Below are 140000 nucleotides of genomic sequence, written 5' to 3'. Positions count from 1 at the left end.
CCCCCCAACAACCCCTCCCCACAACCCTCCCGCTGCTTCCTATCCCCCCTCCCCACCCCTCTCCCTCCCAAGCCCTACCGTCCCCAACACTCCCCCCCCTTCCTCCAACCCCCTCCCAATCCCCTCCCCGCCCCACCCCTCCCTCCCATTCCACACACCCCCCTCCCTCCCTCCCACACACCTCCTCCCATTCGACCCTCCCTCTCCTTCCCAATCCTCCCCCAGCGACAGCCGGAGCCGGAGGACTGCAGGCCCCAGACCTGAACTCCCCACATTCACACACACACACACACTTATGCAGCCAACCAGAGACCCTGCCGGCCCCCTAATGCGCCCCAGGCATCGCCCAGGACAGAGGGCCCCCCGCAGCGCCCCGTCCCCAACCCCCAGGCCAGCACCAGGCCCGCCCCCCGTACCCCGAGTGCGCCCCATGAAGAGGGGACATAGGAAGACCCCTGCCCCCCCCACCCGCCCGCCTCTGTAGTGGGTGCATGGGTGGGTCGTGGTTGTAGTGCAAGTAAAAAAAAGGGGTGGCCGTGGGGGGGTGGGACCAGCTGCTGCCACACAGCCAGACCCCCCCTCCTCAGCATTCCCTTGTTCATGTGAGTGTGTGTGTGTGTGTGTGTTAAGTGTGTGTGCTGCTTGTGTAAATGTAATAGTGTCTAAGTTGTGAGTAAAATGGAGGGGAGAAAGACCCCAATGGGAGGGGATGGGCAAGGGCCACCGCTGTAGTTCCTGTCCCCCCCCCCCCCATGGCCAAGGCGCCTGTCCCCTCCAAACCCTAAATGTATATTGGTGTCTATGTTGCAATTAAAATTTAGTGGGGCAGGTGGTCGCCGGGGTCCATCGGAAAATGCCCCTTAGGGTTCCCGGGACCACCGACTTCACCCCCCCACCGTGCCCTATATGCTGTATGTATGATGTCGGGTGGCGGAAGAGGAGGGGGGCATGGGGAGGGGCACAACCAGGGGAGAAGGACTCCTCCCCTGGGCGACCAACTCCTCAGTTGACCGCAGTAGGTGCCCCCACCTCACCGGGACATCCCCAGGGCAGAAGGGCAAGCTCCGGCCCGCCAGGTGGAGCAGGAGGCAGCACCCCAGTCGTCCCCCCATCCCCGGCGGCCCAGCGCCAACACTCCAGGGGCCGGAGAGTCCCCAGTTCCCACCCAGACATCCATCCAGGTCCAAGTATTATTATTAGTAGTAGCAGTAGTATTATTATTATTATTATTATTATTAGTAGTAGTAGTAGTAGTAGTAGTAGTAGTCATAGCAGTAGTAGTAGTAGTAGTATTATTATTATTAGTAGTAGTAGTAGCAGTATTATTATTATTATTATTATTATTATTATTATTAGTAGTAGTAGTAGCAGTAGTAGTAGTAGTAGTCATAGCAGTAGTAGTAGTAGTAGTAGTATTATTATTATTATTATTATTATTATTATTATTATTATTATTATTATTAGTTGCAGCTGAAGCACCATCGTCTTCTTTCCTCTCTACCTCATCCTTCACCAGCTGGATCTGAAACAAACCTGACCGTGAAATCAGAACCGACGTGAGAGTTATGTCACCGTAACGTGACCTTTAACCCCCGCTACACACAGAAGAATGAACAGAGAATGACATTAAAACCGTCGCAGGGTTAATCCTCCTTATCCTGCCCCGACTGTTGACAATCAGCCAACAAATCCTCGCTGCTTCCTTCACCCCGTTGTTTCCCACCTCGCTGCAGTAAGCAGCATGGCGGCATCCAGGTGGCGATGAGACGAACTGACACGGCGGGAGGTCGGAGCGGGTGGAGGGAGGAAGATGGAGGCAGGCCAGCAGGGGAACAACGGCCGGCTTCTGGATGCTCATTTGTGTCGTCAGAGACAAGAAAAGCTCCGTTGTTGCAGCTGCAACATGGTGGCGGAGCGGTCAGCTGGCTGGTTAACAACACACACGCCGTTTCAACACAATCCACTGCTGGCACACACACACACACACTGTTGCACCACTGTGGCTGGGATGAGGCAGTGCATTGTGCACCAACACAGCTGATTCTGTGTGTGTGTCTCAGCTCACCTTGGCTTCTGATTGGCTGAGCACGTGACAGTAGTGGCGTAGAAATTCTGCAGAAAAATGCACCTTGGTGCACCTGGTCCAAACTGCAGGACCAGCTGTCACAGCTGCTGGGGAAAGCGATAAACCAGAGGGTCCGTGTGGAGGTCCAGAACAACCCGGGATGCGTTCAGTTAGCCGTGTGGAACCTCAGAGCCTCCTGTGGAAGCAGACGCTTTGTTGCCCTCGGGAGGCCGTTGCACTTTGTAAACCAGAAACTTGCTTTGTGAAAATGCAGAAACAGCATTTCCATCCCATTTCTGAGGCGTCCTTCTCCACGTGGGAAGAAACCTCCTCGTCAGGCGTAAAAAACTGTCAGTGATAGTTGAGGTTTTTCTATTTGTAGCTGCTTCCATTAGCGGTTTTAAATCTAATGTTCTGGGCGGGGTGTAAACACAGCTAGGTGATGGAGTCCATCTAATCCCAACTCAGTGCTGATCATTTCTGGACATTTACAAGCTAGTTTGGATTTGCAAATCAAAGTGTAGATTAGCGACTTATTGCATCCCTGAGCAGCAAGCATGTGGAACCAACCCCAGAGAAAGGACTGACCAAAAGCAGTCCGACTGTTGCGCCATGTTGGCTGATCAGAAGTAAACACATGATCACAGCTGCTGACATGTTTAAAGTACTTTTCCATGAAGTGAAGAAACTACTTGTAAGGTTACGTTTTGTTGTCTCTGATCTCTGTCAGCAGACAAATGTGCATTAATAATGTTGAGTTTCTCATCATCATATCATTTAGCAGGTGATTCATGAGAAAAGTGTCAGATATGGATTATTTTCACAGTTAAGGGGCAAATTTAATCTCTACCTGGCTTAAAAATAAAGGTGTGACATCAGACATCTTCAGTTGTCTTCAGGAACGTTCTCCTGCTGCAGACAAACGTCTGCATAGTGAGCAGGTGCAAACTTCCAAGCTCAGAGACATTTCTGTCATCACATGTCATCACCTGTCATCACATGTCATCACATGTCATCACCTGTCATCACATGTCATCACCTGTCATCACATGTCATCACATGTCATCACCTGTCATCACATGTCATCACATGTCATCACCTGTCATCACATGTCATCACCTGTCATCACATGTCATCACATGTCATCACCTGTCATCACCTGTCATCACATGTCATCACCTGTCATCACATGTCATCACATGTCATCACCTGTCATCACATGTCATCACCTGTCATCACATGTCATCACATGTCATCACCTGTCATCACATGTCATCACATGTCATCACCTGTCATCACCTGTCATCACATGTCATCACATGTCATCACCTGTCATCACATGTCATCACGTGTCATCACATGTCATCACATGTCATAAACTGTCATCACATGTCATCAACTGTCATCACATGTCATCACCTGTCATCACATGTCATAAACTGTCATCACATGTCATAAACTGTCATCACATGTCATCACCTGTCATCACATGTCATCACGTGTCATCACATGTCATCACATGTCATAAACTGTCATCACATGTCATCAACTGTCATCACCTGTCATCACCTGTCATCACATGTCATCACCTGTCATCACGTCATCACATGTCATCACCTGTCATCACCTGTCATCACATGTCATCACATGTCATCACCTGTCATCACATGTCATCACATGTCATCACCTGTCATCACATGTCATCACATGTCATCACCTGTCATCACCTGTCATCACGTGTCATCACCTGTCATCACATGTCATAAACTGTCATCACATGTCATCACCTGTCATCACATGTCATCACCTGTCATCACATGTCATAAACTGTCATCACATGTCATCACCTGTCATCACCTGTCATCACATGTCATCACCTGTCATCACCTGTCATCACATGTCATCACCTGTCATCACATGTCATCACATGTCATCACATGTCATCACCTGTCATCACATGTCATCACCTGTCATCACATGTCATCACATGTCATCACATGTCATCACCTGTCATCACCTGTCATCACATGTCATCACCTGTCATCACATGTCATCACATGTCATCACCTGTCATCACCTGTCATCACATGTCATCACATGTCATCACCTGTCATCACATGTCATCACATGTCATCACCTGTCATCACCTGTCATCACCTGTCATCACATGTCATCACATGTCATCACCTGTCATCACATGTCATCACCTGTCATCACATGTCATAACCTGTCATCACATGTCATCACATGTCATCACCTGTCATCACCTGTCATCACATGTCATCACCTGTCATCACATGTCATCACCTGTCATCACATGTCATAAACTGTCATCACATGTCATCACATGTCATAAACTGTCATCACCTGTCATCACGTCATCACCTGTCATCACCTGTCATCACATGTCATCACCTGTCATCACCTGTCATCACCTGTCATCACCTGTCATCACATGTCATCACCTGTCATCACATGTCATCACCTGTCATCACATGTCATAAACTGTCATCACATGTCATCACATGTCATAAACTGTCATCACCTGTCATCACGTCATCACCTGTCATCACCTGTCATCACATGTCATCACCTGTCATCACCTGTCATCACATGTCATAAACTGTCATCACATGTCATCACCTGTCATCACGTCATCACATGTCATCACCTGTCATCACCTGTCATCACATGTCATCACATGTCATCACCTGTCATCACATGTCATCACATGTCATCACCTGTCATCACATGTCATCACATGTCATCACCTGTCATCACCTGTCATCACCTGTCATCACATGTCATCACATGTCATCACCTGTCATCACATGTCATCACATGTCATCACCTGTCATCACCTGTCATCACCTGTCATCACATGTCATCACATGTCATCACCTGTCATCACATGTCATCACCTGTCATCACATGTCATAACCTGTCATCACATGTCATCACATGTCATTACATGTCATCACCTGTCATCACCTGTCATCACCTGTCATCACATGTCATCACCTGTCATCACATGTCATCACCTGTCATCACATGTCATAAACTGTCATCACATGTCATCACATGTCATAAACTGTCATCACCTGTCATCACGTCATCACCTGTCATCACCTGTCATCACATGTCATCACCTGTCATCACCTGTCATCACATGTCATCACATGTCATTACATGTCATCACCTGTCATCACCTGTCATCACCTGTCATCACATGTCATCACCTGTCATCACATGTCATCACCTGTCATCACATGTCATAAACTGTCATCACATGTCATCACATGTCATAAACTGTCATCACCTGTCATCACGTCATCACCTGTCATCACCTGTCATCACATGTCATCACCTGTCATCACCTGTCATCACATGTCATAAACTGTCATCACATGTCATCACCTGTCATCACATGTCATCACCTGTCATCACATGTCATCACATGTCATCACCTGTCATCACATGTCATCACCTGTCATCACCTGTCATCACATGTCATAAACTGTCATCACATGTCATCACCTGTCATCACGTCGTCACCTGTCATCACATGTCATCACATGTCATCACCTGTCATCACCTGTCATCACCTGTCATCACATGTCATCACCTGTCATCACATGTCATCACATGTCATCACCTGTCATCACATGTCATCACCTGTCATCACGTGTCATCACGTGTCATCACATGTCATAACCTGTCATCACCTGTCATCACGTCATCACCTGTCATCACGTCATCACCTGTCATCACCTGTCATCACATGTCATCACCTGTCATCACATGTCATCACCTGTCATCACCTGTCATCACATGTCATCACCTGTCATCACATGTCATCACCTGTCATCACATGTCATAAACTGTCATCACATGTCATCACCTGTCATCACCTGTCATCACGTCATAAACTGTCATCACATGTCATCACCTGTCATCACATGTCATCACCTGTCATCACATGTCATAAACTGTCATCACATGTCATAACCTGTCATCACCTGTCATCACGTCATCACCTGTCATCACGTCATCACCTGTCATCACCTGTCATCACATGTCATCACCTGTCATCACATGTCATCACATGTCATCAACTGTCATCACCTGTCATCACATGTCATAAACTGTCATCACATGTCATCACCTGTCATCACATGTCATAAACTGTCATCACATGTCATCACCTGTCATCACCTGTCATCACATGTCATAAACTGTCATCACATGTCATCACCTGTCATCACATGTCATCACCTGTCATCACATGTCATCACGTCATCACCTGTCATCACATGTCATCACCTGTCATCACCTGTCGTCACATGTCATCACCTGTCATCACATGTCATCACCTGTCATCACCTGTCATCACGTGTCATCACGTGTCATCACCTGTCATCACATGTCATAAACTGTCATCACATGTCATCACATGTCATAAACTGTCATAAACTGTCATCACATGTCATCACATGTCATCACATGTCATCACCTGTCATCACCTGTCATCACCTGTCATCACCTGTCATCACATGTCATAAACTGTCATCACATGTCATCACATGTCATCACATGTCATAAACTGTCATCACATGTCATCACTTGTCATCACATGTCATCACATGTCATCACATGTCATAAACTGTCATCACATGTCATAACCTGTCATCACCTGTCATCACATGTCATAAACTGTCATCACATGTCATCACCTGTCATCACATGTCATAAACTGTCATCACATGTCATCACTTGTCATCACATGTCATCACATGTCATCACATGTCATAAACTGTCATAAACTGTCATCACATGTCATCACATGTCATCACCTGTCATCACATGTCATCACATGTCATAAACTGTCATCACCTGTCATCACATGTCATCACGTCATCACCTGTCATCACCTGTCATCACATGTCATCACGTGTCATCACATGTCATCACATGTCATAAACTGTCATCACCTGTCATCACATGTCATCACCTGTCATCACATGTCTGATACTTTGTGATACTTTGTGATTCTCTTGATGCTTCCCTTCTGTCTGTTTGCTTCATGACTTCAGACACTTTCAGGAGAATTTCCAGCTCTGCCGGACTGAAGTACGCCCCTCCCGTTGCCATGGAGATCAGAGATTCTGGGATGGACCTGCACATCTGGGATTAGTTCCACTTGGCAGGAGAAGTCCGTCGCTGCTTGTGGACTAGTTCCTTTGTCACCTTGCTTTCAGCTGGTTTTCAGACGGTCATATGTCCCGCTTTGCCAGTTCATCTCTAGCTTGTTATGAGTTTTTGCTGTTTTGCAGCAACTTTATTCAAACAGATAATTTTGCCACACAGTCCTTCTCTCCTGTGTCCCACCTTAAGACCGAATCTGTAAACATTCTGGTGTTTGTAGCGATTAGCGTTGTTGCTACGTGGTAACACACCACAACTGTTTCACGCGGTCTGAATAGTCTGTCATCTTCCCCGGTCTGACGTTTTACCCAGCTTCATCTCTCCTCCTCAGGTCTGATGAAGACTCAGAGCATTTCTCCCTTTAACCCTGCTACTCCTTTCCTTCCTTTCAGTAAACGTGACGCCATCATGATGCAACTCAGAGTCAGACTGAATGTTGGTGTTTATATTCAGCGTCTGAACCACATGCTGTGTGATTCAGATGTGAAGCTATGTCTATGAAGACATATAATAAAAACAATCCCGTTTCAGCTGCAGGCTGGATTTCAGTGTGAGTGGAAGTCCAAGCCGAGTCCTCTGAGGTGACGGAGACGCATCTGTTTGTGTGATTAAACTTCATGTGTGGCAGTGAATCGCTGTGTTTATCTGAATCTGGGTGTGTGTCTCTGTGTGTGTGTGTCTGTGTGAGAGAGACACGAGCTCACACTGCCAAAATCCAGATTTATGCCAAGATTAATTATGAGCATGTTGTCCAGATCGGATAAAAACTGACATGACATGTGCAGTAATCACATTACAGCGTCAGACAGAGGCTCAGTTCACTCTGATGCAGAGAGACGGATAAATCCTCTGCAGGTCTATACCGCTGCAGGTCTGGATCGCTGCAGGTCTATTGCGCTGCAGGTCTATACCGCTGCAGGTCTATACCGCTGCAGATCTATACCGCTGCAGGTCTATACCGCTGCAGGTCTGGATCGCTGCAGGTCTATTGCGCTGCAGGTCTATACCGCTGCAGGTCTATACCGCTGCAGATCTATACCGCTGCAGGTCTGGATCGCTGCAGGTCTATTGGGCTGCAGGTCTATACCGCTGCAGGTCTATACCGCTGCAGGTCTATACCGCTGCAGATCTATACCGCTGCAGGTCTATACCGCTGCAGGTCTATACCGCTGCAGGTCTATACCGCTACAGGTCTGGACCGCTGTAGGTCTGGACCTCAGCAGGTCTGGACCTCTGCAGGTCTATACCGCTGCAGGTCTATACCGCTGCAGGTCTATACCGCTGCAGGTCTGGACCTTAGAAGGTCTGGACCTCAGCAGGTCTGGACCGCTGCAGGTCTATACCGCTGCAGGTCTGGACCGCTGCAGGTCTGGACCGCTGAAGGTCTGGATCGCTGCAGGTCTATACCACTGCAGGTCTGGACCTCAGCAGGTCTGGACCTCTGCAGGTCTATACCGCTGCAGGTCTGGATCGCTGCAGGTCTATACCGCTGCAGGTCTATACCGCTGCAGGTCTGGACCGCTGCAGGTCTGGACCTCAGCAGGTCTGGACCTCTGCAGGTCTATACTGCTGCAGGTCTGGATCGCTGCAGGTCTATACTGCTGCAGGTCTATACCTCTGCAGGTCTGGATCGCTGCAGGTCTATACCGCTGCAGGTCTATACCGCTGCAGGTCTATACCGCTGCAGATCTATACCCCTGCAGGTCTGGACCGCTGCAGGTCTATACCGCTGCAGGTCTATACTGCTGCACGTCTATACCGCTGTAGGTCTGGACCTCAGCAGGTCTGGACCTCTGCAGGTCTATACGGCTGCAGGTCTATACGGCTGCAGGTCTATACCGCTGCAGGTCTATACTGCTGCAGGTCTATACCGCTGCAGATCTATACTGCTGCAGGTCTATACCGCTGCAGGTCTATACCGCTGCAGGTCTATACTGCTGCAGGTCTATACTGCTGCAGGTCTATACCGCTGCAGGTCTATACTGCTGCAGGTCTATACCGCTGCAGGTCTATACCGCTGCAGGTCTATACCGCTGCAGATCTATACCCCTGCAGGTCTGGACCGCTGCAGGTCTGACCTCAGCAGATCTATACTGCTGCAGGTCTGGACCTCAGCAGGTCTGGACCTCAGCAGGTCTGGACCGCTGCAGGTCTATACCGCTGCAGGTCTGGACCTCAGCAGGTCTGGACCTCAGCAGGTCTGGACCGCTGCAGGTCTGGACCTCAGCAGGTCTGGACCGCTGCAGGTCTGGACCTCAGCAGGTCTAAACGGCTGCAGGTCTGGACCTCAGCAGGTCTAAACGGCTGCAGGTCTGGACCTCAACAGGTCTGGACCTCTGCAGGTCTGGACCTCAACAGGTCTGGACCTCAGCAGGTCTGGGCCGCTGCAGGTCTGGACCTCAACAGGTCTGGACCTCTGCAGGTCTATACCGCTGCAGGTCTATACCGCTGCAGGTCTATACCGCTGCAGATCTATACCCCTGCAGGTCTGGACCGCTGCAGGTCTATACCGCTGCAGGTCTATACTGCTGCAGGTCTATACCGCTGTAGGTCTGGACCTCAGCAGGTCTGGACCTCTGCAGGTCTATACTGCTGCAGGTCTATACTGCTGCAGGTCTATACCGCTGCAGGTCTATACCGCTGCAGATCTATACCCCTGCAGGTCTGGACCGCTGCAGGTCTGGACCTCAGCAGGTCTGGACCTCAGCAGGTCTGGACCGCTGCAGGTCTATACTGCTGCAGGTCTATACCGCTGCAGGTCTATACGGCTGCAGGTCTATACTGCTGCAGGTCTATACCGCTGCAGGTCTATACCGCTGCAGGTCTGGACCGCTGCAGGTCTGGACCTCAGCAGGTCTGGACCTCAGCAGGTCTGGACCTCAGCAGATCTATACTGCTGCAGGTCTGACCTCAGCAGATCTGGACCTCAGCAGGTCTGGACCTCAGCAGGTCTATACCACTGCATCTATACCACTGCAGGTCTGGACCTCTGCAGGTCTGGACCTCAACAGGTCTGGACCTCAGCAGGTCTGGGCTGCTGCAGGTCTGGACCTCAGCAGGTCTGGACCTCAGCAGGTCTGGACCGCTGCAGGTCTATACCGCTGCAGGTCTGGACCTCAGCAGATCTGGACCTCAGCAGGTCTGGACCTCAGCAGGTCTATACCACTGCATCTATACCACTGCAGGTCTGGACCTCTGCAGGTCTGGACCTCAACAGGTCTGGACCTCAGCAGGTCTGGGCTGCTGCAGGTCTGGACCTCAACAGGTCTGGACCTCTGCAGGTCTATACCGCTGCAGGTCTATACCGCTGCAGGTCTATGCCGCTGCAGGTCTGGATCGCTGCAGGTCTGGATCGCTGCAGGTCTATACCGCTGCAGGTCTGGACCTCTGCAGGTCTGGACCTCTGCAGATCTATACCGCTGCAGGTCTGGACCTCAGCAGGTCTGGCCCTCTGCAGATCTATACCGCTGCAGGTCTATACCGCTGCAGGTCTGGATCGCTGCAGGTCTATACCGCTGCAGGTCTATGCCGCTGCAGGTCTGGATCGCTGCAGGTCTATACCGCTGCAGGTCTATACCGCTGCAGGTCTGGACCTCTGCAGGTCTGGACCTCTGCAGATCTATACCGCTGCAGGTCTGGACCTCAGCAGGTCTGGACCTCTGCAGATCTATACCGCTGCAGGTCTATACCGTTGCAGGTCTGGACTTCAGCAGGTCTGGACCTCTGCAGGTCTATACCGCTGCAGGTCTGGACTTCAGCAGGTCTGGACCTCTGCAGGTCTATACCGCTGCAGGTCTATACCGTTGCAGGTCTATACTGCTGCAGGTCTATACCGCTGCAGGTCTATACTGCTGCAGATCTATACCCCTGCAGGTCTGGACCGCTGCAGGTCTGACCTCAGCAGATCTATACTGCTGCAGGTCTGACCTCAGCAGATCTATGCCGCTGCAGGTCTGGACTTCAGCAGGTCTGGACCTCTGCAGGTCTATACCGCTGCAGGTCTATACCGTTGCAGGTCTATACTGCTGCAGGTCTATACCGCTGCAGGTCTATACTGCTGCAGATCTATACCCCTGCAGGTCTGGACCGCTGCAGGTCTGACCTCAGCAGATCTATACTGCTGCAGGTCTGACCTCAGCAGATCTATGCCGCTGCAGGTCTGGACCGCTGCAGGTCTGGACCTCAGCAGGTCTGGACCTCAGCAGGTCTGGACCGCTGCAGGTCTATACCGCTGCAGGTCTGGACCTCAGCAGGTCTGGACCGCTGCAGGTCTGGACCTCAGCAGGTCTGGACCGCTGCAGGTCTGGACCTCAGCAGGTCTGGACCTCAGCAGGTCTGGACCGCTGCAGGTCTATACCACTGCATCTATACCACTGCAGGTCTGGATCGCTGCAGGTCTATACCGCTGCAGGTCTATGCCGCTGCAGGTCTGGATCGCTGCAGGTCAATACCGCTGCAGGTCTATACTGCTGCAGGTCTGGACCTCTGCAGATCTATACCGCTGCAGGTCTGGACCTCAGCAGGTCTGGACCTCTGCAGATCTATACCGCTGCAGGTCTGGACTTCAGCAGGTCTGGACCTCTGCAGGTCTATACCGCTGCAGGTCTATACCGTTGCAGGTCTATACTGCTGCAGGTCTATACCGCTGCAGGTCTATACCGCTGCAGGTCTATACCGCTGCAGGTCTGGATTTCTGCAGGTCTATACCACTGCAGGTCTATACTGCTGCAGGTCTATACCGCTGCAGGTCTGGATCGCTGCAGGTCTATACCGCTGCAGATCTGGACCTCAGCAGGTCTGGACCTCTGCAGATCTATACCGCTGCAGGTCTGGACCTCTGCAGGTCTGGACCTCTGCAGATCTATACCGCTGCAGGTCTGGACCTCTGCAGGTCTATACCGCTGCAGGTCTATACTGCTGCAGGTCTATACCGCTGCAGGTCTGGATCGCTGCAGGTCTATACCGCTGCAGGTCTATACCGCTGCAGGTCTGGATCGCTGCTGGTCTATACTGCTGCAGGTCTATACCGCTGCAGGTCTGGATCGCTGCAGGTCTATACCGCTGCAGGTCTATACCGCTGCAGGTCTGGATTTCTGCAGGTCTATACCGCTGCAGGTCTATACCGCTGCAGGTCTGGACCTCAGCAGGTCTGGATCTCTGCAGATCTATACCGCTGCAGGTCTGGACCTCAGCAGGTCTATACCACTGCAGGTCTATACCGTTGCAGGTCTGGACCTCAGCAGGTCTGGATCTCTGCAGGTCTATACGGCTGCAGGTCTATACTGCTGCAGGTCTATACCGCTGCAGGTCTATACTGCTGCAGGTCTATACCGCTGCAGGTCTATACCGCTGCAGGTCTATACCCCTGCAGGTCTGGACCGCTGCAGGTCTGACCTCAGCAGATCTATACTGCTGCAGGTCTGGACCTCAGCAGGTCTGGACCTCAGCAGGTCTGGACCGCTGCAGGTCTATACCGCTGCAGGTCTGGACCTCAGCAGGTCTGGACCTCAGCAGGTCTGGACCGCTGCAGGTCTGGACCTCAGCAGGTCTGGACCGCTGCAGGTCTGGACCTCAGCAGGTCTGGACCGCTGCAGGTCTGGACCTCAGCAGGTCTAAACGGCTGCAGGTCTGGACCTCAGCAGGTCTAAACGGCTGCAGGTCTGGACCTCAACAGGTCTGGACCTCTGCAGGTCTGGACCTCAACAGGTCTGGACCTCAGCAGGTCTGGGCCGCTGCAGGTCTGGACCTCAACAGGTCTGGACCTCTGCAGGTCTATACCGCTGCAGGTCTATACCGCTGCAGGTCTATACCGCTGCAGATCTATACCCCTGCAGGTCTGGACCGCTGCAGGTCTATACCGCTGCAGGTCTATACTGCTGCAGGTCTATACCGCTGTAGGTCTGGACCTCAGCAGGTCTGGACCTCTGCAGGTCTATACGGCTGCAGGTCTATACTGCTGCAGGTCTATACCGCTGCAGGTCTATACCGCTGCAGATCTATACCCCTGAAGGTCTGGACCGCTGCAGGTCTGGACCTCAGCAGGTCTGGACCTCAGCAGGTCTGGACCGCTGCAGGTCTATACTGCTGCAGGTCTATACCGCTGCAGGTCTATACGGCTGCAGGTCTATACTGCTGCAGGTCTATACCGCTGCAGGTCTATACCGCTGCAGATCTATACCCCTGCAGGTCTGGACCGCTGCAGGTCTGGACCTCAGCAGGTCTGGACCTCAGCAGGTCTGGACCTCAGCAGGTCTGGACCTCAGCAGATCTATACTGCTGCAGGTCTGACCTCAGCAGATCTATGCCGCTGCAGGTCTGGACCGCTGCAGGTCTGGACCTCAGCAGGTCTGGACCTCAGCAGGTCTATACCGCTGCAGGTCTGGACCTCAGCAGATCTGGACCTCAGCAGGTCTGGACCTCAGCAGGTCTGGACCTCAGCAGGTCTATACCACTGCATCTATACCACTGCAGGTCTGGACCTCAACAGGTCTGGACCTCTGCAGGTCTGGACCTCAACAGGTCTGGACCTCAGCAGGTCTGGGCCGCTGCAGGTCTGGACCTCAACAGGTCTGGACCTCTGCAGGTCTATACCGCTGCAGGTCTGGATCGCTGCAGGTCTATACCGCTGCAGGTCTATGCCGCTGCAGGTCTGGATCGCTGCAGGTCTGGATCGCTGCAGGTCTATACCGCTGCAGGTCTTTACCGCTGCAGGTCTGGACCTCTGCAGGTCTGGACCTCTGCAGATCTATACCGCTGCAGGTCTGGACCTCAGCAGGTCTGGCCCTCTGCAGATCTATACCGCTGCAGGTCTATACCGCTGCAGGTCTGGATCGCTGCAGGTCTATACCCCTGCAGGTCTGGATCGCTGCAGGTCTGGATCTCTGCAGGTCTGGATCGCTGCAGGTCTGGATCGCTGCAGGTCTGGATCGCTGCAGGTCTATACCGCTGCAGGTCTATACCGCTGCAGGTCTGGACCTCTGCAGGTCTGGACCTCTGCAGATCTATACCGCTGCAGGTCTGGACCTCAGCAGGTCTGGCCCTCTGCAGATCTATACCGCTGCAGGTCTATGCCGCTGCAGGTCTGGATCGCTGCAGGTCTATACCGCTGCAGGTCTATGCCGCTGCAGGTCTGGATCTCTGCAGGTCTATACCGCTGCAGGTCTATACCGCTGCAGGTCTGGACCTCTGCAGGTCTGGACCTCTGCAGATCTATACCGCTGCAGGTCTGGACCTCAGCAGGTCTGGACCTCTGCAGATCTATACCGCTGCAGGTCTGGACTTCAGCAGGTCTGGACCTCTGCAGGTCTATACCGCTGCAGGTCTATACCGTTGCAGGTCTATACCGCTGCAGGTCTACACTGCTGCAGATCTATACCCCTGCAGGTCTGGACCGCTGCAGGTCTGACCTCAGCAGATCTATACTGCTGCAGGTCTGACCTCAGCAGATCTATGCCGCTGCAGGTCTGGACCGCTGCAGGTCTGGACCTCAGCAGGTCTGGACCTCAGCAGGTCTGGACCGCTGCAGGTCTATACCGCTGCAGGTCTGGACCTCAGCAGGTCTGGACCGCTGCAGGTCTATACCACTGCATCTATACCACTGCAGGTCTGGATCGCTGCAGGTCTATACCGCTGCAGGTCTATGCCGCTGCAGGTCTGGATCGCTGCAGGTCTATACCGCTGCAGGTCTATACTGCTGCAGGTCTGGACCTCTGCAGATCTATACCGCTGCAGGTCTGGACCTCAGCAGGTCTGGACCTCTGCAGATCTATACCGCTGCAGGTCTGGACTTCAGCAGGTCTGGACCTCTGCAGGTCTATACCGCTGCAGGTCTATACCGTTGCAGGTCTATACTGCTGCAGGTCTATACCGCTGCAGGTCTATACCGCTGCAGGTCTATACCGCTGCAGGTCTGGATTTCTGCAGGTCTATACCACTGCAGGTCTATACTGCTGCAGGTCTATACCGCTGCAGGTCTGGATCGCTGCAGGTCTATACCGCTGCAGATCTATACCGCTGCAGGTCTGGACCTCAGCAGGTCTGGACCTCTGCAGATCTATACCGCTGCAGGTCTGGACCTCTGCAGGTCTGGACCTCTGCAGATCTATACCGCTGCAGGTCTGGACCTCAGCAGGTCTGGACCTCTGCAGATCTATACCGCTGCAGGTCTGGACCTCTGCAGGTCTGGACCTCTGCAGATCTATACCGCTGCAGGTCTGGACCTCTGCAGGTCTATACCGCTGCAGGTCTATACTGCTGCAGGTCTATACCGCTGCAGGTCTGGATCGCTGCAGGTCTATACCGCTGCAGGTCTATACCGCTGCAGGTCTGGATCGCTGCTGGTCTATACTGCTGCAGGTCTATACCGCTGCAGGTCTGGATCGCTGCAGGTCTATACCGCTGCAGGTCTATACCGCTGCAGGTCTGGATTTCTGCAGGTCTGGACCGCTGCAGGTCTGGACCTCAGCAGGTCTGGACCGCTGCAGGTCTGGACCTCAGCAGGTCTGGACCTCAGCAGGTCTGGACCGCTGCAGGTCTATACCACTGCATCTATACCACTGCAGGTCTGGATCGCTGCAGGTCTATACCGCTGCAGGTCTATGCCGCTGCAGGTCTGGATCGCTGCAGGTCTATACCGCTGCAGGTCTATACTGCTGCAGGTCTGGACCTCTGCAGATCTATACCGCTGCAGGTCTGGACCTCAGCAGGTCTGGACCTCTGCAGATCTATACCGCTGCAGGTCTGGACTTCAGCAGGTCTGGACCTCTGCAGGTCTATACCGCTGCAGGTCTATACCGTTGCAGGTCTATACTGCTGCAGGTCTATACCGCTGCAGGTCTATACCGCTGCAGGTCTATACCGCTGCAGGTCTGGATTTCTGCAGGTCTATACCACTGCAGGTCTATACTGCTGCAGGTCTATACCGCTGCAGGTCTGGATTCACTGCAGGTCTATACCGCTGCAGATCTATACCGCTGCAGGTCTGGACCTCAGCAGGTCTATACCACTGCATCTATACCACTGCAGGTCTGGACCTCAACAGGTCTGGACCTCTGCAGGTCTGGACCTCAACAGGTCTGGACCTCTGCAGGTCTATACCGCTGCAGGTCTATACCGCTGCAGGTCTGGATCGCTGCAGGTCTATACCGCTGCAGGTCTATGCCGCTGCAGGTCTGGATCGCTGCAGGTCTGGATCGCTGCAGGTCTATACCGCTGCAGGTCTATACCGCTGCAGGTCTGGACCTCTGCAGGTCTGGACCTCTGCAGATCTATGCCGCTGCAGGTCTGGACCGCTGCAGGTCTGGACCTCAGCAGGTCTGGACCTCAGCAGGTCTGGACCGCTGCAGGTCTATACCGCTGCAGGTCTGGACCTCAGCAGGTCTGGACCGCTGCAGGTCTGGACCTCAGCAGGTCTATACCACTGCAGGTCTATACTGCTGCAGGTCTATACCGCTGCAGGTCTGGATCGCTGCAGGTCTATACCGCTGCAGGTCTATACCGTTGCAGGTCTGGACCTCAGCAGGTCTGGATCTCTGCAGGTCTGACCTCAGCAGATCTATACCGCTGCAGGTCTATACTGCTGCAGGTCTATACCGCTGCAGGTCTATACCGCTGCAGGTCTATACCGCTGCAGGTCTGGATCGCTGCAGGTCTATACCGCATCAGGCCTGGATCGCTGCAGGTCTATGCCGCTGCAGGTCTGGATCGCTGCAGGTCTATACCGCTGCAGGTCTGGACCCCAGCAGGTCTGGACCTCTGCAGATCTATACCGCTGCAGGTCTGGACCTCAGCAGGTCTGGACCTCTGCAGATCTATACCGCTGCAGGTCTGGACTTCAGCAGGTCTGGACCTCTGCAGGTCTATACCGCTGCAGGTCTATACCGTTGCAGGTCTATACTGCTGCAGGTCTATACCGCTGCAGGTCTATACCGCTGCAGGTCTGGATTTCTGCAGGTCTATACCCCTGCAGGTCTATACCGCTGCAGGTCTGGATCTCAGCAGGTCTGGACCTCTGCAGGTCTATACCACTGCAGGTCTATACTGCTGCAGGTCTATACCGCTGCAGGTCTGGATCGCTGCAGGTCTATACCGCTGCAGATCTATACCGCTGCAGGTCTGGACCTCAGCAGGTCTGGACCTCTGCAGATCTATACCGCTGCAGGTCTGGACCTCTGCAGGTCTGGACCTCTGCAGATCTATACCGCTGCAGGTCTGGACCTCAGCAGGTCTGGACCTCTGCAGATCTATACCGCTGCAGGTCTGGACCTCTGCAGGTCTGGACCTCTGCAGATCTATACCGCTGCAGGTCTGGACCTCTGCAGGTCTATACCGCTGCAGGTCTATACTGCTGCAGGTCTATACCGCTGCAGGTCTGGACCTCAGCAGGTCTGGACCTCTGCAGATCTATACCGCTGCAGGTCTGGACTTCAGCAGGTCTGGACCTCTGCAGGTCTATACCGCTGCAGGTCTATACCGTTGCAGGTCTATACTGCTGCAGGTCTATACCGCTGCAGGTCTATACCGCTGCAGGTCTATACCGCTGCAGGTCTGGATTTCTGCAGGTCTATACCCCTGCAGGTCTATACCGCTGCAGGTCTGGATCTCAGCAGGTCTATACCGCTGCAGGTCTATACCGCTGCAGGTCTGGACCTCAGCAGGTCTGGACCTCTGCAGGTCTATACCACTGCAGGTCTATACTGCTGCAGGTCTATACCGCTGCAGGTCTGGATCGCTGCAGGTCTATACCGCTGCAGATCTATACCGCTGCAGGTCTGGACCTCAGCAGGTCTGGACCTCTGCAGATCTATACCGCTGCAGGTCTGGACCTCTGCAGGTCTGGACCTCTGCAGATCTATACCGCTGCAGGTCTGGACCTCTGCAGGTCTGGACCTCTGCAGATCTATACCGCTGCAGGTCTGGACCTCTGCAGGTCTATACCGCTGCAGGTCTATACTGCTGCAGGTCTATACCGCTGCAGGTCTGGATCGCTGCAGGTCTATACCGCTGCAGGTCTATACCGCTGCAGGTCTAGATCGCTGCTGGTCTATACTGCTGCAGGTCTATACCGTTGCAGGTCTGGATCGCTGCAGGTCTATACCGCTGCAGGTCTGGACCTCAGCAGGTCTGGACCTCAGCAGGTCTATACCGCTGCAGGTCTGGACCTCAGCAGGTCTATACCACTGCAGGTCTATACTGCTGCAGGTCTATACCGCTGCAGGTCTGGATCGCTGCAGGTCTATACCGCTGCAGGTCTATACCGTTGCAGGTCTGGACCTCAGCAGGTCTGGATCTCTGCAGGTCTGACCTCAGCAGATCTATACCGCTGCAGGTCTATACTGCTGCAGGTCTATACCGCTGCAGGTCTATACCGCTGCAGGTCTATACCGCTGCAGGTCTGGATCGCTGCAGGTCTATACCGCATCAGGTCTGGATCGCTGCAGGTCTATACCGCTGCAGGTCTATACCGCATCAGGTCTGGATCGCTGCAGGTCTGGACCCCAGCAGGTCTGGACCTCTGCAGATCTATACCGCTGCAGGTCTGGACCTCAGCAGGTCTTGACCTCTGCAGGTCTGGACCTCTGCAGATCTATACCGCTGCAGGTCTATACCGCTGCAGGTCTGGATCGCTGCAGGTCTATACCGCTGCAGGTCTATACCGCTGCAGGTCTATACCGTTGCAGGTCTGGACCTCAGCAGGTCTGGATCTCTGCAGGTCTGGACCTCTGCAGGTCTATGCCGCTGCAGGTCTGGATCGCTGCAGTTCTATACCGCTGCAGGTCTGGACCCCAGCAGGTCTGGACCTCTGCAGATCTATACCGCTGCAGGTCTGGACCTCAGCAGGTCTTGACCTCTGCAGGTCTGGACCTCTGCAGATCTATACCGCTGCAGGTCTATACCGCTGCAGGTCTGGATCGCTGCAGGTCTATACCGCTGCAGGTCTATACCGCTGCAGGTCTATACCGTTGCAGGTCTGGACCTCAGCAGGTCTGGATCTCTGCAGGTCTGGACCTCTGCAGGTCTATACCGCTGCAGGTCTATACTGCTGCAGGTCTATACCGCTGCAGGTCTGGATCGCTGCAGGTCTATACCGCATCAGGTCTGGATCGCTGCAGGTCTATACCGCTGCAGGTCTATGCCGCTGCAGGTCTGGACCTCAGCAGGTCTGGACCTCTGCAGATCTATACCGCTGCAGGTCTGGACCTCAGCAGGTCTGGACCTCTGCAGATCTATACCGCTGCAGGTCTGGACCTCAGCAGGTCTGGACCTCTGCAGATCTATACCGCTGCAGGTCTGGACTTCAGCAGGTCTGGACCTCTGCAGGTCTATACCGCTGCAGGTCTATACCGTTGCAGGTCTATACTGCTGCAGGTCTATACCGCTGCAGGTCTATACCGCTGCAGGTCTATACCGCTGCAGGTCTGGATTTCTGCAGGTCTATACCCCTGCAGGTCTATACCGCTGCAGGTCTGGATCTCAGCAGGTCTATACCGCTGCAGGTCTATACCGCTGCAGGTCTGGACCTCAGCAGGTCTGGACCTCTGCAGGTCTATACCACTGCAGGTCTATACTGCTGCAGGTCTATACCGCTGCAGGTCTGGATCGCTGCAGGTCTATACCGCTGCAGATCTATACCGCTGCAGGTCTGGACCTCAGCAGGTCTGGACCTCTGCAGATCTATACCGCTGCAGGTCTGGACCTCTGCAGGTCTGGACCTCTGCAGATCTATACCGCTGCAGGTCTGGACCTCTGCAGGTCTGGACCTCTGCAGATCTATACCGCTGCAGGTCTGGACCTCTGCAGGTCTATACCGCTGCAGGTCTATACTGCTGCAGGTCTATACCGCTGCAGGTCTGGATCGCTGCAGGTCTATACCGCTGCAGGTCTATACCGCTGCAGGTCTAGATCGCTGCTGGTCTATACTGCTGCAGGTCCATACCGCTGCAGGTCTGGATCGCTGCAGGTCTATACCGCTGCAGGTCTGGACCTCAGCAGGTCTGGACCTCAGCAGGTCTATACCGCTGCAGGTCTGGACCTCAGCAGGTCTATACCACTGCAGGTCTATACTGCTGCAGGTCTATACCGCTGCAGGTCTGGATCGCTGCAGGTCTATACCGCTGCAGGTCTATACCGTTGCAGGTCTGGACCTCAGCAGGTCTGGATCTCTGCAGGTCTGACCTCAGCAGATCTATACCGCTGCAGGTCTATACTGCTGCAGGTCTATACCGCTGCAGGTCTATACCGCTGCAGGTCTATACCGCTGCAGGTCTGGATCGCTGCAGGTCTATACCGCATCAGGTCTGGATCGCTGCAGGTCTATACCGCTGCAGGTCTATACCGCATCAGGTCTGGATCGCTGCAGGTCTGGACCCCAGCAGGTCTGGACCTCTGCAGATCTATACCGCTGCAGGTCTGGACCTCAGCAGGTCTTGACCTCTGCAGGTCTGGACCTCTGCAGATCTATACCGCTGCAGGTCTATACCGCTGCAGGTCTGGATCGCTGCAGGTCTATACCGCTGCAGGTCTATACCGCTGCAGGTCTATACCGTTGCAGGTCTGGACCTCAGCAGGTCTGGATCTCTGCAGGTCTGGACCTCTGCAGGTCTATGCCGCTGCAGGTCTGGATCGCTGCAGTTCTATACCGCTGCAGGTCTGGACCCCAGCAGGTCTGGACCTCTGCAGATCTATACCGCTGCAGGTCTGGACCTCAGCAGGTCTTGACCTCTGCAGGTCTGGACCTCTGCAGATCTATACCGCTGCAGGTCTATACCGCTGCAGGTCTGGATCGCTGCAGGTCTATACCGCTGCAGGTCTATACCGCTGCAGGTCTATACCGTTGCAGGTCTGGACCTCAGCAGGTCTGGATCTCTGCAGGTCTGGACCTCTGCAGGTCTATACCGCTGCAGGTCTATACTGCTGCAGGTCTATACCGCTGCAGGTCTGGATCGCTGCAGGTCTATACCGCATCAGGTCTGGATCGCTGCAGGTCTATACCGCTGCAGGTCTATGCCGCTGCAGGTCTGGACCTCAGCAGGTCTGGACCTCTGCAGATCTATACCGCTGCAGGTCTGGACCTCAGCAGGTCTGGACCTCTGCAGATCTATACCGCTGCAGGTCTGGACCTCAGCAGGTCTGGACCTCTGCAGATCTATACCGCTGCAGGTCTGGACCTCAGCAGGTCTGGACCTCTGCAGATCTATACCGCTGCAGGTCTGGACCTCAGCAGGTCTGGACCTCTGCAGATCTATACCGCTGCAGGTCTGGACCTCAGCAGGTCTGGACCTCTGCAGATCTATACCGCTGCAGGTCTGGACCTCAGCAGGTCTGGACCTCAGCAGGTCAGTTTCAGGCAGGTCTGAAGCTTCTCCGTCAGCAGCGAGGTGACGGATGGCGTGACAGCTCTCCTGCAGAGCTCCAACGCCACGAGGCCGAGACTGGAGGAGAGGCCATTCATTAAACATGACCGTCTAAAAATAAAAGCTTCCTCTTTCACAGGAGCCGCTCTCTTTAATCTGGGCCAGAGCTTCGAGTGGTTTGCATCAGCACATGAGAGACAAAGAGACAAAGACGGAGTGTTTCATCATCATGGCGACCACCGCGTGGTTTTCTACTTCAGAAAGGCTCACAGCGCAACCTCTGACCCCGCTGTAAATAAACTGCAGCCTCACATTAAAATGAATCTGCATTGTTCACCAGGGAGCCGTTGGTTGCGTCACATCTGGAGAAAAAAATGCTGCTGTTTATTCTCTGCACAAAGTGCATCCCAACATTTAAACACAACATCATCATGTAAAAATTATTTAACCTTTCAATCCAGCTGTCTTATGACGGCTTCAAAAGTCACATTTAACAGTCATCTACTGTAAATAAATTTAAAAAACAAACCAATAAAAGAGGACTGTTCATTTTCAACAGCTGTTCCAAGTTTAGACCCTGAGGTTCACAAATAAAATGACAAACTTCCTTGTTTACAGATGTTTTTATTGCGATTGGTGATTAATGATGTCACAAGCTAAGTGACCGTCACAGTTTTACCAAAGTAAAAGCATTTTTCTGACATTTCCACAGAGTACAACTGGAATTTGGAAGTGTTTCTGTTGAAAGGCGTTCAGCACACAATTTTCCTACAATCTCGTCTTGTGAGACTCCACTTTGAAGAGGATGAATATCTGAAACTTTTTGCACTCTGGAGCAGATATTTTGGTTTCACTTCTGCGCTTCAAAAAACGAAAGACATTGTTCAGAAACCATCTTGACATGAACTGGTCATGTGACCCCCTACATCTCTTCCAGTGACGTTTAAATGTGAAAGAAGGCTCTCCTTAATACTTAAGATGTACTTCTATGGAGACAGGTATGAAAAACACCTGATGTGCGTGTCAAAAAAAATGTTGCCATTTTTATTACCAGTGTTTGATTACGATATCCGGTTTTTGCAAAATTCTAATAAGTAATGGATATGCGCTGCTTCTGTTGCATCTGTGAGTAGCTGTGTTTCTATTACCCCCCAAAGCTTCATGCGCTTTATTGTGCACTTGGACTGCCTCTTGGATCACCTCTTGGACCACCTCTTGGACTGCCTCTTGGACCCCCTTTTGGACCACCTTTTGCACAGCTTTGTTGACAACCTCTTGGACCGCCTCTTGGACTGCCTTTTGAACTGCCTCTGGGACTGCCTCTTGGACCACCTCTTGGACTGCCTCTTGGGCCCCCTCTTGGACCACCTTTTGCACAGCTTTGTTGACAACCTCTCAGACCGCCTCTTGGACTACCTCTTGAACTGTCTCTGGGACTGCCTCTTGGACTGCCTCTTGAACTGCCTGTGGGACTGCCTCTTGCCCCACCTCTTGGACCACCTCTTGGGCCACCTCATGGAAGACCTCTTGGACTGCCTTTTGAGCCACCTTTTGCATGGCTTTGTGGACAACCTTTTGCACCGCCTTTTGGACCACCTCTTAGACTGCCTTTTGAACCACCTCTTGGAACGCCTCTTGAAACACCTCTTGGAACACCTCTTGGACTGCCTCTCGGACCACGCCTTGATCGCTTCTTGGACTGCTTTGTGGACAACTTCTTGCACCGCCTTTTAGACTGCCTTTTGGACAACCTCTTGGACCGCCTGTTGCATCCTGCTCTCAGATGGCACTCTCAGAATGGTGCTCTTGAATCCGGCTCTTGGACTGTCTCCTGGATCAGCGCTCTCTGATAGAAATGTGATTGGTCCTAATTTTTTAGGGAATTTTAGAATGTTCAAAGCAGTCCATGACAAACAAAGCATCCAGGAGGAAGAGTCGGAAGGTGTTGCTGGAATTGACAGAAATCTTGTTGTCTTGACTGTCGAAAAGAAAAAAACTACCCTGGTTCATCCCGTTGTACAAACAAGGAAACATTCTGGTGAATTTTATCACATGATGGCTGATCCAGATCAGTTCAAGATCTACTGGATCAGTCACTGAAACCCTCTCTGATTGGTTGGCATGCGGCAGCAACAAATGTTGTACATTTTTCAATTATCTTGTGTTGGATCACAAGCCCCCGTGTGCACGTCTACATGTACGACAGCAAAATGACACATGCACGAATGTCACCTGTCGCTTGGCTGGAAGAGGGCGGAGATTTTGGCTCCACCACGCAACTTCCAATGAGAGGAAGTAACGTCGTCCCCCGTGTGTCCAGCTGGATTTATACTCGCTTAGCATCTGTGTAAGGTCTTTGGACCTATGCCATACCCTCTGCCATAGGCACCACATAGGTCCATGGAGACTCGATATGCACCTCTTCCAGACCCGGCCCAGTGGACATGCTTCTTACAATTGATCAGTTCGTGATCAGTTGTTTCCATGTTTCTGCAGCTTCCTGTTATGTCTGTGTGGAAAAGAAGCTAAAACACAATACCATAACCCTACACTAAAGTACAAGAGTACATTTCACCAACGTGACAAACACCAGCTATGTGGCTCTACGCAGACGCCTGGCGAGTATGACCTCAGCTTTACAGGACCATCCTGTGTAGACAGTAGTATGATCCTCGTCTTTACCGTGCTGAACTGACAGCATGGTGTGCCCATCAAAATAAGTCCCGCCCTTCTAAAACTCACTTTATACTTTTGCAGCATTTGTGTACGACGGGCCGGCACAGCTGATGCTGATGTCATATTCGAGCATAGGGTTACAGCGTTGTACCTGCTTCTCTTCCATGGTTACTGCACAAACTCTGAGAGAAAAGCCACAAATCCAAATACGCAGAATCACAAACCGACAAATCGCAGCGGAGTACTTCCTCATGACCGCTATGCAATCATAGGTTGACGTTGGCAGGAGGCCTCCATGGACCTACGCAGACGCTGGTTAAGCATATATCCAGCTTAAAGATTCAGCTCTTTTAGACAGGAATCAGTTCTTCTGATTCACAACAAAGAAACGGTTTGTAGGACTGGCTCGTTCATGAACGACAAGTTACGACTGCAGAGACCCGCGACTGAAACGGTTCTCTGTTCAGCTCTGACCTTCAGGTCCTTTCAGGTGAAGCCTGGTTTATCCAGGCAGTCCAGACTGCAGTGTGACAGGACACCTGTAGGGAGACCGGCAGGTGTAGCTTTAAAGCTACTTCCATCCAACCTGACAGAGTTGGAGAGGATCTACCTGGAAGAATGGGATAAACTGTCCAAATCCAGGATTACAAAGCTTGGAGAGGCTAATTCAAGATTACTGGAAACTGTAAATCTGCTGCTAGTGAAGCTTCTGCAACTCGGTAGATGAAGAGTTCCGTGTTTTACGTCCCAGAAACGACTTGATGAAGAGGAAAAACCTCTTTGCTCCAATGTTTCCTCGTTCCTCCTGTTTTTCATTTGGTTTTAGTTTGACTCTGATGTTCCACACCTCGCTGTGTTTGCTCTGATGCTATAAATAAACACAGTTTAATCCACTTTTTCTTTTTATCCCACTACTCTTCATCTCTCCTCATCCTCCTTCCTGCTCCTACTTTCCTTATCCTGGATTTCCTTCCTTACCTTGCCTCCTTCTCCCTTCTTTTCATTTTATCTCACTTTCACCCTCTTTCCTTTGATCCAAAACTTTTCCTCCCCTCCGCCCTGACCCTCCTCTTCCTCCTCTTCCTCGGTCTTGGAGGTGAGCTGCATGATTGGGCAGCAGGTTGGAGGGGTAGGCTTTTGGAAATCACATGGTTCACTTTTCCAGTCTGTGAGACGCCATTTTGGAGGAAAGTTTGGAATTTGTAGACCTGGGAGGTGCGGGGAGAAGAGGAGGAGGAGGAGGAGGAGGAGAAAAGAGGAGGAGGACAGGAAAAGAGAGGAAGCAGAGGAAAAAGAGAGGAGGGATTTACACTTAGAGAAGTTTGACACGAATGCAGAAGGCAGGCGGCGGTGGGAGTCAGGCAGAAGTGCGGGATAAAGAAGCCGTGCGGGATACAGCCGTGCGGGCTTGATGCGGTGCCACCGGGCTGGACTTTGGACTTTATTTCTGGATCAAGCGGCTCCGGACCGGATCTCCTCCCCGCCTGGCGCCCAGCCTGCTCGGAAAGTGTCTTCCAGCTGCATTTCCTCCAGTTAACGCGGAGTTTGGCGGCGGGTCCCGGCTGGTGAAAGCCAGACTCCTCCAGCAGCCTCCGCGGTCAGCCTGCGCGCTGCACGCCGGCGCAGGGAGCCTCTCCGGCGGGGAAGTCCAGCTCGGAGAGCCGGAGCGCCTTGTTGGCTCCTGATCTCTGTGTGCAGAGCTACTTCTTAGCGGGACTCCTGCGTGTTTGTGCGCCAGTTTGTGCGGAGAGTCGATCCCCCTGACAGTTCAGGTTGTTGGGCTCGGAGGGAACTTGTGTCGCCGTGGAGGGATTTCCTCTCCTGCCCGGACCCGGAGCGGTGACAGCGGATTGAACCACAGCAATAATCCGTACAAACCCCGTCCTGCGCGAGGAGGAGTGTAAAACGCAGCTCCACACCCGAGCCGAGCCAGACCAAACCATGCCAGTCAGAAAGAAAGGTAAGCCGCTTTCACTTCGCGGAGGAACCGGCGAGCTAGCGGGGCTAACGGCTGCCAGCTGGGGGGTCATGCTGCAGCCTGGTGGGGGAAACACTTCCACAAACACGGACATGGTTCAAAGCGGTGTGCACGGCCCTGTCCAGCCGTTCCGGGCCGTTCCGGACCGGGCCGGGCAGGTGAAGTGAGTTAAAGTAGGGCTAGCCCGTTAGCCGCTGCTGCTAACCAAGTTGTAAATGGGGCACCTTGTCTGAACTAAAAATAAACTCTGATATCAATAAAATATTTACAGGATCTTCCAGCAGCGCGCGACACCTGAAGTAAACAAACTGCAAAATTTAGAAAAATATTCTTATGAACTTTAAATGTGAATAAACCTAAATACTATGAATGTTATGCTGAAAAAAAATCTGAAATTGCACCAAGAGAGGCGAATAATGAGTTAACAACAACAACCTGATTAAACTGGATTTTATACCAGTTCAGTGTTTGCCAAAACCCTTCAGATCTGCTTTCCTTTCTCTGGTAACCTGATTTCATCCCACAGCTCCAGTCCTCTGAAAGTTTTCAGTCCTGAGGAGGGACTTTAACCCTTTAAGGTCCTGGTTCATCAGCCGGTGGAGAAAAATTGACTGATTTTAGATCAATTTCTTTAAACGTAGAAATAAACCTGCCTGATCATCTCTACCAGTCGGTTTGGGTATGTACAACCCAAACTGTTAAATTTCAACTATTATTAGATTTTTTTTTTTTTTTTTTTTTTTTTTTTTAAACATCTCAACATTTTACTAAAAAAGATTTTTCTTGCCTTAAACAAATAATTTACTTTAAACTCACATAAATAACCCAAAATAAGCATTATTGTACAAGAAAGATTCTTAATTGATCAACAAATGATCGTACAAACAAAGAAAAATATGTAAACATCTGGTTTTGTATAAAAACATGGAAAGTTAAAGGAAAAACTTCTTGAAGAATATTTGGCCTACAAATGGTTAAAAACTCAAAGGTTTTTTATTGGTTTGGTATTGAGAACTTGATAAATGAGATCTGAATGAAGGTCAGTGTATCAGGATCAGAAGCATCAGGTCCCCTCTGGGTTTGTAGGCCACCGAAACGTCTGAATCTGCAGCTTCCAGATGGAACAGAACCCTCTTTTATTTATTTTAAAATTTTTATTTTATTAACTGGTGCTGTTTTTTCAGCTGCTTTGCACATTAAATGCCACATTTCCATGTTACGAGCTGGTTGGTTCATTCATTCATTCACTCAATCTTAGTTTTTGATTGGAGAACTTATACATTCTAAAATTCTGCTCTAAAATGAGAAAATCAGTTAAAAATCTGAATTTCATTTGAATAAAATACTTCGCATATTTAGAAAAGATTTTACAAATTCGCAAAGCCCGCCAAAATGCTTCGGAGCCTGTTCAGCCGCTTTATAAAATATGCAAAACGTTTTGAGCTGTAAAATGAAATGTGTGGAGCATGCCATATATGGAACTTTGAGCAAAAACAAAATAACGGAACATGTTATGCAACAGAAGTGGAACGTGTTTCATAGCTAAACAAAACACGTCCCGTGTTTTAACGAGACACGGAGAACACGTCCCGCGTTTTAAAGAAATGCATAGAGCACGTCCCGCGTTTTAACGGAACACGCAGAACACGTCCCGCGTTTTAACGAAACGCGGAGAACACGTCCAGAACACGTCCCGCGTTTTAACGAGACGCGGAGAACACGTCCCGCGTTTTAACGAGACGCGGAGAACACGTCCCGCGTTTTAACGAGACGCGGAGAACACGTCCCGCGTTTTAACGAGACGGGGAGAACACGTCCCGCGTTTTAACGAGACGCGGAGAACACATCCCGCGTTTTAACGAGACGCGGAGAACACGTCCCGCGTTTTAACGAGACGCGGAGAACACGTCCCGCGTTTTAACGAGACGCGGAGAACACGTCCCGCGTTTTAACGAGACGCGGAGAACACGTCCCGCGTTTTAACGAGACGCGGAGAACACGTCCCGCGTTTTAACGAGACGCGGAGAACACGTCCCGCGTTTTAACGAGACGCGCAGAGCACGTCCCGCGCTTTAACGAGACGCGCAGAGCACGTCCCGCGCTTTAACGAAACGCGCAGAGCACGTCCCGCGTTTTAACGGAACACGCAGGACACGTCCCGCGTTTTAACGGAACACGCAGGACACGTCCCGCGTTTTAACGGAACACGCGCAGAACATTGTCAGCTTCTCTAAAATACAAAGAATTTGTTTCGCAACAAAAACATATTTTTTTCTTTAAGCTTAAATAGTAAAAATCTGCGTTTTACTTTGGTAATTTAGAGAGAACGTACACTGATTAGCCAAAACATTAAAACCACCTGCCTGGGCCTAAATGCCCCCCTCCTCTCAACGTAGGTTGCCATTCGCTGAAAGATGAATGAATGAACATCTTGCATTTTGTTTTACTTCTAATTAAAATGAGTTTTACTTTGAAGTCAGACTTTTTAAACATTTGCTTCAGATTTTTCTTTGATATCTTCTAATTTCTATTCAATAGAACACATTAGATTCTTTATCCAGTGAGTTTTAATGCGGCATTAACCTGAAACGGACCTCATGAGTTGCAGAAAAGAGGAAATATTTTCCGTCTTTGGCCTCTGCGTGTTTTCCTGGCAATAACATGTTGTAATCAGTTCGAACACGCTTGCGGAACCACATGACCCTCAGCATTGATGTGTGCTGAAGCTAATGGCTAGCTGTAGTGACGAAGTCGCCACCGCAGCTCCAGTTCGTCCTCCTTGGTCATAAAAGGTTGTTATTATTACTTTGTCATTTCAGTTAAAAAGAAGGTGAAGGTTCGGCAGAGAGTGATGAAAGTTTGATGTTCAGTCGGAGAGATCGGACCTCCTGCTTCCCTCAGCCGAGCCAATCCGCTGCAGAAAACTAAACTTTTGTAGAAAAGCTGTGTAGAACTGGTTGTTGTGGTGGGAAACTGTTCAGAGGTGTGAAAGTGTTTCTATCAGGATGTTTGGACGAGCTGTCATCACGTTGATCTAATCTGTCGTATGTCCGACTCATCCAGATGCACAGCGAGCCCTGCTGCTGCTGGAGGAATACCGAGCCAAGCTGAACCACACCGAGGACCGGCAGCTCCGACACTCCATCCAGAGGGTCATCGACATCTTCCAGAGCAACCTCTTCCAGGCTCTCATAGGTACGTCCCCCGCTGTCCCCACTGGGCTGCCCCCCCGCCGTCCCCACCGGGCCCCCCCCACCGGGCTTGGCGTATTTTCACCGTGACGCTTGGCGTATGGCACCTCGCTTGGCGTATTTTCACTGTAACGCTTGGCGTACGGCACCTCGCTTGGCGTATTTTCACTGTAACGCTTGGCGTACGGCACCTCGCTTGGCGTGTCTTGACCGTAACGCTTGGCGTACGGAACCTCGCTTGGCGTGTCTTGATCGTAACGCTTGCCGTATGGCACCTCGCTTGGCGTGTCTTGACCGTAACGCTTGGCGTACGGCACCTCGCTTGGCGTGTCTTGACCGTAACGCTTGGCGTACGGCACCTCGCTTGGCGTGTCTTGATCGTAACGCTTGCCGTATGGCACCTCGCTTGGCGTGTCTTGACCATAACGCTTGGCGTATGGCACCTCGCTTGGCGTGTCTTGATCGTAACGCTTGGCGTATGGCACCTCGCTTGGCGTATTTTCACTGTAACGCTTGGCGTATGGCACCTCGCTTGGCGTATTTTCACTGTAACGCTTGGCGTATGGCACCTCGCTTGACGTATTTTCACTGTAACGCTTGGCGTACGGCACCTCGCTTGGCGTGTCATGATCGTAACGCTTGGCGTACGGCACCTCGCTTGGCGTGTCTTGACCGTAACGCTTGGCGTATGGCACCTCGCTTGGCGTGTCTTGACCGTAACGCTTGGCGTACGGCACCTCGCTTGACGTGTCTTGACCGTAACGCTTGGCGTATGGCACCTTGCTTGACGTGTCTTGACCGTAACGCTTGGCGTATGGCACCTCGCTTGGCGTGTCTTGACCGTAACGCTTGGCATACGGCACCTCACTTGGTGTTTCTTGATCGTAACGCTTGGCGTATGGCACCTCGCTTGGCGTATTTTCACTGTAACGCTTGGCGTATGGCACCTCGCTTGGCGTATTTTCACTGTAACGCTTGGCGTATGGCACCTCGCTTGGCGTGTCTTGACCGTAACGCTTGGCGTATGGCACCTCGCTTGGCGTGTCTTGACCGTAACGCTTGGCGTACGGCACCTCGCTTGGCGTGTCTTGATCGTAACGCTTGGCGTACGGCACCTCGCTTGGCGTGTCTTGATCGTAACGCTTGGCGTATGGCACCTCGCTTGGCGTATTTTCACTGTAACGCTTGGCGTATTTTCACTGTAACGCTTGGCGTATGGCACCTCGCTTGGCGTGTCTTGACCATAACGCTTGGCGTATGGCACCTCGCTTGGCGTGTTTTGATCGTAACGCTTGGCGTATGGTACCTCGCTTGGCGTATTTTCACTGTAACGCTTGGCGTATGGCACCTCGCTTGGCGTATTTTCACTGTAACGCTTGGCGTATGGCACCTCGCTTGGCGTATTTTCACTGTAACGCTTGGCGTATGGCACCTCGCTTGGCGTATTTTCACTGTAACGCTTGACGTACGGCACCTCGCTTGGCGTGTCTTGATCGTAACGCTTGGCGTACGGCACCTCGCTTGGCGTGTCTTGACCGTAACGCTTGGCGTATGTCACCTCGCTTGGCGTATTTTCACCGTAACGCTTGGCGTGTCTGTACCGTAACGCTCACTGTATGGCACCTCGCTCGGCGCAGCCTTATGGTGACATACGGTAAAATTCATCCTGCAGCTGCAGTAAAGCAGCTTCTTTGGCCTTTGTGCTCTGAACAGAATACGTTGTTTTTCTACAGTGGTGGATTATTTCTATGCATTTAATCCAGATTTTATCCTCAGTATTTAATATTTGCGGCCACCGTGAGGGATGATGGCACATGTTCCTTCAGCGCTGAGGGTTTATACATCAGTGGGGCTTTTCGACCCAGCTAGTTCCAGAGCTGGTTCAGAGCCAGAACCAGACTTGGCACCAGTTCTTTGGCTTTCGACTGCATGACCACCGGCTCCTGGTTCTCCAAACTGGTTCTATCCTGGCACCAAGTCTTTGCTGCGCCAGAGTTGGGAACCGCTTCATGTTGTGTGCGTCTGCAGCTGGTTGCTGGGATATCTGGCCAGAATATGAGCGTTAAAAGTTTTTTTTTAAATTAAAACACATGACAAATCGGTAGAAGCTTCTACATAACCCGACCCCAGTGAGGAAGCTATATAATATCAATAACAATAGTAACCCATGAGCAATACAATAACAACCCCGTATATTAGTGATACCTGTATAAAAATATGATCCCCAATGTGTCATTCTAATCAATGATGGAGAAATGCAGTAAGAATAACAATAATATTAATAATTATAATAATTATAACAACAATTATATCAACAATAATAATAATAGGAAAATCCGGTTTATGCAAAATGTCTTTATTCTAATAATCAGTTATAATGATGGAGTAATGCAGTAATAAGAACAATAATAACAGATTAGTTTAACAGATTTTATTCCTGGAGATCAGACAGAGGAGCTGGACGCAGCGGCACTGAAACGACCCAAAAGAACCATTTCCAGATCCTGGTTTCTGTTCTTGGTGACGGGCCGGCGATGACGCAGCACCGACCCGACTCTGTCGGTCGAAACCAAACCAGTTCTTTCCTGGAGCGGAACCACCTGATCACTGGTTCTGGTACCAGCACCGGTTCTGCTTTAGGGAAAAGTCCGATGTGTGATAAGACATCACAGAGTCGCAGCCGAACACGAGTCGGTAAGGTTTGGCGTGAGCCGGTGGTGAAAGACGCCCTGAATGCAGGTTTCTGGCTGCCGGGTGATCCTGCCAACGCCACGCAGTGGAGCCGTTTCTACCAGCTGGTGTCTGAATGAAGCAGCTCACCCCGCAGGTTTGGGGGTGTCTGCCGTCGACACAGGGCGGTTGCGGGGTTAACGGATCCGAGCAGCAGGAATGCGGCGTGTTTAACTTTCCCAGGACTGAATAGAAGAGAGCAGGAAGTGGTTAAGATTCACCGAGCGGAGGAAACGGGCCGCCGGCGCCTCTTTAGCATGGAGACCTGCTGCTGACAGAGGTCACCCGGATTCTGTCAGGTTTCCAGAACCGGTCTGGACGATCTGGTCTAGATGATGTGGTCTGGGCGAGGTGGTCTGGACGATCCGGTCTGGGCGATCCGGTCTGGGCGAGGTGGTCTGGACGATCCGGTCTGGGCAAGGTGGTCTGGGCGATCCGGTCTGGGCGATCCGGTCTGGACGAGCCGGTCTGGACGAGCCGGTCTGGACGAGCCGGTCTGGGCGATCCGGTCTGGACGGTCTGGTCTGGGCGAGGCGGTCTGGGCAAGATGTTCAGCCAGAGCTCGCTGTTCAACACGCGGCGAGCTGCTCGTCCTCGTCTGGCGAGCAACATGCAGCATAAAACATACCGATCCAGTTCCGTACCACCAGGATCCAGTCCCGTACCGCCAGAACCCCGATCCAGTCCCGTACCACCAGGATCCAGTCCCGTACCGCCAGAACCCCGATCCAGTCCCGTACCGCCTGAACCGGGCTTTGGGACTTGTGTCAGTCCCGATGCTGTTTTATTTTCTGTTTCCTCGACGGCTGGAATTCCTTCCGTTTCTGTTCCAGTCCGCAGGTTCCTGGTTTCTGGTGAAGTTCCCAACATCTTCATCACTTATTATTTTCCTTCCCTCCTCATCCTCTCCTCGTCTCCGTTCCACTCCACATCTGTGTTTTTGTGTTTTTAGTCGTGTGTAACCGACGTCCATCTTTATTTCCAGTGTATTTATCAGCAACAAGGAGAGTTAGCGTTAGCATTAGCGTTAGCTTCAGCGTTAGCGTTAGCTCCTTTAACCTCCTCGACAACGTGACGTAATGAAACCAGCTGATCTCTACGGTAGAAACTCCTTTAGAAACGCAGTTTATCAGGTAAAACTGTCAGATTAAACACCATGCAGGAGGATTTCATGTAGATTCTTTCTGAGGACACGAGGACAGTTTCAGAGATCTCCATCCTGATGCCCTGGAGGAGGATTTACCGCCAGGAAACTCGCCTCCATCCCAGTGTTGGAAGCTTGTCGCAGAAATAAAAAGTCCTCCGGCTTTATGAATCCTGAAATTTTCTCCCTTCTTGGTTATAAATCTTCATGTTAAACGTGTCATTTCTACGTATTTTACAAAATAAAAGCCTTTTTATGTCTGGTTGAGTTCCTGTAAGCTGGTTGGATTTAATGAAATGAACAGAGTTGTGTCTGAACCTGAATTTCTGCTGGTTTTCATCTGGATCGCCTGAATCTCTCTGGTACAGGTTCAGGTCTGCGCTGGTTACATATCCAGGATCAGGTCTGCACTGGTTTCAGATCCAGGATCAGGTCTGCACTGGTTTCAGATCCAGGATCAGGTCTTTGCTGGTTTCATGTCCAGGATCAGGTCTTTGCTGGTTTCATGTCCAGGATCAGGTCTTTGCTGGTTTCATGTCCTGGATCAGGTCTTTACTGGTTCCAGGTCCAGGATCAGGTCTTTACTGTTTCCAGGTCCTGGATCAGGTCTTTGTTGGTTCCAGGTCCAGGATCAGGTCTTTACTGTTTCCAGGTCCAGGATCAGGTCTTTACTGTTTCCAGGTCCTGGATCAGGTCTTTACTGTTTCCAGGTCCAGGATCAGGTCTTTACTGGTTCCAGGTCCAGGATCAGGTCTTTACTGTTTCCAGGTCCAGGATCAGGTCTTTACTGTTTCCAGGTCCAGGATCAGGTCTTTACTGGTTCCAGGTCCAGGATCAGGTCTTTACTGGTTCCAGGTCCAGGATCAGGTCTTTACTGTTTCCAGGTCCAGGATCAGGTCTTTGCTGGTTCCAGGTCCAGGATCAGGTCTTTACTGTTTCCAGGTCCAGGATCAGGTCTTTACTGGTTCCAGGTCCTGGATCAGGTCTTTACTGTTTCCAGGTCCAGGATCAGGTCTTTACTGGTTCCAGGTCCAGGATCAGGTCTTTACTGGTTCCAGGTCCAGGATCAGGTCTTTACTGGTTCCAGGTCCAGGATCAGGTCTTTACTGGTTCCAGGTCCAGGATCAGGTCTTTGCTGGTTCCAGGTCCAGGATCAGGTCTTTGCTGGTTCCAGGTCCAGGATCAGGTCTTTGTTGGTTCCAGGTCCAGGATCAGGGCTTTACTGGTTCCAGGTCCAGGATCAGGTCTTTGCTGGTTCCAGGTCCAGGATCAGGTCTTTGCTGGTTCCAGGTCCAGGATCAGGTCTTTGCTGGTTCCAGGTCCTGGATCAGGTCTTTGCTGGTTCCAGGTCCTGGATCAGGTCTTTGCTGGTTCCAGGTCCTGGATCAGGTCTTTGTTGGTTCCAGGTCCAGGATCAGGTCTTTGCTGGTTCCAGGTCCTGGATCAGGTCTTTGCTGGTTCCAGGTCCTGGATCAGGTCTTTGCTGGTTCCAGGTCCTGGATCAGGTCTTTGTTGGTTCCAGGTCCAGGACTGGAGGCTTGATCCCGTTCTGCGTGGTGACGTTCAGGTGATTATCTAGAACACGGAGAACCCTGCAGGACTGTTGGGTTCTTGTGACGTTGGAACCAAACTTTTTGGTTTAAATCCAGTTGGAGCCGATGATGATGATGATGATGATGATGAAGGTGATGATGATGATGATGATGATGGCGGATCTTCCTCAGCCAATCGGATCGGCTGCAGTGGTGGGAAACGTTCCCGCTCCACGGCTCTAATGAGCGTTCTGTTGGAGTCTGGACTCGTCGCCGCCGCTCCGTCTGATGAGAGGAGACTCCGCTCGCGGCGAGTTCTGGCCGGACGGCGTGATGAAGAGTTTAACGAGACGAAGACTAATGTTTCAGATAAAAGCAAATTAAATCTCTGCAGCAGCTCTTTTCTTCAGGCTTTCCTACACGTGGCTTTTACTGAGCGCGTGCAGAACCAGGTTCCGGGTGCGTTTGTCACGCTCACCCTGACGTCTGAGCGGCCGATGTGAAATGGAATTCTGCCGTTTCCAAACCCCCCCCCCCCCCCCCCCCCCCCCCCCCTCCCCTCTCCAGACAGAGATGTCTGCAGCAGGCGAGCGGCGTGTAATCCCTCCGAGGACACGATGATTACCCCCCCGTCTCTAATCCCACCCTCCGCCATCGCAGCTGATTGACACAGCGCTGCCAAGTTTCTCCTTCCTCCTCTGGCCTGGTTTCTCTCGGACAGATGGCCTTCCTTACATCTTTTATTCCGATAAATCGCACGTTTCCCGTGGTTTTAACCGAACTTTGATCATTTCGTTGCGTCTGGAAGCTGCAGGCTTCACCTGTCGGGTGGCTTCTCTCCGTGGATACGAAGGAAGGGAAGTGTAAATCAAGGTGTGATGGCGGTGACCCCTTCAGGGACACCTGGCTGCTTATTCCAGCTGCTCCCAGCCCAGATGGGAGGTGTAATCCCCCCAGTTCACCTCCCAGCTGGATGGGCAAACCTCTGGAGGGAGGTGCATCTTCATCAGGTGCCGCCTCCTCTTCCTCTTCTCCCGTATCTCGGAACTACGCCGAGAGGAAATTCCCAGCAGCTCGTTGGTTTTCCGAGTTGTTTTGTTCCGGAAAATTATGAAGCAAAATTATTTCAGATGTTTGATGTTTGTTTTTCAGTGCGTTGAACTGTCTTGTACACATGTTGTATAATTCAACCCGCCTTCTGTCGGGTCATGTGGAGACACGGTAATGTTTTAACACGTCTTAACTGTTTATGACGATGAACTTTTACATTTTTACACGACTTTAAATATTTTGTCTGGTTCGTTAATTTTACACGAAGTTCGTTTTCCTGCTTTTAAATGGATCCTTTCCGAAATGTGGTGACTTTTATTCGTTTTTCCCTCAAACAACCGAAACAAAAACAGTTTTTATCGCGTTATACCTGCGTATGGTAGAGTGTGGACGGCGCTGGATGTTCCTGCGACCATTAAACTAACCGTTAAATGTAAAGAGGTTGGATAATAGTTCTATTGTCTTACATAAAAACGATCCTGCCACTCGCTGTGTTTTGTGACGGTTTTTCTGAAAATAAAAGCGATATTTTTAAAATGTTGACACAATTGTGACGTGAACAGCGCCTAATTCGTGTAAAATCTCCACTTTGAGGCGGATGGAGACACGAAACGAGCTGCGTTTTTTTTAACCGTCTTCATTGTAAGATGAAAGAACTCATCCAGAAGCATCTTTACGTGAAGCGAGCTGGTCATGTGACCCCCGCGTTACGTCCAGCAATGCGTAAACGTGAAAAAAGTTTCGTACTTTAGCGATATTCATCTGGATGGCTGCGTCTGGAAAAATAACCACTTTAAGAAAGCGTAAAAACTTTTCAGCGACATCTGAGAGGTTATTATGTTTAGTTTTTAACTGCAATTTTCAGGTTTTTACGTAGTTCGTATCGTTAGCGTAGTCGGAATAAAAAACAGATCCTTTCTCAGCTTGGCAGCCGTCAGAATCCTGAGTGTCACAGTGACGTTAATCTGGATCGCAGAGCTGGGTCGTTCGGGTTCATGACCAGAGGATGCAGGGTTGTCGCCAAGGTGACGAGCAGCTAGCATCCATCCGAGTCCCCGCCTTAAACCGGTCCGGTTCCGCCTCAGCCCTGAGGGACTGAGATACTGCAGGTTTAATAACGGATCAAGGTGTTGATGTGGCCTGGAGTCCGAACCGAGATGGCCCGGAGTCCGAACCGAGATGGCCCGGAGTCCGAACCGGACTGAGATGCTGCAAACCTCAGCGAGCCGAGCGGATCAGAACCCCTCCGGAACCACCATAGAGTCCGATAATGTCCAGAAAAGCTGCTGCGATCATCACGCTGATGCTGAATAAATGATGTCCTGAAGTTGATCTGCGTTTTTCCAGCTGCTGAGTTGGCGCTTCTGAAGCCCGGACTTCGTTTCCATGGCAACAGCTTGCCGCCAGGAGACAACTGCTGACTCGTCAGCCTCACGACAACCAGCTGAAACTTTTACAGGAACATCTGTCCGCAGCGGCGGCGGCGGCGCCCACTCCGGAGGATGTTTTCCTGCTTTCTGAGCAGGTCTTCACAGCGAGAGCAACGGTTTTCCTGATCCCCGCCACGCACACTCGGGAGAGGTTCAGTGTTTTCCACAGAGAGCGGCTCTGATGGCAACGGGCGCGGTCGGCAACAGCAGCTGCTGTCAGGCTAAATGCTCGACGTGATCACACTCATTCAGCTCATCTGCAGACGGCACATTTCTCACTAATTCCATTTCCTCACGTCAAAAATAACCTAAGATCCGCTTCTCAGAGGACCAGAAGCAGGCTTGTGCAGAAGTTCTGATCCGTCTCCGTTGTGGATTTACTGGAAAACCGGAACCGGCAGCAGATTCACAGAAACACGAAGATAAACGTAGAAAAGAGTCGAAACTGCAGCCGGTCCAAATCAGACGACTGCAGTTCAGCAGCTTTCTTCTTCAGCACAGCCAGAACCGACTCAGGGAGATGGTCCGGTTCTGGGGAAGATCCGGGCCCTCTGTCAGACCTGCTGAGGTCCGGGTTCTGGGGAAGATCCGGGCCCTCTGTCAGACCTGCTGAGGTCCAGGTTCTGGGGAAGATCCGGGCCCTCTGTCAGACCTGCTGAGGTCCAGGTTCTGGGGAAGATCCGGGCCCTCTGTCAGACCTGCTGAGGTCCAGGTTCTGGGGAAGATCCGGGCCCTCTGTCAGACCTGCTGAGGTCCACGTTCTGGGGAAGATCCGGGCCCTCTGTCAGATCTGTTGAGGTCCAGTTCTGGGGATGATCCGGCCCTCTGTCAGACCTGCTGAGGTCCGGTTCTGTGGAGTCTCTGGTCCTGGTTCAGAACCAGTTTTTTAGCCTTATGTTTTCCACATGTCCAGTTTCTGCCTCCATACTGAGATAGGCAAAGTAGCAGCTAACAGTCAGCAGCTAACAGCTAGCAGCTAACAGCCAGCAGCTAACAGCCAGCAGCTAGCCGCCAACAGCCAGCAGCTAGCCGCCAACAGCCAGCCGCTATCAGCCAGCAGCCAGCCGCTATCAGCCAGCCGCTAGCCGCCAACAGCCAGCCGCTATCAGCCAGCAGCCAGCCGCTATCAGCCAGCAGCCAGCCGCTATCAGCCAGCAGCCAGCCGCTATCAGCCAGCAGCCAGCCGCTATCAGCCAGCAGCCAGCCGCTATCAGCCAGCAGCCAGCCGCTATCAGCCAGCAGCCAGCCGCTAACAGCGAGCAATTAGCAGCCAGCCGCTATCAGCCAGCAGCCAGCCGCTATCAGCCAGCAGCCAGCCGCTATCAGCCAGCAGCCAGCCGCTATCAGCCAGCAGCCAGCCGCTATCAGCCAGCAGCCAGCCGCTATCAGCCAGCAGCCAGCCGCTATCAGCCAGCAGCCAGCCGCTATCAGCCAGCAGCCAGCCGCTATCAGCCAGCAGCCAGCCGCTATCAGCCAGCAGCCAGCCGCTATCAGCCAGCAGCCAGCCGCCAACAGCCAGCCGCTATCAGCCAGCAGCCAGCCGCTATCAGCCAGCCGCTAGCCGCCAACAGCCAGCCGCTATCAGCCAGCAGCCAGCCGCTATCAGCCAGCAGCCAGCCGCTATCAGCCAGCAGCCAGCAGCCAGCCGCTATCAGCCAGCAGCCAGCCGCTATCAGCCAGCAGCCAGCCGCTATCAGCCAGCAGCCAGCCGCTATCAGCCAGCAGCCAGCCGCTATCAGCCAGCAGCCAGCCGCTAACAGCGAGCAATTAGCAGCCAGCCGCTATCAGCCAGCAGCCAGCCGCTATCAGCCAGCAGCCAGCCGCTATCAGCCAGCAGCCAGCCGCTAACAGCGAGCAGTTAACAGCCAGCCGCTAACAGACAGCAGTTAACAGCCAGCCGCTAACAGACAGCAGTTAACAGCTAGCCGCTAACAGACAGCAGTTAACAGCTAGCCGCTAACAACTAGCAGCTAGCAGGAAATCACATTGTTTTCTTTTTGCTGGTTTTCACACCTAAAACTAAAGTAATGGGATCAGTTTATGTGAAAATCCAGTTTAAACCAGTTCCAGGTTCTCTGTTGTATCAAATTTTTTGTATTTAATAAATGAAGAAAGTCTTCGTCTGTTTTCTCGGTGATGTGAAACTGGAGCTTCCAGACTGGTTTCCAGTCTGCAGACATGTCTGCGTCCACATCGACCTTTAACCTGCTGCTCCTGGAGGATTAAAAATGGTCAAAAATAGTTTTTCATGTTTGATTCCCAGAATAAATCTGCTGACCTGAGTGAGCTTTAAGACCTTTAATCAGATTTTTACTCGGAGAGAAGAGATTTACTTTTTTCTCTGATTGCATGAATGTTGCTCCTTCAGCGGACGGGAGAACACTTCACTGCAGCCAGGAAAACGCAGCGCTGCCAGCTCAGACCTTAACCAGTGGCAGGACGTAAACAAACCCGGACTTCTCTGCAGGTTCTGACTGTAAAAACGTTCCTGAGTGGACCAGAACCACGGCGTCGATGTAAACCGGACTGGTCCGACAGTCGTGGAGACGCTAAAATCTGTCTGTTCCAGCTGCAAACGGGAACAAAGAGACGGTTTATTTTTAGTTCAGGTTGATGTTCGCAGCTATTTTCAGTCTTCAAAGACTTTTACGTCAGAGAGAAAATCATTTTTCATCAGGAACAACTTCCCACATCTGGAGTGCTGGGCTGGTTCCGGTTCTGAGAGTCTGCTTTTAACGGGTCCCGTCCCAAACTGAGTTGCTCGTATTTCTGCTCATTGAAAATGACGTGACATTCCAAAACAAACAAAATTAAAACCGCAAGCGGTGATATAGGCCCTCGCACCATGGCGCCGCTCGGCATAATGCCACCGCCTCCCCTGGCAACATCCTTCCCATGCCTCTCTCAACCTAAAGTGCAGCCAGACTGCACTTCAGGCCATTTAGGCCTTATGAAGGGTCACTTCCTGTCACCAAGGGGCGGGGCTAACTTATAATCTATTTATTGCCATGCACAAATGTGAAGGATATGACTGGCATCATCTGTAGCAAATTTGGTGCAGGTTGGTTGTTTTTTGTGGGAGTTATGTCAGTTTTCCTTTTCGTTGCATCACATCTGCTTTGCTGCCCCGCCTCTCCTAAATGATATCCCCTATTAAAAGCAATAACACAACTATTAATCACACATGTCTCTTGAGCATCCTGACTCATTTGGGTTAAAGTTGGATAAAATTCTTAGGAGGACTTCCTCAAAATGCATGGCAAAGAAAATGACAAAATGACCCCAAATATGTCACCTTTTTCAAAATGGCCGACTTCCTGTTTGATTTAGCCCATATGTCCAAGAGACTTTTTTGAAGGTACTGGAATGGTCTACAAGTGTGGTGAATTTTATCCATGTCAGTCAATGCAGTGGGCGGGGCTGATTGATTGAAATATTGTAGGGGGCGCTATGGAGCCGTTTACAATCTTCTCCACTATATTGTAATTTTACTCTATTAAGGACATAACTGTCATGACACATGGCAAGTATGGTGAAGATCAAAGGTTTCATGGCTTTGTTAGAGATACTTCCTGGTTCACGATATCAGACACTTCTTGTTGCCAAGGGGTGGGGCTAATTCATAGTCATATTATTGCATTGGATATTTTGTTCGTCATGGGACTGGCATCAAATGTGTCGATTCCTGTGCTGATATGTTGTTTTATGTGGGAGTTTTAGCAATAGGTTTTTGTTAATGAGACATCAAACTTTGAGGGCCTGCCCCTCCTAAACTAAATCTTCTATTAGAAGAAATAACACAACTTTACATCACACATGCCTCCTGAGCATCCTGTGCAAGTTGGGTGTCAGTTGGACAATATCCCTAGGAGGAGTTGTTTAAAATGCATGGCAAAGAAATGACCCCAAAAATGGCACCTTTTTCAAAATGGCCGACTTCCTGTTGAATTTAGCCCATATGTCCAAGAGACTTTTTTGAAGGTACTGGAAGGTTCTCCAACTGTGCTGAATTTTATCCATGTCGATCAATGTAGTGGGCGGGGCTGATTGATTGAAATTTTGTAGGGGGCGCTATGGAGACATGCTCCATTTATTCCATAATGTTTCAATGGGGCTTAGTTCAGGGCCTTACTGTCATCAGTCATGGCAAGTTTGGTGGCGGTCCAAGGTTCCATGGCTTGGTCACAGGTACTTCCTGTTTCATGGCGTTGGGCTGCCATTCGCCATGTCCCGTTTAGCGTAGCGACTTGAGGTTTTTATTGTGGCATCATGAAAGGGTTTGACATGTTTTGGAGGAGTCTCAAGTGTTTGGGACCATTTGCTTAGAAGCATGACCCTCAAATGTGGAAAAAACCACTTCCTGTTGTAAGTGGGCGGGGCTTAGGTCTAGACCAGCAATGGTCACATTAATCTGTTCAGGACCGATCCCTTATTAATCCCTATAAGTTTTAGGGTGATCAGATCAAAATTGACAATTTTATAGTGATTTATGATGTCACGCCGCTGCATGGAACTTCGCCATGGCGTCACGGGCACGCCGTGCAGCGTAGAGCAACGTCCTTTACCAGATCTCTTCACCAACATGTTTTGTGATGCCTGAGTGAATTTGGGCCATGTGGTGTCCACCAAGCCAGAGTTATGGGTGTGTGAGCAAAAAACAACACTTTTGACTTCCAGGGGGCGTGGCTATTTCATAATCAAAATATTGACATATAGAACTCTGTAGGAGGGGACTGCCATCATATCTAGCAAATTTGGTGCAGAAATGTTGCTTTATGTGGGAGTTATATCCGTTTAATTTTTCATGGCGAGACATCAAACTTTGAGGCCCCGCCCCTCGTAAACTAAGTCTCCTATTAGAAGAAATAACACAACATTTAATCACACGTCTCCTGAACATCCTCAGCAATTTGTGGCTCAGTGGGATAAAAGCTCTAGGACGAGTTCGTTAAAATGCGAGGTGCTAAAACGCCAAAATATTGAATTTGACCTAAAGTGGCCGCCTTCCTGTTGACATTTCACCATGACATTAAGAGGATTTTTTGTTCGCCCTAGCATGTAGATCATGTGTATGAATTTTCATAAAGATTAACGACATGCAGTGGCGGGGCACCTAAAATAGGTGGCGCTCTCGTTCAGTTTCGCCCAAACATTCTGGAGCACCTCAAAATATCAAATTTTTCGTATTCCCTTGGGGGGGTACGCAAAATTTGGTGAGTTTTCGAGCACGTTCAGGCCTCCAAAAAAGCACGCGAAGTGTCCGAATAAAAATAATAATAATTAAAACCGCAGGCGGTGATATAGGCCCTCGCACCATGGCGCCGCTCGGCATCATGCCACCGCCTCCCCTGGCAACATCCTTCCCATGCCTCTCTCAACCTAAAGTGCAGCCAGACTGCACTTCAGACCATTTAGGTTTTATGAAGGGTCACTTCCTGTCACCAAGGGGCGGGGCTAACTTATCATCTAATTATTGACATGCACAAATGTGAAGGATATGACTGGCATCATCTGTAGCAAATTTGGTGCAGGTTGGTTGTTTTTTGGGGGATTTATGTCAGTTTTTCTTTTTGTTGCATCACATCTGCTTTGCTGCCCCGCCTCTCCTAAACGATATCCCCTATTAAAAGAAATAGCACAACTTCTAATCACACATGCCTCTTGAGCATCCTGACTCATTTGGGTTAAAGTTGGACAAAATTCTTAGGAGAAGTTCCTCAAAATGCATGGCAAAGAAAATGACAGAAATGACCCCAAAAATGGCACCTTTTTCAAAATGGCCGACTCCCTGTTTGATTTAGCCCATATGTCCAAGAGACTTTTTTGAAGGTACTGGGAGCGTCTACAAGTTTCCCGAATCATAACCATGTCAGTCAATGTAGTGGGCGGGGCTAATTAATTAAAATATTGTAGGGGGCGCTATGGAGCCATTTACTATCTTCTCCACTATATTGTAATTTTACTCTATTAAGGACTTTACTGTCATGACTCATGGCAAGTATGGTGAAGATCAACAATTTCATGGCTTTGTTACAGGTACTTCCTGGTTCATGATATCAGACACTTCTTGTTGCCAAGGGGTGGGGCTAATTCATAGTCCCATTATTGCATTGTAGATTTTGTTCATCATGGGACTGGCATCAAATGGGTCGATTCCTGTGCTGATATGTTGTTTTATGTGGGAGATTTAGCAATAAGTCTTTGTTAATGAGACATCAAACTTTGAGGGCCCGCCCCTCCTAAACTAAATCTTCTATTAGAAGAAATAACACAACTTTAAATCACACATGCCTCCTGAGCATCCTGTGCAAGTTGGGTGTCAGTTGGACAATATCCCTAGGAGGAGTTGTTTAAAATGCATGGCAAAGAAATGACCCCAAATATGGCACCTTTTTCAAAATGCCCGACTTCCTGTTGGATTTAGCCCATATGTCCAAGAGACTTTTTTGAAGGTACTGGAAGGTTCTCCAACTGTGCTGAATTTTATTCATGTCGGTCCATGTAGTGGACGGGGCTGATTGATTGAAATTTTGTAGGGGGCGCTATGGAGACATGCTCCATTTATTCCATAATGTTTCAAAGGGGCTTAGTTCAGGGCCTTACTGTCATCAGTCATGGCAAGTATGGTGGCGGTCCAAGGTTCCATGGCTTGGTCACAGGTACTTCCTGTTTCATGGCGTTGGACCGCCATTCGCCATGTCCCGTTTAGCGTAGCGACTTGAGGTTTTTATTGTGGCATCATGAAAGGGTTTGACATGTTTTGGAGGAGGCTCAAGTGTTTGGGACCATTTGCTTAGAAGCATGACCCTCAAACGTGCAAAAAAACACTTCCTGTTGTAAGTGGGCGGAGCTTAGGTCTACACCAGCAATGGTCACATTAATCTGTTCAGGACTGATCCCTTATTAATCCCTATAAGTTTTAGGGTGATCAGATCAAAATTGACAATTTTATAGTGATTTATGATATCACGCCACCGCATGGAACTTCGCCATGGCGTCACGGGCACGCCGTGCAGCACAGAGCAACGTCCTTTACCAGATCTCTTCACCAACATGTTTTGTGATGCCTGAGTGAATTTGGGCCATATGGTGTCCACCAAGCCAGAGTTCTGGGTGTGTGAGCAAAAAACAACACTTTTGACCTCCAGGGGGCGTGGCTATTTCATAATCAAAATATTGACATATAGAACTCATTAGGAGGGGACTGCCATCATATCTAGAAAATTTGGTGCAGAAATGTTGCTTTATGTGGGAGTTATAGCTGTTTAATTTTTCTTGGAGAGACATCAAACTTTGAGGTCCCGCCCCTCGTAAACTAAGTCTCCTATTAGAAGAAATAACACAACATTTAATCACACATGTCTCCTGAACATCCTGAGCAATTTGTGGCTCAGTGGGATAAAAGCCCTAGGACGAGTTCGTTAAAATGCGAGGTGCTAAAACGCCAAAATATTGACTTTGACCTAAAATGGCCGCCTTCCCGTCGACATTTCACCATGACATTAAGAGGATTTTTTGTTTGTCCTGTCATGTAGATCATGTGTATGAATTTTCATAAAGATTAATGACATGCAGTGGCGGGGCACCTAAAATAGGTGGCGCTCTCGTTCAGTTTCGCCCAAACATTCTGGAGCACCTCAAAATATCAAATTTTTCGTATTCCCTTGGGGGGGTTCGCAAAATTTGGTGAGTTTTCGAGCACGTTCAGGCCTCCAAAAAAGCACGCGAAGTGTCCGAATAAAAATAATAATAATAACGTCGCCGCAGCAGCGCGGCGACGTCTGGCGGAATACGGCAGCAGTGCGCTGAAGGCGGAGCCTATAAAGGCCAGCGGTCATGGCGAGGAGCTGCTTGTGAGGAAACATCTGTGGCGGCCAGCGTGCCAAAGACAGCCGGGTTATTTTGGACCAATGCGCCCTGCAAGCTCTGCTCAGAATTGTGTCCAAAAATAAAGTCGTGCTGCACGTGGCTGCCGGCTGTTTGAGAGATCCGCCTCCAGCCGGAGCTGCAGACTCTTCCAGCAGGGAAACCTGAGACCAGCTCCGTTTTACTGCCGCCAGCAGCATCGTTTACGACGGAGGTTGACCAGATGTCATGTTTCACACGGTAGACATGATGAGGACGTCTGCTTGAACCGCGTCCACACGTCTCCATCCTCGTACTTCCACGTGTCTACGTTGCCATGGTTATTCATCCACCAGGGGGCGGTGCTGAGTTCAGAGCTCTGACATGATGCACAACCATTTAAAAACACCTGAACAAGAATCACAAAGGTTTGAGCTGTTCTCAGCATCTTCAGGTGTTTTTTATTTGAAGGTTTCTGCGTGGTCGTTTCCTCTTCTTCTTCTATGGTTGAGGGCCAGATTTGGAGAGGATCCGGCCCTCCATTGGACCTGAACAGGTCCTGTAAAACTCAACGCTGCCCCTGGTGGTTTCTGGTGGAATCACTCTGTTTCTGCATCAAATGGTCTTTGAAAACAGATCAAATTCCATGCTGGAGATGGACGAAACTGACCGTCCGTCTGCGTATTCATCTTCTGCATCCAGCATAAACGGATCTTTAGCTGTAGATAAGTTTTCCTGGTTTATAAGGATAAAAATCATCTGTTTTGATTTTATCCCTCAGGAACGATTTTTGGTCCTGGAACGGGATTCCGGTTTTCTGTGTTTTTATGTTGTTGTTTGGCTTTGTTCGTCGAGTCCAAAACCGTTTCCGGTTAGTAGGTTTTTGTCTTTGGTTTTGGGGCACTGAGAACAAATTTGATAAAAATTCCTTCCAGGAATAAGATTTTCTGAAAATACAACATTAAATGTGAAAACTGCTAACCGTGGCCTCGTGTTTATCGCGTCAGACTGTGCAACACCATCTTCTATGACTTGTGTCTAAATATGCACCATTGGCTTCTTTGTTTCCTTGGTAACTGCAGCCAGGATTATGCAGGTACTAATTAGGAATACACAATTAATCAGATTTGGATCGTGATCACGATTTTAGTGGCCACAAACAAACCTGATCGTCAACGATATTTGCATTCAGAACGCGAGCTCTGCTGCAGCGTCCCTGGTCGATCAGGTTCTCAACCAACAGTCTGCCGACCACCATGGGGCGATAGCGTGGTTAAGGCTTCATTAAGCTGCCGTATTACCAAGCGTACACACCTTTTACCAGCAGCCAGTTAAGTGTCCTTGGATTGGTTGGATATGTGAGGTGGGCGTGGTTAACACGGGAAGCATGAAGCGGTAAGATGTTGCTTCCACATTTTTCCTGTTGGAGGTGAAACGGATTGTTTCGATTAAACAGCTGATTGAGGTGGCAAAAAATACGAACATTATTTCAACATGTGGCATTAAAATAGACGAACCCTGCCGCGTGCACGACCACCCTGCCACGGACGATTCAGATGATTCAGTTTCCATGGTAATGGAGGATGTTTAGAGCAGAAACTATGCGATTCCAATCCCCTTACTTTTGGTGGTTCTCGGCGAGTATTCCCAATGCTAGCATCTGTATTAAACCAACTGTATTTGCTAGCTTGCGACCAGCTGTGGTGATGCTGTCGACACACCTTCTCTGATTGGTCGATTGTTTATCTGATGGATGTGATGATTAAGATGAATCTACCTCATTTCTATAAACTAAAATTGAATTTGCTGATATTTTTATTATAAATGTTGCTGTCTGAATTATTCGGATAAATTTTGTGGATCGGGTGACTAAAAAGGTTTGAATGACACTTTGTTTTGCATAATTAATGAGACTGATGTGATGTCACGTGAATCGAAGATGACCAGATGCGACGTGTCCCTCTCTGTCCTCGCAGATATCCAGGAATTCTACGAAGTGACCTTATTGGACAGCCAGAGATGGGCGGAGTCTTCCAACCGGGTGGACCACATGGCGCCCGTCAACCTGTGGGACTTTTCCAGCCTTCAAAGTACAACGGTGACCTCGGACACCCTGCCCAGCCTTAGCACCAGCATCGAGGTAAGACCAGAGCCGGGACTGGGCCATGACCCGGGGTGGAGGTCCATCTGAGGGGGAAGGGGGTGGGGGGGACTCTTTGGGACTCGAACCTCCGTCTCTCCGCTGCTTGTCTTCTTTCAGGTTCCTGCCAGAGAAACTGAGTGAAAATAGAAGGTTGTAAATAGATCAGGTCTGTTACCTGCTGCGTCAGGTCAAGGTGGAGCACCTGAGCGCAGGCGTAAGTCAGGCGCCTCCAAGGTTGGACACGCCCCCACCGGTGTCCTCAGCAAATGCATCAAGCGCCGTTCTTCTGTCCGTTTGGAGTGAAGCTTGGTTATGAAACAGACTCGTTTAGGAGGACCGCCGCCATGGCTTCCCCCAGCCGCAACGCTTCCCACTACCACCACGGCTTCACCTGAGATCCAGCTGGTTTCCAGTCTGGATCCAGGAAAACATGGTCGAATGGGACGTAGCTCGGTCCAGTTGTGTTGGAGAAGAGCTTCATTCCTCTCGCGACGTTTCCGTCTTTGGTTTCTGTCCAGATGGACAAACCATCGTTAGGTCGCTTCTCTCCAGTTTCCCTTCCTTTAATTGATGCTTTTCATGAACAGTTTTGTTTACTATCAATACTTGGATGATCAAAAGTATCTAAACTAGTTCCCAATAATCCTCCACGTAGACCTCGGAACTGTTCTCCAGGATCCTTGAAAGATTTTCTAAAACTCTTGGATGTTTCTACCTTTTCTTCTTTTTATCGTCCAGATGATCCAACACTGCTTTAAAGTCCTGGTTCTGGGCAGGATCCATCCCTCCATTGGACCTGAAAAGGTCCTGGTTCTGGAGAGGATCCGGCCCTCCATTGGACCTGAACAGGTCCTAGTTCTGGAGAGGATCCGGCTCTCCATCGTACCTGAATAGGTCCTGGTTCTGGGCAGGATCCGGCCCTCCATTGGACCTGAATAGGTCCTGGTTCTGGGCAGGATCCAGCAGACCTGTTTTCACTGATCTTCAGTCCAGTTTTTAGGTCATGTGACCTCCGTCTCTTCTGGCTTCTTGACAGCTACGTTTCCATGGAAACCACCTGCTAATGGCTAACATCTAGCAGCTAACAGCTAGCTGCTAATGGCAAACAGCTTTTAGATAGCAGCTAGCAACTAGAAGCTAACAGCTGACGGCTAGCAGCTAATGACTATCAGCTAGCGACTGACGACCAGCAGCTAACGGCTAACAGCTATCGCCTAACTACTGGCAGCTAACGGCTAGAAGCTAGCAGGAAATCAGCATGGTTTCTGCCTGATCTTTGCTGGATTTCAGATGAAACTAAAGAAATGGGAGCAGATGATGTAAAAGCTCTTCAGACGTTCATCCGTCTCCGTTTACTGGCTGTGTTCCACAGTTTCAGCATGATGATGTGTTCATGGTTGTACGATCTGCTGGTTTGGCCTTTAGGTCATGGTTGATGGTTCAGCCAGGTGGTGATCAGGTCATGTGTGAATGAACTGCGGCTGACTTTTAACAGTTTCTAGATGTTTTCAGCGACACAAAAATGTCTAAAGGATTTTCCTCACAGATCCGAAAATCCCCCAAATTTTCCTTGAAATAGTTCAAAAGTTATTTTTCTGAAGAAATCACTTAAACTTTAGCATCTTGAAGCATCGTTGTCTTCGTCCCACCGATGTGATCGCATCACCTTCGCTTTTTAAAGCAGCGTTTCAGAGAAACAAGATGAAATCTGGATATGAAGGTAACCTGAAGGGTTTTGTACAAATGGGATGGAAAGATGTTTGTTTTTATTTAGATGGAAAACGGTGAAATCGACCGATGTTGCTTTCTTCTTGTTTTAATTCAGATTTGATGTATTTTCAATCAAACATTGGAATAAAGTTGATTAAAGCGACGTTAGAGTTGAGGACGGTGAACTGGTGGGACTTTCAGCCCAGTTTGTTGCTTTTCCTTCTGTCTTGGTGCAGCCGTTCAGCGTCCTGCAGCGTTTCCGAAGAGGGAACTACTTCTCAGGAAGTCTTGTGGAACCTCTTCCTTCAGCGTCGGGTTGTTCGGTCTTCACCTGGTTTTTACAGGTTTCACTAAAAACTCCTTAAATATAAGTTCTTAAAAGAAAGTGGAAGTTTTCAGCCAGATATCTCTACTGCTTACTGCCTGCTCTTCCTCAGACTGGAACCAGAAACCGGAACAGTCCTGCTGGGTCCGGTCCGGGTCCACGGCTTTGTTAGTTGCTCAGGTGGAGCAGTCGAGGCTATGAATGAATGATGCTAGTAAAGCAGCAGCTCTTTGCTCCGAGCCTCGCGGACCAGGTTGCTGGTGAACAGGCCGTGGTTTTTCCCCAGGTTTTGGTTCGAGGTGGGTCGCTCTGCGGTGAACTGGGTCCAGTTCGGAGAGGAGAACATTTCCTGACCCAAAGCCTCTTGCAGGTGTTGCAGACAGACCTGTGTGGATGTTCAATCAGCTGAATGCCGCAGCCTCTACGTCTCCTCTCCAAGTCCGTTAGCTTAACTGTTAGCCATTAGCCTTTAGCTGTTAGTCGTTAGCCGTTAGCTGTTAGTCGTTAGCTGTTACCCGTTAGCCATTAGCCATCAGTTGTTAGCCATTAGCTGTTAGCCGTTAGCTTAGTCTTTAGCTGTTAACCTTTAGCCATTAGCCGTTAGCGGCTTGTAATCAGGGTGAAGCTGAGCGCATGAAGCTTTCTGTCCTCCTGCAGCAGGTGAACATATGCTGTGGCCGTTTGCTTGGACAGTGTCCGTTGTCACCTCAACGTCCTGTTGATGTTTGACTTCGGAGAGCAGGTCTGATCTGGGGTCAGCTAGCAGAGATTAAATGTTTGCTAACATGGGAGTCGGTATTGGATGTTTCTCCTGGTTTCATGGTTTTCAGAGGAGCTCAATGGTTTGAACTATTAAACCAAACAAGAATAAAAGAAATTCTGTCAGAACATGGGAGGGTAGCGGGAGCTGCAGTCCGTCGCTCCTCCATCCTGCAAGCTGACTTAACAGCTGTTTACCTCTTATGTGTCAATAAAGCAGCATTTCTTTGCATTAAGTTTGTGAAGCCTAATTTTTACATGTTGGTGTGGGTTCTGTAGTATCGGGACAGCTTTAGGAGAACACACAGTGTAGCATCGGTGGGAAGTGTCGGTTTCACACAGCAGAGGCAGATGGCTGCCTGTCCTTGAGTCGGGTTCTGCCGGAGGTTTCCTTCCTGTTAAAAGGGAGTTTTTTTCCTTCCCACTGTCGCCAGTGTGCTTGCTCAGGATGGGAGATTGGGTTGGACCTCCAACTCAATCTGTTGGTTTCCTTATATAGGCTGTTATAAATTGGCTTTCATGATGTTTTCTTCTCTGTTTGTAAAGCTTTTTGAGATGGCATTGCTGTGATTTGACGCTACATAAATAAAGTTGAATTGAATTGACTTCAGCTCCTGTCTGAAGAGACGGACGCTGGCAGAAGAGTGTTTACAGCTCAGTCCCACAGCAGATGAAAAGTCTGAGATTACGAGTCCAAACAAAACCATCAGCAGGCTTCTTTCTGCTCTCCTAATCTCATCTTTTTATCAGTTTATGGGATCAGCCAGAAATGGGAAACTAATCCGCAGGATGGTATTTTCTCTCTGCATCAGATTGTTTTTGAGTAAAAGTTTGGAGAGGAAGCAGGACGATGAAGCTGGCTGCAGAATCTGCTGCACATGCAGTATTCATGTGCATGTAAACACACCCGCAGCGAGCAGAATAATGCATGAGGACCGTGTGCTGCTTTCCTCCTCTCTGGTCCAGCTGAAGCTGCAGTTCTGAAGAAGAACCTTCCAGATCTGAACCCGGAGCAGCGCCGTGCTGTTAGACTGTGAGGGAAAAGAGGAAAGGTTTCAGTGTTTCTGCCTCCGGTCCAACCATTAAAAGCTGCTCTGGGAAGTCTCATCGCGTCCTGAGGCGGCTCTGTGGCCCGAGGTAGACGAGGAGGATGATGGCAGTAAAAGGTTTTCTGTTTGTTCACTTCATCTGAACCAGGGTCAGGCGGACAGGTTTAGGTTTCCTGAACCATGATGCTTCAGATTTAACCACTCGGCTCTGGGCAGGTCAGCCGTCCAATGCGGTTCTGGTTCAGGCTGAATCCTCGGCTCCAGACCTGGATCATAAAACCAGCATTTAATGGTTTCCATGATTCCCATCATGGAAGTTGAATCATGATGGGAAGACGGTTTCAGGAGGTCCGTCTGCAGCCGTGGTTCCAGCCCCCCTCCCAGCACACCTCAGTGGATTATTCACTGTGTCATGTATCAGACTGATCCTCCTCCTCTGATTGGACTGCCGGAAATCTGCTCATTAAGGCCGTTGGTCCTCCACCAGAAGCCGGAATTCTTCTTCTTCTTCTCAGAGAACAAAATGGTGTCTTACTGTCCGGGGTCGTCCTGCAGCTCGTTCTCCACTCGGCAGCAGAGCTGACCTTTCTGCTCGTGGGCTTAGAGAGGTAACGTGTGATTGGTTGGAGATTTGAGGTGGGCGTGGTCAACGTGATTTTTGCTGATGCAGTTTGAAGGAAGAGTCTAAAGAGCTGATGGAGGTGATAAAGTATGAAAGTCACGGAGCCCGTCGCCTGCACAACACACCAGGTGGAGGACCAGGTGGAGGACCAGGTGGAGGTCCAAGTGAAGGACCAGGTGGAGGACCGGGTGGAGGACCAGGTGGAGGTCCAAGTGAAGGACCTGGAAGAGGACCAGGTGGAGGACCAGGTGGAGGTCCAAGTGAAGGACCTGGAAGAGGACCAGGTGAAGGACCAGGTGGAGGTCCAAGTGAAGGACCTGGAAGAGGACCTGGAAGAGGACCAGGTGAAGGACCAGGTGGAGGTCCAAGTGAAGGACCTGGAAGAGGACCAGGTGAAGGACCAGGTGGAGGTCCAAGTGAAGGACCTGGAAGAGGACCAGGTGGAGGACCAGGTGGAGGTCCAAGTGAAGGACCTGGAAGAGGACCAGGTGGAGGACCAGGTGGAGATCCAAGTGAAGGACCTGGAAGAGGACCAGGTGGAGGACCAGGTGGAGGTCCAAGTGAAGGACCTGGAAGAGGACCAGGTGGAGGACCAGGTGGAGATCCAAGTGAAGGACCTGGAAGAGGACCAGGTGGAGGACCAGGTGGAGGTCCAAGTGAAGGACCTGGAAGAGGACCAGGTGGAGATCCAAGTGAAGGACCTGGAAGAGGACCAGGTGGAGGACCAGGTGGAGGTCCAAGTGAAGGACCTGGAAGAGGACCAGGTGGAGATCCAAGTGAAGGACCTGGAAGAGGACCAGGTGGAGGACCAGGTGGAGGTCCAAGTGAAGGACCTGGAAGAGGACCAGGTGGAGGGCCAGGAAATGGTCCAGATAGAGGAACTAGTACAGGACCAAGTGGAGGTCCTGGTAGAGAGGCCAGGTAGATGACTCTTGATGTGTTGATGTGGTTTAGAACCAGAAGTGAACCAGGTACATGATACTGAAAATCCAGACCTGAAGTGGTCCAGATGAGGCTGGAATCCTGCAAGCGAACCATCAGCTGACATTTCTTCACCTTTCAGAGACGTCATGGTTTGTGGTTCTGTGCTGCTCATACCGGTTCAGACCAGTTGGATCCAGATCCAAACATTTAGGGGAGGCGCTGCTATGACCGGTTCTGGACCAGGTTGTGGGCCAGTTCAGACCAGTTAGATCCAGGCGGGCCATCCCACGAGGAGGTTTCTCTGGAAACAGACGAGTCCAGATGTTGTCCTGCTGTAGACCATGTCCAGGTCCAGTTTGATTCTGAATGCTCTCTTTCTCTTCCCTCTCTGTGTGACTGTAAACCGCCCCGTAGGACTCCCCCCTCCTAAACGAAATCCTGCACACGCTGGCCAAACTCTCCCCCAGCCGCCGCACACAAGTAAGTACCGGACGCCTGCTGTTGGTGGGAGGCTGCCATCCACCCTCGCCGCATGTCCCACGCAGTCCTCATCTGCTTTGGACCATCAGCGCGGTGGGTCTGGGTTAAGGGTCCAGGGTCGGGTCCGCCTGGACGGCATCGAGGTGTGGCTGTGGTCCGTTTCGGTTCTGGAGAAAGTTCCAGGTTGAACCGAGGGGGAGCGCAGCGACACGTTGGTTGTCTGTGAGGCGTTCAGGGGTCATGGGTCATCGTGCTTCTTCATCTGTTCATGTTGTTGGTCTGAACAGTACACCTCCCGTCCTCAGACCCGGTCCAGTCACCAGGACCAGGGTCCGGTCCCCGCATGAGGAACGTAAACCTGCTAAAACCCGGATCAGCTGACGTTTTTATCCGTTTATGACCAAACAAAACGTTTCTGCTTCACTGGAAACAGAAACAAAGAATGATTTAATATCTGATCGAATTATTTATTTTTCCCGTTTTAACTAAATGTCTTAAAATTTATTTAGAAAATAAAATGCTAAAAAACAAAAATCAGATGTTTAAAAAACAAACAAACAATAATTCAACTGAGCTGAGAGGTTTTTATTCCACATGGAAAGAATTTATGAAGGATCGATATATATATTTAGAAATATCCATATGAAATAAATGAATGATGCAGTAATGATAAAATACACAATATTTTATAAAAACAGCCAAATTTACAACATTTTATTAGTACTAAATGATAACAAATCAAATCTGTAATCGTGATAAAATAAATAATGATGAAATCTATAAATGTATATATAAATAAAAATAATATTGATAATAAATAGATTTTTATGTAAAAAATTTCTTTGGAAAATATGGAATAAAAATAGAACTTGGAATAAATTAAAATTAAAGATGTTTTTCATTTTTTAATCGATTTTCTGTCATTATGTTAAAAGTTTCCTGTAGGTTTATTCAGACCAGTTCCAGACTGAGGATCAGTGTCCAGTAGACCAGTAGACCAGTAGGCCCCCTCGTCCCCCACCAGCCTCCTGACCAGCAACCTCCGCTGGCGTTTGGACTGGTTTGCAGGGTTTTCTCTGGACTGGGGGAGACTGGAGCTGTACTGGTGTTCAGGACCTTCATGGTGGTGGTTAATGTGTGTTCTGGTTCTGGTCAGATTCTTCAGGCCTCCTGTGTGTTGTCATGACGTGTTGTCCTTAGGTGCATCAGCCTTCATCGTCCTCTTCATGTTGTCACTTCCTGAATGTTGGTCTGCAGAGTTCTGACCCGTTTACAGGATAAACCTGCTGACTCAGCATGGGTCCAGTAACATCAGCAGGTTGGGGATCATGGGTCCAGTAACACCAGCAGGTTGGGGATCATGGGTCCAGTAACACCAGCAGGTTGGGGATCATGGGTCCAGTAAAACCAGCAGGTTGGGGATCATGGGTCCAGTTAAACCAGCAGGTTGGGGATCATGGGTCCAGTAAAACCAGCAGGTTGGGGATCATGGTTTCCAGTAACACCAGCAGGTTGGGGATCATGGGTCCAGTAACACCAGCAGGTTGGGGATCATGGGTCCAGTAACACCAGCAGGTTGGGGATCATGGGTCCAGTAACACCAGCAGGTTGGGGATCATGGGTCCAGTAAAACCAGCAGGTTGGGGATCATGGGTCCAGTAAAACCAGCAGGTTGGGGATCATGGTTTCCAGTAACACCAGCAGGTTGGGGATCATGGGTCCAGTAACACCAGCAGGTTGGGGATCATGGGTCCAGTAACACCAGCAGGTTGGGGATCGTGGGTCCAGTAAAACCAGCAGGTTGGGGATCGTGGGTCCAGTAACACCAGCAGGTTGGGGATCATGGGTCCAGTAACACCAGCAGGTTGGGATCGTGGGTCCAGTAACACCAGCAGGTTGGGGATCATGGGTCCAGTAAAACCAGCAGGTTGGGGATCATGGGTCCAGTAACACCAGCAGGTTGGGATCGTGGGTCCAGTAACACCAGCAGGTTGGGATCGTGGGTCCAGTAAAACCAGCAGGTTGGGGATCATGGGTCCAGTAACACCAGCAGGTTGGGATCGTGGGTCCAGTAACACCAGCAGGTTGGGGATCATGGGTCCAGTAACACCAGCAGGTTGGGGATCATGGGTCCAGTAACACCAGCAGGTTGGGGATCATGGGTCCAGTAACACCAGCAGGTTGGGGATCATGGGTCCAGTGAAACCAGCAGGTTGAAGGCTGTGGGCCCTCTAAGACCTCAAATCTGGATTATATGAAGTCCAGAAAGCAGCTAAAAACTGGGCTTGTGGATCCTGGAGGCTAACACAGCTAGCACAGCTTACACAGCTAGCACACATAGCAGAACTAACGCAGCACAGCTACTAAAGTTGACTATTTTTTTCCATTGACGACCTTTAAATGATTAAACTTGTAGAACCACGGAGACTTAAAGATTCTCCTTCAGCTTGGTCATGTGAAATCTGGTCCAGATACCAGGAACCGGCCCACAACCTCGTCCAGATACCAGGAACCGGCCCACAACCTCGTCCAGATACCAGGAACCGGCCCACAACCTCGTCCAGATACCGGGAACCGGCTTGCAACCTCGTCCAGATACCGGGAACCGGCTCGCAACCTGGTCCAGATGGCGGGAACCGGCCCGCAACCTGGTCCAGATACCAGGAACCGGCTCACAACCTGGTCCAGATGGCGGGAACCGGCTCACAACCTGGTCCAGATACCAGGAACCGGCTCACAACCTGGTCCAGATGGCGGGAACCGGCCCGCGACCTGGTCCAGATACCAGGAACCGGCTCACAACCTGGTCCAGGTACCAGGAACCGGCTCACAACCTGGTCCAGATGGCGGGAACCGGCCCGCGACCTGGTCCAGATACCAGGAACCGGCTCACAACCTGATCCAGATGGCGGGAACCGGCTCACAACCTGGTCCAGGTACCAGGAACCGGCTCACAACCTGGTCCAGATGGCGGGAACTGGCCCGCGACCTGGTCCAGATGCCAGTACGTGAACCTGTAAACATCAGGACCTGCTTCTCTGTAGTTGGTCGTATTTTGGCGTTTTCGTTACAGATTATGATCTAATAAACCATCTGATGGTTTTTGGACCTTCAACTGGACCTTTTCGGTACCTGGATCAGAGCGGCCGATGCTGGTCTTCATGCGTGATGAGTGGGTTTGTGTGAAACTGTGACATCACTTCCTGTGGGCGGCTCAGAGTGGGACCAGGAGCCATGAAACACATGATGATGATGATGACACATGGGGGACACAGACGCATGACGGATTCATGGAACTGTGAAAAATTCATGCCTGTGAAGCCCACCCACGCTGGCTCGCCTGCTGCTGCGACGCATGCTCTTCCTCCTCCTCCTCCTCAGCCATGTGGCATTGAGTCATACATGTTAAACCAAAGGTGAGCAGCCTGTATTTAGAGGACGAACTTGTGAGGAAAGGTGAGATCAGAACTCACGGGTCTTTTATTTACCGTCCGTTCTGTACGAGATGTGAATAAAACACATCTTTCATCTTCAGCTTCATCATTTTCAGATGAGACTGAATAAATTCAGTGATTTTGGAGCAGAATAATGTCAAATAAACCTATTTTCCTCTAAAACCTGTGACTCAGTCCCTCTTATGAATGGTTTGACTGGTAAAGATAACACTGATATTTGTATTTTTTCATTTTTAAAGTAAAATCCAGGCCTCATTGGCTGTTACCACAGAAATGGGCCCATAAATGTCAAGATAACTTTGCTTTATAATCTTCATTACTAAAATGTAAGATGTGTAAAATTTACATATACATATTATCCAATATATTCTTTGATAAAATAAATATTTCCATTTTATCAGATGAATTTTTGGGTCCATTCTAATGCACCAGCATCAATGTGTATGCATTGACGTGACGCGTTCTGGGCCAATGGGAAATTTAAGCTTTCGATACAATACATGAAAACAACGGCAGACATGAAACAATTTCTGATGAAAGTTAGAAAGTTCTTTCTTTTTGTGTCTAAAAGTCTTTAAAACCAATACAAAGCGTTGGTTTTCTGTTGGTGAAAAGGTGACAGTTGGGACAAAGTTTCGGTTTTCCCACCGTCCTGAACGCAGGCCTGTGTCTTGAGGAGCTGGGCTCGGTGATTCTGCTCCCGCTGAGTTCCGGATCTGGGATGCAGGAGGACCGGAGGAGGGTGGAGGTGGCTCACCGTTGAGCACGCGCTACGGTAGGATGTCGGTTTGCGCGTGAATGTGGCGGTTTTCGTGAGAAGAGCGCGTGGTTGGAGCTCGCGCAGCAGGACGGACAGCGCGAGATGCGATGCTGATGCTTTCCCCAAGCGCGGAACCATGGACTGCATTTGTATCGTCACCACGAAGGTAATGTCCGCGAAAAGGTTAAAAAACGGCTTTTCTGAGCCCTCCAAGCGGCGGGTTTAGTTGTCGGGGACTCTGAGGTGAATTCGGCGGATGTTTTTAGTCTTTAAACAGTTTTAATCTCGGAACAAAATGTACTTTTTAAAACCGTTCCCGCTGTTTTGTCCATCAGGGCGGCCAGTCAGCGGAGGCGGAGTTGGAAGAAGTGAAGTTTCTACTGATATAAAACATCTTTATTGCTTTTTATTGCAGCCGAATTTAAGTTTAGATAGTTTAAAATAAGATATGTTGTTATTTTTTATGATAAAGTCGTGTTTTTTATTAGAGGTACAGAATAATCTGAATGATGTTTTTTTTAAGGGACATTTGCATGATAATGTTTCCCAGTCAGATTGAAGTGTTACTGCTGTGGGTTATTGATTATTGATAAGTGAAGTGGCTTATTGGAATCATTACTGTGTGTGCGCTACACCTTACATCTGCTTAATTGTATTTCTAAGGACTGCAGAGATTTTTATGCTCGCTTTGGAAGTGTTGGAAGATCTCCTGGTGTTTCATATGGTCTGGTTTTTGACTCACCGGTGACTCAACTGAGTTCAGAAACAAAGTCATTCTGAGGTCATTGAATACCTGGAAAACCTGCAAATCTGGACGAGTTTAAGTTTCTATGAAGACCTCTGTTGTTGAGGTGCGTTTAGGTGCAGCTGTGTGATGCTGTGAAATCCCCGGCATCTCTGTGATGTCAACGTGACATTGTCCCGTGGACCAGGAGACTCTTCAGCTGAACAAGCTAATCCTCCAGAATCAGATTTATTTTTAAATTAAAACCTGAACGTTGTTCGGTCTGAAGCAAAGAACTTGAAACTTCTGGTGATTTTCTGTCCGACTCGCGTGTTTCAGACACATTTAACTTATTTGTCATCTTAAGGACTTGGCTGGTATCTGCGTGTATGGTTACCATGGTTACGGCTGCTGTCTAGATGCTGATGGACCAGCCGGTTTCCGTTACGACAGGTTTTTCCGCTGTCAGGCGAGTTCCAGTCGTGTCCGTATGGAAGTATATCTGCAAAGCGTTACCCCGTGGTTACACGGCGCTGGCGTGACGTCGGGTGTCATGTGACCAGTTTGTTTGAGTTGAAGACGTATCTGGATGAATTCTTTCCTCTTCAGACGAGGAGTGGAGCCAGAAAATCTGCTGAATGCTTCGTATCTTCATCGTCCTCAGAGTTAGGTCTGGTCGCCGTGGTCACCGTGGTCGGGACCTGCTCAGACCAGGTAGTTCCTCCTCAGGTGTTCAGGTCCGTCTTCAGCTCCCGGCTCAGTCTGCCGGGTCTGGACTCGGGCTCGGGGAGCGTGACCCGTCTGGGTTCTGGTTCCCGTCCACCAGCCAGCCGTCTGGACCTCAGATGTCTCCTCATCCTCCAGATCTCCTACTTTCTGTGTCGCTGCTAAACTGGGACGATGTCTCCGACTGGAGTCCAGCAGGATGTTAGAGACCGAGCGGCGCCAGAAGTCCGACCGACAGCCGGACCTGGACAAGAGTTTGAACCTCTCCTCGGTTTTAGTTCGCTCAGCAGTTTCTGCTCGGAGGAGCAGTGTCAGCGTTTCGTCTGGAAGACGTTCCCTGGTGGTCGCTGATCACTGCTCTTCTTCTTCTGTTGGTGCAGGAGGATGTTTCTTCTTCTTCTTCTTCTTCTGTTGGTGCAGCAGGATGTTTCTCTTCTTCTTCTTCTGTTGGTGCAGCAGGATGTTTCTCTTCTTCTTCTGTTGGTGCAGCAGGATGTTTCTCTTCTTCTTCTGTTGGTGCAGCAGGATGTTTCTCTTCTTCTTCTTCTGTTGGTGCAGCAGGATGTTTCTCTTCTTCTTCTTCTGTTGGTGCAGCAGGATGTTTCTCTTCTTCTTCTTCTGTTGGTGCAGCAGGATGTTTCTCTTCTTCTTCTTCTGTTGGTGCAGCAGGATGTTTCTCTTCTTCTTCTGTTGGTGCAGCAGGATGTTTCTTCTTCTGTTGGTGCAGCAGGATGTTTCTCTTCTTCTTCTGTTGGTGCAGCAGGATGTTTCTCTTCTTCTTCTGTTGGTGCAGCAGGATGTTTCTCTTCTTCTTCTGTTGGTGCGGCGGGACGTTGCAGTCTGGAGTCTCCATGTTCTGGTGATCACCATGGCAACCAGTACAATGTCTGCAGGACAAAAACTGGAATCAGATTTCCTGGATCTGCAGCAGCTTCTGTCAGGAAAAAACTTCACTTCCTGCTGCAACGCGGCTTCCCCTGCTGCAACGCGGCTTCCTCTGCTGCAACGCGGCTTCCTCTGCTGCAACGCGGCTTCCTCTGCTGCAACGCGGCTTCCTCTGCTGCAACGCGGCTTCCCTGCATCAACGCGGCTTCCCCTGCTGCAACGCGGCTTCCCCTGCTGCAACGCGGCTTCCCCTGCATCAACGCGGCTTCCCCTGCTGCAACGCGGCTTCCCTGCATCAACGCGGCTTCCCTGCATCAACGCGGCTTCATCTGCTGCAACGTGGCTTCCCTGCATCAACGTGGCTTCATCTGCTGCAACGCTGCTTCCCTGCTGCAACGCGGCTTCCTCTGCTGCAACGCGGCTTCCCTGCATCAACGCGGCTTCCCCTGCTGCAACGCAGGAGGAGGACGATGAGCAGGAGGAGGACGATGAGCAGCAGGAGGAGGAGCAGCAGCAGGAGGAGGAGCAGCAGGAGGAGGAGGAGCAGGAGGAGGAGGAGGAGGAGCAGGAGGAGGAGGAGCAGCAGGAGGAGGAGGAGGAGGAGGAGGAGCATCCATGCGTGTCCAACAGAAAGGAGTGTGGTGCCAGCAGACTGCAGGGAGGCGAGGAGAGGTCAGAGAGGAGGAGGAGCAGAGAGGATGCTGGGAAAGCGTGGGCTGATATGAAAGCAGAGGAGGAAATTAGCTCCTGTTAGCCGTGTCGTCTGCACGCCGCGACCTTTAACCTCCAGCAATGCCTGTGTGGGAAGACTGGGAGGTAAACTGGCAGCTCTCCAGTTGTCTGTGAAGTCTGCAGGGTGGAAGTTTTCTCTCCGACACGAGGAACGCTGCAGCTTTTAGCCTCCGAATGCGACAGAAAGCAGTTTAGGTAAGGCGTGACGGGATGTAAACGATGTGGGGACGCTCCTCCCAGCTGCTCCCCGGGGTCCCGCGGCGACCAGGAGACCCCTGGACTTCCCTCTGCAGGACTGAACACCTGATCTCCGACAGAACCCGAGCACCTTCTGAACTGGTTCCAGCCGTGTGGTCGAACTCCGACCAACCACTGTTTACCTGCTGCAGCCTGGCAGCAGGGGATTGTGGGTAGGGAGCGGCACTGACATGTGACCTGAAATGTCCCTCAGCCCCCCCCCCCCCTCAGGGCAATGCCATCTGGGAAGGAACACACACACACACACACACAGATCTGACGGCCACTCAGATGGCAGCGTTTCAGGGGGCGTGGCCTGATTTGTCAGGAGGCTGGAGGTGGTTACCATGGTAACATTTGCTGAATGAGTCAGCTTTACCTGAAAATGACCTCACCCCCACCCCCAGGTGGAGGACAGGGTGGATGTGTGGGTGGATGTGAGGGTGGATGTGTGGGTGGATGTGAGGGTGGATGTGTGGGTGGAGGACAGGGTGGATGTTTGGGTGGATGTTTGGGTGGATGTGAGGGTGGATGTTTGGGTGGATTTGAGGGTGGATGTGTGGGTGGAGGACAGGGTGGATGGTGTGGGTGGATGTGAGGGTGGATGTTTGGGTGGATTTGAGGGTGGATGTGTGGGTGGAGGACAGGGTGGATGTGTGGGTGGATGGTGTGGGTGGATGCGAGGGTGGATGTGTGGGTGGATGCGAAGGTGGGTGGAGGACAGGGTGGATGTGTGGGTGGAGGACAGGGTGGATGTGTGGGTGGATTTGAGGGTGGATGTGTGGGTGTATGCGAGGGTGGATGTGTGGGTGGATTTGAGGGTGGATGTGTGGGTGGATTTGAGGGTGGATGACAGGGTGGATGCGAGGGTGGAGGACAGGGTGAATGTGTGGGTGGAGGACAGGGTGGATGCGAGGGTGGATGGTGTGGGTGGATGTTTATGGTGGATTTGGGGGTGGATGTGTGGGTGGAGGACAGGGTGGATGTGTGGGTGGATGGTGTGGGTGGATGCGAGGGTGGATGCGAGGGTGGATGTTTGGGTGGATGTGTGGGTGGAGGACAGGGTGGATGGTGTGGGTGGATGTGAGGGTGGATGGTGTGGGTGGATGTGAGGGTGGATGTTTGGGTGGATTTGAGGGTGGATGTGTGGGTGGAGACAGGGTGGATGTGTGGGTGGATGGTGTGGGTGGATGCGAAGGTGGGTGGAGGACAGGGTGGATGTGTGGGTGTATGCGAGGGTGAATGTGTGGGTGTATGCGAGGGTGAATGTGTGGGTGTATGCGAGGGTGAATGTGTGGGTGTATGCGAGGGTGAATGTGTGGGTGTATGCGAGGGTGAATGTGTGGGTGTATGCGAGGGTGAATGTGTGGGTGGATGGTGTGGGTGGATGCGAGGGTGGATGGTGTGGGTGGATGCGAGGGTGGATGGTGTGGGTGGAGGACAGGGTGGATGGTGTGGGTGGATGCGAGGCTGGAGGACTGGGTGGATGTGTGGGTGGAGGACAGGGTGGATGTGTGGGTGGAGGACAGGGTGGATGGTGTGGGTGGATGCGAGGCTGGAGGACTGGGTGGATGGTGTGGGTGGATGCGAGGCTGGAGGACTGGGTGGATGTGTGGGTGGAGGACAGGGTGGATGACACGGTGGATGCGTGGGTGGATGCGAGGGTGGATGGTGTGGGTGGATGCGAGGGTGGATGGTGAGGGTGGATGCGAGGGTGGATGCGAGGGTGGATGGTGTGGGTAGAGGACAGGGTGGATGGTGTGGGTGGATGCGAGGGTGGATGGTGTGGGTAGAGGACAGGGTGGATGCGAGGGTGGATGCGAGGGTGGATGGTGTGGGTAGAGGACAGGGTGGATGGTGTGGGTGGATGCGAGGGTGGATGTGTGGGTGGATGCGATGGTGGATGTGTGGGTGGAGGACAGGGTGAATGCGAGGGTGGATGTGTGGGTGGATGCGATGGTGGATGTGTGGGTGGAGGACAGGGTGAATGCGAGGGTGAATGCGAGGGTGGATGTGTGGGTGGATGCGAGGGTGGATGTGTGGGTGGATGCGAGGGTGGATGTGTGGGTGGATGTGGGTGGAGGACAGGGTGGATGGTGTGGGTGGATGCGAGGCTGGAGGACAGGGTGGATGCGAGGGTGGATGTGTGGGTGGATGGTGTGGGTGGAGGACAGGGTGGATGCGAGGGTGGATGGTGTGGATAGAGGACAGGGTGGATGCGAGGGTGGATGTGTGGGTGGATGTGGGTGGAGGACAGGGTGGATGCGAGGGTGGAGGACAAGGTGGAGGACAGGGTGGATGCGAGGGTGGAGGACAGGGTGGATGCGAGGGTGGATGGTGTGGGTAGAGGACAGGGTGGATGCGAGGGTGGATGTGTGGGTGGATGTGGGTGGAGGACAGGGTGGATGCGAGGGTGGATGTGTGGGTGGATGTGGGTGGAGGACAGGGTGGATGCGAGGGTGGAGGACAGGGTGGATGCGAGGGTGGAGGACAGGGTGGATGTGGGCTGAAGCATCTGATGAACCACAGCGGATCATCAACAGACGGACGGGGGGCGTGTCTGGTTGTGTGCTGCCCCCTGCCGGAAGATTCTAACATTGATCAGCTGATCAGTTTTCTCTTCTTCTGTGGTTAAACGTTAGTTTCTTCGTCTGTGGTTAAATGTGGCGTTCTGGTCCGAGCAGGAAAAAAAGATCTTTGATCCTTTTCTGATGATTTGTTTGATCAGCTCTGCGCCTTCTGATGATGTCACAGCTTGTTGGAGGAATGTGGTCACATGACCGGCGTGGTCCAGCAGGGGGCGCCACCTCCACAGAAGTTTACCTGACTCTGATTAACTGGGACCCGTGGTCATCCAGCTGGTCACATGACCCGGTTCTGGCTTCAGACTGAAGATAAAACTGATCTGAGACTGATCAAGACCCGGTCAGATCCAGCTGGACCCCGTCAGAACCAGTTAGATCCAGTTGGACCCGGTCAGAACCAGTTAGACCCAGTTAGACCCGGTCAGTATCACTTAGAGCCAGTTAGACCCGGTCAGAACCAGTTAGATACAGTTAGACCTGGTCAGAACCAGTTAGATCCAGTTAGACCCGGTCAAAACCAGTTAGATCCAGTTAGACCCGGTCAGTACCATTTAGACCTGGTCAGTACCAGTTAGACCCGGTCAGACCACATCAGATCAGCGCTGTGGTCTCGGTCAGAAGTTATTGATCGTTTATCGGCTCAGTTGATCAAGTTAATCGGTCTGAAACACCTGAACACACCGCAAGCAGAGAACCTAAGCCGTCACATCAGAGGTACCGGTGAGACTGGTCTGGGTCCACTTCCTGTAAATCAGCCGAGTTCATCAGAAAACCGGCTTTCAGTCAGCTGATCCAGTTCTGGTCCGGACCTTGTTTGGTTTTTGTCCAGTTCTGGTCTGGTTTTTGTCCGGTTCTGGTCTGGTTTTTGTCCGGTTCTGGTCTGGTTTTGTCCAGACCTTGTCTGGTTTTTGTCTGGTTCTGGTCTGGTTTTGTCTGGACCTTGTCTGGTTTTTGTCTGGTTCTGGTCTGGTTTTGTCCAGACCTTGTCTGGTTTTTGTCTGGTTCTGGTCTGGTTTTGTCCGGACCTTGTCTGGTTTTTGTTTGGACCTTGTCTGGTTCTGGTCCGGTTTTTGTCCGGACCTTGTCTGGTTTTTGTCCGGTTCTGGTCTGGACCTTGTCTGGTTTTTGTCTGGACCTTGTCTGGTTTTTGTCTGGGCCTTGTCCGGTTCTGGTCTGGTTTTTGTAGTTATGGTCTGGTTTTTGTCCGGTTCTACTCTGGTTTTTGTCCAGTTCTGGTCTGGTTTTGTCCGGTTCTGGTCTGGTTTTTGTCCGGACCTTGTCTGGTTTTTGTCCGGTTCTGGTCTGGTTTTTGTCCGGTTCTACTCTGGTTTTTGTCCAGTTCTGGTCTGGTTTTGTCCGGTTCTGGTCTGGTTTTGTCCGGTTCTGGTCTGGTTTTTGTCCGGTTCTACTCTGGTTTTTGTCCAGTTCTGGTCTGGTTTTGTCCGGTTCTGGTCTGGTTTTTGTCCGGTTATGGTCTGGTTTTTGTCCGGTTCTACTCTGGTTTTTGTCCAGTTCTGGTCTGGTTTTGTCCGGTTCTGGTCTGGTTTTTGTCCGGACCTTGTCTGGTTTTTGTCCGGTTCTGGTCTGGTTTTTGTCCGGTTCTACTCTGGTTTTTGTCCAGTTCTGGTCTGGTTTTGTCCGGTTCTGGTCTGGTTTTTGTCCGGTTCTACTCTGGTTTTTGTCCAGTTCTGGTCTGGTTTTGTCCGGTTCTGGTCTGGTTTTTTTCCGGTTATGGTCTGGTTTTTGTCCGGTTCTACTCTGGTTTTTGTCCGGACCTGGTCTGGTTTTGTCCGGTTCTGGTCTGGTTTTTGTCCGGACCTTGTCTGGTTTTTGTCCGGTTCTGGTCTGGTTTTTGTCCGGTTCTACTCTGGTTTTTGTCCAGTTCTGGTCTGGTTTTGTCCGGTTCTGGTCTGGTTTTGTCCGGTTCTGGTCTGGTTTTTGTCCGGTTCTACTCTGGTTTTTGTCCAGTTCTGGTCTGGTTTTGTCCGGTTCTGGTCTGGTTTTTGTCCGGTTATGGTCTGGTTTTTGTCCGGTTCTACTCTGGTTTTTGTCCAGTTCTGGTATGGTTTTGTCCGGTTCTGGTCTGGTTTTTGTCCGGACCTTGTCTGGTTTTTGTCCGGTTCTGGTCTGGTTTTTGTCCGGTTCTACTCTGGTTTTTGTCCAGTTCTGGTCTGGTTTTGTCCGCTTCTGGTCTGGTTTTTGTCCGCTTCTGGTCTGGTTTTTGTCCGGACCTTGTCTGGTTTTTGTCCGGACCTTGTCTGGTTTTTGTCCGGTTCTGGTCTGGCTTTTGTCCGGTTCTGGTCTGGTTTTTTTTCCGGTTTTTGTCCGGACCTTGTTTGGTTTTTGTCCGGTTCTGGTCTGGTTTTTGTCCGGACCTTGTCTGGTTTTTGTCCGGTTCTGGTCTGGTTTTTTGTCCGGTTCTGGTCTGGTTTTTGTCCGGTTCTGGCCTGTTTCAAACTGGGTTGTCATGACAACACATTTGCTTCGATACAATCGCATGTAGTAATTTCGTCCAGTATTTTCTGTATTTTAATCAGATTTTGGAAACAATAGTACAAATAATCGGTTGTCGTGGTAACTGAGATATTGGGAGAAGTTTGCTGTACAGTGGCTTTCAGAGTAAAAGCATCATGTAGCAGCAACACCTCCTCGGTCGGCCGCGCGTATCGCTGCCAGTCTACGTTTTCCTGTCAGTCTAAAGTTTGGTATTTTCATTAACGTGGTATTTTAATTTGAAAGTCTGCTTTATTTGACTCCAACAGGTTTGTGGTGTGAAACATGAAACATTATCTGGTGTTGCCGTGACGATACGCTTCTGTCCTGATTTGATTCAGATTTTTTGGTGCCGATTCAATTTAAATTGCGATCCTCACAATTCTTCGATATTGCTGATTTTTGTAGATTAAAGACAAAAAAAATGTATAAAACTTTGTTTTGCTCGTCATTTTTCTTGACTCGGTGAGTAAAAAACAACCCAGTTGCCAGATCATCATTCTGCTGCTATACTGTCCAAGATGTAGAAAGATCAATAAAAACAATAAAAAATGACAAAAACTTTATAGTGGATTAATATAATTTATATTTATTTGGGGGAAAAAAAGATTTTTTGTAACAAAAAAATTTATTTTAAAATTGTGAGGCAAAAAAAATCCAGATTTATTAGTCTTTGATCTGATTTCCCACCCCTAATATCTAGACATGCCAGACATTGCGATGCATCGTTGGAGAACAGCAGGAGAACGTGCGATAAACAAGATGATAGCTAATGGTTTATAACACATGTTATAACAGATATTATATCTATTAAAGCTTAAAGCGGCTCTATGATGCTATGTCTAGCTTTCTGAGCTTTCTACAGTGTCATACTGATGATGACTCATCAGACGTGAGCGGCGCCGTGAACACGTGTTTTCCAGCACGCTCTACGTTCCATGTTTCCATGGCGACGGAAACGACTGGTTTCAGAGTTTTTTCTACTTTGACATTTTAGTCCCGAAGACCGACTCTGATCGTCATCGGCCGTCATTTCCGAACTGAAAGACGTCAACACCTGTTCTGGGTTCACGTCTTGCTACCATAGCAACAGCCTGGACATTATGGGATGTTTTCTGTGTCTGCAACGCGTCACAAAGACCAGGTCCTGGTGGAGACGCTGGATCCGTCCCTGGTCCACAAGAGGAGCCGGTGGTCTCAGAAAGCAGAAGAGTCTAAAACCAGTCTGGAGATGAAAAGTCTTGGTCTCCCAGTAGGAAAGGTCGCTGGTTCAATTCCCAAGCTCTAATTCCCAAAACCAGTACTACAGACCGGTTCCTTCAGACCGGTTCCTCCAGTGCGATTCCTTTTAGACCAGTTCCTCCAGTGCGGTTCCTTTTAGACCGGTTCCTTCAGACCAGTTCCTTTAGACCGGTTGCTCCAGTGCGGTTCCTTCAGACCGGTTCCTTTTAGACCGGTTCTTCCAGTCAGGTTCCTCCATACCGGTTCCTTCAGACCAGTTGCTCCAGTGTGGTTCCTTTTAGACCGGTTCCTTCAGACCGGTTCTTCCAGTCAGGTTCCTCCATACCGGTTCCTTCAGACCGGTTGCTCCAGTGCGGTTGCTCCAGTGCGGTTCCTTCAGACTGGTTCCTTTTAGACCGGTTCCTCCAGTCAGGTTCCTCCATACCGGTTCCTTTAGACCGGTTCCTTTTAGACCGGTTCTTCCAGACCAGTTCCTTCAGACCGGTTCCTGTTAGACCGGTTCTTCCAGACCAGTTCCTTCAGACCGGTTCCTGTTAGACCGGTTCCTCCAGTCAGGTTCCTCCATACCGGTTCCTTCAGACCGGTTGCTCCAGTGCGGTTCCTTTTAGACCGGTTGCTCCAGTGCGATTCCTTTTAGACCGGTTCCTCCAGTGCGGTTCCTTTTAGACCGGTTCCTTTTAGACCGGTTCCTTCAGACAGGTTCCTTCAGACCGGTTCCTTTTAGACCGGTTCTTCCAGTCAGGTTCCTCCATACTGGTTCCTTCAGACCGGTTGCTCCAGTGCGGTTCCTTTTAGACCGGTTCCTCCAGTGCGGTTCCTTTTAGACCGGTTGCTCCAGTGCGGTTCCTTCAGACTGGTTCCTTTTAGACCGGTTCCTCCAGTCAGGTTCCTCCATACTGGTTCCTTCAGACCGGTTCCTTTTAGACCGGTTCTTCCAGACCAGTTCCTTCAGACCGGTTCCTGTTAGACCGGTTCCTCCAGTCAGGTTCCTCTATACCGGTTCCTTCAGACCGGTTGCTCCAGTGCGGTTCCTTTTAGACCGGTTGCTCCAGTGCGGTTCCTTCAGACTGGTTCCTTTTAGACCGGTTCCTCCAGTCAGGTTCCTCCATACTGGTTCCTTCAGACCGGTTCCTTTTAGACCGGTTCTTCCAGACCAGTTCCTTCAGACCGGTTCCTGTTAGACCGGTTCCTCCAGTCAGGTTCCTCTATACCGGTTCCTTCAGACCGGTTGCTCCAGTGCGGTTCCTTTTAGACCGGTTCCTCCAGTGCGGTTCCTTTTAGACCGGTTGCTCCAGTGCGGTTCCTTCAGACTGGTTCCTTTTAGACCGGTTCCTCCAGTCAGGTTCCTCCATACTGGTTCCTTCAGACCGGTTCCTTTTAGACCGGTTCTTCCAGACCAGTTCCTTCAGACCGGTTCCTGTTAGACCGGTTCCTCCAGTCAGGTTCCTCTATACCGGTTCCTTCAGACCGGTTGCTCCAGTGCGGTTCCTTTTAGACCGGTTGCTCCAGTGCGGTTCCTTTTAGACCGGTTCCTACAGACCGGTTCCTCCGGACCAGTTCCTTCAGACTGGTTCCTCCATACTGGCTCCTTCAGACCGGTTCCTTCCAGACCGGTTCCCCCAGTCCGGTTCCTTCAGACCGGTTCCTCCAGTCCAGTTCCTTCAGACCGGTTCCTCCAGTCCAGTTCCTTCAGACCGGTCTGGTTTTGATTAGTTCAGTCTGCAGTTAAACGGTTAAGAAGACTCTGATCAAACCGGATCCGGGTCTCTGCTGGGATCCGGGTCTCTGCTGGGATCCGGGTCTCTGCTGGGATCCGGGTCTCTGCTGGGATCCGGGTCTATGCTGGGATCCAGGTCTCTGCTGGGATCCGGGTCTCTGCTGGGATCCGGGTCTCTGCTGGGATCCAGGTCTTTGTGGAGTCCAGTTCTTTGGTCGGCTGAGATGCTTTGATCCCAATCAGCTTTCAGACACATCTGAAGTTTGACAACAAATTTCCTCCTCTTCCTCACCTCATCTTCCTCCTTTCCTGTCTCCTCCTCCATCCTGTATTTGCTCCTCCTCCTCCGTCCTACATCACTCTACCCTCCCTGAGGATACCTCCCACCCCTCTCTCTCTCTCAGGCATCCGAGTTTCTGATGAGTCATGTGACCCCCCCCCCCCCCCCCCCCCCCCCCCCGAGACCAGTCACACTCCCACAGAGGAGACACACAAACACGCAGCAGCGTTCCGACTCTCCTCCTCATCATCATCACTCAGAGTGGAGACGGAGAGGAGAGAGGAGGAAAAGAGAGGGAGACTGAAGGAGAGAATTTATCCAACCGGAGGAGGAGGAGGAGCAGGAGGGGAGAGGTTCTCCCCGGATGAAGGAAGAGCTCTGGGAGTCGTTTCCTCCCCGCCGCGATGGAGCGACGCGAGGAATGAGGGCGGATGGTGAGAGCAGGGAGCAGCAGCAGCAGTGGAGGAGAGGCAGGAGGCGGAGGAGGAGGAGGTGCAGGAGTAGGCGAGCGGCGCGGGAGCAGCCGCCAGCGCTCCCGGAGGAGGCGTCTGTCGGCCAACTGCCCCGGCACCGACAAGATGTCGCCCAGCATGAAGAAGGTGGAGTGTTTCTCGCCCATGCTGTGCCACTGCAAGGTGGCGTGCACCAACAGCACCATCTCCCTCATGTTCGGCTGCAAGGTGGGTGGAGGGGGCGGGGCTGGGGGCGTGGGTGGGGCGGGGCGTGGGCGTCCTGTCAGTCACCAAAACTTTCTGACAAAGTCACAACGCTTACGGTGCAGCTTGTCCTCATCCGGAGCAGAACCGCGTTTCCCACAATGCACCTCAGCTGGACTCTCAGTCCAGACCTTCGTCTTTCTGCTGAACCTCCGGACGGGAATCTGGATCCGGTCCAGACCTTCGTCTTTCTGCTGAACCTCCGGACGGGAATCTGGATCCGGTCCAGACCTTCGTCTTTCTGCTGAACCTCCGGACCAGAATCCGGATCCGGTCCAGACCTTCGTCTTTCTGCTGAACCTCCAGACGGGAATCCGGATCCGTTCCTACCGGTTCGGGAAAAGTCCTGATCCCGTTTTTATTCCGCCTTAGAAACGAGGCAGGACTACAGTTCCAGCAGCTGTAGTCCTCGCTACGTTCTGAAGGTGTTCGGTCGACCCTAACCGAATCCTGGTTTGGTTCCACGGACAGTCTGGCTTGTTGAGAGTCCTGGTTCAGTTTGCTTGCAGTGTGAAAGCAGACTGAACCAACCAGTGGACCAAACATGGCGGACTTCTGTCTGCTGCTCGTTCTGGTAAGAAGTTAACCAGGAATGTGGAAACTTGCTGTCATTTTGTCGTTTATTTGTGTTGAAGGAGCCTTTTTCGGTTCTGGCCAATCAGAGAGCTGCATTTTCTTCTTCTTGGCCAGGAAGGTTTTGGGGAACGTCGCCCCCTGGTGAGTAAATATTGTTACTGCGTGATCGGACTGATTGGTTCAACGGGTCCTGACTGATCGGACCCGTTGTGTTACAGGTTCTGGTGGGGATCCATTCCTCCATCGAACACGTTGAGGTCCCGGTTCTGTGGAGGATCTGTCCATCGGACCCGTTGAGGTCCTGGTTATGGGGAGGATCTGTCCATCGGACCCGTTGAGGTCCTGGTTATGGGGAGGATCTGTCCATCGGACCCGTTTCCACTTTTCTGTCAAAGCTTTTTTCGCCTTTTCCGGCTTCTTGACAGCCACGTTTCCATGGAGACCGTATCTGATGCGGCTTCGGCCGACAGTGGACGGATCAGATGAAGGTCCAGATGGAGCCGTCAGGTTCTGGTTCAGGTCTTTCCTGGATTTCGGATCCGGGTTTTTGCCTTTTGTCATCCAGTTTCCGCCTCCATGCTGAGAGATGCCGAGCTAACCGCTAACAGCTAGCAGGGAGTTGCCTTACACAGCTAAAATCCTGGTTTCAGATCCAGTTCAAACCGGTTCTAAGTCGTCTGTTATGTCTGGACTCTGGTACCGCTCTTCTGTTCAGAGCCGTTTTTCTGCCGAATGATGGAATTGAGGAACAAACCTCTTTACCTGCAACGTATAAATTAGCGTTTTCTGAGCCCTAACGTCCATCCGGTCGGTTTTAATGTCCAGCTGAGAGTCGAGTTCATCGTGAGGAATATTTACTGCTGCTGCAGTAACACAGGACAGACTGTCCTCCTGCTTCACATCCCCGTTCCTTATACAACGCTCAGAAACGAAGCAGCGAGCTGTGACACGGCAGCTCTGGGCTTCGGTTGGTAGATGCTTGTCAGACTGAACCACAAAACATCTCATCCAAACCTGAAAAGGCCGAAAAGCTGCTTCCTGCTCTGCCTGTCAGACGTTGCCGAGGGGGAAGTGCTCACACCATCACCGTTTGACCTCACGCAGCCCCATTGGCCGCCCTTGGTTTCCGCCTCAGCGGGCCAGCCAATCGCAGGCCGGGTGTGCAGCAGCACCGAGAGCTGATTGGCCGGCGGGTTGGAGTCAGAGCAGGCAGGCGTGCATGTGTGTGGGACATGTGCTCTGCTGGGAAACACCAACAACGCCGATGTGTTGTCATCTGAGAGGATGAAGAGTCACCCTCATCACATCTCATGTTGCGGCGCTTCCTGTCCCCGCCTGACGTGTTGCCATGGAAACCCACATTGCGTGTGATCACATGGAGATGGAAACGGCTTTTCTGTGTTGTTCACCTTCTGGTACCTGGATGGAGCCGTCTTCATCGAGAGCTGCTGTGCTGGAAAGATTCCTCCGTCGTCGCATCCCAAAGTGATTATCAGGATTTTCAGTTTTTTACTTTTATTTTACTGCTTTTATTTATTTTGGTGCTTTTATTTTACTGCTTTATTCAACTTTATTCTCCATTCAGCATCACATAATGCACGTAACCCAACAAACTGTCTTTGCTTTATGTTGAACCAGAAATAAATCCAGCATGTAGACATGGGTCTGGGCGACATGACTGACATCTCATATCCCCATATCGCTCATCTTATATCTCCATATCAATATATATAACCATATAAAACTGTAATGTTGTGTCAGTCATCAGTTATGTATCAGATGTTGCTAGGCAACAGCAGCAGTGATCTCCTTCCATCAGGGGGGAACTATGGCCGTATGATGTTCCACAGGTAAATACCTGCTGCAGCGTTTGGTGTTTATTCTTAGCGTTGACTCTATTCTTTATTCTGGATTCTTTATCCTGATTCCTGCAGGTGATGAAAGGAGTTAGTTGTGTCGGAGTCCGTTGTTGGGACTGTGAGCTAGTCTGTTGTCGGCTCCACGTCGCTCTTTTTGTATCCAAACCGCATCCAGACAGAAATTTCCCTCTTTTAGGAACAAACTCATCAGTTTGGGTTGGCTGCTCATCTTTTAGTGAATTATCCTCTGAAACACGTCTGCTACCGTCTTCCTCCATGTTTGGTAATGTATCGCAGCGTGCCGTAAAGCGCATTTCAACGTAAAACACTCTAGTGAAGCAGCTCATTGTGGTGTAAACGATAGAGCCTCGTATGAAACGATAAACATTTTCTATCATCTAGAGGACATATATCGTCATATTGTCCAGCTCTATGTAAACATATGTCTACCTGGAATCTCCAGGATTAGTGTGTTTATCTCTGGAACGGAGCAGGAAGTCTCGTCCAGGTCTCGTCTCTTAAAAACCAGAATGTTTACAAACACGGCCTTCAGACCTGTCGAGGAAATCTCTCACTCAGTAGCAGTCACCGCTAAGCTAGCTGCAAAACTAGCTGCTAAGCTAGCTGCGGCTGTTTCCTGTTTTCCGCTTGGACACATGAGAGGAATGGACTGCAATTCTGTCCCTGTAAAAGTCCATTTCTGCTCCCTTGTGGTTGTAATTTCAAACGTTGCTGTCCTCATGCACCAAGCGTCTTTTGCGTTGCCATGGTTCAGTCTGTTCATCTCCATGTTGTGACACCGGTTGCGGCAACACACCCCTCTGAAGTTGTTTACACCCATCCAACCACCATAAGGAGAAAATAAGTGTTTTTGCTGTTGTCATCGACTCCTTCGGGTGCTTTTTGTTTGACTGTTCGGCCATGTCATCTTCTCTGGTTTGTTGCTGTACAACTCAGCACTGCTGAGTTTTTTTTTTTTTTTTTTCTTTGTGCAAAGTAACTGAAAGTGAAGCTCCTTGCGCACGGACCAAATTACGCACGTAACCAACCAAGTAGACGGATGACATGTCCATCCATCTGCGCATCCGTCTTTAGCATCCGGTGTAAAGCCGGTCAGCACCTCCAAATCCAAGGCTATGGTCCTCGCCGGGAAAGAGTGGATCGTCTTCTCCAGGTCAGGAATGAGGTCCTGCCTCAAGTGTCGGGAGTTCCTGTATGCCGGGGTCTTGTTCAGTTGTAAGGGAGAGATGAAGCGTGAGACCGACATGAGGATCGGTTTCGCGTCTGCAATGATGTGGACCCTGCATCGGTTTGTCCAGTTGATTTACGTTAGTCTCCAGCTGTGGGTCGTGACCGAAAGAACGAGATCTCGTATACAGGCGGCTGAAATAAGTTTCCTCCGCAGGGTGGCCGGGCTCTCCCTTAGAGATAGGGTGAGGAGCTCAGTCATCCGGGAGGAGATCAAAGTAGAGCCGCTGCTCCTCCGCATCGAGAGGAACCAGTTGAGGTGGCTCGGGCATCTGGTCAGGATGCCTCCTGGACCTCCCTGGTGAGGTGTTCCAGGCACGTCCCTCTGGGAGGAGACCCCGGGGAAGACCCAGGACACGCTGGAGGGATTATATATCTCAGCTGGCCTGGGAACGCCTCGAGATCCCCCCGCAGAGTTGGCAAATGTGGCTGGGGAGAGGGAAGTCTGGGCTTCCCTGCTTAGGCTGCTGCCCCCGCGACCCGACCCTGTATAAGCGGAAGAAGATGGATGGATGGGTGTCCATTAAAGACTGAACTGATGCACCTCTAGCTCGCGTGTCCCAGGTTCAAGTCCCGGTCTGGGATCATTCACTGGAAGTCACCTTGTGACCCTCTTCCTTGTTTAAAGAGGGAAAAAATCTCCTGTGTGCAGCGACTGCAACCAGCTTCTGGATGTAAAAACTCACCAGCTTTCGGCTTCGTAAACGTCTTCAGACCCGAGGCGATCTCTGAAAGATTCATCTGGAAACCTAAGCAAATTTAATTAACAGGATGTTGTCTAAAACTGACTAAAATGTTTTTTATGATTTAGTTCTGAAACACGTCGTTTCCCGCCTTATTTCTTCATGTCGGCCTGTAGATGTGCGTCCCATCGCAGATGATGATGATGAAGCTGATGGTCTGGGGGACGCCGCTGTTCCCAGATCTCAGTCTGGAGGTTTGGCGAGGCCCCGCCCCCCTGTGATGGAGCACGCTGCTCCTCCCGCCGCTGTAACTTCTGCTCTTTGACACTTTGATCGCAGCCAGTCTTTATTAAGTCCAATCGATTGGCGCCATCGACTACTTTCACAGCCACTCGTCAATAGATTTTGCCGGAAGTTATCAATCGTTAAGCAGCCGCTGTCGTTTTCACCAGTTCAACCATTCAGCTCCTCGGTTTGGGAGGAAGTCACTTCTTCATCCAGCAGACATGATCATGGTGTCATATTGATTTCTGATCAGCCTGGAGATAAAACAAACTTCTGGTTTTAATCCAGATTCAGCCATGGAGGCGTTTAAACGGACTGAACCAGTTTGTCAACCGCTGCCAGAGTTTCGCGGCTAAAAGAGATGAGTGACAGAAAAACTCTTCATCTCATCCAGCTCGGATTCTGCTCCTTCTCATCTCTGAAACCAATTCTTCACATTTGGAACTTTTACTCCGTTATATCACAGCATCTTCTCCGAATATTTATAAAAAGTACTAAATGTCGTGCGTGTTTCCAAGTTTCCTCTGCGGAGAACTCCGATGGATGGCGAGACAGTCGGCGCTGGGTTTTAATCCACCAAATCAGTTATATACAGTTACACGGCGTTATGGACAGTGACATGGCGTTACGTACAGTGACTCGGCGATATGTACAGTAACACGGCATTATGTACAGTGACACGGCATTATGTACAGTGACACGGCGTTATATCTAGTGACACGGCGTTATGTACAGTGACACGGCATTATGTACAGTGACACGGCGTTATGTACAGTGACACGGCATTATGTACAGTGACACGGCATTATGTACAGTGACACGGCGTTATGTACAGTGACACGGCGTTATATACCGTGACACGGCGATATGTACAGTGACACGGCATTATGTACAGTGACACGGCGTTATATCTAGTGACACGGCGATATGTACAGTGACACGGCGTTATATACGGTGACACGGCATTACGTACAGTGACACGGCGTAATATCTAGTGACACGGCGATATGTACAGTGACACGGCATTATGTACAGTGACACGGCATTATGTACAGTGACACGGCGATATGTACAGTGACACGGCGATATGTACAGTGACACGGCGATATGTACAGTGACACGGCGTTACGTACAGTGACACGGCGTTACGTACAGTGACACGGCGTTATATACCGTTACACGTCGTTATGTACAGTGACACGGCGTTATATACCGTGACACGGCGTTATATACCGTGACACGGCGTTATGTACAGTGACACGGCGTTATATCTAGTGACACGGCGATATGTACAGTGACATGGCGATATGTACAGTGACACGGCGTTATATACGGTGACACGGCTTTACGTACAGTGACACGGCGATATGTACGGTGACACGGCGTTATATACCGTGACACGGCGTTATATACGGTGACACGGCGTTATATACGGTGACACGACGTTGCGTACCGTGACATGGCGTTATGTACAGTGACACGGCGTTACATCTAGTGACACGGTATTATGTACAGTGACACGGCGTTATATACCGTGACACGGCGTTATATACCGTGACACGGCGTTATGTACAGTGACACGGCGTTATATCTAGTGACACGGCGTTATATCTAGTGACACGGCGTTATATCTAGTGACACGGCTTTACGTACGGTGACACGGCGATATGTACAGTGACACGGCGATATGTACGGTGACACGGCGATATGTACGGTGACACGGCGTTATGTACGGTGACACGGCATTATGTACGGTGACACGGCGTTATGTACGGTGACACGGCGTTACGTACGGTGACACGGCGTTACGTACGGTGACACGGCGTTACGTACGGTGACACGGCGTTATGTACGGTGACACGGCGTTACGGTTACGTACGGTGACACGGCGTTACGTACAGTGACACGGCGTTACGGTTACGTACGGTGACACAGCATTACGTACGGTGACACAGCGTTACGTAGGGTGACACAGCATTACGTACGGTGACACAGCGTTACGTAGGGTGACACAGCGTTACGTAGGGTGACACGACGTTATGTACAGTGACACGACGTTACGTACAGTGACACGGCGTTACGTACAGTGACAAAGCGTTATATCTAGTGACACGCCGTTATGTACAGTGACACGGTGATATATACGGTGACACGACGTTACGTACAGTGACATGTTACGTACAGTGACACGGCGATATGTACAGTGACACGGTGTTATATACGGTGACACGGTGTTATATACGGTGACACGGCGTTGCGTACAGTGACACGGCGTTATGTACCGTGACACGGCGTTATATCTAGTGACACGGTGTTATGTACAGTGACACGGCGTTATATACGGTGACACGGCGTTATATACGGTGACACGGCGTAAAGTACGGTGACACGGCGTTATGTACGGTGACACGGCGTTACGTACGGTGACACGGCATTACGTACGGTGACACGGCGTTACGTACGGTGACACGACGTTACGTAGGGTGACACGGCGTTACGTACCGTGACACGGCGTTACGTACCGTGACACGGCGTTATGTACGGTGACACGGCGTTATGTACGGTGACACGGCGTTATGTACGGTGACACGGCGTTATGTACGGTGACACGGCGTTATGTACGGTGACACGGCGTTACGTAGGGTGACACGGCGTTACGTACGGTGACACGGCGTTACGTACGGTGACACGACGTTACGTACGGTGACACAGCGTTATATCTAAAGACACGGCGTTATGTACAGTGACACGGTGATATATACGGTGACACGGCGTTACGTACAGTGACACAGCGATATGTACAGTGACACGGCGTTATATACGGTGACACGGCGTTGCGTACAGTGACACAGCGTTATATACCGTGACACGGCGTTATGTACCGTGACACGGCGTTATATCTAGTGACACGGTGTTATGTACAGTGACACGGCGTTATATACGGTGACACGGCGTTATGTACAGTGACACGGCGTTACGTAGGGTGACACGGCGTTACGTAGGGTGACACGACGTTACGTACGGTGACACGGCGTTACGTAGGGTGACACGGCGTTATGTACCGTGACACGGCGTTATATCTAGTGACACGGGGTTATGTACGGTGACACGGCGTTACGTACGGTGACACGACGTTACGTACGGTGACACGGCGTTACGTACGGTGACACGGCGTTACGTACGGTGACACGGCGTTACGTACGGTGACACGGCGTTATATCTAGTGACACGGGGTTATGTACAGTGACACGGCGTAAAGTACAGTGACACGGCGTAAAGTACAGTGACACGGCGTTACGTACGGTGACACGGCGTTACGTACGGTGACACGGCGTTACGTACGGTGACACGGCGTTACGTACGGTGACACGGCGTTACGTACGGTGACACGACGTTACGTAGGGTGACACGGCGTTACGTAGGGTAACACGGCGTTACGTAGGGTGACACGGCGTTACGTAGGGTGACACGGCGTTACGTAGGGTGACACGGCGTTACGTACAGTGACACGGCGTTACGTACGGTGACACGGCGTTACGTACAGTGACACGGCGTTACGTACAGTGACACGGCGTTACGTACGGTGACACGACGTTACGTACGGTGACACGGCGTTACGTACGGTGACACGGCGTTACGTACGGTGACACGGCGTTACGTACAGTGACACGGTGTTACGTAGGGTGACACGGTGTTACGTAGGGTGACACGGCGTTACGTACGGTGACACGGCGTTACGTACGGTGACACGGCGTTACGTACAGTGACACGGCGTTACGTACAGTGACACGGCGTTACGTACAGTGACACGGCGTTACGTACGGTGACACGGCGTTACGTACGGTGACACGGCGTTACGTAGGGTGACACGGTGTTACGTAGGGTGACACGGTGTTACGTAGGGTGACACGGCGTTACGTACGGTGACACGGCGTTACGTACAGTGACACGGCGTTACGTACAGTGACACGGCGTTACGTACAGGGACACGGCATTATATACAGTGACATGGCGTTCTTTAGTTAGACGAAATCAAACGCAGCAAATTCTCTTTGAAATTTCTTGACTTGGCTTCATTTATGAAAATAAATTTCTTGTCCAATCTCCGCAGCGTGCAGTTCGTCCCGCCCCCGCTGTAGTCTCTGGTTTAGAGTCGCCGTCAGACGGCATCATGAAGATGGAAAGGATTTCTTTAGCTTGTTTTAGCTGCTGCAGCTTCTCTGATAAACACGAACAGAGACGTTTGGTGTCAGAACCTGTATATCAGGAAAGTTTAGATAAATTCTAACGGCCGTCTGCTACGCGTGGAGTCGTTGCTCTGCATTGTGGGATCAGCGCTAGGATCAGCGTTAGTGTGAAGATTTTCAGGACCTCAGACAGGATAACTGCGATGCAAACGGTCGATGCAGAGCTCTGAAAACATGCACTTCATCCTCCAGCTGGACCTGTTTGTCGTCCCCATCTTTCTCCTTGTGTTCCTCTTCATCACACCCTGAATCATCCACAGACCCTCCTCCTCCTCAGGAACATCTTGCCTCATCCCCTCTGTGCTGCTGCTCCTATTAATAGCAGCCTTTGGCAGGCAGGACTCGGCAGTGTGTACCCCTCCCCCCCCCCGACAGCTCTGAGGAGGAGGAGGAAGATGGTGTCAGACATCTGTGGAAACTTTCCCACTCACTCCGACGGTGCTGCTCTGCCCCGGTGAGTGGGCTCGGTGTCTGACATGACGCTGTGCTGTGTTCACTGACTGCTCTGGCAGAGTAACGGCGCCGGTGCAACGACGCGGAACCTCCTGATGCGCCTCCGTCTGCTGCTCGCCGTTCATACTGGAGCCGATCTCAGCCAATTAGAAGCAGTTCTGGAACATATTGACGATGGTTCAACGTATTGATGATTGTTGGAGTTCAGGAGTTCGTTTAAACGCCGTCATGCGGACACGGGAAGACAGTGTTTAATGCTTTCACAATATAAGAGGGAAATTTTAAAATTTTCCACAAACCACAGGTATGATTCGGAGGTGTTTCCATAGTATCGTGTTCTGCGGTTCGGCCGGCGTTCTCGTCAACATTCGCAAGCGTGACAAGATTCTACGAGAACAGCAGCCTCTGTCAGCAGTATTTCAGGGTTTTCCACTCGCTGCGGACGATTTTACGCTTCTGGTCACGCAACCTGTTGCCACTCTGCAGTCTTTAGCCAAATCAATCCCATAAGACAGAAAAAGTCTGACAGATCGAGGCATCAAAACGTCCGGACCAGTACCGTTTACCGCAATAAAACCAGCAGTATGGCAGCATCAGACACATGATGGGCAGCAGCCGGTGTGAAGCTTCAGGTCAGTGTGGAGCAACATCTCTGAGGGACGTGTCCACCTCAGGGGGTCTGACGCCGAGAGCGGCAGTCCGACAACAGGAACAACTTGTTTCAGCTGATTTCACTTCTTTTATGTTTCTGTTTTCGTTGTAAAACTTGTTTTTCATCAAACCTGCAGCCGTCGCGGCGTCTCGTCCTGTTTCAGGAAAACATCTGCATCCAGATTTTTCAGAGCATTGGCTCTCTGTCCGGCCTCGCCGCCTCATGACCTCTGACATGGAGGTCTGCGTCTTTCTGACTCTCCTGCAGGTAAAGCAGCAGGGATTCCTTCACATCCTCCGGCTGCTTCCGGTCCAGGCGAGCCTGTCGGGGCCGAGGAGCTGCGGTTGGAGCTCAGACCAGGTAGATCGCGCAGCTTCCATCAGGTTTGCTGGTTTTGCTGCAGGATTCAGTGTTTTAGAGCCGCGGTGAAGAAACGAAGGCAGCTGTCGACTGAGTCACGTCTGAGTCACGTATTCACACCTTAACCTGCACACGTTGGGCTGCTGCTTCATACAGACGCTCATGAATATGTAATCCATGCAGCTGTACAGTATCCTCTGATGCTGGTTGCCAGGCAACAGGCAGCAGATCTACCTGCTGTAGGTGCGCGGCGGCTCAGACTTCCAAACCGGCTGATCCGGTGCAGGATTATACCGTTGGGATGAGGATCAGTGTCTGAAAGTTTCGGCAGAGTTTGACTCATCAGGATCTGAGACAATTAAACGGAAACTCTGCAAGTCTTTTACTTCCAACCCGTCTCGACACGAAACATGAGCGCGCACGGCATCAGTGTCGCCCCCTGCTGGCAGGTCGATGGGAAACAGGTTACTCTGGAACCAGTTGGTTTCATCCCAGTCAGATCAACACCTTGGACACGCCCACATCTGGTGCTGCGTTGTTTATCTTTGACTGGGAGGGAAAGATGACCCGAAGATGTGTAAAATGCCCGTTTTTATCTGCGTTTTTCAGCGCGTGATGCTTTACGGTGGAAACACCGACGCCAACGTTGCCCTGAAGGGTTTCCTGTCACATGTATCCCTAACTGGCTGACGCTCTGACGGCTGGACGGTTCTTCTGTCCTGATGTCGGCCCCGCCGTCTGTCCCGTTACGTCAACACGAGCATTCTGAAGCCGTGGACCGCCGTGACGAAGACCGCCGTGACGAAGACCGCCGTGACGAAGACCGCCGTGACGAAGACCGCCGTGACGAAGACCGCCGTGACGAAGACCGCCGTGACTCATCGACGAACAAAGACGAGAGACCTCCAGGGAAAATATCAGCTCTCACCCGATGTCCCAGTTCCACCAAGCTCCGTCCTGTGTTTTGGTTTGGACCATCATCATCATCATCATCACGGCCTTCTCGCCACCGACTGCTCTGTGATTGGACGAAACGCACGCTGGGAGCGGCAGCCTAGTCGTTTTCTCAGGCGGCTCTTCATCTGGAGATTGTGTTCGGTCTGAACCCGAAGATCTGCGGCTCTGACTCGCCTCCGATTGTTCAGAACCCCGACTGAGACTCGGCGCTGGTTCTGGAAGCTTCCGCTCTGACTGTTTGGCTGTTTTTCATCTGGGTTTAGGGTGAGTTTAGTGTCCTCGTGGACAGAATCAGAGGTTTTTCAGCGTGAGGTTTGTCTCGGCTGAGATGTTGAGAAGACGTGGAAGTGAAGCTCAGAGAAACTTCTGGGCTACTTTGTACCCGACAGGTTCCCCTGTCTGACAACGACAGGTGCTGATCGCCGAGGCTTTGGAAATTAATTTTCCCTCGCAGGAGACCCGGACCAAACGCCGTCTTCATCCCTCTGAGACGAAATGCGCGGACAACCAGGATTTCAGATCAAATCCACAACTTTGAATTTCAGGTTCCGAACTTTACCAGAAAACAGTAAAATCTTTTCCTTCAGGTCCTCGGACACGGCGTCCGTTTACTCTGATCTGTCGCGCTATTCGACAAAATATACCGAAGATGTGAAGCGAGAAGAAAAGACGTTATCTGGACAACAGTGGACGTAATGGCAAGAGGAGAAGCCTGGACGTAACGGTGAGGGGAGAAGCCTGGACGTAACAGCGAAAGGAGAAGCCTGGACGTAACGGCAAGAGGAGAAGCCTGGACGTAACGGTGAGGGGAGAAGCCTGGACGTAACAGCGAGAGGAGAAGCCTGGACGTAACGGCAAGAGGAGAAGCCTGGACGTAACGGTGAGGTGAGAGGAGAAGCCTGGACGTAACGGCAAGAGGAGAAGCCTGGACGTAACGGTGAGGTGAGAGGAGAAGCCTGGACGTAACGGCAAGAGGAGAAGCCTGGACGTAACGGTGAGGTGAGAGGAGAAGCCTGGACGTAACGGCAAGAGGAGAAGCCTGGACGTAACGGTGAGGTGAGAGGAGAAGCCTGGACGTAACGGCAAGAGGAGAAGCCTGGACGTAACGGTGAGGTGAGAGGAGAAGCCTGGACGTAACGGCAAGAGGAGAAGCCTGGACGTAACGGTGAGGTGAGAGGAGAAGCCTGGACGTAACGGCAAGAGGAGAAGCCTGGACGTAACGGTGAGGCGAGAGGAGAAGCCTGGACGTAACGGCAAGAGGAGAAGCCTGGACGTAACGGTGAGGCGAGAGGAGAAGCCTGGACGTAACGGTGAGGTGAGAGGAGAAGCCTGGACGTAACGGCAAGAGGAGAAGCCTGGACGTAACGGTGAGGTGAGGGGAGAAGCCTGGACGTAACGGTGAGGCGAGAGGAGAAGCCTGGACGTAACGGTGAGGTGAGAGGAGAAGCCTGGACGTAACGGTGAGGCGAGAGGAGAAGCCTGGACGTAACGGCAAGAGGAGAAGCCTGGACGTAACGGTGAGGTGAGGGGAGAAGCCTGGACGTAACGGTGAGGCGAGAGGAGAAGCCTGGACGTAACGGTGAGGTGAGAGGAGAAGCCTGGACGTAACGGCAAGAGGAGAAGCCTGGACGTAACGGTGAGGCGAGAGGAGAAGCCTGGACGTAACGGTGAGGCGAGAGGAGAAGCCTGGACGTAACGGTGAGGCGAGAGGAGAAGCCTGGACGTAACGGTGAGGCGAGAGGAGAAGCCTGGACGTAACGGTGAGGCGAGAGGAGAAGCCTGGACGTAACGGTGAGAGGAGAAGCCTGGACGTAACGGTGAGAGGAGAAGCCTGGACATAACGGTGAGAGGAGAAGCCTGGACATAACGGTGAGAGGAGAAGCCTGGACGTAACGGTGAGAGGAGAAGCCTGGACGTAACGGTGAGGTGAGAGGAGAAGCCTGGACGTAACGGTGAGAGGAGAAGCCTGGACGTAACGGTGAGAGGAGAAGCCTGGACGTAACGGTGAGAGGAGAAGCCTGGACGTAACGGTGAGGCGAGAGGAGAAGCCTGGACGTAACGGTGAGGCGAGAGGAGAAGCCTGGACGTAACGGTGAGAGGAGAAGCCTGGACGTAACGGTGAGAGGAGAAGCCTGGACGTAACGGTGAGAGGAGAAGCCTGGACGTAACGGTGAGAGGAGAAGCCTGGACGTAACGGTGAGGCGAGAGGAGAAGCCTGGACGTAACGGTGAGGCGAGAGGAGAAGCCTGGACGTAACGGTGAGAGGAGAAGCCTGGACGTAACGGTGAGGCGAGAGGAGAAGCCTGGACGTAACGGTGAGAGGAGAAGCCTTCCTCGACGAGGATTAGCGCCATCTGCTGGTTAACCAGAACAAACCAGGCATGAAGCTTTGTTAGGTTTCTTTGTCCTGTTGGACTGAAGTCTTGGCTTTTCATCCATCAATCAACACTTATTTATCCATCGTAAAAGACCAGCGCTGCCAGGTGTAAAAAGCAGAATTCAATGAACGAGTTTTAAGTTCAGATTTTATAAAATGTAAAAATTGAAAATGAAGTGTTTCACACCTTGGGAGCAACAGACTTTAGTGTTTTCCTCTGGGCGGCTGAGACTCATCGTCTTATTCAGGATCAGAAAGCCTCAACGTCGGACCACTCAGGTAGCTTCGCATGCCAGATTACACAGTGGGCCAGGGACACAGCCCTGAGGTACGCCACGGCCACCACACCTTCGGCTATGGGCGTAACGCGTCGGCCCTGGTGGACGGGCTGAGACATCGGGTCGGGGTATCGGGATCTGGTGGACGGGCTGAGACATCGGGTCGGGGTATCGGGATCTGGTGGACGAGCTGAGACATCGGGTCGGGGTATCGGGATCTGGTGGACGAGCTGAGACATCGGGTCGGGGTATCGGGATCTGGTGGACGAGCTGAGACATCGGGTCGGGGTATCGGGATCTGGTGGACGAGCTGAGACATCGGGTCGGGGTATCGGGATCTGGTGGACGAGCTGAGACATCGGGTCGGGGTATCAGGATCTGGTGGACGAGCTGAGACATCGGGTCGGGGTATCGGGATCTGGTGGACGAGCTGAGACATCGGGTCGGGGTATCAGGATCTGGTGGACGAGCTGAGACATCGGGTCGGGGTATCGGGATCTGGTGGACGAGCTGAGACATCGGGTCGGGGTATCAGGATCTGGTGGACGAGCTGAGACATCGGGTCGGGGTATCGGGATCTGGTGGACGAGCTGAGACATCGGGTCGGGGTATCGGGATCTGGTGGACGAGCTGAGACATCGGGTCGGGGTATCAGGATCTGGTGGACGAGCTGAGACATCGGGTCGGGGTATCGGGATCTGGTGGACGAGCTGAGACATCGGGTCGGGGTATCAGGATCTGGTGGACGAGCTGAGACATCGGGTCGGGGTATCAGGATCTGGTGGACGAGCTGAGACATCGGGTCGGGGTATCAGGATCTGGTGGACGAGCTGAGACATCGGGTCGGGGTATCGGGATCTGGTGGACGAGCTGAGACATCGGGTCGGGGTATCAGGATCTGGTCCGACGTGGTTTCCTCTCCTCTTTCTGGGAGATTCTGGTTCTGCTGCTGTGGAAGTCCTGTTCTTCTCTGGACCCTGGTGTCCACAGAGGCTTTGGAGGATTTATTGTTTATTTTCGTTGTTTGCTCCGTTCGCAGAAACTTTCGGCTGTTCTAGAGACGTTCCTCGCCATCGTCATGCTGATGTTCTCCATCTCTAAACCTCAGGATGGCTTCAGGGTTCAGGTCTTGCTTGGTGCTGTCTGGAGTTGGATGAATGATGTCTTCAGATGAAGGATGCAAGTCCTGACCCGCTCCATTAAACCTTCGGTTGGAACCGGGGGGTTTGGCTGTTGTTTTTATCATCTCAGAAGCAACGCTAAGCTGAGTCCAGTTGTTTCACCATGTGAGATGGAAGATGATGACGACGGTTCATCTGGTCTGGACCGGATTATTATCTCCCTCCGAGTTTTAACATACATGACCTGATCAGTGACGTTCTCCAGCCCCACGTTCCCAGCAGGTCCTGTGATCACATGATCAGTGCCTGCTGGTGTTTTCTGTTTCATTGTGAAGCTCTGTTTATGTTGGAAGACATAAACAGAGTTTTACCCTGACTGGATCTGTCCGGAGCCCAGTTTGCCCAGTTTGAATCTGTGTTGTGTTCTTGCAGAAGTACCGGCACCACGATGAGGACTCGTCCCCCCAGGAGCAGAGCTCCCCTCAGCTGACGGAGGAGGCGGGGGGGCCAGAGCTGGTCCAGGTGGCAGAGAAGAACTTGTCCCAGATCGAGAATGTGCACGGATACGTCACCCACGCTCACATCTCACCGATGAAGGTAGGGGGCGGAGCCAGCGTCAGAACTGCAGAGACTCCTGAAAGGTGTCGTCCGACTCAAGCGGTGAACCTGGAGCCTGTTGTGTTTACATGTTTATGTCTACATGTCTGATTCTACATGTTTATGTTTACATGTCTGATTCTACATGTTTATGTCTACATGTCTGATTCTACATGTTTATGTTTACATGTCTGATTCTACATGTTTATGTTTACATGTCTGATTCTACATGTTTATGTTTACATGTCTGATTCTACATGTTTATTCTACATGTTTATGTTTACATGTCTGATTCTACATGTTTATCACTGAATGTGTACACACTCAGGGGGAGGATGGGGGTTGTTGGGTGTGTGTGTGTCCTACATGTCGGCTGCTCCGAGGTCTGTTTGCCGCCATCCTGTCATCACACAAACTCTCCACCTGTAGCTCCGCCTCCATGTTTGAATAAACTTTATTACCACTGAACACCTAATCCCAGTAAGAATTTAGACCAGATTCTCTGGCAAAACTGGGTCTGCCCAGCATCAGCACCGACTCTCGGACCGCTGAGACTCTGCGTCCATGGCAACCAGGGACATCCTTCAGCATCCAGACGATGAAGAGTGGGGTATAAAACCGTCACGTCACGTTAACCATCTGTCGGAAATACGACTATCAACTTTTTATTGATCTAATTGGTTCTGATAAAACGCGACAGCAGTGAGTCAGATGAAGACTGATCTCGCGGGGAGGATTTTTTAACAGATCAGAGTAAAAAGGTGAAGTCCGACACCGATCTGATAGTTTCTGGCCATCTCTCAGCTGAGAGATGATTTAATCCTTCACAGGATCCAGGTCAGACACAGAAAAACCTGATTAATCTGATGCAGAGATAATCTGAGATGTGATATTTCACACTGGTCGCTCACAGCAACAGAACCGGTCCGGGTCGCTGAGTGGAGCTGTGCTGCCGCCGTGTGGTCATTTAGAGGCACTGCAGCCGCGTCAGGAGAAAATCCCCTCTGACCTCATCATTTACGTGGTTTAGAAAGAACCTGGTCTGGGGATTCCTAATGAAAACCTAATGGGAGAAAAAGGTTCATGAACCTGACTTAAAGCTGTAAACATCATGAAGTCAACCTCCTGAAGCACCGCTGTTCTGCAAAAGCAGTGAAATGAAGCAGCGTGTCTTTGACAGGAGGATGAAAGCTGCTGCGTGCCGGCAGGTCGGACCGAACCGGGCTGCCGATGTTCCAGATGTTTCACCAGATGTTTCATCAGACATCTGCAGAGAGAAGCGGAGAGTCGGCTGATAAATAAAGTCAAACAGGAAAAATGAAAAACGTTTCATTTCCAGGCTGAAACGACCAACCAGCGACGTGGTCGTTTTACTCGCTCTATTGTCGGATTTACACGACTAACATTGGGTTCAGGTTGTCCGGCTAGCGTCGGAATGAAGCGAAAAAGCAGCAAAACCTCAACATGACCTTCTTCAACTTTTCAGACGTTCTTCATCTCGGCTGGGACGTTTCAGCGTTACGATGCACCTCGACAACGTTGACTTAGTGACTAACGTAGCGCTGCATGTTCCGATCCAGTGAAAGCTCATACATCATCATCATCATCATCATCATCACAGACCTACCATGCGTAGCACGCAATAAGCTGGCCATAATTGTATGTTGTAGTACATATATATATAGATACATATGTATAATAAATATCCACCTTTCCTTTCAATAATGCAGGAATAATGCAAAATAAAATCATCCTGACACAGTCGGGCGCCGTTTCCTGCTGGCAGACGGTCGGAAACGACCTGACGCAGAGTCATCAGTTGTCATCATGCCTGCTTGCTTGTCGGCTTCCAGGCTGCGTGTTGACGTGTCTGTACACAAATGACGCGTTTTTATGCTGCCTGTTGATGTTTTTACACTGCATGTTGATGTGTTTGTACGCTGCGTGTTGACGTGTCTGGACGCTGCGTGTTGACGTGTCTGGACGCTGCGTGTTGACGTGTCTGGACGCTGCGTGTTGACGTGTCTGGACGCTGCGTGTTGACGTGTCTGGACGCTGCGTGTTGATTTGTTTGTACGCTGCGTGTCGACGTGTTTTTACGCTGCGTGTCGACATGTTTGTACGCTGCGTGTTGACGTGTTTTTACGCTGCATGTCGACGTGTTTTTACGCTGCGTGTTGACGTGTTTGTACGCTGCATGTTGACGTGTTTTTACGCTGCGTGTTGACGTGTTTGTACGCTGAGTGTTGGCATGTTTGTACGCTGCGTGTTGACGTGTCTGGACGCTGCGTGTTGATGTGTTTGTATGCTGCATGTTGACGTGTTTTTACGCTGCTTGTTGATGTGTTTGTACGCTTTATTTTGACGTGTTTGTACGCTTTATGTTGACGTGTTTGTACGCTTTATGTTGACGTGTTTGTACGCTTTATGTTGACGTGTTTGTAAGCTGCGTGTTGACGTGTTTGTACGCTGCGTGTTGACGTGTTTGTACGCTGCGTGTTGACGTGTTTGTACGCTGCGTGTTGACGTGTTTTTACGCTGCGTGTCGACGTGTTTTTACGCTGCGTGTTGACGTGTTTGTACGCTGCGTGTTGACGTGTTTTTACGCTGCGTGTTGACGTGTTTGTACGCTACGTGTTGACGTATCTGGATGCTACGTGTTTGTACGCTGCGTGTTGACGTGTTTTTACGCTGCGTGTTGACGTGTCTGGACGCTGCGTGTTGATGTGTCTGTACGCTGTATGTTCACGTGATTTTACGCTGCGTGTTGACGTGTTTGTACGCTGAGTGTTGACGTGTTTGTACGCTGCGTGTTGGCATGTTTGTACGCTGCGTGTTGACGTGTCTGGACGCTGCGTGTTGATGTGTCTGTACGCTGTATGTTCACGTGATTTTACGCTGCGTGTTGACGTGTTTACACGCTGTGTGTTGACGTGTTTTTACACTGCGTGTTAACGTGTTTGTATGCTGCATGTTGACGTGTTTTTACGCTGCTTGTTGACGTGTTTGTACGCTTTATTTTGACGTGTTTGTACGCTTTATGTTGACGTGTTTGTATGCTGCGTGATGACGTGTTTGTACGCTGCGTGTTGACGTGTTTGTACGCTGCGTGTTGACGTGTTTGTACGCTGCGTGTTGACGTGTTTGTACGCTGCGTGTTGACATGTCTGGACGCTGCGTGTTGATTTGTTTGTACGCTGCATGTTGACGTGTTTTTACGCTGCGTGTTGACGTGTCTGGACGCTGCGTGTTGATGTGTCTGTACGCTGTATGTTCACGTGATTTTACGCTGCGTGTTGACGTGTTTGTACGCTGAGTGTTGACGTGTTTGTACGCTGCGTGTTGGCATGTTTGTACGCTGCGTGTTGATGTGTCTGTACGCTGTATGTTCACGTGATTTTACGCTGCGTGTTGACGTGTTTGTACGCTGAGTGTTGACGTGTTTGTACGCTGCGTGTTGGCATGTTTGTACGCTGCGTGTTGACGTGTCTGGACGCTGCGTGTTGATGTGTCTGTACGCTGTATGTTCACGTGATTTTACGCTGCGTGTTGACGTGTTTGCACGCTGTGTGTTGACGTGTTTTTACACTGCGTGTTAACGTGTTTGTATGCTGCATGTTGACGTGTTTTTACGCTGCTTGTTGACGTGTTTGTACGCTTTATTTTGACGTGTTTGTACGCTTTATGTTGACGTGTTTGTACGCTGCGTGATGACGTGTTTGTATGCTGCGTGTTGACGTGTTTGTACGCTGCGTGTTGACGTGTTTGTACGCTGCGTGTTGAGGTGTTTGTACGCTGCGTGTTGACATGTCTGGACGCTGCGTGTTGATTTGTTTGTACGCTGCATGTTGACGTGTTTGTATGCTGCATGTTGACGTGTTTGTACGCTGCGTGTTGACGTGTTTGTACGCTTTATGTTGATGTGTTTTTACGCTGCGTGTTGACGTGTTTTCACGCTTTATGTTGACTTGTTTGTACGCTGCATGAAGACGTGTTTTCATGCTTCCTGTTGACGTGTTTTTATGCTGCGTGTTGACGTGTTTTTATGCTGCGTGTTGACGTGTTTGTACCCTGCGTGTTGACGTGTTTTTACGCTGCGTGTTGACGTGTCTGGACGCTGCGTGTTGATGTGTTTGTACGCTGCGTATTGACGTGTTTTTACGCTGCGTGTTGACGTGTTTGTACGCTGAGTGTTGACATGTTTGTACGCTGCGTGTTGAGGTGTTTGTACGGTGCGTGATGACGTGTTTGTACGCTGCGCGTTGAGGTGTTTGTACGGTGCGTGATGACGTGTTTTCACGCTTTATGTTGACGTGTTTGTACGCTATGTGTTGACGTGTTTTTACACTGCTTGTTGACGTGTTTGTAAGCTTTATGTTGACGTGTTTGTACGCTTTATGTTGACGTGTTTGTATGCTTTATGTTGACGTGTTTGTAAGCTGCGTGTTGACGTGTTTGTACGCTGCGTGTTGACGTGTTTGTACGCTGCGTGTTGACATGTCTGGACGCTGCGTGTTGATTTGTTTGTACGCTGCATGTTGACGTGTTTGTACGCTGTGTTGACGTGTTTTTACGCTGCATGTTGACGTGTTTGTATGCTGCATGTTGACGTGTTTGTACGCTGCGTGTTGACGTGTTTGTACGCTTTATGTTGATGTGTTTTTAAGCTGCATGTTGACGTGTTTGTACTCTGTGTGTTGACATGTTTTTACACTGCGCTTTGACGTGTCTGGACGCTGCGTGATGACGTGTTTTTACGCTGCGTGTTGACGTGTTTTTACGCTGCGTGTTGACGTGTTTGTACGCTGCATGTTGACGTGTTTGTACGCTGCGTGTTGACGTGTTTTTACGCTGCATGATTACGTGTTTTCACGCTTTATGTTGACTTGTTTGTATGCTGCGTGATGACGTGTTTTTACGCTGCGTGTTGACGTGTTTTTACGCTGCGTGTTGAGGTGTTTGTACGCTGAGTGTTGACGTGTTTGTACGCTGGATGTTGACGTGTTTGTACGCTGCGTGATGACGTGTTTTCATGCTGCGTGTTGACGTGTTTTTACGCTGTGTGTTGACGTGTTTTTACACTGCGTGTTGAGGTGTTTTTACGCTGCGTGTTGACGTGTTTTTATGCTGCGTGTTGACGTGTTTTTACCCTGCGTTTTGACGTGTCTGGACGCTGCATGTTGACGTGTTTGTACGCTGCGTGATGACGTGTTTTCACGTTTTATGTTGACGTGTTTTTACGCTGTATGTTGATGTGTTTTTATGCTGTGTGTTGACGTGTTTGTACGCTGCGTGTTGAGGTGTTTGTACGCTGCGTGATGACGTGTTTTCATGCTGCGTGTTGACGTGTTTGTACGCTGCGTGTTGACGTGTTTGTACGCTGCATGATTACGTGTTTTCACGCTTTATGTTGACTTGTTTGTACGCTGCGTGATGACGTGTTTTTACGCTGCGTGTTGACGTGTTTTTACGCTGCGTGTTGAGGTGTTTGTACGCTGAGTGTTGACGTGTTTGTACGCTGCATGTTGACGTGTTTGTACGCTGCGTGATGACGTGTTTTCATGCTGCGTGTTGACGTGTTTTTACGCTGTGTGTTGACGTGTTTTTACACTGCGTGTTGAGGTGTTTTTACGCTGCGTGTTGACGTGTTTTTACGCTGCGTGTTGACGTGTTTTTACCCTGCGTTTTGACGTGTCTGGACGCTGCATGTTGACGTGTTTTTACACTGCGTGTTGACGTGTTTTTACGCTGCGTGTTGAGGTGTTTGTACGCTGAGTGTTGACGTGTTTGTACGCTGCATGTTGACGTGTTTGTACGCTGCGTGATGACGTGTTTTCACGTTTTATGTTGACGTGTTTGTATGCTGCGTGTTGACGTGTTTTTACGCTGTGTGTTGACGTGTTTTTACGCTGTGTGTTGACGTGTTTTTACGCTGTGTTGACGTGTTTTTATGCTGTGTGTTGACGTGTTTGTACGCTGCGTGATGACGTGTTTTCATGCTGCGTGATGACGTGTTTGTACGCTGCGTGTTGACGTGTTTTTACGCTGCGTGTTGACGTGTTTGTACGCTGTGTGTTGACGTGTTTGTACGCTGCGTGTTGACGTGTTTGTACGTTGCGTGATGACGTGTTTGTACGCTGCGTGATGACGTGTTTGTACGCTGCGTGTTGACGTGTTTTTATGCTGCGTGTTGACGTGTTTGTACGCTGCATGATGATGTTTGTACGCTGCGTGTTGACGTGTTTTTACGCTGCGTGTTGACGTGTTTGTATGCTGAGTGTTGACGTGTTTGTACGCTGCATGTTGACGTGTTTGTACGCTGCGTGATGATGTGTTTTCACGTTTTATGTTGACGTGTTTGTATGCTGCGTGTTGACGTGTTTTTACGCTGTGTGTTGACGTGTTTTTACGCTGCGTGTTGACGTGTTTGTACGCTGCATGTTGACGTGTTTGTACGCTGCGTGATGACGTGTTTTCACGTTTTATGTTGACGTGTTTGTATGCTGCGTGTTGACGTGTTTTTACGCTGTGTGTTGACGTGTTTTTACGCTGTGTTGACGTGTTTTTATGCTGTGTGTTGACGTGTTTGTACGCTGCGTGATGACGTGTTTTCATGCTGCGTGATGACGTGTTTGTACGCTGCGTGTTGACGTGTTTTTACGCTGCGTGTTGACGTGTTTGTACGCTGTGTGTTGACGTGTTTGTACGCTGCGTGTTGACGTGTTTGTACGCTGCGTGATGACGTGTTTGTACGCTGCGTGTTGACGTGTTTTCATGCTGCGTGTTGACGTGTTTGTACGCTGCATGATGATGTTTGTACGCTGCGTGATGACGTGTTTTTACGCTGCGTGTTGACGTGTTTGTATGCTGAGTGTTGACGTGTTTGTACGCTGCATGTTGACGTGTTTGTACGCTGCGTGATGATGTGTTTTCACGTTTTATGTTGACGTGTTTGTACGCTGCGTGATGACGTGTTTTCATGCTGCGTGTTGACGTGTTTGTACGCTGCGTGATGATGTGTTTTCATGCTGCGTGTTGACGTGTTTGTACGCTGCGTGATGACGTGTTTTCATGCTGCGTGTTGACGTGTTTGTACGCTGCGTGTTGACGTGTTTTTACGCTGTGTGTTGACGTGTCTGGACGCTGTGTGTTGACGTGTTTGTACGCCGCGTGATGACGTGTTTTCACGCTTTATGTTGACGTATTTGTACGCTGTATGTTGGCGTGTTTGGACAGTTCCTGCTCAGATCTCATCTTCAGAGTACCTTTGATCAGTAATGTTCAGTCCTGACTTCAGGTTGCTTTACTGTCGAGTCTGATCAACCCGATCGGCTGATAGATTTCATCGTCATGGTGTTTTCTGTTTTGTAGTACATTGATGCTTGTCGTTAATCATTGATCAGTCCTTTGTTCTGATGGTTGATCAGAACTGCTTGTCTTCCTCCATCATGTTTCTTCTTCTGCTGTTTGTGTCTCTTGCTCTTTCTTCTGGACGGTTTTGTGTCTGATTGATGACGTTTCCTTCTGATCAGCTGATGTCCTGTTGGGACCGAACCGTCCTGCAGACAGTTAGCTTTGTTTGGTAATTAAACATCATTTAAATGCATTTCTGGTGTTTTTGCATTAAAATGTTGCAGCTTTTCTCAGAAATGATGAAATGATGTATAGAAGCTGTGAAGTCTACGAGAAGCAGGATGTTGGAGCGCAGCGTTCTCCACATCCAGATGTTTAGGAGCGCTTTCTGCTGCAGCAGAAACGAGGAACAACGAATGTGGAAACAATTCGTTCTGTTTTCCTTTCTGTCCTGATTTTCCTCTGCGACACTCCGCCTTTCCTCCGTCCTCTGTCCTGTAGGTCGCGTCTCTGGAGTGCATCTTTGACGGCTCTTCAGCATTAGGACACCTTCACTCGGAGCTCCCTTCCCCCACGCCCTCCACCCTCTACCCCCTCGGAGAGGACAGCTCCCTCCCCTCCTGCTCCTCCAACCCCTACCCCCCAATCCAGGTAAACCCTTCCCCACCTTTAGCTTCACATCTCCATCCTATTTCCACGGCTTCCATTTCACCTCCATCCTGAGTCCTCCGGAAGCAGCTTCAGGCGTTTCCTGTTGTCGTGCTGCGGTTGGAGGCTGCAGTCGCCTGGTGAGTCGGACTTTGGTCGTTACGTCCCGGTGAGTCGGACTTTGGTCGTTACGTCCCGGTGAGTCGGACTTCGGCCGCGACGTCCCGGTGAGTCGGACTTCGGCCGCGACGTCCTGGTGAGTCGGACTTCGGCCGCGACGTCCTGGTGAGTCGGACTTCGGCCGCGACGTCCTGGTGAGTCGGACTTCGGCCGCGACGTCCTGGTGAGTCGGACTTTGGTCGTTACGTCCCGGTGAGTCGGACTTTGGTCGTTACGTCCCGGTGAGTCGGACTTCGGCCGCGACGTCCCGGTGAGTCGGACTTCGGCCGCGACGTCCCGGTGAGTCGGACTTCGGCCGCGACGTCCCGGTGAGTCGGACTTTGGTCGTTACGTCCCGGTGAGTCGGACTTTGGTCGTTACGTCCCGGTGAGTCGGACTTCGGCCGCGACGTCCCGGTGAGTCGGACTTTGGTCGTTACGTCCCGGTGAGTCGGACTTCGGCCGCGACGTCCCGGTGAGTCGGACTTTGGCCGCGACGTCCCGGTGAGTCGGACTTCGGCCGCGACGTCCCGGTGAGTCGGACTTCGGCCGCGACGTCCCGGTGAGTCGGACTTCGGTCGTTACGTCCCGGTGAGTCGGACTTCGGCCGCGACGTCCCGGTGAGTCGGACTTCGGCCGCGACGTCCCGGTGAGTCGGACTTTGGCCGCGACGTCCCGGTGAGTCGGACTTTGGCCGCGACGTCCCGGTGAGTCGGACTTTGGCCGCGACGTCCCGGTGAGTCGGACTTCGGCCGCGACGTCCCGGTGAGTCGGACTTTGGCCGCGACGTCCCGGTGAGTCGGACTTTGGTCGTTACGTCCCGGTGAGTCGGACTTTGGTCGTTACGTCCCGGTGAGTCGGACTTTGGTCGTTACGTCCCGGTGAGTCGGACTTTGGTCGTTACGTCCCGGTGAGTCGGACTTTGGTCGTTACGTCCCGGTGAGTCGGACTTTGGTCGTTACGTCCCGGTGAGTCGGACTTTGGTCGTTACGTCCCGGTGAGTCGGACTTCGGCCGCGACGTCCCGGTGAGTCGGACTTTGGTCGTTACGTCCCGGTGAGTCGGACTTCGGCCGCGACGTCCCGGTGAGTCGGACTTTGGCCGCGACGTCCCGGTGAGTCGGACTTTGGTCGTTACGTCCTGGTGAGTCGGACTTCGGCCGCGACGTCCCGGTGAGTCGGACTTTGGCCGCGACGTCCCGGTGAGTCGGACTTTGGCCGCGACGTCCCGGTGAGTCGGACTTTGGTCGTTACGTCCCGGTGAGTCGGACTTTGGTCGTTACGTCCCGGTGAGTCGGACTTTGGTCGTTACGTCCCGGTGAGTCGGACTTTGGTCGTTACGTCCCGGTGAGTCGGACTTCGGCCGCGACGTCCCGGTGAGTCGGACTTTGGTCGTTACGTCCCGGTGAGTCGGACTTTGGTCGTTACGTCCCGGTGAGTCGGACTTTGGTCGTTACGTCCCGGTGAGTCGGACTTTGGTCGTTACGTCCCGGTGAGTCGGACTTCGGCCGCGACGTCCCGGTGAGTCGGACTTCGGCCGCGACGTCCCGGTGAGTCGGACTTTGGTCGTTACGTCCCGGTGAGTCGGACTTTGGTCGTTACGTCCCGGTGAGTCGGACTTTGGTCGTTACGTCCCGGTGAGTCGGACTTTGGTCGTTACGTCCCGGTGAGTCGGACTTCGGCCGCGACGTCCCGGTGAGTCGGACTTTGGCCGCGACGTCCCGGTGAGTCGGACTTTGGTCGTTACGTCCCGGTGAGTCGGACTTTGGTCGTTACGTCCCGGTGAGTCGGACTTCGGCCGCGACGTCCCGGTGAGTCGGACTTTGGCCGCGACGTCCCGGTGAGTCGGACTTTGGTCGTTACGTCCCGGTGAGTCGGACTTTGGTCGTTACGTCCCGGTGAGTCGGACTTTGGTCGTTACGTCCCGGTGAGTCGGACTTTGGTCGTTACGTCCCGGTGAGTCGGACTTTGGTCGTTACGTCCCGGTGAGTCGGACTTTGGTCGTTACGTCCCGATGAGTCGGACTTCGGCCGCGACGTCCCGGTGAGTCGGACTTTGGTCGTTACGTCCCGGTGAGTTGGACTTCGGCTGCGACGTCCCGGCGGGTCGGACTTTGGCCGCGACGTCCCGGTGAGTCGGACTTTGGTCGTTACGTCCCGGTGAGTTGGACTTCGGCTGCGACGTCCCGGCGGGTCGGACTTTGGAGGCCATGCAGAGGCTGTTGGATGATTCAGGTGGAGTTTAGTTCAGACGTGCTGAAGGCCTGCTTATGACTCATCAGTTCTGGTCCATGGTACCGGTCCACGGCTTCAGAGCTGAACGTTTGTGATTGGACGAGTCCTGTTATCATATCTAATATTTATAAAATTAGATATATATAAAATCTAATTTCACTTTTAAATCTAATCTCTGCTGGACTTTCAAACTCAGAGAGATCTGTGTAGAAGCAGCTTTAAGTCTCCTGAACAGGACTCGGTACGTAAAGTCCAGATTCTGCCAAGGGTTCTGCCAACCCGGTTTGGTCCACAGCTGCTGACCTGGCAGGCAGCTGCACATGTGTTGCATCGTGGTTTTCGGCAGAAAAATATTCCAAGAACAAACTGATCAGCTGATTAATAAAAACATGTAAATAATTGGTCCTTTATTACAACAATAAAAAGAATTACACGTAGCACATTTTATGTCCTGAGCAGAACCTGTAGGTTTGTATATCTTTGTCATAAACAGGACCTGTGGGTTTATATATCTTTATATCCTGAATGAGACCTGTGGGTTTATATATCTTTATATCCTGAGAAGGACCTGTAGGTTCATATATCTGTATGTCCTGAGCGGGACCTGTAATTTCATATATCTTTATGTCCTGAGCGCGGGACTTGTAGGTTTATATATCTTTATGTCCTAAACAGGACCTGTGAGTTTATATATCTGTATGTCCTGAAGGGGACCTGCGGGCTTATATATATATCTTTATGTCCTGAGCGAGACCTGTAGGTTCATATATCTTTATGTCCTAAACAGGACCTGTGAGTTTATATATCTGTATGTCCTGAAGGGGACCTGCGGGCTTATATATATCTTTATGTCCTGAACGGGACCTGTAATTTCATATATCTTTATGTCCTGAGCGAGACCTGTAGGTTCATATATATTTCTTTATGTCCTGAGCGGGACCTGTGAGTTTATATATCTGTATGTCCTGAGCGGGACCTGTTGGTTTATATATCTCCATGGCAACCCATTATAAACAGAATTTCAGCGACTGAGCTGCATGTTCGGGTGTGAAAACGGTTGACGTCCTGCTCGCCGCTCTTTCCTCCATGTTTGATGCGTGGCGGCGCGGCGTCTTTGTCCTGACGTCAGCGGACGGCCGTCTCCTCCACCTCCGCTGCCAAAACACAGTGAATAGATAGAGGACGTAGCGTACACGCCTCCCGTTCTGTCATCTCTCTGCCTCCGCCTCTGCAGTGCCATGGCAACGCAGCGGATGAATGGCGACAAAGAAAATCCCATCAGGAGGAGGAGGAGGAGGAGGAGGAGGAGGAGGAGGAGGAGTTAACCAGAAGGACAGGTTTAGTGAGGCTTTCAGGAATAAGATGGGGGGGTTGGACGTAGTCTACCTGCCTAACAAGACGTGCTCTTCATCGTCTCATCTTCACTCCTCAGCAGACGATGCAGGGAGCTTCTGCAGATCTATTTATAGTTTCCAGGTAAACCATGGATCCGTTCAGGCCTGGACCGTTGGAGGGAAAGAGATGAAAACATTTCCAGACACAAACATGACCTAATGTTCACCTTGTCCACTCAGTCACCCATTTTCCTGATAAACTCACAGCCGTCATCTCTGCAGCTGTTCATGTCAGGGCGACCCAGACCCTCCTTGGTCCTCTCAGGAGGTCCAGGGTGTCCCCAAGCCCTCCGAGACCTCCCGGTTACGTCACAGTGTAGGCACCAGATCCGTCCCGGACCTCGCTCCAAGTCCAATAACATGCTAGTCGTGTCTGATTTATTAAAAGATATTTTGCTTTTATTTTGGTAAATTAAACATGTTTTTTATCTGAATCTGAAAATGTATTGATTTTATTGTCATTGCCACTTATAATACGTTTCAACGTGTTTAAATCACCAGCAAGCGGCGCCTGCACTGGTAGTGATGCAGCAGGAAAAACAACGTTAATTTGGGATTTACGTAAAATATTTGTTTAAATTGTGAACAGTTGCTAACATTTGCGTTAAGTCACACTGTTATTTTTAATTCTGTAATTTTTCGATGACTTCCGAAATGCAGCTCTCTGCTCTGGGGAGTTTTAGAACTGATGGTCCGGCTGCGGTAAGTCCCCTTCGGTTGATAATGATGGATATTTTTATAACGTTGTCAATGAAAAAGAACTACGATCAAACTTAGCTGAAAAACCACCTCTGTAAGTTCTTTGGGCAACCGACCAACCACAGTTGTGTTTTTAGCTTACAGCCAGTCATATAGTGAGACGTCACCGGTAGGCGAAGGGCTTCGGGTAGATCTGGAACCTACACCGCAACACTCTCCGAACCAGTTGAGCTCTTATGTGTTCGTGTCAGACGGATGTAGTTTATATAAAATGTGCTTTTTGTTGCTCAAATCCTGTTTGATTTTCCTAAATCCTGCTTTACAAACCTCCAAAACTGAAAACTGATGGAGATTTAGCCGGCAGAGATGTTAGAGATGTAGCTTTAGGCAGCAGAGATGCTAGCGGTGGAGATTTAGCTAGCAGAGATGCTAGCAGTGGAGATTTAGCTAGCAGAGATGCTAGAGGTTTACATTCAGTTTGCAGATTTAGCGTTCCACATTTACAATGAGCTTGTCAAACATGAGGGATGTCTCAATGTTATATTTATAGTTAACGTGAAGGGGGAAAAAGGATAATTCTCCATTTACTTGTGTAAATATCTGCATTTCATGGTAGAATATATATCTGTCTAATATCCAACCAACAACACGACAGTCACATTTCCACTGACAGAAACTTCATTTCCTGCTAAACAGCAGCAAAGTGCCTCTAGCACTGCTGAGAGGCTTATAGGTATCTGCTCTGATGGCAGCAACATATTCATCCCTTCATAGCTGTCGCATCGGAGTCGCTAGCTTTAGCATCAGAGCTGCTAGCTTTAGCAGCCGAAGCGCTAGCTGTAGTATCAGAGTCGCTAGCTTTACCATCGGAGCCCTTCTAGCTGTAGCTGCTCTAGCTGTAGCTGCTCTAGCTGTAGCTCCTCTAGCTGTAGCTGCTGTAGCTGTAGCTCCTCTAGCTGTAGCTCTTCTAGCTTTAGCTCCTCTAGCTGTAGCTCTTCTAGCTTTAGCTCCTCTAGCTTCAGCTCTTCTAGCTTCAGCTCTTCTAGCTGTAGCTCCTCTAGCTGTAGCTGCTCTAGCTGTAGCTCTTCTAGCGGTAGCTCCTCTAGCTGTAGCTGCTGTAGCTGTAGCTCCTCTAGCTTCAGCTCCTCTATCTGTAGCTGCTCTAGCTGTAGCTCTTCTAGCTTTAGCTCCTCTAGCTTCAGCTCTTCTAGCTGTAGCTCCTCTAGCTGTAGCTGCTCTAGCTGTAGCTCTTCTAGCGGTAGCTCCTCTAGCTGTAGCTGCTGTAGCTGTAGCTCCTCTAGCTTCAGCTCCTCTATCTGTAGCTGCTCTAGCTGTAGCTCTTCTAGCTTTAGCTCCTCTAGCTTCAGCTCTTCTAGCTGTAGCTCCTCTAGCTGTAGCTGCTCTAGCTGTAGCTCTTCTAGCGGTAGCTCCTCTAGCTGTAGCTCCTCTAGCTTCAGCTCCTCTATCTGTAGCTGCTCTAGCTGTAGCTCCTCTAGCTGTAGCTCTTTTAGCTGTACCTCACTCTAATCAGAGGGCCGAACTACGTCCACAAGAAGCTCCTGATGCATCCATCTGTTTTACCCACAATACCTTGCACTGTAGTCCACTTCCTGTATTTGATTCTTATGAACTGAGTCTAAAGTTTGCTTCAGTGATCCGGATCAGAGTTGGTGTGTCCAAACGAACCAAACCAGGATCAGAGGGTCTGGTGGGAACGGGGTCTTAAGGCTTATCTGCTCCCTGGTGTACGTAAATAACTATGTCGGTTGAGATCCTGTTCTACGTCCTGCATCTTCTATGTTGCCGCGGTTGTTAAGTCAGCTCCTCCACTAGGGGGCAGTGCTGACTTCAGAGTTTTTAAACCGGTTGGTGGCGGTAATGCACCACTATAAAGTCGTCTACAACCGTCCGAACACACAAGAAAAAGAAGTAAGCCACTCTTCTCAACTTCTTTGGGTGCGGTTTTATTTGGTGGCTTCATAATTCTCTTCTTCTATGGTTGTGTTGGCGTAACAACTGAGCACTGCCCCCGGTGGTTTGCTGTGGTATTGTTCAGTTTGCAATGAGTGACGGACAGCTGAATGAAAACGGACCTGAGCGACGCGCGAGATGGTAGTCTGCATCCAGCGTGAATGGACTCTCGATCCTGGTTCTGGTTCAGAACCGCAGTGTCAGTGAACCCGGAAATCCTCCGGATCCATCGAGCCTGGAGAGTCTGAGATATGGTCTTGACCTTGGACTGAACCTGGTTCAGAACCGCGGTGTCGATGAAGACCCGGTTCTGGTTCAGACCCACGCTGTCCGTCACAGCCGTGATGACTCGGCGTTTTTCCTGCCGACTCATTGTTTGTGGACGGGAACTAAAGTGGGACAAAGGTCAGCTGGAACAGACCTGCTGAGGAGGAGGAGGAAGGAGCTGCGTGATGTTTTCACACTGCAGAGATCAGAGGACTGACTTCCTGGCTGCGTGCGCTCTCTTTAAACACACACACACACACACACACACACACACACACACACACACACACACACTCTTCATCCTCCGTCAGCGCTGCAGTCTGTTGTCTGCCTCAGACAGACGAAGGCTGCTCTCCTCCTCCTCAGTGATGATCCCTCACCCTGCCAGGTTAACTCCCCCTCCGGAGGCTCCGCTCTCTTTCTTCCCATCAAGTGGAGCGCGTCCCGCCAGCCGACCGCCATCCGCCGCTCGCTGACACCGCGAGGAGGAGGAGGAGGACGGCTTCTGGTCACCTCCACCAGCTCCTCTGCAGCCTCCCTGTTTGTGTCTTCGAGGAAGGGAGGGGGGGGGGGGGCAACAAGGTGGAGTGAAACCCCCCTCCCATCGTCTGCTCTCCAGCCAACGCCACCTCCTCTGCCGCCCAGCAGCCTGCAGCAGGAGCGTGAAGAGGCGCAGAGGAGGCGCAGCAGCATGCTGAACTCTGTGTGGTACGCTAAGAAGATGGGCCGCCGCATCATGGGCACCCTGAGGAGGACCAAGCGGCTGCACCGCCGCCTCCTGGTAGGTCCCCCACCCCCCACCTGTAAGACCAGGACTCCTCTGAGGGGAGGTGCTGCACCGTGACTCATGTTCTCCTGCATGTGAGCGTGCACAAGTTGGTGCGTGTTGTTGTTGTTGTGGCCCTGCTGAAGGAGGCAGGTGTGTACAAGTTGCAGCTGCTGCGTCATGTGAGGGTCTGGACCTGGGTCTGGATCTGGATCTGGATCCGGTTCTAGATCTGGACCTGGGTCTGGGTCTGGATCTGAACCTGGGTCTGGGTCTGGATCCGGTTCTGGATCTGGATCCGGTTCTAGATCTGGACCTGGGTCTGGGTCTGGATCTGAACCTGGGTCTGGGTCTGGATCCGGTTCTGGATCTGGATCCGGTTCTAGATCTGGACCTGGGTCTGGATCCGGTTCTAGATCTGGACCTGGGTCTGGATCTGGATCTGGATCTGGACCTGGTCTTAGATCTGGACCTGGGTCTGGGTCTGGATCTGGATCTGGATCTGGACCTGGTCTTAGATCTGGACCTGGATCTCGATCCGGATCTGGATCTAGTCGTCGGGTAAACGCGGGAAGCGTGTGATGATGGGAAATGTGTCACAGCTTGCCATCTAAACGTGATCCAACACACACACACACACACATATTCCAGAGCTTCCAGGATTAAAGCCCCCCCCCCCCCCCCCCCCCCCCCCCCCCCCCCCCCCGTCTCATGTGTTCCGGTTTCCACGGATCCGGATCCTTCACCTGCATCAGTGCATCATGTTTTTTGCAGATGTGAGGAACCCCTGCAGTAGCACATGCCTTCCCTGGCGTTACCTAGCAACCTCTGGGTTTTCTGACACGCAGCGCTCCTGCGCCGCCTCCCGTCTCCCGCCTCACACACGCGTGTTAACATACATGAAGGTGAACATGAGAAGGTTCGGGGCTTCGGATGGAAAGGAAGAATCCTGGAGTTCTACTGCTTCCACAGTCCGGATCTTAAGGTTTCCATGGCAACCGCAGCTGGAGTAGTTGTTTTTATTAGAAGATGCAAACCAGAACCAAGTAGCTTAAAGAAGAAAAAAGTTGTTTTCCCTCATTTGGAAGAAAAACTGATGCTTGTCTGAGCAGTACGGTGGCTGAGAAGTTCAAAACACAATGAAAAAATTCCTGAGCAAATTCATCAACAAAATTAATTTTGTACATATATAAAAACGACTCCGCAGCTGTTTATGGTTTGAGCTGACAAAATTCCCAGATAAGATGTAAAATCCCAAATATTCCAACAAATGAAGGAATTTCCTTCCAGCTGCTGCTTCTTCTGCAGTCCTGAACAGTGCGGCATTACTGCCCCCTGCTGGGGACTCCACGCAGCTACATTTGTTCCTGAACCAAGATGGAGAAACGCTTGACGCTGATGGAAACCTGGGTTATGGTTCAATGTCCAGACCAGACATAAATTCCCAGATATTCCCAGGGGTTAGAGGGGTTCATGTCCTCCACAGTTTTACGTTAGAACTACTTCTGCTGAATTACAGCCGTTAACCGTATTTACTTTACTTCAGTAAGAATGTCAGGAGAATATAAACACACAGGTCCTGCTGATGTCAGGAGAATCTCTCTGCTGATTGGCTGATGTGATAAAGCATCGGGTGGATAAATCGTCTTCCTGACGGGAACACTGGAGGAACGATGTCCCAATTAGATTGGGAGGAGTTATCATCATGACCCGGTGGGTGGATGGATGGATGGATCGGTGGGTGGGTGGGAGGATGGATGGATGGGTCGGTGGGTGGATGGATGGATGGGTCGGTGGGTGGGTGGGAGGATGGATGGATGACTGGATGGATGGATGGTTGGGTGGATGGATGGAAGGGTGGAGGATTGGTGGATAAATGGATGGATGGATGTAGAGATGGATGGATGGTTGGGTGGATTAAAGATGGCGGCTCAGATTGCTGATTCCAGCTGATTCTAAACAAACTGGTGGTATTGATCAGACCAGTCGTCATGACAACTGGAACAGTTTATCTTCCCACTTCTTCGTTGGTTGCTGGAAAATATGACTGCATGCTATTGGCTCTGGCAGCTGTCAATCAGACGCTGCTGTTCTGAAATCAGTTTGACATGAAATCTGACCAATCAGCTGCCAGATCATCACAGATGATGCTACAACAGTCACATGTAGGCGTGTGTCAGTTTTCCCACAGTATTTTCCGCCACCTGAACGCAGCAGTTGTGTTCAGGGAGCGAGGCGGCGTGGGTGTTTCCAGGATTAATCTCTGCAGATTAAACACTGGATCTGGGTCACATTTGTGAATTATTGACAGCTGTCGGTCTCAGCGATGCGTGGCGTCCGTCTCTACTGGCGGCGGCTAAGACCAGAAGTCTGACCAATCAGAGGGCTTGGTTTCCTCTCCTGAGCCAGGCAGGGTTGGGTGTTGAACTCCAGTGGGAAGGTGCTGTACTGATGCTTTTAGTCACATTTCAATCATTTTTCCTCAGTTTGAACATAAATCTGGTTGATTTCGTGACTTTATGAGAATAAATGTGACCAGATCGCGGTTCCTTAACCAGACTGATCAGCTGATTCTGCTCCGACCTCGTGTGACTCCAGCGCTACGTCCACCAGGAACAGTTCACCACTGGATAACTTTCTTCCCGACATGTCATGGAAACCATCACATCAGAAGTTTTTAAAGCTCTTCTTTCCAGGCGCCTGACTAGTGGGTCATGTCGCCATGATGACTGAAGAGGAACAGGTTTTCTCTCTGCAGCATGTTGCTTCGTCCCCCACAGCTCCCACTCGGCTCGGCGACGCACTCAGACATTTAAACTCAGTGGTGTGCAGGAAGCAGTGATGAACCTATCAGCAGGAGGAGCTGTGGGTTTACTCTTCATCATGCAAATACCCTCACTGACGACAGTTAATCCTGGGTCCTGTGACTCGGCAGTTAATCCTGGGTCCTGTGACTCGGCAGTTTATCCTGGGTCCTGTGACTCGGCAGTTAATCCTGGGTCCTGTGACTCGGCAGTTTATCCTGGGTCCTGTGACTCGGCAGTTAATCCTGGGTCCTGTGACTCGGCAGTTTATCCTGGGTCCTGTGACTCGGCAGTTAATCCTGGGTCCTGTGACTCGGCAGTTTATCCTGGGTCCTGTGACTCGGCAGTTAATCCTGGGTCCTGTGACTCGGCAGTTTATCCTGGGTCCTGTGACTCGGCAGTTTATCCTGGGTCCTGTGACTCGGCAGTTTATCCTGGGTCCTGTGACTCGGCAGTTTATCCTGGGTCCTGTGACTCGGCAGTTTATCCTGGGTCCTGTGACTCGGCAGTTAATCCTGGGTCCTGTGACTCGGCAGTTTATCCTGGGTCCTGTGACTCGGCAGTTAATCCTGGGTCCTGTGACTCGGCAGTTTATCCTGGGTCCTGTGACTCGGCAGTTAATCCTGGGTCCTGTGACTCGGCAGTTTATCCTGGGTCCTGTGACTCGGCAGTTTATCCTGGGTCCTGTGACTCGGCAGTTAATCCTGGGTCCTGTGACTCGGCAGTTTATCCTGGGTCCTGTGACTCGGCAGTTTATCCTGGGTCCTGTGACTCGGCAGTTTATCCTGGGTCCTGTGACTCGGCAGTTAATCCTGGGTCCTGTGACTCGGCAGTTTATCCTGGGTCCTGTGACTCGGCAGTTTATCCTGGGTCCTGTGACTCGGCAGTTAATCCTGGGTCCTGTGACTCGGCAGTTAATCCTGGGTCCTGTGACTCGGCAGTTTATCCTGGGTCCTGTGACTCGGCAGTTTATCCTGGGTCCTGTGACTCTGCAGTTTATCCTGGGTCCTGTGACTCGGCAGTTTATCCTGGGTCCTGTGACTCGGCAGTTTATCCTGGGTCCTGTGACTCGGCAGTTTATCCTGGGTCCTGTGACTCGGCAGTTTATCCTGGGTCCTGTGACTCGGCAGTTTATCCTGGGTCCTGTGACTCGGCAGTTTATCCTGGGTCCCGAATCGAATCTTGAAATATTTTGCTGCTTAATAATCTAAATGCTGCATTTTGACACCAACTCCAGATTAAATATTCAAGTGTGGTAGAAGCTCAGATTTCCAACAGTTTTGTCCGGGCCTGAATGCAGCGCCAGAAGGGGGAACTGGGCTTCAGCTCCCCCAATCCCTCCCCCCCCCCCCCCCACCCCCCACCCGCCTGCTGCTGAGGCTGACACGCTTGCCGCCATGTCTGAATCGGGGGGGTCGCATTGATTATTCATGCAGCGAGTGGAGCGCCCCTCCCGCTGACAGAGCCCATTAATTGGCAGCAGACGGAGGGGGAGGGGGGAGGCGAGGAAGAGGACGGTCGGGATGTGTTGCTGCTCGTCACAGAGACCAGACGAATCCGCCCGGATCAGAAGGAGCTGCCGTCATCCATAATTCACCCTCCTCCTCCTCCCGCCAGCGGGAATCTCCTCCAGGAACATGACGGCACACCCCCCCTGGCAGCAGCTCGCCCCCAAGTCCTTAAACGGCGCCGAGAGGATGCCGGCGCCAGACCTGCAGGAGTCCATCGCCCACCTGCACCCTCTGCAGCGGCAGCACGCCATTGAGCTCCACCGGCAGCAGCGCCCGCAGGTCCAGGCGTCGCTGTCCACCTTCACCGCCTGCGCCGTCCCGGCCTCCTTCCGGGCGCGCAGCCGCTTCCTCAACCTGCGCGACAGCGTGAAGAAGAGTCCCGCCAAGAGCACGGCCAAGGTCGCCGGCGGCAACCGCAAGGAGATACCCTGGGTTCCGTTCGCCTTCAGCAAGGTACCGCCGCTCTGATCCACGTTCTGATTCTGGTCCGGTCTGAAGGGAAATACCGACTCAGAACCGGAGAAGTTAGAACCGGTCCGGTCTGAAGGGAAATACCGACTCAGAACCGGAGAAGTTAGAACCGGTCCGGTCTGAAGGGAAATACCGACTCAGAACCGGAGAAGTTAGAACCGGTCCGGTCTGAAGGGAAATACCGACTCAGAACCGGAGAAGTTAGAACCGGTCCGGTCTGAAGGGAAATACCGACTCAGAACCGGAGAAGTTAGAACCGGTCCGGTCTGAAGGGAAATACCGACTCAGAACCGGAGAAGTTAGAACCGGTCCGGTCTGAAGGGAAATACCGACTCAGAACCGGAGAAGTTAGAACCGGTCCGGTCTGAAGGGAAATACCGACTCAGAACCGGAGAAGTTAGAACCGGTCCGGTCTGAAGGGAAATACCGACTCAGAACCGGAGAAGTTAGAACCGGTCCGGTCTGAAGGGAAGTACCGGGTCAGAACCGGAGAAGAAGTTAGAACCGGTCCGGTCTGAAGGGAAGTACCGGGTCAGAACCGGAGAAGTTAGAACCGGTCCGGTCTGAAGGGAAGTACCGGGTCAGAACCAGAGAAGAAGTTAGAACCGGTCCGGTCTGAAGGGAAGTACCGGGTCAGAACCAGAGAAGAAGTTAGAACCGGTCCGGTCTGAAGGGAAGTACCGGGTCGGACTGATGGGAAGTTCAGTCAGAAGTCTGACCCCTGACCTTTGATTACATCTGATGAAGATGATCAGTGTGTTTGTGTGATGATGAAGATGTGTGTCGTCAGCCGTTGGGTTGTGTACGTGGCCGTTGCCATGACACCCGTCTCCCTGCATGGGAAACCTTCATCGCCGTCTATCTTAATCTTCCTGTGGATAAATCCATCTCCGGATCAACAAGACGGAAGAGGACCGGACGCCTCGGTCGGCTTCAGCCAGAGCCGCGGCGTCGGCGGACCCGGTGGGAACGCTGTTGGCGCTGTCGGCTTCTCTGTCAGCAGCTTTCCAGAAGTAGGGCTGTCTGATCAATATGGTCGATCGGCCCGGCTAATTTTAGCCGATGCAGCCTGATTGGTCATCCGGCTGGACTTCCTGTTGCGTAACGGGATGGAGGCCGCTCCTCTTCATCAGAGGCCAGGATGAAGATCAAACGTTTTTCCATCTTCACCGTTTTTCGAAGAAATGGAACAAAATAAATATATAAATGTAGATATAGAAGAATATAAATATAGATTATTTGTAAAACAGTAATAAAACGGTTCATTATGGCATTGGCGGTGTTTCGGTGTGGGAAGGAGGCGCTTGCAGGAAAAATAAAAAATGAAATGCAAGGTTTTTTTATTTACAATTAAAATAGAATAAATTTGGCGGGGGGGAATTAAAAAGTAAATAAATGATAATCAGATAATTAAGATTTTAGTCTTAATGTAAAAATTGTCCTGTTTTTTAAAAACTTATTTTTATTAATTCATTTATTTATTAATAAATTTATTTATTTTATTTATTCTATTTATTCATTAATGAACACATAATTGAATTAGTTCTAATGTTATTTATTTTTTTAGAGTTGCAAAACTAGGCCCGGTTGCAGCAAATATAGCAGAATTTACTCTTTCTATTTAACATGGAGGATATTATGGGATGGAGGAGAAACTGGATGCAACTGGACTCACACCAGTCTGACCAGTACCTCCCCATGATGGTCCTGCTTGTTAATTTCATGCTGTGTTCTCACTCTAATCAGTCGCTTCAAATAAACCGTCTGCTGCTTGACTGGACAGTAGAGTAGAGTAGAGTACGGTGGAGTAGAGTACAGTAGAGCAGGTTACAGTGGAGTACAATAGAGTAGATTACCGTAGAGTATAGTAGAGTACGGTTGAGTAGAGTAGAGGAGAATACAGTAGAGTAGAGTACGATGGAGTAGAGTACAGTAGAGCAGGTTACAGTGGAGTACAATAGAGTAGATTACAGTAGAGTACAGTAGAGTGGAGTGGAGGAGAATACAGTAGAGTACAACAGAGTAGAGTACAATAGAGCAGGTTACAGTAGAGTACAGTGGAGTACAATAGAGTAGAGGACAGTGGAGTACAATAGAGTAGAGTACAGTGGAGTAGAGTACAGTAGAGTAGAGTAAAGTAGAACATGTGCAGCTTCCGTCTGAACAAGAAGTAAAAACAAGACGTTTAAATGACTCTCTGTTGGTGTAAAGGCCTGTTATCTGGTCTTGGTCCCAATCCCAGTCCTGGTCCTGGTTCTGGTACCAATCCTAGTCCCGGCCCAGGTCCCAATCCCAGTTCTGGTCCTGGTCCTGGTCCCAATCCCGGACCTGGTCCCATTCCAGGTTCTTGTCCTGGTTGGTCAGAAGAGTTTTTGTCTTAGGTGTTTAGAACCAAGGCCCACGTTGTGGTTCTGGTTTCCTCGGACCGGATCAGAACACAGAAGGTTCTGGTCTGTGGTGTTTCAGCAGCGACCCGGTTCCCTCTGGTCTAGGGGAACCGGAACCTTTACGTTGACCTTTGACCCTGTGAGAGCTCCAATGTAATGATGACCCCGCCCCCTCCCCGCTGAGCGGCTCAGGATTGGACGGTTTAAATCCTCGGAGCAGCAAGGGGAGGGGTTCGCCGCATCAGGACCGGATCAGGAGGTGTTTGGGAATCTGCCAGGCGGCGTCCTGCTCTGATTGGCCGACACCTCGCGGGCCTGTCGTGTCAAACTCCACCCGCCTGGCAGCTCAGCAGGATGAAAACGAGTGGACGCCGTCACACACACACACACCCTCATCCTCCCGCTGCTCATCTGTGCTGCACTGTGTTTGTCTGACCTTTGACCCTCACCATGCTATCGTTCAGCAGGCCGAGGTGGCCCCGCCCTCCTCTCCCATAATCCCTGTGATCCCCGTCTCGCCAATCCCAGCAGAGACCGCCGCCGTCCCTCCGACGTCTCAGGTCTTTCTCCGTTTTTACTGTCTGTCTGTCTGTCTGTGCTCCATCCGTCCATCTGTACATTCATCTCTTATTTTACCGCCGTGTCTGGTCCGGCTCGCCGTCCGCCGCCCTGCTCGCCGTCCGCCATCCATCTGGCTCCCGCTGGGCAGGAACTGACCGGCGAGCAAGTCCGACACCGAGGAAGACAAGGTGAAGGAGCAGAACCTTCATCCTGCAGGGTTTACTGGATCAGAACGGCGTCCTGAAACGCCACCGTGTAGGTAGGGTGGCGGCGGCGGGAGCCCGGAGCATTTGACGTAACGGGATGGAGCTCAGGCGGATCGTTCATTTCTGCATGTTGGTGTTCGGTTTGTGACGCTCTGCTTCTCTCCTCAGGCCAACCCGCCGCCGCTGGTGGTCAACACGGACAGCCTGGACACGCCCCCTTACGTGAGTCTTCCTCGCCGCATTCGCCGCCTTTTTCTGACGGAGCGGAATTCTGATTGAGACGGTTTCACAACACAGACAGTGACCCAGTAAAACGCCGCGGTTCTGTCCAGACGGTTCTGTCCAGACGGTTCTGTCCCAGACGGGTCTGTCCCAGACGGTTCTGTCCCAGACGGGTCTGTCCAGACGGTTCTGTCCCAGACGGTTCTGTCCAGACGGGTCTGTCCCAGACGGGTCTGTCCAAACTGGATCCGGCATGAAAACTGGATTAGACCTGATTCTCGGTCTGTCCGGTATGAGGACTGGATCCGGTATGAGAACTGGATCCGGTATGAGGACTGGATCCGGTATGAGGACTGGATCCGGTATGAGAACTGGATCCGGTATGAGAACTGGATCCGGTATGAGGACTGGATCCGGTATGAGAACTGGATCCGGTATGAGGACTGGATCCGGTATGAGGACTGGATCCGGTATGAGGACTGGATCCGGTATGAGGACTGGATCCGGTATGAGAACTGGATCCGGTATGAGGACCGGATCCGGTATGAGGACTGGATCCGGTATGAGGACTGGATCAGGACTTGGTGCGATCATCAGGGAACCAGAGTTTCCGGTCCTGGTCTGGATCTCGGAGGGGAAAACCTTCCCCGCGGTCTGTCCTGATCCTGATGGACGTGTGGTATGTGTGCAGGTGAACGGGACGGAGGCGGACTACGAGTACGAGGAGATCACGCTGGAGAGGGTGAGAAGATGAGCTGCCTTCATCTTTACTTTGCTGAGTCATGTTTCACTGACCTGTAGCGTCTCTTAACCCTTCCTGTGCTGACATTCAGCTGATCCGACATCCAGCCGAGCTGCTCTGAAGCGGGAAAACTTTATTTACAACAGCGCACAAAGCGCCGAGAGGCAGTAGAAAATGTTTCTACTGCTGGTAAAAACACTGAGCACGTGATGCATAAAAAAACTTCTTTCCAACATTATCGTGGTTTCCTGAGCATGATGCGGTGGTCCGATGTGCACCCGGAGTTCACGACGTAGACAGCGGCGTCATCTGCGTACAAACGTGTTCGAACTGTCCTGACCCGCGCAGAAGGCCGCGCTGTTTTTACACAAACGTATTTATTAAAGAAAAGAAATGAAAGTGTGCAGCGTGTAAAAGTGGAGATCAGTCGTTGCAAGTCAGTGTCTGAACCATAGACTGGATATAAAAAGATGGGCGGAGCCTCCATGGCGTCACCTGTAGGTTTCTGAAGAGCTGAGTTGAAGCTCGGTGGGCGGTTCCTACCATCACCATCTTGGCATGGGCATGCGCGTCGTCTCGCCCGGAAAATACAAATATGGGCAAAGAGGTGGAGCTGAGAGGGGGGCTGTGAGCGTCATGGTGGATGATTGACATCGAGCGAACTCCGAGCTTTCTGTAGCTAAAAGCTAACCTGGAGATAACAGGAGCTAACCAGCTAACGGAGGTAAGCGGGCTAAAGCTAAGTCACGTTGTTAACCGGCTAAAAACCGCGGTTGCTCTACGTTCTTCTGACTTGAAGCAGGAGATCGGGTACCTGTCAATCAAAAGGACACGCCCATAAATATGCCGACTTCGAGATTAAATTACTTTTAAACGGGCGAGTTAGAAAAAAATTAACTCCCCCCACAGTTGTCATGAAGGTAAACCTGACCTATTAAACCGGTTCTGCCGCCCCTAGTGGATGAAGGGGGAACTGCAGTTTCATGCACTTCCACATAGGCTTCACTTTTAACCGCTGAATGTTGCCGCTTGTTCTGAACAAACCATCAAACTAAGCTCAGGCTGAGAGAGCTAGCGCGGAAAGCCTTCAGCCTTATGGCGGCAGGTGCGCTACAGCCAGGTGAACTGACAACTGGAACCGCCCACAACACGCCTACCTGCAGGGTAGGGTTAAGGCCCGGCCGTCACAATCCTGACTTGACCTGAAGAGGAGCCCAGAACGGAACCCTGCAGTGCACCTTCTAAAACCGTCAATAAAACCATCAACAGATCTGATTGATCTCCGACAGATCAATCAGACATGTGATTGATGACATCAGACCGATTGGCTGAAACTGCTGTTTGCTCGTTTTTAGTCCAAACGTCACGTCAAACTTCCAGAGGGACGTTTATTGATCTGTGTTACTTCCTGAAGCCTGGTGTTGAGAACAAACATGCGTCCTTTCCTCACGCTAACTTCCTCTTCCTTTTTTAATGGTTGTCATGGTAACCGCTGTGGTATCCAGGGAAACTCTGGGCTGGGCTTCAGCATCGCGGGCGGCACCGACAACCCTCATATCGGCGAAGATCCCAGCATCTTCATCACCAAAGTCATACCTGGAGGAGCTGCTGCTCAGGACGGCCGTCTCCGGTGAGCACACACGCGCGCACACACACACACACAAACTCACACACACACACGCACACACACACTCACACTTACACACACACACACACGTCGCTGATTGGCTGAACTTTGGCTGAAGCCATTTTTTTCTAATGAACCACCAAGTTTAACGTGTTTCCCGCTGATCCGACATGGAAACACAGTTACCGTGTTTTCTGTTCAGGACTGATCAATCAGGTTCTGACTGATCAGAAAAATTACCAGGACCAACCGACACGACCTGATTGATTGGGACCTGAATGATCTGGACCAACCGACACGACCTGATTGATTGGGACCTGAATGATCTGGACCAACCGACACGACCTGATTGATTGGGACCTGACTGATCAGGACCAACCGACACGACCTGATTGAATGGGACCTGAATGATCTGGACCAACCGACACGACCTGATTGATTGGGACCTGAATGATCTGGACCAACCGACACGACCTGATTGATTGGGACCTGACTGATCAGGACCAACCGACACGACCTGATTGATTGGGACCTGACTGATCAGGACCAACCGATCAGACCTGATTGATTGGGACCTGACTGATCAGGACCAACCGATCAGACCTGATTGATTGGGACCTGACTGATCAGGACCAACCGATCAGACCTGATTGATTGGGACCTGACTGATCAGGACCAACCGATCAGACCTGATTGATTGGGACCGGGCCTATCAGGCCTCACTCATTTGTTTTCCGACTTTCAGCTCAAACTTATTGATCTTCTTGTGATTGGTGACGTCTGTTTCTTATTTTATTTAATTAATTTAGTCATTTTAATTGATTTATAGTCTACATTATTATAATATTGATTTATTATTAGTTTATTAATTACAGAGTGGATTCAGTCATTTTCCTGTTAATGCAGTGTATCCCTGGGTTTTGACTGTCAGGCTGTAAGAGTGTTACTGGTACCAGACTGGGTCAGCAGAACCCCACGGCTCATTCATTATGCACCGGTGAAAGTCGCCTCACCTGATCCAGGTGATGATGACGATGTCAGGCTCGGGTTGCCTTCAGGCTGAGGCTCGTTGTTTTCAGTCTGCATCTCGCAGCAGAGCAGCTGCTGATCCGGCCCGATCGCGTGTAGAGAGTGAAACTGAAACCTGAATCCTTCCCGCTGCGACTCACGGCGGGCGGCGGTGGGGTGGGTTCTGTCTTCAGGGTCAACGACGTCATCCTGAGGGTCAACGAGGTGGATGTTCGCGATGTGACCCACAGCCGAGCCGTGGAGGCGCTGAAGGAGGCGGGTTCTCTGGTCCGACTCTACGTCCGCAGGAGGAAACCCGTCTCAGAGAAGGTGATGGAGATCAAACTGGTGAAAGGACCCAAAGGTAACCGGGCAAAACTGGGTTAACTGGGATTGAACCGTTGTGTCCTGATCCGACTGCAAGTTTGATCCTGGGGGTCTGTTGCAGGTCTGGGTTTCAGTATCGCCGGAGGAGTTGGGAACCAGCACATCCCGGGCGACAACAGCATCTACGTCACCAAGATCATCGAAGGCGGCGCCGCTCACAAAGACGGGCGGCTGCAGATCGGAGACAAGCTCCTGGCTGTGAGTCGTCCTGCCACTTTGCTTTGCCTGGAACCGGTTTCTGCCGCTTTGCTCTGCCTGGAACCGGTTTCTGCCGCTTTGCTCTGCCTGGAACCGGTTTCTGCTGATCCTTTGACGGTTCACATGAGGTGATCTCCATGTTGACCTCTGACCTTGGCGGTTCTGCTTATGTCCAGGTGAACAGTTCTTGTCTGGAGGAGGTGAGCCACGAACACGCCGTCACTGCCTTGAAAAACACTCCTGACGTGGTCTACTTGAAAGTGGCAAAACCCAACAGTGTCTTCATGAACGACAGCTTCGCCCCGCCGGACCTCACCAACTGTGAGTGGTTCATTTCCTTTCAACAGAACTGAACAGAACCGCTGCTGTTTGGGTTCCGGTCTCGGTGTGGGTCGCACAGCACCGGATGTTAGTCACTTGTTGATTCACACATCAGAACCAGGCATCACAGGGATCCAACCTGTGGTTCTAGGTTGGGCCTATGGGTCAAGATTCTGGGTTGGGTGTCTTGGTGGGTTCTCTGGATCAGGTTTTGGGCTGAGTCTTTGCATCGGATCTCGAGATTGGTCTCTGAGTTAGGTTAGGTCTCCAGCTTGGGTCTCAGAGGCCAGACCATAGACTGTATGTAAAAGATGGGCGGAGCCTTCGTGACGTCACCCGTAGGTTTCTGAAGAGCTGAATTGAAGCTCGGTGGGCGGTTCCTACCATCACCATCTTGGCAGGGGCATGCGCGTCGTCTCACCCGGAAAATACAAATATGGGCAAAGAGGTGGAGCTGAGAGGGGGGCTGTGAGCGTCATGGTGGATGATTGACATCGAGCGAACTCCGTGCTTTCTGTAGCTAAGAGCTAACCGAGCTAACCCGGAGATAACAGGAGCTAACTAGCTAACGGAGGTAAGCGGGCTAAAGCTAAGTCACGTTCTTAACCGGCTAAAAACCGCGGTTGTTCTACGTTCTTCTGACTTGAAGCGGGAGATCGGGTACCTGTCAATCAGAAGGACACGCCCCTAAATATGCCGAACTTCGAGGTTAAATTACTTTTAAACGGGCGAGTTAGAAAAAAAATCACTCCCCCCACAAACCTGACCTATTAAACCAAGAATGGATTTTTGTACCAGGCTGTAAACATGTTTATTTCTGCTGTAAACATGTTTATTTCTGCTGTAAACATGTTTATTTCTGCTGTGAAGTTGGTCTTTTTAACATGGGAGTCTATGGGGATTCTTTCTGGAGCCCCTAGTGGATGAAGGGGGAAGTGCAGCTTCACTTCTGACCTTTGGAGGTTGCTGCTTCTCTGGGTTTCTTGCAGAGCTCAGTTGGTTCTTGGACAGACCAGGATGTGAGGGGAGTGAAAACCACGTTGGATCCTTGTCATGTTTCATGATGTTTGACAGTTTATTTCTCATATGGTCGCACAAAACAAAACAAAATGGTACAAAACGAAACAAAGCACAACGCACCACCATGCTGGAAAAGGAGCAGCAAGAAGAAAAATTCTTATATCTGCTCCTTTTATAAAAAACCTAACCAACCACTAAATGGTCTTATGTTGACAAAACTTCATGAAATTGTGAATAAATGAATAAAAACGAATGAATAAGCCGACGTCCACGTTTCGTCTCAGACGTTACGCTCCCGCAGAGGAAGTCTTCTTCTCTTCTTCACTCTCTTTTCTCTCCATCACAGCGTTCACGCAGCACCTGGAGAACCATATCAGCCCCCCCAGCTTCCTGAGTCAGACCCTCCCACCGCCAGCATCCTCGGGACGATACTCGCCGACGCCCAAGCTGGGAGATGATGAGGTCACGAGGTGAGGGCAAAGGTCAGGCTTGTGATTTTCAGGTTGAAGCTGCGGCGTGTCGCCCTCTGGTGGCTGAAAGCTCCGGTCAGACTTCCTGTTGACCTGACCCGACTCAAAGGGACGTGGACGCCGTCCAGCCGCCTCCTCTCACCTCTGTCATGATTGACAGCTGCTGTTCCCCCTCAGGGAGCCCAGGAAGGTGGTGCTGCACCGAGGGACGACGGGTCTCGGCTTCAACATCGTGGGCGGAGAGGATGGAGAGGGGATCTTCATCTCCTTCATTCTCGCTGGAGGACCAGCTGACCTTTCTGGAGAACTGAGGAAAGGAGACAGACTTGTTTCTGTACGTGCACACACACACACACACACACACACACACACACAGCATCGATGAATAAACAGATGGTCTGGTTGTCCTGTAAGCCCGGTCCACATAAAACCAGCCGTTGTAGCATCTTCATGACATCCAGGTGGTTCGGCGTGAAACCAAACGAAGGAAACGTTTTAGGGTCTGAGTCCAGAACCCTGTGGAACACCATAACATCGTTAATATGTAGAAACAGGGATACATGACGTAAACCAGTCCAAAGCAGCTCTGAATTCACCCAGAACAACCAGCGCGGTTGTCCCTCATCAGGCTCCACCTTCTTCATGTTTCCAGGTCAACGGCGTGGACCTCCGTAACGCCACCCACGAGCAGGCCGCCGCCGCCTTGAAGAACGCAGGCCAGACGGTCACCATTGTCGCCCAGTACAGACCGGAGGGTGAGTCATGTGGTCCGCAGAACCAGCAGCTCCAGCAGGATGCAGGCAGAATTCACCAGAGACTTACTGGTTTAAAACGACCACCCAGTAATCCCATAACACCCAAACTGGTCTGGAAAAGTAGTTTAATCGTGACATCTGTCGGTAAATGTGGTGAAATGTTTTACGTCTGAAACAGGTTTTATTTCATGTCTCTGGTTCTTCTGAAGGGTTGGTTTACAGGTGATGATGATGATCTAAACTGGGCGTACTGGTTCCCAACCTTTTTCCCAGGAAGATTCCATCATCAGCCAATCATCACCCGGAGCTGATCGGATGCACAAGATCAGGCTTAATCGCTTCCTGGGTTTTCCTCCAATCAATTAAAATATGGTTTAATGTGGCAGATTTTATCCATCATCCATCCAAGCGTCCATCCATCCAACCATCATCCATCCATCCAAGCATCCATCTACCAATCAATCCATCCATCATCCATCCATTCATCCAACCATCCATCCAACTGTCCATCCATCCATCCATCATCCATCCATTCATCCAACCATCCATCCAACTGTCCATCCATCCATCCATTCATCCAACCATCCATCCATCATCCATCCAGTCATCCATCCATCCAACTGTCCATCCATCATCTATCCAACCATCCATCATCCATCCAACTGTCCATCCATCCAACCATCCATCCATTATCCATCCATCCATCCAACTGTCCATTGAACCATCCATCCATCATCCAGCCATCCGTCCATCATCCAGCCATCCATCCATCCATCCGTCCATCATCCAACCATCCATCCTTCATCCATCCATCCTTCCAACCATCCATCAATCCTTCCATCCATCCATATGTCATCCATCCATCCATCCATCTTCTGCCGCTTATCCGGGGTCGGGTCGCGGGGGCAGCAGCCTAAGCAGGGAAGCCCAGACTTCCCTCTCCCCAGTCACATTTGCCAACTCTGCGGGGGAATCCCGAGGCGTTCCCAGACCAGCTGAGAGATGTAATCCCTCCAGCGTGTCCTGGGTCTTCCCCGGGGTCTCCTCCCAGAGGGACGTGCCTGGAACACCTCACCAGGGAGGTCCAGGAGGCATCCTGACCAGATGCCCGACGCCCTCAACTGGTTCCTCTCGATGTGGAATAGCAGCGGCTCTACTCTGATCTCCTCCTGGATGACCGAGCTCCTCACCCTATCTCTAAGGGAGAGCCCGGCCACCCTGTTCAGCCTCTTGGATCTTTGTGTTCTTTCGGTCACTACCTACAGATGGAGACCATAGGTGTGGACTGGATGTAGATCGACTAGTAAATCCAGAACTTGGTTCAACTCCTCCTTCACCAGGACAGACCGATGCAGAGACCACATCACTACATGCGCCGCATGATCCTTCCTTCACTGGTTAACAAGATCCCGACATACAGGAACTCCTCCTGGGGCAGGACTTTACTCCAGCGGTCCGGTTTTAATGACCCACTTTGGGTTTTACAAAGTGAGGGTTTTCAAATCAACTGTCAGACCTGAACTCACCTCTGTGTGGACATGGTCTAGACTTTAATCCTGATGGCTCAGAACAGTGGAAGTCTCGGGACCCCCTCTGGTCCCGGTGGAGGGAGGGATAAAGACGAGATAAATAATGAAAGATCAGAACGTGATGTTGGTTAAAGCGATGAGGTTTATTACAACGCTGAGTTTCACTTTCGACATGTTTCACTTCAGTGTTCATGTCGTCGGAGTCCAGATTTCCCAGATGAACGCCTCATGTTTCAACCTGATGGCCAGCAGGGGGCAGAAATGTGCAGGTTTACTTGACTGAGCTGCAGTGTCTGTTTGTTTCCCAGTTAAATGTCTAGATGAACTGTGTTCCCTCTTCGTCCAGAGTACAGCCGGTTTGAGGCGAAGATCCACGACCTGAGGGAGCAGATGATGAACAGCAGCATCAGTTCTGGGTCCGGATCTCTGCGAACGAGCCAGAAGAGGTCGTTGTACGTCAGGTGAGACCTCTGAAAGAACTTCTCGTCATCATTGTTGCATGCTGCTGTGGTTTCACCTGAGGCAAACTGGGCCTAAAACCTCAATTCCTCAGGTGAAGATCCTCCATCTGTGGGTTATAAAACCATGAAATCAGTCGCATCCGGACGTCTCTTCAGACGTCAGATTTCAGCAAGATGCTGCTGAACCACGTCCTGCATGGCGTGTCTCACCCACCTGGCCGTGACGGGTTGAATGTTTTTTTAATGGATGAACGGGCATTTCCATGACGATTTGATGTGTTTTCTTTGCTTTGCAGAGCTCTGTTTGACTACGATAAGACGAGGGACTCGGGTCTCCCCAGCCAGGGCCTAAACTTTAAATTCGGAGACATCCTCCATGTGGTGAATGCCTCGGACGATGAGTGGTGGCAGGCCCGGCAGCTTACAGCGCAGGGCGAGCTGGAGGAGGTCGGGGTCATCCCCAGCAAGAGACGGTGAGTCCGCCCCGCAGGAGGCCCATTTCTGCTGACATCTGTTTGTACACGACGCTGGGCAACGTCGTTCTGACATATCGCACACTACCCTGGGCGACGTCATCCCGACATATCGTACACTATGCTGGGCGACGTCGTTCCGACATATCGTACACTATGCTGGGCGACGTCATTCCGACATATCGTACACTATGCTGGGCGACGTCATTCCGACATATCGTACACTACGCTGGGCGACGTCGTCCCGACATATCGTACACTACGCTGGGCGACGTCGTCCCGACATATCGTACACTATGCTGGGCGACGTCATTCCGACATATCGTACACTATGCTGGGCGACGTCGTTCCGACATATCGTACACTACGCTGGGTGACGTCGTCCCGACATATCGTACACTACGCTGGGCGATGTCGTACCAACATATCGTACACTACGCTGGGTGATGTCGTCCCGACACATCATACGCTACGCTGGGCGACATCGTCCCAACACGTCGGACGCAACGCTGGTCGACGACATTCCGACATATCGTACACTACGCTGGGTGACATCGTCCCGACATATCGTACACTACGCTGGGCGACGTCGTCCCGACATATCGTACACTACGCTGGGCGACGTCGTCCCGACATATCGTACACTACGCTGGGCGACGTCGTCCCGACATATCGTACACTACGCTGGGCGACGTCGTCCCGACATATCGTACACTATGCTGGGTGACGTCGTTCTGACATATCGTACACTACGCTGGGCGATGTCGTACCAACATATCGTACACTACGCTGGGTGACGTCGTCCCGACACATCATACACTACGCTGGGCGACATCGTCCCAACACGTCGGACGCAACGCTGGTCGACGACATTCCGACATATCGTACACTACGCTGGGTGACATCGTCCCGACATATCGTACACTACGCTGGGCGACGTCGTCCCGACATATCGTACACTACGCTGGGCGACGTCGTCCCGACATATCGTACACTACGCTGGGCGACGTCGTCCCGACATATCGTACACTACGCTGGGCGACGTCGTCCCGACATATCGTACACTATGCTGGGTGACGTCGTTCTGACATATCGTACACTATGCTGGGCGACGTCGTTCTGACATATCGTACACTACGCTGGGCGACGTCGTCCCGACATATCGTACACTATGCTGGTCGACGTCCCTGCTCCAACATGTCTGGCTCACATTAAATGGAGCCAGCAGCGGTGGAGTTCTGCACATCAGCTGCGTTTCCATCCCTCCTCCCAGAACCGAAACGTCGCAATAAAAAATAATTAAATAAATAAATAATTTGTCCTGGAAGTGAGACAGAGTCAGTTCTCTGTTCCGTCATTTAGCCGACGCTCCAAAGCCACGTCTGAGAGCATAGAACAGCAACCGCGTTGAGCTGCACAGGTAACACGCCACACGCCAGAGGAGGAAGGAAGGCTTTTACGTTTACGGGAAGCATCGAATGAACGACGTCGTATTTGCTGTTGTCACTCCACATGAACGTCTCTTTGGATCGATGCGTCTGCTAAACAGCTGGAGTCTCCAATAACTCCAGTAAAAGTTGCTAGATTTGTCGCTTTTAACAAAAAAAGTCTCCAGATTTAGCAAGAAAGTCTCCAAGTTGGCAACAGTGTCTGAATGAAAGCAAAGCGGCTGTGGGAGGAGTTTACAGTACAGCGCTGCAACGCCAGAGACGCTCGATTAGCAGCTGAAGACAGCAGGAGAGGAAACTGCAGAGAGAAAAATAATCACACCCTTTTATTCTTATCATCGTTGAAAACCCAGATCGTACTGAGATTACAATCCGATTCATCGCCCAGCCTTCGCTTACAGCCATGCTTGGAAACGTACATGCAGGAGTTTTGCATTCCTGGAAAATCGCTGGTGTTTCCTGTGTAAACAATGAAACTCGTTCCAGTTTCATTGCTGGTTCTGCTGGTTCGTCGCCCCGGCTGACCTCTGACCTCTGTCCTGTTGGTCGGCAGGGTGGAGAAGAAGGAGAGGGCGAGATTAAAGACGGTGAAGTTCAACGCCAAGTCTCGGGACCGAGGGGTGAGTCCTGGACGAGTGTTTCATGGTTTCTCTGGACCCTCTGGAGTCTCGCCGTCCTCCCAGTCCGCTGCACGGCTCGGTGTTGGTAAACACCGTCCGCCTTCGCTTCAGGAGCAGCTGAAGGACCGGAGGGGAACTCCAGAGGGTTTGCTGTTTACTGGTGTAACTGGTTGAACTGGTGCATGATTGATGACTTGCTGATTTTGTCTTGATGGTTCAGAAGCGTGTCGCTGTGTGCAGACATGAAGCGTGTTTGAGCCGCTGCCACCTGATCTCCACCTACTAATGACTAATGTCTTCTGCAGCCGGCCACTAAACAGCATGTCGGTCTCAGACTTCACCAGCCGCGCCTCCCGCCACCTCTAAGCCGTGTGCAGCTTGACACGTGTCGCCAAACCGGCGCCCACCAAACCCGCCAACACGCATGAGCCCCCCTCCCCTCAGCCCCCCCTCACAGAGTGATACGCTTGACATTGATGTCTGACTCTCTGCTTCCTCCTCTTCCTCGCCACTCACTTTGCTCTCTCACTCCAGCATGTCAGCCGATGATGTCACTAGCCCCGCCTCCTGCTGATTAATACCCCTGATCAGATAAATCAATTAATCCAAAATGTGCAAATTCAGACTGAACACACCGATATTCACCCATAAAAACGTTTAATTTGGGCTGAAATCATCACATTTTCTCACATCAAGACCTTCCATTTAATCTATTTTATTTTTAAATATGCAAATCAGGCGTCGTATAAAGTGTGAATGAAAGCAGGTGGAAAGCAGACAAAGCATGAAAAATGAAAAATGAAAGCAGACAAAGCAGGTTGACATCAGCTGCATTTCGGGGAATCCGTCGTAGGGAATCCGTCGTGGAGAATCCGTCGTAGGGAATCCGTCGTGGAGAATCTGTTGTGGAGAATCCGTCGTAGGGAATCCGTCGTGGAGAATCCGTCGTAGGGAATCCGTCGTGGAGAATCCGTCGTAGGGAATCCGTCGTGGGGAATCCGTCGTAGGGAATCCGTCGTGGAGAATCCGTCGTAGGGAATCCGTCGTGGAGAATCCGTCGTAGGGAATCCGTCATGGAGAATCCGTCGTGGAGAATCCGTCGTAGGGAATCCGTCGTGGAGAATCCGTCGTAGGGAATCCGTCGTGGAGAATCCGTCGTAGGGAATCCGTCGTGGAGAATCCGTCGTAGGGAATCCGTCGTAGGGAATCCGTCGTGGAGAATCCGTCGTAGGGAATCTGTCGTGGGGAATCTGTCGTGGGGAATCCGTCGTGGAGAATCCGTCGTGGAGAATCCGTCGTAGGGAATCCGTCGTGGAGAATCCGTCGTAGGGAATCCGTCGTAGGGAATCCGTCGTAGGGAATCCGTCGTGGAGAATCAATCGTAGGGAATCCGTCGCGAGGAATCCGTCGCGGGGAATCCGTCGCGGGGAATCCGTCGCGGGGAATCCGTCGCGGGGAATCTGTCGTGGAGAATCAATCGTAGGGAATCCGTCGCGAGGAATCCGTCGCGGAGAATCCGTCGCGGGGAATCCGTCGCGGGGAATCCGTCGCGGGGAATCTGTCGTGGAGAATCAATCGTAGGGAATCCGTCGCGAGGAATCCGTCGCGGGGAATCCGTCGTGGAGAATCTGTCGCGGGGAATCCATCGCAACGAGTGGAAAACCCTGGAAGACTCCACCTGATCTGGTTTTAGCCGGAATTACGAGATATCCGATACACCTGCAGTCACCGTTGACTGGCTTTTATTTCACTACGAACTCAGATAAATTCGTCCTTTCGGTTGATCAAATCTTGGATACTGGGATGTAAATGGGAGCTCTGGTTTGTAGAAGAGCTGCTGAACTGGACCGTATCGACCCACACTATCGATGTGAAACGGTCTTTATAAAACATAATTGTTTGGAGCGGAAGACTCATGGTCACCAAGTCTTCTGTTGGATCAGGATCAAACTGGTCCCAGACAGGACAGTCCTGATCAGGACCTCAGAAACCAGTTCCACCTACTGGTCTGCATGTCTTCGGCATGTTCTCCATCCTCATCCTCGTACTGCTCTGCTGCTTTCACGTTGCTGTGGAAAAACCAGCCTCTGACAAGCGCCGCAGTCATGCACACATGTGAAACCAGGCCTGGTGGTCCGGTACAGGTTCGGTTCTGTGGTTCCGACTGGATTCACGGCCCAGCAGGTCCAGTTTAATCCAGTTTAAACTGGACTTTTATCACATGGAGGAGTGTGAACCATGGAGCCACAGACTCGAACGCAGAGCTTCTCATTCTGCCCAAACCAACATCCGACCTCCTCATCTTCCTCCTCCTTGTTGTTTTATACTCCATCACCCCTCCTCCCCTTCCTCTTCCTCCTCCTCCTCCTCTTCCTCCTCCTCCTCCTCAGCAGTCCCTCAATGACAAGCGTAAAAAGAACCTCTTTACCCGAAAGTTTCCGTTCTACAAGAGCAAAGAGGCGAGCGAGCAGGAGACCAGCGACGTGGACCGTAAGTACAACCGCGGCCGGGGAGGCGGGATGGCGAGTCTGAGAGACGGTTGGTCGGCGGCAGGAAGAGAGATCAGTTGGTGGCGGCATGCTGCACTGGTTGTCGTGGCAACAGGGCCTGGCTTTCATCAGCAATCTTCCTCCTGGACGAGATTAGAAACCAGTAAAATCTGAAGTCAGATGAGACGTTTAGTTTTACCAGAAACCCAGACAGGTGTTCCTTCGTCCTGTTTGGAGCCAAAATGGCCGCCCTGCAGCCCGCTGACCGGCTGCGCTCCCTCTGCTCTCTCCGTCTGTCGCTGGAACTCAGTAACGGTGTGTTTTTGTGGTTATTTTCTCTCCACCTTGTTGTGTCGACTCTGCTGACCACAGGACAACAACGATGACGTGATGTCCAAAGCGCACAGTAAGTATGCCCCTCCCCCTCCTGAAAAACTCCCATCAGCCTCTCTGTCTCCACCAGGATCCTCCATGGCAACCTGGTATCAGGGTACCTGGTGTAAGTGTCAGAACCACTGAGAGAAAAAACTAATTATCGCTTAAAACCTGTTAAACTTGCTTTCTGGAAGTTTCGTTTCTCATGACAATGCAAACAAAACGGAATAAATAAAGAAATGGACGCTTCTCAGCTTATAAATAAACACGTTTACAGCAGGAATAAACACATTTACAGCAGAAATAAACATGTTTACAGCAGAAATAAACATGTTTACAGCAGGAATAAACATGTTTACAGCAGGAATAAACATGTTTACAGCAGAAATAAACACGTTTACAGCAGAAATAAACATGTTTACAGCAGGAATAAACACGTTTACAGCAGAAATAAACACGTTTACAGCAGGAATAAACACGTTTACAGCAGGAATAAACACGTTTACAGCAGGAATAAACACGTTTACAGCAGGAATAAACACGTTTACAGCAGGAATAAACATGTTTACAGCAGAAATAAACATGTTTACAGCAGGAATAAACATGTTTACAGCAGAAATAAACACGTTTACAGCAGAAATAAACACATTTACAGCAGAAATAAACATGTTTACAGCAGAAATAAACATGTTTACAGCAGGAATAAACATGTTTACAGCAGGAATAAACATGTTTACAGCAGAAATAAACACGTTTACAGCAGAAATAAACATGTTTACAGCAGGAATAAACACGTTTACAGCAGAAATAAACACGTTTACAGCAGGAATAAACACGTTTACAGCAGGAATAAACACGTTTACAGCAGGAATAAACACGTTTACAGCAGGAATAAACATGTTTACAGCAGAAATAAACATGTTTACAGCAGGAATAAACATGTTTACAGCCTGGTACAAAAATCCATGTTAGGTTTAATACATCAGGTTTACCTTCATGACAACTGGGGGGGGGGGGGGGGGGGTGTTTAATTTTTTTCTAACTCGCCCGTTTAAAAGTAATTTAATCCCAAAGTTCGGCATAGTTATGGGCGTGTCCTTTTGATTGACAAGTACCCGGTCTCCCACTTCAAGTCAGAAGAACAACCGCGGTTTTTAGCCGGTTAACAACGTGACTTAGCTTTAGCCCGCTTACCTCCGTTAGCTGGTTAGCTCCTGTTATCTCCGGTTATCCACCCTCCCATCTTTTATGTAAAAACTATGATGTCATCTTAAAATCAGTCCAGATGTTTTTCAGTTTTGAAAGTTAGTGACTTTTTTTATACAAACCAGAAAATTGCAACTTGTTTAGATAGAATTTAGGAAAACAATGTGTCGGTACCAAACCCGTCCAGAACCGGACTCCGGTCGTCTCGACAGTAAAATCAGACGTTCAGACGGAAACCAAATAGGATGAAGTTGGTTCCTGGTGGACACAGAGTTAGACATTCCCCTTCTTCCCTCCTCTTACTCACCACAGACCTTCATGGATCCTCCAAACCAGAGCTCTTCATCAGTTTCCTCTTCACTTCATCTCAAAGTCATGATTTTACTTCCTGTCATTTCCACTTTGTGCTCACAAGAAGTCAAACTACGTCCAACATGAGAACTTTTACAGGATGTCTACAACTACGGAAAGTACTCAGATTACAGATTCTATCTGAGATTACAATTTACATAATCCCGTGAGAGATTATAGATTTCAGATTGTCTGAGATTACAGATTTTAGATTCTGAGATTACAGATGACATAATCCCATTAGAGATTACAGATTCTGTCTGAGATTACAGATTAAAGATTTTCTCTGTGATTCTGAAATTCAAGAATCTGATATGAGATTACAGATGATAAATCTTGACTGAGAGTCTATCTGGGATTACAGATTCCAGAATCCAGTCTGAGATTACAAAATCCAGTCTGGGATTACAGATTCCAGAATCCAGTCTGAGATTACAGAATCCAGTCTGGGATTACAGAATCCAGTCTGGGATTACAGATCCCAGAATCCAGTCTGAGATTAGATTACAGAATCCAGTCTGGGATTACATAATCCAGTCTGGGATTACAGAATACAGAATCCAGTCTGGAATTAGAGATTACAGAATATAGTCTGGGATTACAGAATCCAGTATGAGATTTCAGAATCCAGTCTGGGATTACAGAATCCAGTCTGAGATTAGATTTCAGAATCCAGTCTGGGATTACAGATTCCAGAATCCAGTCTGGGATTACAGATTACAGAATCCAGTCTGAGATGACAAAATCCAGTCTGAGATTAAATATTACAGAATCCAGTCTGAGATTAGATTTCAGAATCCAGTCTGGGATTACAGATTCCAGAATCCAGTCTGGGATTACAGATTACAGAATCCAGTCTGAGATTACAGATTACAGAATCCAGTCTGAGATTACATATTACAGAGTCCAGTCTGAGATTACATATTACAGAGTCCAGTCTGAGATTACATATTACAGAATCCAGTCTGAGATTAGATTACAGAGTATAGTCTGGGATTACAGAGTATAGTCTGGGATTACAGAATCCAGTCTGGGATTACAGAATCCAGTATGAGATTTCAGAATCCAGTCTGGGATTACAGAATCCAGTCTGATATTCCAGAATCCAGTCTGGGATTAGATTACAGAATCTAGTCTGGGATTACAGATTACAGAATCCAGTCTGGGATTACAGATTACATAATCCAGTCTGGAATTTAAGAATCCAGTCTGGGATTACAGATTACATAATCCAGTCTGGGATTACAGATTACATAATCCAGTCTGGGATTTAAGAATCCAGTCTGGGATTACAGATTACATAATCCAGTCTGGGATTACAGAATCCAGTCTGGGATTACAGATTACAGAATCCAGTCTGGGATTACAGAATCCAGTCTGGGATTACAGATTACAGAATCCAGTCTGGGATTACAGAATCCAGTCTGGGATTACAGAATCCAGTCTGGGATTACAGATTACAGAATCCAGTCTGGGATTACAGAATCCAGTCTGATATTCCAGAATCCAGTCTGGGATTAGATTACAGAATCTAGTCTGGGATTACAGATTACAGAATCCAGTCTGGGATTACAGATTACATAATCCAGTCTGGAATTTAAGAATCCAGTCTGGGATTACAGATTACATAATCCAGTCTGGGATTACAGATTACATAATCCAGTCTGGGATTTAAGAATCCAGTCTGGGATTACAGATTACATAATCCAGTCTGGGATTACAGAATCCAGTCTGGGATTACAGATTACAGAATCCAGTCTGGGATTACAGAATCCAGTCTGGGATTACAGATTACAGAATCCAGTCTGGGATTACAGAATCCAGTCTGGGATTACAGAATCCAGTCTGGGATTACAGATTACAGAATCCAGTCTGGGATTACAGATTACAGAATCTCATCAGAGATTACAGAATTGTTCCTTTGTGTTCAGACTGTCTTCCAGTCGATCAGTTATTGCTGATTGATTCTGAACTTATTGATGTGATTGGGTGCAGAATCAGAAAACCAGCCTCTGTCTCCGAGCAGACCTCGTTGCTCGTCTGCTGCCGTGTCTGGTAATGGCTCGGAGCAAAGCATTGTGGGACGCTAGCGGCTGACCCTGTCCTGTGTTTTGTTGTGATTCCAGAGCACGTGACATCTAACGCCAGCGATAGCGAGAGTAGCTACCGTAAGTGTGACGCTACCGGCTTCCGACCGCTAACAATCACTCGCTAATCGCTAATGCCTTCAGAGATGCACCTAACAAGCACTGGCTGCTGATTGACCGATAACCGCATGACCTCACACCCTTACTGGCGCCACAATGGCGTGTTTGCATCGGAGCCGCTGCATGGAGTCCAACTTTGATTTTCCAGATTTTACCTGCAAGTAAAACTGCTTCCTGCTTTTCCTCCCGATCCTGCTTCGCTTTTCTCCACAACGGTTCAGATTTTCTGTCAGGATCTTTCCGAGACCGTTTGAAGGTAACCGGTTTGGACCAGAACCAGAAAGGACCGTGCGACATGTCAGAGATCGTATCAGCTGCCTCAGACCAGCTTCTACGCGATGGAAACATGGAAAATCTGGGAAGTTTAGAAACTTCCTGGTGCGTGGGTGTAGGAAGCAGTTGGGAACCATGGCAACGGAAAGACAGTGTTTAAACAGATTTCCACATTTCTGTACGTAATGGGCTGAAATGGAGTTTTAAAGACCAGAAACCTTCAAACCGTCTGAAAACTGAGCCAGGAAATCAATCGGTTTATTGATTAGTTGTTCAGCGTCGGATCAAAGGTCTGAGGTCTTTAACTCCATAAACCAGTTGGAACTGGTTGACAGTCAGGATGGAGGGTGACATGTAGACTCGCTGCAGGCTCGCCATGTTTCTCCAACCTCAAACTAACTTCAGATGAATGCCAGCTTGCTCCTCCTCCTCCCTCCAGCCTTCATCCCTCGCTCCTCCTCAGCTGGTTTAACGTGAACGCCTGTCATCAGACGTGTGTGTGTGTTTTCAGGTGGACAGGAGGAGTACGTGTTGTCGTACGAGCCCGTCGTTCAGCAGGAAGGTGAGACTCAAACTGAAATTTACCTGGAATGTGGAAATAAAACGCTGCTTTATGACTTTTACTTTACAGCATCTTCTAAAGGACGTAAAAACAATGAAAATGTGAGATTAAATGGCTTTTGTTTAGAAAAACTGACAGAAAATAAAAAACCTACTTATTTTAGAAGTGATTAGTGGACTTTAGAGAATAAATCAGGTGTTTTAGCCTCCATGTTAGATAATCAATAATCAGACTTTATGGTTAAAAGTTTAGTCTGCAGCAGAGAAATAAAATGTGTTGAACGTCGAGTTCCTTCATGATGTTCTGTGGAAGCAGAACTCAGCAGGAAAACCTCGCCTGCAGGTTTCGTCCATCTCACTTCCTTTGTCTTCCACAGTGAGCTACACCCGACCCGTCATCATCCTCGGCCCCATGAAGGATCGGATCAACGACGACCTGATCTCGGAGTTCCCCGACAAGTTTGGGTCCTGCGTGCCACGTAGGTCCAGCTAGGGTTTAACCGGTGGGGGCGGCGTTCCCTCCGTTCGTGAGAATCCTAACCGCCGTGTCGTCCTCGCTGTAGATACGACGCGGCCCAAGCGCGACTACGAGGTGGACGGTAGAGATTATCACTTCGTCCTGTCCAGAGAGCAGATGGAGAAGGACATCCAGGAACACAAGTTCATCGAGGCAGGGCAGTACAACAACCACCTGTACGGGACCAGCGTGCAGTCGGTCCGAGAGGTGGCCGAGAAGGTACCAAAAACACTGACATCCCTTCTAAGGGTGGGCCGGGCCGGGTGGGGCGGGGCCAGGCCAGGCGGGGCGGGGCTAGGTCAGGTGGGCGGGGCTATCCTCATGTTGCAGCTGTGATTGAAAAAAGATTTATGTATTTATTTAGAGAACAGTTGTACCATCCTGGTGCTGTGTGGATACCATGTCGGACCATGTTGGAAACATGCTTGTACTTGTCAGTACTATGACGGTGCCGTGTCGATATCATGTTGGTACCATGTCAGTGCCATGCCGGTACTATGACGGTGCTGTGTCGGTACCATGTTGGTTCCATGTTGGTACCATATCAGCACCATGTTGACACCTTGTCGGTACCATGTTGGTGCTGTGTTAGTACCATGTCAGTACCGTGATGGTACCATGTCAGTGCCATGTCGGTACCGTGATGGTACCATATCAGCGCCATGTTGACACCTTGTCGGTACCATGTTGGTGCTGTGTTAGTACCATGTCAGTGCCGTGTCGGTACCGTGATGGTACCATGTTAGTGCCATGTCGGTACCGTGATGGTACCATGTCAGTGCCATGTCGGTACCGTGATGGTACCATGTTAGTGCCATGTCGACACCGTGTCGGTACCGTGATGGTACCATGTTAGTGCCATGTCGGTACCGTGATGGTACCATGTTAGTGCCATGTCGACACCGTGTCGGTACCGTGATGGTACCATGTTAGTGCCATGTTGGTTCCATGTTGGTACCATATCAGCACCATGTTGACACCTTGTCGGTACCATGTTGGTGCTGTGTTAGTACCATGTTGACACCTTGTCGGTACCATGTTGGTGCCGTGTTAGTACCATGTCAGTACCGTGATGGTACCATGTCAGTGCCATGTCGACACCGTGATGGTACCATGTCAGTGCCATGTCGACACCGTGTCGGTACCGTGATGGTACCATGTCAGTGCCATGTCGGTACCGTGATGGTACCATGTCAGTGCCATGTCGACACCGTGTCGGTACCGTGATGGTACCATGTCAGTGCCATGTCGGTACCGTGATGGTACCATATCAGCGCCATGTTGACACCTTGTCGGTACCATGTTGGTGCTGTGTTAGTACCATGTCAGTGCCATGTCGGTACCGTGATGGTACCATGTCGGTGCCATGTCGGTACCGTGATGGTACCATGTTAGTGCCATGTCGACACCGTGTTGGTACCGTGATGGTACCATGTTAGTACCATGTCAGTGCCATGTCGGTACCGTGATGGTACCATGTCAGTGCCATGTCGGTACCGTGATGGTACCATGTTAGTGCCATGTCGACACCGTGTTGGTACCGTGATGGTACCATGTTAGTACCATGTCAGTGCCATGTCGGTACCGTGATGGTACCATGTCAGTGCCATGTCGGTACCGTGATGGTACCATGTTAGTGCCATGTCGGTACCGTGATGGTACCATATCAGCGCCATGTTGACACCTTGTCGGTACCATGTTGGTGCTGTGTTAGAACCATGTCAGTGCCATGTCGGTACCGTGATGGTACCATGTCAGTACCGTGATGGTACCATGTTAGTGCCATGTCGACACCGTGTCGGTACCGTGATGGTACCATGTTAGTGCCATGTCGGTACCGTGATGGTACCATGTCAGTGCCATGTCGGTACCGTGATGGTACCATGTTAGTGCCATGTCGACACCGTGTCGGTACCGTGATGGTACCATGTTAGTGCCATGTCGGTACCGTGATGGTACCATGTCAGTGCCATGTCGGTACCGTGATGGTACCATGTTAGTGCCATGTCGACACCGTGTCGGTACTGTGTTGGTACCATGTGAGTGCTGTGTCGGTACAAAACTATATTTCCATCAACAAGGTTTTTTTTGCGTTTGCATGTATGAAAACTGAGCGGTACCCTCATATCCAACCAGATCCATCCTAATTCTTTGAAATCCTTCAGTCCAGGTACTTACCAGTCTAACAGGTCTGACCCCAAAAGGGTGGAGCTTTAAACATTGCAACTGTTTGATTGGTTTTAAAAACTGTTTCATTTACAACGTGGCGTAAAAACAAACAGATTTAAAATGACCATCTGCTTCCAGGCCGGACTTGTCGTCCGTTCAGAGATGATGTTCTGCAGGTCTTGGTTGGAACCAGTGCTGACAGGACTTCCTGTTGACTTTCCATCATGTCCAACCAGTCTGCCCATTCTCCTGGATATTTCCTGTTTTCCAGAGCGTTCTCCGTAAACTGGAGAGACGTTAACCACCGTTGTGTTTACAGGGCAAACACTGCATCCTGGACGTGTCAGGAAACGCCATCAAGAGACTCCAGCTGGCTCAGCTTCATCCCATCGCCATCTTCATCAAACCCAAATCTGTGGAGAACATCATGTGAGTCAGAAACTGGTTTGTTTTAGTTCCGTCCTCAGACCTGAACCTGGACTGAACTTCCTGTGCTGGTCTTCCTGCAGGGAGATGAACAAACGTCTGACGGAGGATCAGGGCAGGAAAACCTTCGACAGAGCCGCCAAGCTGGAGCAGGAGTTCACCGAACATTTCACAGGTGACCATCCAGACCGGTTGTAGACCTGTAAAGGTGTTAGTCCGGCCTTCTTAGACCCTCATGGAGGATGTGAGGAGACCCAGACCGGTTGTAGACCTGTAAAGGTGTTAGTCCGGCCTTCTTAGACCCTCATGGAGGATGTGAGGAGACCCAGACCGGTTGTAGACCTGTAAAGGTGTTAGTCCGGCCTTCTTAGACCCTCATGGAGGATGTGAGGAGATCCAGACCGGTTGTAGACCTGTAAAGGTGTTAGTCCGGCCTTCTTAGACCCTCATGGAGGATGTGAGGAGATCCAGACCGGTTGTAGACCTGTAAAGGTGTTAGTCCGGCATTCTTAGACCCTCATGGAGGATGTGAGGAGATCCAGACCGGTTGTAGACCTGTAAAGGTGTTAGTCCAGCCTTCTTAGACCCTCATGGAGGATGTGAGGAGAACCAGACCGGTTGTAGACCTGTAAAGGTGTTAGTCCGGCCTTCTTAGACCCTCATGGAGGATGTGAGGAGAACCAGACCGGTTGTAGACCTGTAAAGGTGTTAGTCCGGCCTTCTTAGACCCTCATGGAGGATGTGAGGAGAACCAGACCGGTTGTAGACCTGTAAAGGTGTTAGTCCGGCCTTCTTAGACCCTCATGGAGGATGTGAGGAGACCCAGACCAGTTGTAGACCTGTAAAGGTGTTAGTCCGGCCTTCTTAGACCCTCATGGTGGATGTGAGGAGACCCAGACCGGTTGTAGACCTGTAAAGGTGTTAGTCCGGCCTTCTTAGACCCTCATGGAGGATGTGAGGAGACCCAGACCGGTTGTAGACCTGTAAAGGTGTTAGTCCGGCCTTCTTAGACCCTCATGGTGGATGTGAGGAGATCCAGACCGGTTGTAGACCTGTAAAGGTGTTAGTCCGGCCTTCTTAGACCCTCATGGAGGATGTGAGGAGATCCAGACCGGTTGTAGACCTGTAAAGGTGTTAGTCCGGCCTTCTTAGACCCTCATGGAGGATGTGAGGAGACCCAGACCAGTTGTAGACCTGTAAAGGTGTTAGTCCGGCCTTCTTAGACCCTCATGGTGGATGTGAGGAGACCCAGACCGGTTGTAGACCTGTAAAGGTGTTAGTCCGGCCTTCTTAGACCCTCATGGAGGATGTGAGGAGACCCAGACCGGTTGTAGACCTGTAAAGGTGTTAGTCCAGCCTTCTTAGACCCTCATGGAGGATGTGAGGAGATCCAGACCGGTTGTAGACCTGTAAAGGTGTTAGTCCGGCCTTCTTAGACCCTCATGGAGGATGTGAGGAGATCCAGACCGGTTGTAGACCTGTAAAGGTGTTAGTCCGGCCTTCTTAGACCCTCATGGAGGATGTGAGGAGACCCAGACCGGTTGTAGACCTGTAAAGGTGTTAGTCCGGCCTTCTTAGACCCTCATGGAGGATGTGAGGAGATCCAGACCGGTTGTAGACCTGTAAAGGTGTTAGTCCGGCCTTCTTAGACCCTCATGGAGGATGTGAGGAGATCCAGACCGGTTGTAGACCTGTAAAGGTGTTAGTCCAGCCTTCTTAGACCCTCATGGAGGATGTGAGGAGATCCAGACCAGTTGTAGACCTGTAAAGGTGTTAGTCCGGCCTTCTTAGACCCTCATGGTGGATGTGAGGAGACCCAGACCAGTTGTAGACCCCTACAGGACCCAGCTGTTCCCTCTTCCCAGTCCTTTCAGTTCCGTCTGAAACGTTTGAAATCAGGTCTGTTTATAATGTAAATCTATTTTAATCCTGTTTAATGTGACTTTATTTCATTTAAAGGAACTTTGTGGAAGAATTTCTTCCTTCGAATGTTTAAATATGAATCGTGGCGCGTTACCGTTTGGAACGGCTACCGCTGCAACGGTAGCATAAAACAGTTAGCTTCAGGCTAATTCAGACGGTACGCTTGACTTGTTTAGGAGACCCACAGCATCCATATTCGAATCGTTCTTTCAGCGGGAAAAGCTGGATTCATTCTGATCCTCCTGTTTGGAGGCTCCGCCTGCCTTTAAGCTCCCTCCTCGCTTGGCGACGGGGAAAACGCCTCCAACCACTGCTGGCCAACCTGCCGGGGTCGTAAGCCTCTTTCGCCGACCATCCAAACCAGGGAGACCCAAAGTTTCCATGTATCCCTGCTCCAACGCACCTGGCTTCCTTTAAATGGATCCAACAGCCTATAAAGTTCTGCATCATGACTGATTTGTTTTGGTCAGGTGTGTTGGAGCCGGACACCCCTGGTCGAGATGACTGGGCGCCGGCTCGTAGGGAAAACACGCCACTTCCCGGTGGCCGACTGTCATGGCGGTTCCTGACGGCTTACCATCGTAAATCAAGTTCTTCGCTGACATGAACGTGTCGGAACATCATGTGACGCCGCCGCCGTTAACACGTATAGAAATGCAGATGTTGGTCAGTGAGCAACAGAAAACGTGTCTTTTGTCTTAATCTTCTGAATTTTTTCATGTAGTTATACTTTAATTTTTACGTTTTTCATATTTTTCTCTTTTACTATTTAATATAGTAAAATATATGTTTAATATATCAAGTAATTAAAATTAATTCATTAATATTGATGAGTGAATAAATGTGTTGTTAGTTTAATGGATTAAATGTTTTTAGTGTTTCATCATCTGATTTATTTTTATTTACTTTATTTTATTGTCTTTCTGTGTGTTTGTCGTGTCCAGCCATCGTGCAGGGCGACACGCTGGAGGAAATCTACGACCAGGTGAAGCAGATCATCGAGGAGCAGTCAGGTCCGTTCATCTGGGTTCTGTCCAAGGAGAAGTTATGAAGCTCTTCGTCGCTCCTCCTCTTCCTCCTCCTTACATTCACCTTTGGTTCATTTTGAGAAGAGTCGACGTGGACGGCAGCCTCGTCCCGCCGTCTCCCCCTGACCCGCCGAGCTGACGGCCGCTCCTCTTGTTTTCGGACGCTATCGTCATGTTTACCGACCAACATGGCAAAGCACACAGGAAGTGACATCACAGGAAGTGACATCACAGTCATGGCGGTACGGCTCCTTAATGTTTAAGGAAGGAACTTCAGAGGAGAAGAAGAGTTCAGGATGGTGTGGAAGAAACGTACGAAGCAGATTTTATCCTTTGGTTTTTTTGGGGGGTTTTCTTGTTTTGTTTTTTTTTGTTTTGTGATGTAAGCAGGTGGGCGGAGCCTCATTCTCAGGCAGCGTTGTCGGTCTGGAGGAAGCAGCGACACAAAAAGCAAACTTTGCACGTTTGAGCTTTAACAGCATGTCAGTTTCTCCCGTTTATTTCCCATCAACCCCTTCACCTCCTCGTCTGACGTCGCCGTGGTTTTTTTTTTTTTTTTTTAAACCATTTTCTCTTTTTTCTCTTTATTTTTAATTTTTTCCTCTCGGCTGCTGCCGGATGTTCGTCAGAATGCCACAGGTTTCTGCTCGGCCACTAGAGGGCGCTGCCAGGGCTGTCACTGAAATCTGTCGGTAGATCACAGAAACTCGTAAATGTGCGTTAAAAATCCGCTGTTGGAATTAATCCTTTTATATTTAGATGGAAATGTTAAATTTTAGTTTTCTCCTCAATTTCCAGTAAAACAAAGCCAAACTGGATCAATTATTCCGTAACAGATTTTTGATTAAACTGCTATTTGTGTTTTGCATGTGAAAATGCCAAAAAAAAAAGGAAAAAAAATCATTAGGAAACAAAACTTTTTATAAACATCTGAAATTTTTATTTTTTTGAAAGAAATTACATCAGATTTTTTTTTATTAATCTAAGAAATTATAAATCAGAAAATTATTTTAATACAAAGTTTTTCTTAACAAAATGTTGAGTTAAAAATTGTAGATATAAATATATAATATTTAGTTAAAAGAAATTTCCTCACCCATCAAATTTAAATTATATTTTTACTATAAAATCATCAAAAACAAAAATATATTTTGAATCATCTGAAAGCTACAAAAATGTTTTTATTACATAATTAATTTTAACTTATTACAAAGTTAAAATAAAATATTTAGTATGAAAAAATGAACAGAAATGATAAAAATTGATGTGACTGAATCAATGACAGAAACTGAGTTTATTTTTAGACGTCTTGAACATCGTTACGCATCATAATTATAAACTTTAATCGTTAAAATATATGAGAAAAATAACATCTTTAAAATATTTTGCATTTAATATGAAAATGAACAAAAATGTGAGAAATGAGAAACGTTTGTAATTAAGATGGATAAAAAAAATCTTAAATCAGAATATTCCCGTTTCTCTGATCTGAATCACAAAACAAACTTTTCGGTATTTCGATGGCGGACTCATTCGGAGCGGCGCCCTCTACGACACGAGCTCGAACCCCTGCGGTCGTCTCGGCGATGTCCGCCAGCGGCATCAGTGTCTTACCATGGCAACGACGTTGATCAGCTGATCTCGTGGCCAAACCTGGAGCCGAGCTGCCACCTCCAGGTGTGTGGAAACACGCAGACGATTATTGTACAATGAGATTTTGAGATATTTAACCCTGGGTAAACTGCCTATTTTGTTATAATGAAAGTCTATATTGAACTTTACTTCAGCACTACGACGGATTATTTTCTCTGCATCGTTAATCTGATACGAATAGAAAATATAAAGATATTTGAATATGACTATATATTTTTCTTTTTCTTTGATCACCACCTCCTCTGTCTTTAATTTTCTTTTTTAAGCATAATAAAAAGTTAACAAGAAAACAGCTGGTCTGTCTCTGATCATATGCCTCGGAACCGGGATGAAGATCCTGCTCACAGCTCCGGGCTCGTTTGTCCCTCCTCACCTGCAGAAACACGCAGGAGGAGGCGGGACCTCCACGGGTTGAGGAGGAGGCGGGACCTCCACGGGTTGAGGAGGAGGCGGGACCTCCGCGGGTTGAGGAGGAGGCGGGACCTCCGCGGGTTGAGGAGGAGGCGGGACCTCCGCGGGTTGAGGAGGAGGCGGAAATGGATGAACAAACGCTGCAGAATCTGGAAGCATCATCAGCATCACTCAAAACGTTGTCATGTTTCCCCGAGTCATGTTTTCTTGGTCATGTTTTCTGCATGTATAAACATGAATGTTTCCCTGGCGCGGAACGATCCGCAGAACGCTGATCAGAACCAGCTGAGTGATGTTTCTGTTTCGGCTTCATGCCTTCATACTTCTGACTGGAAATGAGCAGTAGCTACCAAACTTCTCAGTTCAGGTCCCGTTAATGACACCAAGGAGCAGGAAAGTCCGCTTCGTGCTGCGTTTAGGTGTAGGTGGAAATCTGGGTCGTTTCATAGCGGGATAAACGTAGAAACACAAAAATTTTAATGTGCACGATGTAAAAATTCAGCTTTTGTCTTTAATTTTTCACGTTCAGACTAAACTTCTATCACTTTTCTAGAAAAAGAGACGAGACGTAAACGCATGGAAGCCGCCTGCTGATGTGTTTCAGACTTTCGTTTCTTCACAGTTCTGTTTGTGAAAAGTAAAATAAATTTTATGATACAAAGTTTTTTATTTCCGACACAACAAACCAAATAAATTTACCTTCATAAGTAAACTTTCAGATGCAGCGAAAACACGAAGACATTCGTCTGTTTTGTCTGGAACGAGGAAGAGGAAGAAGAGCTGCTTGAATCGACACCTTTACGGTGATCCGAGGAACACCGCGGACCAGAACCGAACCAGAGAAAACCTCGGCTTAAACGCCGACCACGAAGAGATCCACACTGAGGATCCAGATGTTCGTCCAGCTGTGGCGACGTTGGCAGCAGGACGATGGAACAGCGTCTGAAGTCGGGTCGCGGAGACGCCCCCCCCAGAATCAGCTGATAGACATCGGCTCATATCGGCGGACGTTTCTGGAGAACGTTCTGCAGCCATGAGATAAAAATTCCTGCGTTGATCTTTTCCCGTTCTCTTTCCACGTCGCGGTAACTTCCATGTTTTTCCTTCAACTCTACGAAGAAACAAGAAAAACCCAGAAGGTTTCATCGTGGTTTTATTTTCACCTCCTAACCTCCAACATTTCATCAGCACGCGAAGCGAGAACGTCATTTTCATCGTCACGGTGACGGTTTCAGAGCGCTGCAGCGTGAATGTGACTTCCGGTGCTTCCTCAGGGCCGATGCGTCTCTGTACCGCCTCTGGCAGATGTTGCAGCTGTACGGTGTCTCCCCTGTGTGCGTCCTTGTGTGGGATTTTAAGCTGCCGCTCTCGGTGAAACGCTTCCCGCAGGTTTGACAGGAAAACGGCTTCTCGCCGGTGTGCGTCCTCGTGTGAGCCGTCAGACGAACGTTGCTGATGAAGCGTTTCCCGCATGTTCTGCAGGCGTGGAGCTTCTCGGCTGTGTGGAGCAGAAGATGTCGGTTAAATGCCGAGGAGTCTGAGAATCTCTTCCCGCAGGTGCAGCAGAGGTACGGCCTCTCACCCGTGTGCGTCCTGCTGTGGACGGTTAAATGGTCGCTCTGAGTGAAGCCTCGCCCGCAGGTCCGGCAGCTGAACGGCTTCTCGGCCGTGTGAGTCCTCATGTGGACGGTTAAATTCCCGTTCTGAGTGAAAACCTTTCCACATACGTTGCAGGGATGCGTCTTCTCTCCCGTGTGGGTCCGCATGTGAATGGTCAGACTTCCGTTCAGGGTGTAGCTCTTCCCACAGATCCCGCAGGAGAACGGCTTCTCGCCTGTGTGGGTCCTGCGGTGGATCGCCAAGCCCTCGCTGCACCTGAAGGCTTTGCTGCAGGTTTGGCAGGAGAAAGGCTTCTGGTCCACATGAGTCCTCATGTGACGGGTCAGAGTTTTACTGTGTCGGAAACTTTTCCCGCATGTTTGGCAGGAAAAGGGCTTCTCCCCCGTGTGGATCTTATGATGATTCTTCAGCGACTGCGTTGTGTTCAGTCTTTTCCCACACGTGTTACAAGTATGTGGCTTGTCTTCAGCCTTCGGTCTGCCTTTGTGATGGATCTGCAGCTTCAGAGCTTCGTTTCTACCCGACCCCAGGTCCACATGTCCGCTCTGAGGACGCTGGTGAGACGTGGCCTGATCGGCATCACTCAGCTCTTCAGCAGGAGTCTCCATCTTCACTGCAAGCTGATTGGTGGAGAGTTCCTCTTGTTCCTCTTTAATCCATGGAAGCACGAAGGGCGGATCAGGAATCCTGTCATGTTTACTGAGCTGCTGCTCCTCCTTACAGACGTGTTGTTGCTGCTCTGGAGGGAAATAACACCAATACAATGATTAAAGGAAAATACTGATAAAACAGCAGCTGTATTTTCTAACCCCACCTACTGAGCTACATACAGTAGCTACATGGCTACTAAGCTACCTGCCTACTTAGCTACTAAGCTACATGGCTACTTAGCTACTAAGCTACCTGCCTACTTAGCTACTAAGCTACATGGCTACTTAGCTACTAAGCTACATGGCTACTTAGCTACTAAGCTACATGGCTACTTAGCTACTAAGCTACCTGCCTACTTAGCTACTAAGCTACCTGCCTACTTAGCTACTAAGCTACATGGCTACTTAGCTACTAAGCTACCTGCCTACTTAGCTACTAAGCTACATGGCTACTTAGCTACCTGCCTACTTAGCTACTAAGCTACATGGCTACTTAGCTACTAAGCTACCTGCCTACTTAGCTACTAAGCTACATGGCTACTTAGGTTGGTGGTTTTCAGGTACAGAAAGAAGCTCTGGTGTTTCTGGCACTGAGACTGGCGACATGCTGACTGACCGGACCCTCTAACGGAACAAAAAGACCCGGTTAAACACATCTGTAGTGGAACTAAAACGTCTGCATCTCAGTAGACGAGCAAGGTCTTGAAGACATTTGTATTGTTTTCAGGACTTCTTGTGAGAAATGCTGACAGAAAACAACCAATCACATCATTTCTTCCTGACATGCTGAAAAGCAGCGAGCTGCTGCATTCAGGGCAAGACGGAAAGATGAAAGTCTGTATCAGATTTAATAATCTGGGATTATATCTAGAACTGGACAATATATTTTGTTTGGACGATAGAGCCTCGTATGAAACTATGGACATTTTCTATCATTTACGCCACAAACTGCTTTACTGCAGTATTTTACGTCTAGATTTGCTTTACGGCACTGCAATATATAACCATGTAGGAAGACGGTAGCAGACGTGTTTCAGAGGATAATTCACTAAAAGATGAGCAGCCAACCCAAACTGATGAGTTTGTTCCTAAAAGAGGGAAATTTCTGTTTGGATGCGGTTTGGATCTAAAAAGAGCGACGTGGAACCGACAACAGACTAGCTCACAGTCCCAACAACGGACTACGACACAACTAACTCATTTTATCACCTGCAGGAATCAGGATATATATCGTTATGGGGATTTAAGACTAGCGATATCGGGATATGAGGTTTTGGTCATATCGCCCAGCCCTAATTATATCCCGGAATTCAGCCGGTGTAATAAAATGGGATTATATCCTGGTATTCAGCCGGTGTAATAATCTGGGATTATATCCTGGTATTCAGACGGTTTAATAATTTGGGATTATATCCCGGTATTCAGGCGGTTTAATAATCTGGGATTATATCCCGGTATTCAGGCGGTGTAATAATCTGGGATTATATCCCGTTATTCAGACGGTGTAATAATCTGGGATTATATCCCGGTATTCAGACGGTGTAATGATCTGGGATTATATCCCGGTATTCATACGGTGTAATAATATGGGATTATATCCCGGTATTCAGACCGTGTAATGATCTGGGATTATATCCCGGTATTCAGACCGTGTAATGATCTGGGATTATATCCCGGTATTCAGACGGTGTAATGATCTGGGATTATATCCCGGTATTCATACGGTGTAATAATATGGGATTATATCCCGGTATTCAGACCGTGTAATGATCTGGGATTATATCCCGGTATTCAGGCGGTGTAATAATCTGGGATTATATCCCGTTATTCAGACGGTGTAATAATCTGGGATTATATCCCGGTATTCATACGGTGTAATAATATGGGATTATATCCCGGTATTCAGACCGTGTAATGATCTGGGATTATATCCCGGTATTCAGACCGTGTAATGATCTGGGATTATATCCCGGTATTC

General features: G+C 50.3%; 1 protein-coding gene across 10 annotated transcripts; it reads left to right on the top strand.

Moving 5' to 3' along the window:
• The first annotated feature begins 25560 nt into the window (after window positions 1-25560).
• dlg1b (discs large MAGUK scaffold protein 1b) lies at window positions 25561-135580 on the top strand. 10 transcript variants are annotated; one of them, XM_079243544.1, is made up of 27 exons: window positions 25561-26257; window positions 29339-29470; window positions 47174-47337; window positions 53144-53209; window positions 85290-85454; window positions 93309-93458; window positions 108580-108675; window positions 109051-109104; window positions 109796-109846; window positions 111352-111476; window positions 112676-112845; window positions 112930-113066; window positions 113243-113387; window positions 114754-114877; window positions 115055-115211; window positions 115530-115632; window positions 117508-117622; window positions 117919-118095; window positions 120097-120163; window positions 123025-123058; window positions 126711-126752; window positions 127576-127626; window positions 128003-128104; window positions 128189-128361; window positions 130631-130740; window positions 130821-130912; window positions 133605-135580. In XM_079243544.1, the coding sequence occupies exons 1-27, from the start codon at window positions 26239-26241 to the stop codon at window positions 133709-133711; spliced, it is 2928 nt and encodes a 975-aa protein (XP_079099670.1). In that variant the 5' UTR covers window positions 25561-26238; the 3' UTR covers window positions 133712-135580. The 10 variants fall into 10 exon arrangements, with proteins under 10 accessions (XP_079099670.1, XP_079099669.1, XP_079099667.1 ...); XM_079243543.1 differs by lacking the exon at window positions 123025-123058 and adding an exon at window positions 122557-122653; XM_079243541.1 differs by lacking the exon at window positions 123025-123058 and adding an exon at window positions 122554-122653.
• Window positions 135581-140000: the final 4420 nt, after the last annotated feature.

Source organism: Telmatherina bonti (genome assembly GCF_933228915.1).
Source record: "Telmatherina bonti genome assembly, chromosome: 7".
In the NCBI taxonomy this organism is placed as follows: domain Eukaryota; kingdom Metazoa; phylum Chordata; class Actinopteri; order Atheriniformes; family Telmatherinidae; genus Telmatherina; species Telmatherina bonti.
Note: the sequence above shows the minus strand (reverse complement) of the source record. Positions and strands in the feature narration are given on the sequence as shown.

Bases quoted from the DNA above. Each gene is read 5' to 3' on its own strand.
- dlg1b (XM_079243541.1), top strand. The intron at 113,388-114,753 runs GTGAGTGGTTCA...TCTCCATCACAG, and splicing joins CCCGCCGGACCTCACCAACT to CGTTCACGCAGCACCTGGAG. The intron at 117,623-117,918 runs GTGAGACCTCTG...TTTGCTTTGCAG, and splicing joins AAGAGGTCGTTGTACGTCAG to AGCTCTGTTTGACTACGATA.